At 44.5% G+C, this 140,030-nt stretch overlaps 9 protein-coding genes and 1 long non-coding RNA gene across 36 annotated transcripts in view; 7 read left to right on the top strand and 3 right to left on the bottom strand.

Annotated features, from left to right (window-relative positions):
* Positions 1 to 11,200, top strand: part of morc3a (MORC family CW-type zinc finger 3a) — a 16,398-nt gene extending 5,198 nt beyond the window's left edge. For 3 of the 7 annotated variants that reach the window (XM_077001615.1, XM_077001620.1, XM_077001621.1), the window contains 15 exons: positions 346 to 505; positions 4,897 to 5,044; positions 5,151 to 5,285; positions 5,433 to 5,549; positions 6,028 to 6,125; positions 6,218 to 6,322; positions 6,554 to 6,682; positions 6,755 to 6,826; positions 6,933 to 6,966; positions 7,215 to 7,313; positions 9,057 to 9,102; positions 9,218 to 9,281; positions 9,391 to 10,237; positions 10,501 to 10,736; positions 10,831 to 11,200. In XM_077001615.1, the coding sequence (XP_076857730.1) occupies positions 346 to 505; positions 4,897 to 5,044; positions 5,151 to 5,285; positions 5,433 to 5,549; positions 6,028 to 6,125; positions 6,218 to 6,322; positions 6,554 to 6,682; positions 6,755 to 6,826; positions 6,933 to 6,966; positions 7,215 to 7,313; positions 9,057 to 9,102; positions 9,218 to 9,281; positions 9,391 to 10,237; positions 10,501 to 10,736; positions 10,831 to 10,996 (2,456 nt within the window). In that variant the 3' untranslated portion in view covers positions 10,997 to 11,200. Of the gene's footprint in view, positions 1 to 345; positions 506 to 4,896; positions 5,057 to 5,150; positions 5,286 to 5,432; positions 5,550 to 6,027; positions 6,126 to 6,217; positions 6,323 to 6,553; positions 6,683 to 6,754; positions 6,827 to 6,932; positions 6,967 to 7,214; positions 7,314 to 9,056; positions 9,103 to 9,217; positions 9,282 to 9,390; positions 10,238 to 10,500; positions 10,737 to 10,830 lie in introns of all 7 variants that reach the window. The other 4 variants (XM_077001619.1, XM_077001618.1, XM_077001617.1 and 1 more) reach the window with 4 other exon arrangements.
* A 3,585-nt stretch (positions 11,201 to 14,785) lies between these two features.
* chaf1b (chromatin assembly factor 1, subunit B) lies at positions 14,786 to 21,404 on the top strand. The gene is made up of 14 exons (XM_077001614.1): positions 14,786 to 14,902; positions 15,460 to 15,592; positions 15,780 to 15,912; positions 16,146 to 16,266; positions 16,808 to 16,911; positions 17,114 to 17,210; positions 17,308 to 17,392; positions 17,469 to 17,562; positions 17,662 to 17,731; positions 17,940 to 18,031; positions 18,590 to 18,749; positions 18,837 to 19,373; positions 20,657 to 20,745; positions 20,928 to 21,404. The coding sequence occupies exons 2-14, from the start codon at positions 15,467 to 15,469 to the stop codon at positions 21,092 to 21,094; spliced, it is 1,875 nt and encodes a 624-aa protein (XP_076857729.1). The 5' UTR covers positions 14,786 to 14,902; positions 15,460 to 15,466; the 3' UTR covers positions 21,095 to 21,404.
* Positions 21,405 to 31,658: 10,254 nt separating this feature from the next.
* Positions 31,659 to 38,556, top strand: LOC143511894 (uncharacterized). Its single transcript, XM_077001613.1, has 7 exons — positions 31,659 to 33,138; positions 33,937 to 34,010; positions 34,109 to 34,343; positions 34,684 to 36,953; positions 37,184 to 37,390; positions 37,779 to 37,878; positions 38,003 to 38,556. Exons 1-6 carry the CDS (start codon positions 32,799 to 32,801, stop codon positions 37,875 to 37,877), a joined length of 3,225 nt encoding a protein of 1,074 aa, XP_076857728.1. The 5' UTR covers positions 31,659 to 32,798; the 3' UTR covers position 37,878; positions 38,003 to 38,556.
* Positions 38,557 to 40,889: 2,333 nt separating this feature from the next.
* acp6 (acid phosphatase 6, lysophosphatidic) lies at positions 40,890 to 49,851 on the bottom strand. Of its 5 annotated transcripts, none has more exons than XM_077001609.1 (11): positions 49,123 to 49,158; positions 48,663 to 48,894; positions 48,416 to 48,544; positions 47,156 to 47,286; positions 46,987 to 47,066; positions 46,789 to 46,876; positions 46,021 to 46,153; positions 45,264 to 45,364; positions 44,869 to 44,961; positions 41,919 to 42,084; positions 40,892 to 41,814 (listed from the first exon to the last, which is right to left on the bottom strand). In XM_077001609.1, the coding sequence occupies exons 1-11, from the start codon at positions 49,140 to 49,142 to the stop codon at positions 41,668 to 41,670; spliced, it is 1,320 nt and encodes a 439-aa protein (XP_076857724.1). In that variant the 5' UTR covers positions 49,143 to 49,158; the 3' UTR covers positions 40,892 to 41,667. The 5 variants fall into 5 exon arrangements, 4 of the variants coding, with proteins under 4 accessions (XP_076857722.1, XP_076857724.1, XP_076857723.1 ...); XR_013130300.1 differs by having other exon boundaries at positions 41,675 to 41,814; positions 41,919 to 42,088; positions 49,123 to 49,164; XM_077001607.1 differs by having other exon boundaries at positions 40,890 to 42,084; positions 49,123 to 49,166.
* Positions 49,852 to 50,487: 636 nt separating this feature from the next.
* gja5a (gap junction protein, alpha 5a) lies at positions 50,488 to 59,431 on the bottom strand. Its single transcript, XM_077001611.1, has 2 exons — positions 59,159 to 59,431; positions 50,488 to 53,962 (listed from the first exon to the last, which is right to left on the bottom strand). Exon 2 carries the CDS (start codon positions 53,922 to 53,924, stop codon positions 52,668 to 52,670), a length of 1,257 nt encoding a protein of 418 aa, XP_076857726.1. The 5' UTR covers positions 53,925 to 53,962; positions 59,159 to 59,431; the 3' UTR covers positions 50,488 to 52,667.
* Positions 59,432 to 64,028: 4,597 nt separating this feature from the next.
* Positions 64,029 to 69,066, top strand: LOC143511566 (uncharacterized). Its single transcript, XR_013130166.1, has 3 exons — positions 64,029 to 64,283; positions 64,626 to 64,714; positions 65,350 to 69,066. It is a non-coding gene; the product is annotated as an uncharacterized LOC143511566 (long non-coding RNA).
* Positions 69,067 to 75,887: 6,821 nt separating this feature from the next.
* gja8a (gap junction protein alpha 8 paralog a) lies at positions 75,888 to 84,238 on the top strand. 2 transcript variants are annotated; one of them, XM_077001605.1, is made up of 2 exons: positions 75,888 to 77,462; positions 81,314 to 84,238. In XM_077001605.1, exon 2 carries the CDS (start codon positions 81,329 to 81,331, stop codon positions 83,114 to 83,116), a length of 1,788 nt encoding a protein of 595 aa, XP_076857720.1. In that variant the 5' UTR covers positions 75,888 to 77,462; positions 81,314 to 81,328; the 3' UTR covers positions 83,117 to 84,238. The 2 variants fall into 2 exon arrangements, with proteins under 2 accessions (XP_076857720.1, XP_076857719.1); XM_077001604.1 differs by having other exon boundaries at positions 75,888 to 80,982.
* A 1,279-nt stretch (positions 84,239 to 85,517) lies between these two features.
* rpl8 (ribosomal protein L8) lies at positions 85,518 to 88,078 on the top strand. The gene is made up of 6 exons (XM_077001606.1): positions 85,518 to 85,536; positions 86,087 to 86,232; positions 86,324 to 86,465; positions 86,633 to 86,851; positions 87,474 to 87,589; positions 87,886 to 88,078. The coding sequence occupies exons 2-6, from the start codon at positions 86,095 to 86,097 to the stop codon at positions 88,042 to 88,044; spliced, it is 774 nt and encodes a 257-aa protein (XP_076857721.1). The 5' UTR covers positions 85,518 to 85,536; positions 86,087 to 86,094; the 3' UTR covers positions 88,045 to 88,078.
* Positions 88,079 to 88,918: 840 nt separating this feature from the next.
* Positions 88,919 to 117,608, bottom strand: usp9 (ubiquitin specific peptidase 9). Of its 15 annotated transcripts, none has more exons than XM_077001588.1 (48): positions 117,360 to 117,608; positions 113,919 to 114,178; positions 112,181 to 112,326; positions 111,999 to 112,078; positions 111,424 to 111,536; positions 110,763 to 110,981; positions 110,549 to 110,664; positions 110,187 to 110,438; positions 109,944 to 110,082; positions 109,573 to 109,725; positions 109,282 to 109,386; positions 108,483 to 108,689; positions 108,147 to 108,283; positions 107,863 to 107,895; positions 107,269 to 107,402; positions 107,072 to 107,162; positions 106,461 to 106,803; positions 105,422 to 105,517; positions 105,067 to 105,278; positions 104,734 to 104,974; positions 104,421 to 104,570; positions 104,036 to 104,150; positions 103,772 to 103,908; positions 103,358 to 103,636; positions 102,378 to 102,503; positions 101,999 to 102,136; positions 101,561 to 101,727; positions 101,336 to 101,444; positions 101,048 to 101,194; positions 100,820 to 100,966; positions 100,414 to 100,621; positions 100,057 to 100,277; positions 99,240 to 99,430; positions 98,942 to 99,115; positions 98,705 to 98,846; positions 98,408 to 98,611; positions 97,500 to 98,064; positions 96,697 to 96,820; positions 96,352 to 96,577; positions 94,789 to 94,918; positions 94,514 to 94,699; positions 94,056 to 94,276; positions 93,467 to 93,555; positions 93,218 to 93,374; positions 92,900 to 93,112; positions 91,974 to 92,081; positions 90,896 to 90,991; positions 88,919 to 90,783 (listed from the first exon to the last, which is right to left on the bottom strand). In XM_077001588.1, exons 2-48 carry the CDS (start codon positions 114,018 to 114,020, stop codon positions 90,646 to 90,648), a joined length of 7,827 nt encoding a protein of 2,608 aa, XP_076857703.1. In that variant the 5' UTR covers positions 114,021 to 114,178; positions 117,360 to 117,608; the 3' UTR covers positions 88,919 to 90,645. The 15 variants fall into 15 exon arrangements, with proteins under 15 accessions (XP_076857703.1, XP_076857705.1, XP_076857706.1 ...); XM_077001590.1 differs by having other exon boundaries at positions 88,919 to 90,780; XM_077001591.1 differs by having other exon boundaries at positions 97,500 to 98,061.
* Positions 117,609 to 119,348: 1,740 nt separating this feature from the next.
* On the top strand, positions 119,349 to 133,099 carry med14 (mediator complex subunit 14). 2 transcript variants are annotated; one of them, XM_077001586.1, is made up of 30 exons: positions 119,349 to 119,733; positions 120,167 to 120,193; positions 120,379 to 120,484; positions 120,695 to 120,868; positions 121,115 to 121,244; positions 121,358 to 121,486; positions 121,597 to 121,704; positions 122,128 to 122,260; positions 122,339 to 122,489; positions 122,607 to 122,718; positions 122,842 to 122,967; positions 123,348 to 123,426; positions 123,532 to 123,691; positions 123,840 to 124,031; positions 124,137 to 124,271; positions 124,371 to 124,447; positions 124,630 to 124,790; positions 124,886 to 125,032; positions 125,250 to 125,341; positions 125,483 to 125,635; positions 126,264 to 126,533; positions 126,724 to 126,958; positions 127,389 to 127,514; positions 128,226 to 128,402; positions 128,576 to 128,814; positions 130,905 to 131,084; positions 131,187 to 131,294; positions 131,369 to 131,494; positions 131,668 to 131,857; positions 131,983 to 133,099. In XM_077001586.1, exons 1-30 carry the CDS (start codon positions 119,564 to 119,566, stop codon positions 132,054 to 132,056), a joined length of 4,287 nt encoding a protein of 1,428 aa, XP_076857701.1. In that variant the 5' UTR covers positions 119,349 to 119,563; the 3' UTR covers positions 132,057 to 133,099. The 2 variants fall into 2 exon arrangements, with proteins under 2 accessions (XP_076857701.1, XP_076857702.1); XM_077001587.1 differs by lacking the exon at positions 127,389 to 127,514 and having other exon boundaries at positions 131,983 to 133,098.
* The last annotated feature ends 6,931 nt before the right edge of the window (positions 133,100 to 140,030 follow it).

Below are 140,030 nucleotides of genomic sequence, written 5' to 3'. Positions count from 1 at the left end.
AATATTATCTGTCTTATCAATAATTGGTCCATACTTGCCTTTTGGATATAAACAAATATCTGAAACAAATGGCCAAAATGCTTGCAGGTAATCTGTGCACTCTGCCGTCTGGGTGCTACTTTTTAATTCTGTTGTGCACTGTGCCACTTCCTCTGTTGATGACACATCCCTAGTTCCAACAAATATTGGTCCAAAAACAGCCATTTCTTTGATGGCATCAAGGTTCTCAGAACCAGAAACTGGAATGAAACCCAATCCTTGTTGGTTGAGAAGGGCTTTAAGATTTTAGTTCCCTTATTATGTTTATCACCTCTGAATGACTTTTTGGCCCTTGACCTGGCTCACTCTCCTGCCCTGTGTCGGAGCATGCTGCAAGTCTGGAAGATATCCTTCACTACTCGCTGTTTAACACGACGGAGGAGCTACTGTGTGAACTCGACGCCATCAAAGGTCCGTGCTCAACAAACTCCGCCGGAACCCGGATCATCATCTGGAACCTCCGCAAGTGAGTATTTTCCCAGAGAAGAGATGGAAAAGAAAGATAGATATGAGAAAGTGCATCTGTCAATAAGTGAAGGAAAGGGTTATTAAGATGGTTATTAAAGTTCTGTCCAGAAATACGAGAACTCTCGCAGGTTGTAAGAGAATGTTGACATTAGGGGTGGGAATCGTTTACTATCTCACGATTCGATTCCGATTTTGGGGGCCACGATTAGATTCAAAACGATTTGATTTATAAAAATTTCTGCTTCAATCTATAAATCTGCATGATCTACGACAGTCTGCTTTGCAAGAAAGAATGACAAATACAGAAAATAAAGTGTCTTTCACATTTAATTAACAAAAATAAAGTGCTTTGGTAAAATAAAATGCTTTTTGTTGTGTTACCAAAATTCTTGAGCTTAATTTTACAAGCTGTCAAGGCTGGCTCGGATGATGTTCCCCCAGCTGTTGCTAGGGGCACCAGAGTCAGTCCCAGACTAAACCAGCGTAACTGTACGTTCTCAGCCAGTCTCTGCTTTCTGTGGTTGCTCCTCGTTTGAAGGTGTCTCGCCACCTCTCTCTGTTATGCTTTCTCTTTACTTATTTGAGTATCTTTCTCCTGCGTCGATTCCTGACCCATCTCAAGTTTTCCCAATCCTGTATTTCTTCCTATCCGTTTTGCCTTTATTTTTGGGAAGGGTTTTATTTTGCTGCGGCGTTTTTTGCCTGCTGCCTGTTACTTCCCCTGGCATACTTGGTTTCGTTTTTGTGTTGCATTTATCCGCGCTGTTTTTAAGTTACTGTTGTTATTTTGTTTCTTTCTCCTGTCTCTATACGTTTAAGTGTTATTTTCCACGCGTTGTATTTTCCGCGTAGTTTTTTTGTTTATATTTACTACTTATCATAGTTTTGGTTTCTATTATTTTGCGCGTTGAGTCTTCCGCATTGTTTTGTTTGTTCTTGGTCGCTGTGCGCGTTTCCCTCTCGCTAATACATTTGACAAGTGTCAAACGTCTTGCTCTTGCGAGCCGGCACTTGGGTCCACCCTTCTCTATATTATTTCACGCGGTGTGTACGTTCCTGTGCTCACTGCATTACACAAGTCTGACGCTCGGTAGAGAGGCACGACGAACGTCGAACTGTGCAATGAAGAACGTTTATTGCTGAACACAAACACGAAGCTCCGTGCGGAGTGCGAACAGAAAAATACACCTTTCACACAGGCACGAAACTTTAGACAAAGACGAGCACAAGACACCGCGCTAACGCACATTAAATAGGTGAATAACACAGACCCACGTGACCTCGAGACAAGGCACAGGTGTAACAAACGAACACGCTCACAAACAACCCACGCCCACGGAAGTATAAACATGGACATAACGACACGCAGACAACGTAACGGCACGCCCACAGGGAAGGGTCCGGAGCTGTGACCGTGACAGAACCCTCCGCCAGGGGCTCGCTACTCCCGGAGCGTCCCGCGCAGCTGGAATGCCCCGATCCAACACCGACGGGCAGGTCCGGAGCCGCCGGGATCACGAGCCTCCGAGAGCAGTCGCCCCCGACGGCGGGAACCGCCGCGAACAGCTCTAGTACACCCTCCCTGGGAAGACAGGGGAGAAAACATTAAACAATGGCACGTTCACAAACACGCACACTGGAACATGAAACACAAGAGGCACAAACGGGAAAAGGAAGTTAGGGAGACACAAGGGGATAGACAAAAACATAGGAACACAGACATTCATTCCCGGAGCTAGGCTTCCCGCCTGAGGCAACGCCTGTAGCGGCGCGAAAGCTCCGGGGGCTGGAGACGCTGCAGCTGGCGGTGTTCCTCCCGCCTCTTCTGACCGCTTACCGCCAGATGCCGCATGGCCAGCGGACGCGCTGGGTGTAGCGCGACCAGTAGCCCGCTTGGGGGCAGTCCCTCTGGCGGGCGCGCGAGGTGCAGCGCGACCAGTAGCCCGCTTGGGAGCAGTCCCTCTGGCGGGCGCGCGAGGTGCAGCGCGATTGGTAGCCCGCTTGGAGGCAGCACTACCGGTGGGTCTCGCGGCAACCGTTCTCCCAGGTCCGCGGCTCCCTCCACCGGGTTTGCCGTAAGGGCTTGCCGCCCCATAAGCCTGCCGGCGCCCATTCCCCCACTCCGGGTGACCCCCGTAGGAGGCCCCGCCGGTGCCAGTCCGGCTCTCCCTGGCTCCGGTATCGGGGGTGGTGTCCATCGCCGACTCTCCCTCCTCGGCTACGCTCCAGTCCATCGACTGAGTGGGGTCCTCGCACCGTGAGTGTTCCATGGGCTCCTCCTCGTCGGAGTCCCCACTCTCCGATGCGGGCGGACTGTCCGGTCCGCTCCCACCCCCTTTGTACACCGTCAGGAGCGAACTCGCCGACCGGAGACTCTCCCCCTCTTCTGACGGGGCTGCGCACCACGACGGAGGGGGGCTGGTGACCTCCTTCTCCTCTTCATCGGAGTGCTCGGTGTACTCCGACCACTCCGACGGCGGAGGGCTGGTGTCTGCCTTCTCTTCGCCATAGTACATGGTCGGCGCGGAGTAGACCGACGGCGTGGGACTGGTCTCCCTCTCCTCGTCCGACCTCGGGGAAGCCGCAGACGTGAGGGAAGGGCAGCTGATCTCATCCTCACTCTCCCCCTCTCCGGAGTCCTCACTCCCGAACTCATCTTCGGGGGGAGTGAGGGCAAAGGCGCCTACCCCCACCATAAATGGTTCAGTCTCCTCCAGGTCTGCGGGGGGGAAGGTCCCTTCTGCAGGGTATGCCAGGGGCGGAGCTCCGTGCCTCTCGCTCCATACCCTGCTCGCGGCCAGTCGGAAGTACTCCGCTTCCTCCTCGTCCTCAGCCGCCTGAACTTGGCGCAGTAGGCACGCACAGACGGGGTCCTGCTGCATCTCCTGCTCCGGGTCTGGTACCTCGGAGCGACGTGCAGGGGAAGAAGCGTGACGTCGCTTAGCCTTCTTCTTACCCTTCTTGCGTGCCGACGTGTATCCTGGCATAGTGGTGGCTCGTCTTTCTCTGACGCTCGGTAGAGAGGCACGACGAACGTCGAACTGTGCAATGAAGAACGTTTATTGCTGAACACAAACACGAAGCTCCGTGCGGAGTGCGAACAGAAAAATACACCTTTCACACAGGCACGAAACTTTAGACAAAGACGAGCACAAGACACCGCGCTAACGCACATTAAATAGGTGAATAACACAGACCCACGTGACCTCGAGACAAGGCACAGGTGTAACAAACGAACACGCTCACAAACAACCCACGCCCACGGAAGTATAAACATGGACATAACGACACGCAGACAACGTAACGGCACGCCCACAGGGAAGGGTCCGGAGCTGTGACCGTGACAACAAGCCTTGCACACGAGCTAAGTTGTGTCAAGTTCGGTCTTCCCTGGCATTCGGTAAAAACCAAAATGATCCCATATTTTTGCCTTAATGTAACGTATTGACCAGACAGAGAGGGATCCAACTGCGGAAGTATACCGCTTTTATTCAAATGAGTCACGTTTACAGAAAACAGCACAAGTATCACTAGCGCTAGATGTAGTAACAATAGCATTTTCTTGGGATGGTCAGGACGGTCCAGGGTCATAGCGAGAGGGCAGAATCCGGGAGGTACAGGAGGGCTAGACAGGAGGCGAGGTCTGAGGAGAAAGCAAGGGTCAGGGCACAGGAGATCGCATAGGTAATGGAAACAATTGGTATGCTGCATGGAAACGACAATACTTTGCGACGAGGAAGTGGTGGGAAGGTGTATATATGTGACTAATAAGGGGCGTGGTGATTAGTGGCAGGTGAGACTGGGAGGAACGTATCGGACGGCATTCCTTACACCAGGGGTCACCAACCTTTTTGAAACTGGGAGCTACTTCTTGGATAGCAATTATTGCGGAGAGCTACCAGATTAATACACATCTATCGATCGAAAAGTTGTTGACCGGGGGGTGGGGGGGTTGTGCGTGTGCGAGTGTCAATTGCTAAGCGGGAAGACCGCTAGCAACCGCGGACAATCTCTAATAGTAGCAAAAACATAAACGATGCAGCGCTTTGGTGCATGGCGCTATATTGAGCTATTTTTAAAACAAGCCCGCGGGCACCACGTTGGTGACTCCTGCCTTACACTTAAACTAAGACGGGACAGGTTGAATATCTCTTTCCTCTATCTGTTTTGAAACTTTTCTGCGCATGGGTGTGTCCCAGAACCTGCTGCGTAAAGTCTCGTGTAATTTTGTAATTACGTAATGCGAGACTTCACCACGACTTAGAATCGATTTTGGAACATTTAAAATTGATTCTGAATCGTAGTAAATGAGAATCGATTTTTGATATGTGAAACGATTTTTTTGGCATACCTCTAGTTGACATTGTACGAAACTTTACACCACTACAGGAGTTTATCAGGACAGGAGGAATTTGACTACTCGACCAATCGCTATGACATCAGAATCCCACCCGATGTATACGAGAGTACCGGGAAGCAGTACAAAAAGCAAGAGCACGTAATGCAGTCGGGTCCAGAGAGCGACTACTCACTGCGGGTGAGCTTCCAGGTATTATGTTGACTGGTATAGATGTTAGTTGGAGAGGTTCACCTACCTAACCCAGTGCAATGTGTATGTGTGTTCATGAAAATTCTTGGATTAGGCGTACTGCAGTGTTCTCTACCTGAAACCCAAAATGCAGATTATCATTCGAGGGCAGAAAGTAAGAACTGAGCTCATCTCCAAAAGTCTAGCAAACACCGTCAAGGACAAATACAGACCAAAAATCCCAAACATTGTATCCTTCTACCAAGTAATGGAGAGAGTGAATGAATAGCATGTTGAGGACGTCCAGTGGATAACTGCTAATGAACGTGTGAGATCTAATTATCAAAATATTTTTATATGCTTTGACTGTTTTCGGTCCTTAAGTTGTTGTTGTCAGAAACCCATTACAATCACCTTTGGTTTCAACACCAAGAGCAAAGAGCAATATGGTATTATGATGTACCACAAAAACCGCCTCATCAAAGCCTACGAGAGAGTCACCTGCCAGCTGAAGGTAAGTTTCTCACCGACGTAGCACTATATGTGCACTCAACCAAAGCATATCAACCATATTTATTTAGTGTGCAGGATACAGCACATGTCTATTGAGGAGTCTTTTAAGACGAGTGTTACTCTGCTATAACATCTTTCACTGAAGAGGCATGTCGCAGAGGTACAGAAGGTACAGGTCTATACACTGGAGAAGATTCTACTCACTTGTAGTGAATCGGGCAGGTAGCAGAGGGATAATTGACAATAAATCAGCAACCGAGGTTATACCGCTTATTCTGTGAATATAATAAGAAGGTAACAGCCATGCAGTCCCACAGCAGAGATGTCCAAGCTAATTCAGGTAAGCAGGAGAATGATGCCACCTGTTTGGTTGATCTCGGTCTTCAGATCAGTAAGTCATCTCTCAAATGCAGAATAAGTAAATGTAAACAATATTAATAATGAAACCTGAAATTGTAGTTTTTGTGTTCTGTAACCAGGCAAACAAAATTGGAGTGGGAGTCATTGGTGTGTTGGAGTGCAACTTTCTCAAGCCAACTCACAACAAACAGGACTTCGACTACACAGACGAATACAGGTCTGTTTTACAGAGATTGATGGGCATGTGATCTTCACTCAAAGCTTACTAATGAACTGCACACTTAAGAATGTTATTTTCTGTCTGTGCAGGAAAACCATGTGCAGTCTAAATAACAAGCTTGAAGAATATTGGAAAGAGGTCCATCATAGATTCGGGAAAAATGCAGACATTGCTTTAACTATAGAGGATATTCCGTGAGTTAAACGCATTTTATTCACCTTATCTTGTATGCTTTTTCATTAGGGCTTTGATGCTGGCTCCAAAGTAAATAATTTAAAAAGTCAAGGCACACAAATTTTCTGATTGGAGTTAAACGTTCACTTTGTGCATTTAAAGCTACGAGTGTCTAACAAAACAACAAAAAGCAAAAAGTGTGTTGTTGTTGCTGGCTCCTTGAGATGTGTGTGCATGTCTGTGCATTGTAGGAAGAATCCGGACCAAAACTGGGTGCAGTGTGATGATTGTCAGAAGTGGCGGAAACTTCCAGATGGCATAGATACTAATGAACTCCCTTCCGCATGGTCCTGCCGCAGGAACCCTGATCCACAGTTCAGGTGTGTTTTTGTGTGTGTTTGGTGTGTGTTTGTGTATATTCCTGTGCTTACGTGATTACCTGCCCTGTTTAGGAGCTGTTTAGTTCCAGAGGAGCCTGAAGATTCTGACGATGAACAAGTATATCAGAAAACCCACAAACAGCAGTAAGTCAAGAAACATGCCATAGGAATCCATCAACAATATATTATATAACATGTGATGCGTGTGTGATAGCATGTGCTCATGTGTTTTTACTTTTTTTATCCCCAGTGAGCGAGAGGAGAAGATGAAACAGACACAGCGTGTAAGGTCCTCTGTGTGTGAAGTTTCATGTGGTTAATGAGGAAACCCACTTGGCAAACCCAGTGAAATGTCCATGGTGTTCTCTATAGATGGGAGTTTGATTCTCAGCTGAGCCATGTGACCTTTAGTCTCCAATCAGTGTATTTGTCCTCTCAGTGGAGTGAAGCATTAGTTTACTGTTTTTATTTTCTGTCAATATAGGGCCTGTTGTCACTGTTGATTTGAGAAATGAGTTTGTCTCTGTTTTAGGAGCAGGAGCAGAAAAACGCAGAGCAGCAGAGGATGAAGAAGTTGACCAGGCAGAACAAAGATCTGAAGAGGAAACTGGAACAGCAGGTCTGTCTGGGCGTGAGTCTCCTTTCTTTCCTTGCCCTAAACCTAACCTCTTACCTCTAACCTCTAACTCTAACTCAGGGGTGGGCAATTAATTTTTACAAGGGGCCACATGAGAAACCTGAATTGTGTCAGAGGGCCACACAAACGAAAATGACGTCATTACGGTGGCCACACCCACCTCGCACTAACTTGGTGGAGGCGTTTATACTTGCCGCGTCACATTCTGTGTAGTGTTGTCCGAAACGATGTGTGTTAGTATAAAGAAACACCCCTCAAAAACAATGGAAGGAACATTTACCTGACCAATTTTAATGTTGCTTTTTGTTTCAGATTTGAAAAGTGCTGGAATTTAGGCTAAATACTTGAAAATGTTTGAAATTGTAACTACTTCGTTTCACAACAAATAGCCATCTGAATGAACAGTTTTCTTGTATTACATTAACAAATACGAGCCTCTTGTAATTCCAGGACGAAACATGAGAGAACGTGAAGACTTTAAACAACCATTAAATAATGTGATAAAAAAGCGAATTATTTTGAATCATTTCGAGTATATGTATAAATATTTAACTTAATTAAGTTAAACGTGCTGGGAAATAATTTAATTCCACCTTGTAAAGGTGTATGAACCCTGCAAACATGACTTTGTCCATCGCGCTGAGGCGCGGCGTGCGCGCGAAGTTACAAAATTCGAGAGGTGCACGACCTCGCGAATCGACAGCGCGCGAGGCCCTCGCGCACGGGCAGAGCCACCGCGATTACGTCATTTTCGCCGCGCGGACCCCCGCGCTGCTCGCGCCGCGTCAGGTATAAACCAGGCTTAAACCTAGCTTTCTACGGCACTTTCAAGGTCCATTTCAATATTTCCCAGCTGACTCAGGTTCTCTCTAAGCTCGGTTTCTGGAACGGAAAATCCTGAGTTTTCGTTAACTCTGAGTTTTCTTACCCGGTTTCGTCACTAAATCCGCTTTCTGGAATACCCCCTGTTCAGTCAGCTATTTGTTGTGAATCGAAATACAGTTACAATTTCAAGCATTTTCAAGTACTTTAGCCAACATTCCAGCACTTTTCAAACCTGGAACACAATGCACAATTATAATTCGTCACGTAAATGTTCCGCCGTTCGCGGAGGTTCGTGCGAGGGGTGCGGAGTCGCGCGCTACGTTAACTCGCGAAAGTTTGTCGCTGATCACCTACAGTGTTTCTCGCACAGCTCACACATAAGCACGTACATCCACACGGAATTAACACAAACGTAGCGCTTTCAAAATAAAAGCGTCACAGTTGTATTGCACGCACGACATAGATATTTGTTAAATTTATGATTGGCCTCTCGCGGGCCGGACAGGGATGCACAACGGGCCGGATGTGGTCTGCTCTAACTGCCCAGGTTCTAATTGCCCAGGTCTGCTCTAACTGCTTCTCAAACTCTCCATTTTCCATAGTACTCAGTTAAGAAAATTATGCAGTCCTGTTTTATTTGTGGTTAATGTGAAAAATGCATCGTAGTAAACCATTAAAAAGGTGTACAACTGTAGGAGAAAGATGGGATATCTAACAAAATGACCTGTGTAATAGAGCATGACAGTACGTTTTTTGTTTAGGAATTCTTGTTTAATAAACACCTGGAATGCTTTACAGATTCATCCTGTGGTGCAGGCATCACGACTGTTTGGCAACGGCAGCCAGAATTCATAGCTTTTGAGTCCGTTTCTCATATACATCAATCTGTTTGTCTCTTTTTCTTCTCAACAGGTAAATTCACCCAGGTCTCCCGCCCAGTCCACACCCAGACCTGCAGGTCAGACCCCCTTTTGTCAGTGTGTGCCTGTGTTTCTGTACGTTACAAGCAGTACTGTTGTTGATCGACATCTAATGGGTTTTCTTCTTTCTTTTTTTTAAAATAATGACCACAGGTCCCAGATCTCCTGATATGCCAGTCATCTCCAATGTGATCTCTCTTTCCACTACTCCTTCAAGGTACATTTCTGTCTTTCTCCAACACCACATTTCTGAAATGCACCTGCTCTGTGACTGATCATCAGCGTCTTCCGGGTCTGAGCCGATGCTTTATTTCCCCTTTCATCAGGAGCAAGAGATCCCTGAACCATAGTGCAAAGAATGGTGTAGAGAAGAGACTCAGGTTTTTGAGTGATTTCTCCTCCAACACCAGGGGCAACCCTTCGACATCCACAGTCTCGCCAGATGCTTGTGTCTCGCTGTCTGTGATTGATCCTGACGATTGTGGTGGTAAAGAAGACTGGAGAGGGATACCTCACAATGAGGATGACATTGAGGGCAACAGCACACCAAGGTCCAGCCTGTCCCCCACTGTGAAGACAGAAAGGTACGATTACGACACTGACGGAGATTACTCAGGGGCCATGGACACAAATCCGTACCATGACCCAGGCTTTACGGATCTGTCCAGACAAATCTGTATGACAACCCAGACGGAGCAAATGCAGGCCATAAAACAGGAAGTGGATTCGGGAGAGAAGGAGGGGGAGGAGAGAAGCAAGGAAAGAGAGAGGGGTGCACGTCAACCAGAAACGCTTCAAGGTCTCCGCCTTCTGGAGAGGAGCTCGCATCAAGAACGCGAGATGAGCGTAACAAGTTTGGGGAATAAAAATGGAGAAGTGAAAGAGAGGCACAGTACCAGAGAGGCCGCCGTCCAGACCCTGGAAAGCTGCATAGTGATGCAGGGAGAGATGGAGCAGCTCCGACGTGAGCTGGACGAGCTGAAGAAGGAGAAGGCCCAGGCGTGGGTGGAGAAGAAGGCGGAGAGCCAGGACAGTAGCACAGGAGAAGGAGCACGGAGTGAGTTAGGTACAGCGTCATTTGTAGAAGTGGATGATGAACTGGCATGTCGGGTGGACGGTCTGCTGAGGGAATTGGACCAAAGAACCAAACAGGAGGAAGAGCTACAGAACAGGGTGAGGGTCTATGTTAATGTGATGAAAAGTGAATGAATAATTTTGAGTACGTGTGTGTGTGTATAAATATGTAAATATTTACTACAGCTGTAAGGTGTTGGAAAATAATAAAAATGAGGCTTGAAAGTGCTTGAATTTGACCTTGGAAGAGGTCTATGAACCTTGAAAAAAGAATGAGCTTAAATTAGACCTTATTGTCATGTCACTGTGGTCTTACATAGCCCTTCTTTCCTTTTGTTCCCATCTATGATACCATCACACAGCTGAAACATCTAGAGGAGCAGAACAGCGTTTTGTTGACTCGCTGTAAAAACCTTCAGAAAGATTTAGAAGTGAAAAGAGACCATGGAGATGTGAAATCAAGCGTAGATCCCAACCGAGATGAGGGTGCAATGGCTACAGGAGGACCATCTGTCCCAGTAAGTATCCCTCAGGATGGGACACGGAGAGGACCAGAGAGTGAGAGTGGACAAGGAGACAGCGCCACACAGGCCTGCCGGTAAATATTGAGCTTACCACCAATAGATATAGTCTGAGATGGCAAACGAAATTGTAATTGTGACCTTTTGTTTTTGCTTTTTTACTCTCTCTAGCCTCATGTTATGGGAACTCAGGCACAATGTTGGACGTCTCCTGGTGAACTATGTGCCTGCACTGGACCTTGAGCAAGTGAACTTTGATTGTGATGTCATTGACGAGATTCTCATGCAGGTTTTAGAAATGGCCTCTTCTCCTCTGGCAACAGAGCACAACTCCTGAATAATCTTTGGTGCTTTAGACCAGCGTTTCTCAACCCTGGGGTGCAGTCTGTCTTCATCGGGGGTGCCGTCAAAATATTCTGATGTGAAATAAAAAACTATAGTTTTAAAAATGGAAGTTATTTTATGCTTTAAAAATCATTAAAATTTATTTCATATGACCAGATTTCTCAAGTTTGGTGGGCGTAAGCTTTTTTTCAGGGGGGGGGGGGGGGGGGGAGGGGGTTGGAATCTGTCCCAATGGTTAGTTTAATTTGCGGCTGTGTGTGTGTGTGTGTGTGTGTGTGTGTGGTTGGGGAGCAGGCTGGCTAAAGTCTACCAAGCAACAGCACGATCTATATTCTGATTGGTTCAACCTGTTATAATATACAACCGATGGATTGGCTGAATATGCTGCGGTGTGCGGCGATTAGATTGTTTAAAAAATAAATAATAATAAATAATATTCAAGAGTGAGAAATTCCATGTGTGGCGTGAGAGCGTATGAAATCGCTAAAATGCGTGAGTCTCACACTCAAAGCGTGCATATGACCTGCATATGACCCTTACCAAGGTCAGCACGTGATTACGCAGGTTTCCCACTGACTGTAAGTCACATTGATGTGCTCTCTGTCTTAATCACTTTTTTTGTGTTATGTTGGCCAGGAGATGGTTGCTGAGAGTATGTTTTCAGGGTTGCCAAATCTCACGCATTGAGCGTGAGACACACGCATTTGACTGTCTTCACACGCTCTCACGCCACACTTCCGATATCTCACGCCAAAAAAAAATATCTAGTTTATTTACCTCTGATCCATATCTATGATTCAATGAGTTACTAGTTCGCTCTGGCGCCAACCACCGGCGATTGATAGATCGATAGTGTCCATTTTACGTTTGCCATGTTGGCACAGGTTCAAGCTCTTATGTTACACTTCAGTCTTTACACGGCCATAAAGATTGACCTTATGAATTTTTATTGTTTACTGTTTGCACATGAGTTAAGGTGCTTTAGGCATGATATGCCATTCATAGAAATAAGCATTTAAACCGAACAAAGTAAGGTTAAAGTAAGATAGGAAAAATATTCTTAAATGAAGAACCTTTGAAGACATTGTCTGGTATTGAGTTTACTCATATGCCATATTTAATTTTGATTTCCTTTTTTTACAGATTGTTTTTAAAAAATTACCATTGAATGTTTCATACATTATCCTAAAATACCAAGGCTTTTTAAGTATTTAAGTATTATTCTTTTTCAGTGGCATTCCTTGGGGAATCTTGACAGAAAATTATCTTCCATTGTTTACGAGTCAGCAATGTTTTTTTTCCCAGTTTCCAAATGTTATTTATCTTTTGTTCTTAATTGCCAATCAAGCCTTGTAATTGATCAAACCTAAATATAGAAAACGATTCATTATGTTCAAGATTACCTATTAAATTTCAAATTGAGTGAAACTTAATACACGCTAAAGAGGGATTGGGATGCTTGCATTATCTCAGGTATTGTACATATTGAAAGTGTATAATTATGTATGCAGGGTGCAGGGTTATACTAACATTTGTAGTGTTGTTCCATGTTGACGTGTTAACTGTAGCTCGTATCCTTGCCAAGTATGACGATTGTCTTTTGTAATGCACTTTAAGGTACGCTTCAAACTCTACCTAAAAACAGATTAATTAAGAGAGAAAAGAGTTTCCATTTGTATATATTTTAGTATTGTAGCAAATGTAGGGTTTAAAAGCATTAGTTGCATCAAAATGACTTAAATTTATGTCTAGATTTTGGCTTTACAGTGCAATATAAAAGTATTTACCAAATAATCTATGTTAAATATATTTTTCCAAGATTTTTTAAAACAACTGAATATACTTGTAATAAAGGTTATATATTCAATTGCTGTACATACTTGAGGTTCATTAAACAGTTTTTAGTGAAAAAAATTTCTTGTTTTGGTTTTATTGCTTTCTTATAGGTATATAGGTCTTTGCATCAATTGCTACTTTGTCTGATCTCATATCCATGTCAACTTTATGCAGTATAGTAGACTGGGTTATTATGATTTTCTTGTCTTGAAAATGTAATTTACTGCATGTTATTACTGTTATGTCTGTTGACAAATGACACATTGGCATATGATGCCCCTTTGTATATTTCATAATGAAGAACTGTGACACACACAAAACAGCACACAAAAAAGTTTAAATATGACTGTAAACGAAAAACTCATAATGGAAATCATATATTCAATCTAGATCAATTGTTCCAGTACCTGTACAACAGTTATATTAATAATATAACCGCAAGTGGCAATTCTGGGTTCATGCAGGCATAGGCCCTATAGGACTAAGCAGACCACGAGGCCCAATAGATTGTTTTGAGCGAATGCATTGATATGAATGCATGAACTGTTATGAACTGTTTTCAGATGAAAACTAAAGGCCCAAAAGATCAAAATGTATTAGGTGACAAAATATATTGGCAACATTATTCAGATCATAGATATAACTCATATCCTGAGATTAGCTGTGTGTGGAGTTTTCATGTAAGCAATACTTTTCAGTTATTTTCTGTATTTAGCCAGTAGATGGAGCCCAAGTACATTCATACTGATCTTACAATGATGAAATAATTCATTTTAGGGACTTAAAAGTTTCAGTTCTGGTTAGCCAGTGTACTTTTTGTTATAAGATGCAATTACAAGGTTATATATCTCATTGATCTGATACCACTTGACCCCATGATGCTTTATATAAAGTTTTGGCTTGATATGACCAATGGTTGATGAGAAACAGTTTTTCCATGTTATAGCGCCCCCTATTAGACAACTTTGGCCAGCTTCACAGCTGAGATGTGAACTATCAGCTTATCAAACTTCATGAAAATTGGTCAAAGCATTGTTGGGATATAGCTGTTGAAGTAAATTAGGCCACTCCTCAGAGCTATTGATTGACTTGACTGCCAGATTATATGCAAATATTACAATTTTGCTGATAATGAGATGGGATAATGATAATGAGAAGTTTCACAAAACGACTGTGGTGAAAAAGGTTTTGCATATTATGCAAATGAGCAAAAAATCTAAGTTAGCGTTGTTTAGGGGTCCAAGAGGCTTTTTTTGTTTGGCTTGAACCAAGGAATACACCAGAAGTGCAATTTGTTTCTAGGACCTGCGGTGTGGTAAATATGGACCAAAACACAAAATGCTGCGCTATAGCGCCACCATCAGGCCAATGTGGGTGTATGTACTTGAGTGTGGTCCTGCAAAAGTTTGGTGTTTCTGGGCTTTACAACCTTTCAGGAAACATTAGCGTTACATGTAAACAACATACTCGGCAACAATAGTGCTAAATAATGTTTCAAATGTTAACATTGTGTGTTAAATGCACTGTTAAATATATTATCATAACACCAAATAACACCATTTTGAATGGGGGAAACAAGAAAGCTTTTTAACACAAAATTACATTCTTACTAGTAAAAATAAAATTCTTAAACGTGAAGATTTTTTTACATGTAAAAAAATTTTCAATCCTTACATGTAAAAATGTTTCCCCCATGAAAAGTCATGAATTATCCCTAGTAAAATGAAAATTTTTATATTAAGAATTAAATTTGTACATGTAAGAATTCCATTTTTACTAGTAAGAATTCTGTTCTTGATATCACGAATGACATTTTACATGTTAGAATTTAATTTCTGATATCTAGAAAAATGGAAATAAAAGCCAAAAGGGCTTGCCACAGTTTTCTGCATGGTTGTTCTGCATGCTTGTAGATATTTGCACAATCTGGCAACCCCACGAAGCCGGAAGAGCTCGATCTAAAACGAGGGCGGGAAAAGTGTTGTGCTGGAAGTCAGCGGAAAGTACGCGGGATATCCACTTAGTTCATTTGAAGGAGCTTTTTGTTGAGGTTTCTTGGACTGTAAGTTGCATTTACTATTGCTCATAAGTTTGAGCTAATTATGGCGTACTTCTTAGAAATTATTGCACGTATAACAGTTAAAAGGGGCCTCGACTTTTGCATAAAGATGATGTTGGAGTAGCCCCTAGCTGTTCGGTAGCTAGCCTCCATTTACCTATTGCAGAATTTATGAGAAAGCATTTAAACAGCGCGATGAAACTAATACGTTTTGATGTTTGCTTGCATAGTATAAATGAACAGGCAGGCATTGACTAAACTGGGTAATAAAGAAATGCCAAAGGTATGCTGTGGTGTAACGTTACACTGTCTAGTTATGTTAACCTATAGGCATTAGATTATAACTAGTTATCTTAAATAGCTGTTATCTACATTTCCTGTGCCAGGTGTGTACATTTTAGGCTGTATGCAATTTTCCTAACAGGTCTCACAGGGGCCCCCAACCCCCGGTTCTGTTTGGCATCATCAGATCATCATACGCAATTTGGCATCGGCATCATCATCATTCTGTTTTGGCATCACCATCGCCAACTTTCATTACTCGTATTTTGTCCTGTCAGTATCAGGATGAAGGTGGTAACGTGTGAGATCGCCTGGCATAACAAGGAGCCGGTGTACAGTCTGGACTTCCAGCAGAACGCAGAGGGCCGGATCGACCGCTTGGCCACGGCTGGAGTGGACACCACTGTGAGGGTGAGTTGGCATCCGTCACACACGCACGGGACATGTTTTTGTCTGTAGGCGTCTTGCACGATAGTTTCTCATTTACTGGTAGGGAGTTGTAGTGGCCTGTAGTACGTACGCAATCTAAATACTCGCTACATTTCCTAGATGTTTTTTTTCATTCCTGTGATCTGTCATTACTTCTGCGTTTCCCTAGATGTGGCGTGCAGACCGGGGACCTGACGGAAAGGCAGTGGTGGAGTTCCTGTCAAACTTGGCAAGACACACAAAAGCAGTGAACGTTGTGCGATTCTCCCCAACCTCAGAACTCCTGGCCTCCGGAGGAGACGGTGAGTGTCGTATGGAAACGCTGTATCTCTCCTGTAATCTGGTAATATAATCTGAAGTGTAGGGCATTAACTCTAAATCAGGAGAACAGGTGAGCACCCTCAAATCGTGCTGTCAACTTGCATGCATTTAACTTTCACAGGTGTACCGACTAATTATTTACAGTATGTAATAGATACACATTTGAATATAAAGATATTAGTGTCAGTGTTATGTGTGGTTTGTATTTGTTTAGATGCGTTTATTTTACTGTGGAAGCTGAATGACAGCAAAGAGCCTGAACTGGGTCCAGCGTTCCAGGAGGAAGAGGATGCCCAGCTTAACAAGGAAAGCTGGAATGTAGTGAAGATTCTGAGGTCATCTCCCTTTCTCTCTCTCTCACACACACACATTCTCTTTCTATTCCTCTGTCTGTCTCTCTCTCGGGGCGGCATGGTGGTGTGGTGGTTAGCACTGTCGCCTCACAGCAAGGCAGTCTGGGTTCGATATTCAGTCTGGGCTGCTCTGTGTGGAGTTTGCATGTTCTCCCTGTGCCTGTGTGGGTTTTCTCCGGGTACTCCAGTTTCCTCCCACAGTCCAAAGTCCACACATGCGTCTTAAGTTGATTGATGACTCTAAATTGCCTGTAGGTGTGAGTGCGTGTGTGTGTGTTGGCCATGCGGTGGACTGGCGACCTGCCCATGGTGTACCCTGCCTTAGCCTAGAGATGTTGGGATTGGCTCCAGCCCCCCATGACCCCGACTAGCCGGATTAAGCGGTTTGGATGATGGATGGATGAATGGATGTCTCTCTCTCTATCGCTGTCCTAATACAGCTTACTGTTACTACCTGTGTAGACCCCTTTAGTTGACTGACTGTAAAACGTGTCGAGGAACACTTGCTGCTTGTGTGTTGCAGGGGGCACATTGAGGATGTGTATGACCTCTCTTGGAGCAGTGATGGGAATTTCTTGGTTTCGGGTTCTGTGGACAATACTGCCATCATGTGGGACATCCAGAAAAGTATGAAACATGATATATTGTTACAGTTTTGTGCTGTTCAGCTGTGCTCAAATATCTTACACCATAAGCTCAATCCATCTAACTATTCACTGGTTGGTTATGCATGACATATGGTGTTAGTATCTGGTACGGTTTGAGAGCACCAAGAGAGCTCTTCACTTGTGCGAAGCTTTCTCTCACTTCTGTGTGTTGTTTTGTGCAGGTCAGAAAATGTGTATCTTCAGTGACCCTAAGAGCTATGTGCAGGGTGTGACCTGGGACCCTCTAGGACAGTACATCTGCACACTTAGCTGTGATAGGTAATGTGCATGTGTGTTTCTGTTTGTCTTTCCTGAAAGTACTGAGCACTGAATCCCATTGTAAGTACTGAGCACTTAATCCTCGCCTCCCTTTCAGAGTTATGCGAGTGTATAGCACACGAACCAGGAAGAAGGCCTGCAGTGTGAGTAAGATGACATCAGGATCCGCTGTGGAGGGAGAGGTCAGTGTAACAAAACGGTTGTATGTCTGTACTTTACTGTCATAGGAATCTGCATGATCTCCAAACATGCGTGCAGGTAAAGAACTACAGGATGTTCCACGATGACGGTATGCGGTCTTTCTTCAGACGCCTCACCTTCACACCTGACGGATCTTTCCTCTTCGCTCCTGGTATGATTGCTCTGTTTTGCCAGTGTAAAGCAATTCACTTTACAATGCATGCATATGTGGATTTGGTGATGTGATGCATTTTTTTGTGTGTAATTCCAGCTGGATGTGTGGAGACAGGAGAAAATGTGACAAACACCACTTATGTCTTCTCCAGGAAGTGCTTAAAGAGGTGTCATTTTTGTGGTTATTATTTATGCCTTCAAGAGGTGATAGAGCTGTTATTGTGTAGGCCTGTTTTTACAGTAACGTTTTCAACTTAATATCTCCCATACTGACAGATACTGTTGCAAATGTTTGCTTTTTGTTTTAACATTAAGCCTGTTTTAATGGTGCAGTATCCCTGGACCTTTTAAATATGTCTGTGTTGTGTCTCACAGACCCACAGCCCATCTGCCCTGTCCCACTAAAGCCACTCTAGCTGTCCGCTGCTGTCCTGTCTACTTTGAGCTAAGGACCAAGAAGGAAGAGGGTGCGTCTCCCCGTCATCTCTCATTATTATTCATTACGCTGAATTAACTGGCTGGTATCTATACTTTTGAAACCATATAGGTTCTTTGAGTTAAGATTTGTCACTATTCTAAATTCAGCATCTATATGCTGGTCATAGGAAACGTCAGTGGACCATTAATAAAAGTTTTGTGTGGTTATATGCATACACTGGTTACAAAGGCACTGGGTTGATGGCTGATTTAGGCCTTATCTAAGCACATGATGTCGATTTGTGTCAAAAGAAAGTCCCCAAAATAAGTGCAGCAGAACATGGCAGGTATGGTAAGTGTGCCTATAGTAACCACTACTTAAATCTACTCCAAGCCCACTGTTATATAACTTGACCACAGTGACTGCGGCCCACAGAGGTTCTAATACCATGAGTTGGGAAAATTGAGGCGTAGGGTTAGCCATTATCTCTTACATAATGCAGGTGGTGAAACGGGTTAACTGTTGCATTTTGGTCAAATGTCGCCATGGTGTAAACTTGAACACTGTCTTTTCGTTCATCTCTGCGCTTCCGTTCTGTTTTTCGTAGACGGATCTCTGCAGCCCCTTCCCAATGTGTTCCAGCTGCCCTATCGGTTGGTGTTTGCTGTAGCATCTGAAGACTCCATCTATCTCTATGACACCCAGCAGACACTGCCGTTTGGATTCGTGTCCAACATCCACTACCACACTCTCAGCGACCTCAGCTGGTAACACACATGCACACACACACACACACACACTCTCACTTCAATAAAGATGTACTGATGGCTCCTGCTTCTTCCATGTGCCTCCAGGTCCCGCGATGGCTCTTTCTTGGCAGTGTCCTCAACGGACGGCTACTGCTCTTTTGTGTCCTTTGAGGAGCTGGAGCTCGGCACCCCGTTGAAAGAGCGCCCCCTGTTGGACGTCGTCACCCCTGTCAGTGGCACCGAAAAGAAGGGAAAGAGATCCCTAGGCGGCGGTCGGACCGCTTCCCCCGTGCCCCGTGCCAACACGCCCGTCACCCAGGACAAAGAGAAAGAGGTTTCCCCTGCCGCCGTCCCCGTCAAGACCCTCGGAGTTCCTGCTCCTGAAGACAAGCATACCCCACAAGTCCAAAAGGCCAAGCCCCAACCCAGACGTATCACGCTCAGTACCCTGCAGGGTTGGAGCAAATCCAGCACTTCCAAGTGCCCCACGACCCCAACTGCCCCTCCCAGCGGCGTAATCAAGTCTGCCCCCAACACTCCTCTCTGCGGCCAGGGACCTCACACACCCCAAACGGCTTCAAACACCCCCCTCGGTCCCATCAATGTCAAGCACGCCACGGTGCGTAAAGGACCGACTCCAAGGTAGGAGAGCACATTTTGTAAGTAGGGTACATTGCGCTTGCCCTGATTTAGTCTTTGGCTGCATCAAAATGAATTTTTTGATGAATATTTAATTGGCGTCGTTCATGAAATGGCCACATTAGAGAGAGTTGCCCGAGTTCAGTCAGAGTCCGTTTGATGAGAGCCATCTAAAGGTGTCTGTTGGTAGAAGGAAATGTTCAATAGATTCTACATGAAACTGAAAATGTGGAGGGCCATGACTGTAGAATGCCTTGACTAAATTTGTTTTTAGTGGTGCAGCCATTCCTGAACTGCTCTTGTAATGACGTTCATTATCCGAGAAGGGTAAAAAAATATAAAATAAAATCACCCAACATGTGTGCTGTTATGAGGTAGGTTATACAACGACCTTAAATCACTACACCTAATATTCTCTGCAGAAATGAGCAAGAAACTGACTAGGAGTAGGTTGTGTTGTAAATGTACACAGGATAAGATGTCAAATATCTTGAGCCAATTTCACACAGGACCCAGTTCACTCACGTCATGGTACTGAACCTTAGGTGTGCTATCACACACCCAGTATGGGGACTTCGTTAGACCCTGGTGCACAACCTGCAGTTACATTGACGCACCGCGTGTTCTTCCTCACTCCCCATTGGTGGACTGACATCCGTTTGCCCCTCTGTGTTACCTAGTGGTTGAATATCATGTTGCAGCTCCTGACACTTCACCTTCTCCTCAGAATACACACCATCAAAAAGCTCCTCTACGTCATTCCTTCCAACCTTTAGCCTCCCTGATCTCCCCTTTCTACATTGTGTCTTCACAAGGGTCTTCAGCTCTGTCTGGAGTGTATTAATATCATCTCTGTCCTCTCCTACGCTCCCTCAAATTCCATGAGGGATATTGCATCTCCTCGGCTTCTGCCACGTTGGGGTAGTGGCGTTGCACCCTGTTGCCCTGTCTGAAGTGGGTGGTATTGCATTCAAAGGGCAGTTCCTCTCATTTATCTGTAGACACCAGTCTGGAATGCAATCTTTAAAAAATCTACAGTTTGACACTAACAGACAGTTTGACATTTAACAGCAGTGGCTTTTTCTGCATTAGCTTCTCAAGATTTGTGAATTCTTGCTACGGTCATCGTGTTATCTAGTTGACAGTAAAACATTCTCATTGAAAGTAAGATTTGAGTGCATATTTCTGTAATCCCTAAATAGATTCAACAATGTTGGTTCTGTCTCATTCTTTTCTCTCTTGCTGTCTTTTTTTCCTTTTTCTTTTTTTTTGTGTTTCTCTTGTAGGCGAATTTCACTGACGCCTCTCACTCCCACATCTCCAGCTTCCTTGCAAACTGCTGTCCCCCCGTCCTCCACCGAGAAAGCCAAACATGGTTAGTTGTTATTAAAATACGTCTCAGATTGTTAGCTCTGGTCATTTAACAAATAAACAAATGGTTGTGCTGGAAAGCACTATGTAAACAATTACCATGCTGCATGAAGTACCTATAAATCACACCAAACTTATGCTAACTGCTGTACAAATGTGTATATATAAACTTCTCGTTTGGTTCAGAGAGACCGTCCCCTCCGACTGACCCATTGTGCAAGCCTCCTGAATTCAAGCGGCCGAAGACAGACGGCGCCGTAGGCCAGAGCGTGGGCACCAGCACCTTGGCCCAAAGCAGTGAGCCCTCGCAGGAGTCTAGCGTGGAGTCCAGTGGCGGGCCCGTGGACCCTTAGGTTGTCTGGAGCAGTAGTGAACCTGCCCCAGGTTCCTAATCCTTGCATGCTCATGAACCAAGGGTTTCTTTAACATGCATCAATGCAATGGTCAAGGTGCCCATGGACTCTCACAAATACACGGACTCGCCCCTGACTGAGTTGAGACTCGCCACCAAACCTTTAGATTTTCATGACTGTAAGAGTCAAACACATCCAGGATCTCTACTTTGCCAGCTTCGTGATGAATTTATTTATAATTTTAGTTGTTTTTGTGATGTATTTCTGTTAGTTTAAAAGCGTTTATAAAATATAAAATGGTAAGATCTTCGTTATTTTGTATCGCACTGTTCTGTATTGGTTTCAAAGTGGGAATTACTAAATTGGAATAGAATCCTTTAACGGGTTTTGGGAGTTCGTTTGAGAGTACAATTCACAGCCTAGTTCAACGATGAGTCATCAGTCTGCAGTAGTGACTCTTAAAGCGGGTCTCTCACTTGTTCTTGCTAAGTGTTGGCGGCTGAACCACTCTGAGAAAATGCTGATTAGAAAGTGAACAGAGATGATCGCTCACTGTGGTTGTGGTGCTAAAGCCACCACGAAAAGGAAAAAAATTTGAAAGCCTCCAGGTTTTGGAAGGTCGAATTAGCGTTTCTCTGGACAGGACTTTGACTGGTGTTTCACATCAAATTGGACCACAGACCTGGGCTGGGCTGTAAGGCTTTGGTTAAATGAACATAAAACGTTTATCTGTGTAATATTCATTAAAGAATTTGTCTCATTTAGATGTTGAAAGTCAGTTTTTCTGATATGGATGACCTTAACAAAAGGTGAGGGGTGTAACACCCCAACAACAATAATTCACAAAGTATGATTATGTGAACGTATTTGTTTTCTACCTTTAGATTTTAATAAGTGGTTTCTGATATGTTATAAGGACTGAAAAAAGATTTTGTAAAATGACCAGGATTCTTTTGTGGCTCTTTTACTTTCCCATCATCACGTTGCTTATAGTACCATTTCCTCATTGAGGAGCCGTGAGCAAACTAATGCAGAACCTGTGAATTTCTGTTTATTTTGGTTTTCGTTGAGTATGAATGTTTGAATGATGGCTGAACAGCATGTTGTGTTGCATAAGTCTGTAGCATAATAAAGAAAAAATAGGTGCATTGGACATCTAATGAGGGATATAAGTCACGCTTTAATCAGTGAGGGTGCAGACTCTTTCACTCTTCATTTTGAGTCATTACTGGAAGTCCTTTTTTCCCCCACAATCCTCTTCTCTCTTTGCGAGAGGTCCTGCTTTGAAGTGCATCCTGGTTCAGATCTGCTCAGATTTCCCACACTTCTTACCTCTCAACACCAGTATCTCAAACTTAATCCAGTGACCTTCAAATCTTAAGCCAACATGGTTACATTGAACTATTTTTGGAATTAACCAAATTCCATGACCAGGTTCAGATTGAGATAATATAACCCCATCCTTAGACAGTTTTAGTGTTTCATTCTTTGCTGTGGACCATGTCTGTCCTTTCGTTCACCTGTTCACACTGGAGCTGCGGTCAGTCGGGTCAGTGGGGCTTCAGAAGGCTGCTAGTGTGTTATATTCTCAATCCTCCCAGGGTCTATCACTGCATTATGGCCCAGGAACAGATTCCCCTCATTGCACGTGAGACAGAAATAATTGTTTATGATGAAAAACGAGCAGAGAATAGATAATGCATCTATTTATGCTATTATATAGCTCCTTTTATTTGAACCATAATCATACATAGTTAAATTACTTTAAAATAAAATGAAATTGACATGTCCACTATAAATGAGGAAAAATGCATATAGAGCTGTAAAAAATGACATCCTGTTGGAGATAGTGTTTATTTTGAATAACTGAAACAATTTGCATTGATATACAATATACTGATATTAGCTAAAGGTTGGCTAACCAACAGAAAAATGGTGTGTTTTGTGTGAGAAAGTATGAACCTCTACTTACAAAGGGAGAAGGAGTTACATGCACAAGGTTGTTGCTGATATGGTAAACTGTGTGTGTGTGGGGGGGGGTGTTTTCCTGCTGGATTGCTTAGTAATGAGCTGGTCAGAAAATGCATGTTCTGTCTTACTCTTATTTACAGTCATCCTTCCCTTAGCCGTCTTCTGTAAGCAGCAAACTTTGCAAATGGCTCATAAGGTTTTCAGCAGCTATTCGAATCATTTTGCAGTAATTTCACCTTGGGAATCAAGCCTTCCTTCCTTTTAAAGAGTACCTCCAGTGTATTTATGTGCTAATTCAGCTAGTTTATTTCGTTTTTTTTTTTTTTGTTTTTTTTTCTGGTCTATCCTGTAAATGTTAAAAGAGGAAGGATCACCTGCTCACACTAAAGATCAGTAGGTCGTATGTTACAATTAGAGTAATATTCAGGGGTGGCACTAGAAAAAAATGGGGAGGGGTTTGGGCCTAATCTGTTGAAGGTAAAATAAAGCAAACTCCAAAGTCTCATGTGCTCCATCTGTCTCTAAAGCCTTAGAGAAAGAGTAAGCTGTAGTATATTTGATGGGGTGGGCCATTTGAGTCCTAAATTGCATCCAGCATCAGGCCCGTAGATATACAAGAGACGTGTAGGAGAGCTGAGTGGATCCGATTATCAGTTTTGCCTGTTAAATATAGATCAGTCAGTTCATTTTGTGGACATGTTAATTGAAGACAAACAATAGCACTGGTGCTACTTCATAGTCTATAATTTCTTTGCCTTTCTGGTAAAAATTTATCCTAGGGCAACACGGCAACACGGTGGCTTGGTGGTTAGCACGTTTGCCACTCAGCACTGGGGTCTTGGGTTCAAGTCCCTATCTGAGTGGAGTTTCCATGTTCTCCCCGTGTCTGCGTGGGTTTCCTCCGGGGTCTCCGGTTTCCTCCCACAGTCTAAAAACATGGAGGTTAGGTAAATTGGCAGTCAACAAATTCTCCCTGAGTGTGTGTCTGTGTCTCTATGTTCAATAGAAACTAGTGTCTGAGTGTGTGTTTGTGTGCTTGTATGCCCAGTGGTGGATGGTGCTCTGCCACTAGGGTCTGTCCTCTCTCCCCTTCCTGCACCCCATTCAGTCCCCCAGGGGACTGTGGCTTCCGGTGGAGAGTACACTGTGCGCAATTGGCTGCCGCTTCTCGCCGGTGTGTGATTGGTTGTCTGTGACTTGTACCTGTGTTAAATTGTAAAGCGCCTTGGGAATTTGGAAAGGCGCTATATAAATCGAACATTCATTCATTCATTCATAGTGTATGGATAGATCACACCAAGCAGCTGACTAAAACAATTCCCACAAATTACTGTTCCAAAAAGGTACCTTTGGTATCTTTCATGAAGTTCCACGTAGGGTTCCTGAGCAGGGTAGACCTGTGAGTTGTATCCTGTGGTAGTGTGGCCACCTCTGATTTGATTCCAAACTTTTAAACTGTTTTTATTGCAGTGACCAATATAAGCAAAGAGGGGTGATTATGGCATAAAAAATACAGGTATGAGCAAGTCTACCTCTGTTACCCAAAACATTGTTTGAGCTGTATTGTTTGCAACTGAATGTTTGCACCCACAGACGTCAATGGTGGACAAAATGGAGAACTGAAAGAAAGTGGACATTATGGACCATTACACTTCCCATTGCCTTAATGGCGATGCATTCTGTTCAATGTGCAAACATAATGGGAACAAATACCAGTGAGTGAAGTGCTAATATCCTCTCCTCACTGAACATCCACTGCCTTACATTGATCCAAAGGTGTTTCACAAGGCCGGAAGAAACATGAAGAAGAATATGAAGATTGCCATCCAAATAGGGATAAACATACAGTATATTAAAATGTTCATATACTCACGTTAATAAGTCATCGGCTAAGATTCTTCCCCAGCATAGAAAACCTTTTTCTGCTTTTGTTGCACCAGTACTTGCACCACCAGTCACATATATACATATATACACATATTTACACATATTTACACATACATGCTAAAGCATAACCTCAAGACATAATCCAAGAAGTTAACATTGGTCAAAATAGTTTAGTTCAATGATCCAAAGTTCAAAGTTATTATCAGTCAACAAGTCAAACAGTAATCTACTGGTGATTCCTAAAAGCCGATTAAAGATTGGCGAGGGTGCTTTTAGCCACTATGGCCCAAAGCTCTGGAATTCTCTTCCTGAAGAGCTCAGAGGCATTTCATCCCTGCATAGTTTTAAGAGCAGTCTCAAAACATTCCTGTTTAGATCCGCTTTTAGTTAAGAAACTCTATCTTAATAGTTTTATCTTATTTACTTTACTTTTTATTATCTTACTTACTTCACTTTTTACTTTTTATGTTATTTTAATATTTTTATCTTTAATTTCTTTTAACATTTTCTTCTGTCTTTTTGTCTTTGTCTTATCTCCTTTTAATGTTTCTTTTATTTATACTGTAAAGCACTTTGAGTTACATGTATGTATGAAAGGTGCTATACAAATAAAGATTATTATTATTATTATTATTATTATTATTATTATTATTATTTAATGTGACCAAATGGCAAGAAACCAAATCGACCAAAGCATTGGAGTGGCTATCAGAAAGCCCTAACCTGAACCTCATAGAACGGTTGTATAGTGAACTGAATAAGCATAGTGAACTGGACATTGTATAGTGAACTGAATAGGGAGAATCACTGATCCTCAGTTTGATTGATTCAATCAAGGAGAATCACTGATTCTCAATGAGCATACTTATTCAACTCACTCCACTGAGTTACACCAGTGCTGTAAGGAGGATTGAGCAAAACCTCCAGCAAAGTACTGAATAAGCTTGTGGAAAGTATTGAGTAAGCTTGTGGAAAGCCTTCAAAAGCAAGTCACCAAACCAAAAGCTACTGTATACTACAGATGGTCAGATTCACAAAAAATGTGCAACTTGACTGTGTTGCATAATGTGCAACATGGTATTTTATTCATAAAGCATCAGCGCACTGGTGTCCACTTTCTGCTACACCTCATAAAGAATGGTGTATTTGTTAAAGACCCACTGCAAGAGCCAGGTGCTTCACTTTGGTCACTTTGGTTGCGTTGAGTTGATTTCAGTACTTGCTCTAAATTATGGCAGAGCAAAAAAAAAAACTGTATTTTAAATTTGCCACCCCTTAATTTGTATTTGTTATGGTAAACAATTCTGGCATTCTGTGACCCTGTTCTAGCAAATCTAACATCTCCAGCCATATCAAAGAATTCATAAGCTGATTCCAGCTTTAATACAACCCACCCCACTCCTGAGGTAAGTGAAACACATCCCACCCCATTACCGGGGGTCTGTCATTTGTGCATACTTCAGCACTTCAAAATCTAGTCATAGCACCTGAAAACATTCATATAGTTAGCTGGGTTTTTTTTTAAGTTTTAAGATAATTAATATCTAATTAATAGTTTTAATTAATTAGTAAACAGTGAATCTATTCTAGTACATACCAACACAACACACATGACAAAACTGAGACATGTAATAAAAGCTGATTCTCAATTAAGTCCAACATTTTAATCTGCATCTGTCAGATAGTCAGTAGGCCCGTTTTGCATACATCACTAAAAAATTTAAATCTACTGCCCCCGTACAGTAAGCAGTCCACACATACTCCTGCTACACACTGAATGCTAATTCTTAAACATTTTTACGTCACATCAAAAACACCCAACATGACCAAACAGACTACTGGGCCACCAGTAAAGAACCAGAATCCGAACACTAACCAGAACAGACATCAGAGTTTCAACTATCAGGGTTAAGAAAAATTTCAAAACATTTAGCTTCTCAAGCTAAAAATACCAGAAATCTCTCAGAAACATAAATAGAGTTTGAAATTTTCTTAAATTAACTGTTAACAACACTTTCACAGCACCCTAACAGATCAGAAAACTGTCTGTCAAAATCTCCTCTGGGTCCGAGACATTCTTGCAGTCTGAGCTTTGTGATTTCCTCAATCCCCCTAAGAGGATCAGCCAATCACCCTGTAAGGAACCTTGCTAGCTGATGGGCTGTTTGTTGTCAAGGGATTTACATCTGCTATATACAACAGGGCATGAAGGATATTTGATCAGAAGTTGACTGAACAATAGGACAGTCTTCACTTAATTCCTGGCACCTCCTTGTCTTCTCCCAGACTTCTTCTTGAAGGTGGGGGATGCTAAGATTTGACACCTTTTAGTCTGACTGGATTATGCAAAGGACAGTGAAACTTTCTGGAACATTCCATTGCTGAGTCCACAAAGAAGGAGGTGAAGAATTACAATAGGCACCTGTACTGAAGACCAAAGCCCGCATGTCTAATGAGCCTCTATGAGTCATTTAGAAATCACTCCTCAGAAGGACCTATGAACTTCAAATCAAATCAAATCAAATTTTATTTATATAGCGCTTTTTACAACAGTTGTTGTCACAAAGCAGCTTTACAAGTGCCGAGTCCTAGCCCCCAGTGAGCAAGCCAAAGGCGACAGTGGCAAGGAAAAACTCCCTAGTTTTTGCATGAGGAAGAAACCTTGAGAGGAACCAAGACTCAGGGGGGGAGCCCATCCTCCTCTGGCCGACACCGGTGACGCCTCTAAGCAGCTCGCAGACAGACGGTTTAGCCCGTTAGTCTGCGGCCTGGTCGTGACTCTGGTTAGTCAGCAGCTCCTAGTGCTACACTGCCCACTAACTAACAGACTACGGGCTATGCTGCAAGATAACAGGGCAGCGCCATCCCGGGTGGGGTTGACACCGTCCCTGCCTAAAAGACCAGGCTTGCCCTCGAACTCTTCCCAATTATTAATAAAGCCCACTTGATTTTCTGAACACCACTTGGACATCCAGCGGTTTAGCGACGTGAGCCTGCTGTACTGCTCATCACCGCGCCGCATTGGGATGGGGCCAGAGCAGATTACGGCATCGGACATCGTCTGGGCTAATTTAATCACCTCTTTAACATTAGCCCAACTTCTGCCTAAGTTCCTACTGGATTTTCCAGTATAGTATCAATTGGCTCTCGGGCTGGTTTTACATATCTAGCTGGAGGTTGTGAGTTACATTCAACATCATTTCCAAGCAACTTGACAGTTTCTGAGACATTTGATTTCTCAAATATTTAGCCAAATTCACATTGTCAATTTTTATACTTTGTACCACTTTCATGTATCCAATTTCACTTTCAAAGAAAGTAATACAGAAATTAAATGTAGAACATACATTTATCTAGTTTGTTCTTCTGTAATGGTTCAAGCATTCATTTGAGTTGAACTTCTTGTCACACTCATTCTAACCTAGAAGTTCAGTGAGGATCACATATTTTGTTCTTCACTTAAGCAATAATCTTCATCTTTTGGAATTTCTGTGCTGTAATAAAATTAGGGGATGTTAAGAGTGGGGAACTAGAATAATCCAGCTATGTAAATCACAATATCGGACTAACAATAAAGGCTGATGCAAACATCCGTTTAAACAGCTGCTTGCTGCTTGCATTAGCATTAATTAACCATAGCTATAATAGAAGCAATAGCTATGAGAAGCCCATGTTAGTTGTCATGGTAACTAATACAATGACAATCTATCAGTCTTACATGAAATCGGTCATTATGAATTAAGTTATATGGTGAACTCCTTTGTTGGAAATGATATTCAACATGATCATGTAATGTGATATCAGCATTTTGATTGGCTGCTTTATCAAACGTGTTTCATGATATTCGGATGGAAGCAACTGTTACTGAATTCTGTACTTTATATATATATATATATATATATATATATATATATATATATATATATATATATATAACTATATATATATAACTCTTCACCGATTCTCATTGTTCCTACATGGACAGGAAAGCTTGTTCTCAGCATTTCCAAGCCTGGGAGTGTTAATGTCTCTTAAGCAGAGAACATAGACCTCATGTCAAATATTAGAAGACACTCGTTTTATGAAGTCAGAATGGTCCAGGGTCTCCGGATCACACCTGAGGAGTTGACGTGGGTCCCCTTGCTTCTATATTGCCAGAGCTGTGTTTTTGAGGCTCATTTGCTGTTCATCAGGTTTACATCATGCTGCTGTTCATCTTTGACAATTACTTTAATTGGTGAGTAGCTTGACACATCAAGGAAATTTACATGTGAATAAAGTATTGAAAAGTATTGAAAGGTTCCTGTAAATTGCTCATCTGTATCCTCACTTGGGTCCTCACCTGGGTCCTCACCTGGGTGCTCACTTGGGTGCTCACCTGGGTCCTCACCTGGGTGCTCACCTGGGTCTTCACCTGGGTCCTCACCTGGGTGCTCTGTCAATGTTCACCTCACTCCTCACATCTGTCATGACTCAGAAAAAAAATAGATGCCAAGACAAGCATGAATTTCTGCCCTGGTTCGGGGTGCTTGGGCTCATTTTGAACATCTTAATTGCTGTTCTAATCTTTAAAATCCTGCATTCAACACAATCAGTGTTCCATCGCATCTTCTGTCTGGCTTTAATCATTTGCCATTGGTTATTCTGACCTCCCTGTTTCCTCTGCAAAAGGCTGCTGTGCAATCCTACTTTTGTGTTTTTCATATCAAAATCTCCAGAGGAGGACAGACTCTCCTTCTGAGTGTCCTCCAGGCCTTTCCCTCCTTCCTGTCTCAGGAAGTTCTTCTTTGTCTTTGTCACCTTTGGCTGGTTCATTAGGGGTCTAGCCCAGAAAATCTGTTAAACTGTGACAATGCCTGTTGTGAAAACCACTATACAAATAAAATAAAGCCCATTTTGTAAATTCAGAATAACAGAAGGAACCTTTAAATGACACCTACCATGATATCACATATAACACTTTTGCATTTGTTTACACTTTTCTGCCTAAAAGATGCTTTTCTATCCTTTTTACAGACTGATTTACTCGAGTTAAGAATGATACTAACCTATTTATTGTCACCTGAATGCTTGTTTAGTTTTTCATTATCACATCACAAAATGGGTCACTGAGGAGGAATTAAAGGCCTGAAAATGCTCTAGAAACAATATTAATCACTATGCACAACATTAATCACTATAACGCTCCACACATCTGGATTCATTCAATGCTAAAGGGTTTTAGTTGAATGTTATTCAGTAATTGGATTACTCCCATTCATGGCTCTCATCTCTATTGTACTAAAGTACCCAGTCCTGCAGAAGACCCAAATGTGACCTTCACCACATTAACAATACTGTAGCAACCTTGATCTAACCAACAAACATGCCTTGTCCTCAGCCATCGTATGTGGGGAAACAAAAGGGGTTTGAGTGCTTCTTTATCCTGGTGTCCACTCTTTCCAGAAGCTCACGGGACCCTATGTGTTGAAAAGGCCACAGTCAGAGAAGGCACTCAAAAGGTATGTGACAATATAATTTGTAGTGAGAGTGTAGATGAACTCTTTCATCAAATGTTTCTTTCTAGACTTGTTGAAAAAGATGTGTTACTGCAATAGCAGCTGGCTTGAGGAATGTACCACTTGAGTTATCCATCTGCAGTTCTATGTAACTTAACCTCTATCCTGAAAATTGGTTTATCAGTCACTGCTACATGGCCTGTGTTAAACCCTGGTTACGCACAGAAAGCTAGCATGTGATTTAAATCCCAAATTGTGTGAACTATAAATAATTTAAAATAAAATGGATTAAAAAAACTGAAATTAATTACGTTGAAAAGGCAACCGTCAGTGTAATCCCCAGAATGCCTATCTCCCCTACTTCTAGTTTATTGCTGCTATATTTTGAGCAACCATATACACCCAGATACAGCACACAATGTGTTTTATTGTTTCTTTTTGTAATCTATCTGTCAAATAAATGTACAAATAACACACAGATTCCACACTTCAATCTAGTGATACATTTCAAGCATATTCTTTGTACATGGTTCATGGCCAAATTATGAGAATTTGTGTTTTCCTCATTTCAGTATGTAGTCTTAAGAAATGGCAACCATTAAATTTACAGTGCATTGCTGAATAGATTTACCATCTGAATATGAACCTACTACTATTTGATGACTAAAACATGTGTGTAGCCTTTGACTACCTGTTAAATTTTTTTTACCTGTCTATTTTTGTCTACATTTGATCAACTAAAATAAATAACTTACAGTAAAACAGCCAATAAAGTCAAATGCATAATTCTTCGGGCCAAACTGAAATAGAGACATTTCATGTGATATGTGAGGACTGAAAGAGGAGAAGCCTAGATGAAAAGATGCTAAATTAATTAATAACATCAAAGAAGCTTTGTAATCTGTCCATCGTGTATTACAGAGAAGGACTGCAGGGCCACTATTGACTAAATGTAATCATGGCCTATTATGAAAATGAGACTAGAAAACCTCGAAACGAAGCGAACACAACATCTTTATCTAGTCCATAATGATAAACTTAACAGGGTTCACTTGGTAAGCCAGCGCTGACGTCAACAACCTATCTTGATCTAGAAAAGTGTGGGGGGGGGGGGGAGAAACAGACGCGATTGACTGACAGCCCCATCGACCAATGACATCGTCTGTAGTAGCGGCTCTTTAAAGAGCCCGCTAATAGACATTGACGGAGGGAGGGGAGAGACATTGGGCGTCGAAGAGAAGTTAGGTTGACAAATGGTTACCAACAGAAGGTTACGAGTTAAAAAATTGGATTATTTGATCGCCTGACTTGCTTTACATTGATTAGACCTATGCATAGCGTTTTATTCGGAGGAATCGCGGAGGATATTGTTGTTTCCGAAGTCAGCCCCTCCTGTTTTGATGTTTCGCGGCGTTCCGGGAAGACTCCTACCCCCGCGTATAGGTCGTTGGGCGACGGGGAGCTGCGGCGTGTGGCTGCCGAGTTAAAAGAAATCACAAGTTACAGCAGAAGGGAAGACGCCGTTTGCGAGATGGATACATGCACAGATGTCGGAACTGCGGATCTTAGAGGCTGATAGCCTGCCTGAGTCTGTTTTTAGCTTAGTTGATGTTTTAGTGTCAGTGCTAGCCTACATTGTTTCATTTAGTGGAGTTATTAAGAGAATAAGTAGGCTGGCTGCAAGCCACCTGGAAAACCGTAATTTAATATTAATAAGATATTGGCGCGACGTTTCTGTGGACCAAGGGATGCAATTGAACACAATTAAGGATCTGGGGTTTTTTATCCGTTTTTGATCAATTTGAAAGAGGCAGGAAATCTTTGGGGAACTTTATTAAGAGTTTATATTAAAATGTGTTTTTTCCTCTGACGGATGGCTTATGGATTTTGCACATTTTGGTTGAGGTTGGATTTGATGGCACTTGGACTACACTTTTGACTCATGGGCATCAGCTGCTCAAGAAGATGGAATTGACTCGGAACTGCGACAGCTTGCTCACAGCATTTGATCAGCTCAACCAGGCTTCAGATTAACCTCTGCTTTTACCTTACACTTACCTGTTATTTATATTAGTAGGCAGTTGTCCCGGGTGACTCAATGTTAGCCTATTGTAGTAACTTTTAGACTATTAACTGGCATTTTTGTCCCCCATGTCCGTATCCTACAGACTTCCATAAATGATGAAAAGTTTGTAAAGTGACATTTCGGAGTGTCCCTAATAACTAGGGTCCCGCGTAAAGTGATGATCCCAATGTTGTTTGTACTCTTTCAAGACTGTGAAACAAACATAAACTAGGTTAGATTGGGGGGGGGGGGTGTTGAGGCTTAAACAAGGAAGCCGGTGAAAATGGCTGGTGAACGCACCTCCAGTGCTCACTATGCTGGTGATGACACTTTTTGCACTACCAAACACCCGGCGGACAGACAACAGGAGCTCGCCGGGTATCTCAATGGCGTCGGCGCTGCACAGACCTGCCCCACCGTCGCCCCCTCGTCCTTGTTTGAAATGATCGGTGGCTCCTTGTTCCGTAAAAAGTTGGAGAAGGGCTGCGTACAGTATCGAGAGGTACTGGCTGAGGACAAGAGGCTCAAGTCAATCGAGGCTTTTCACACGAAGATACCGGGGAAGCTGCACCACACCCTGGAGGACACGTACAGACTGGTAGCTGAACACTACTGGTGGGAAGGTAAATTATATTATTGTATTATTACTACAATAAATGATTTACTCCTCGTTCCGCGGTGGTGATATTTTAGAAGACGACCTCCTGAACGCAATGTATGAGTAAATATTTCGCATGATACAAAATATCAGAGTCTTGGCCAGTATTGCAGCTAAGTTTAGTCATCTACTGTTTGGGTGTTTGTCGCCTCGCAACTTGATCAACTTTCCTCAGACTCGACTGTCACCGTTCATAAGTTATTATTGATCAAAAGAAACGCACTAGGATATGTGCCGCCTATACAGCTATGCATCCATGCCTTACGGTATCGGTGAGGAGTGAATGTCTGATATAAACGGATGCACGCGTTCAACTTGGATGAGGACGTCTTTTTCTCTGAATAAAAGAGGTAGCACATTCTCCAAAACCGGGAGCTATTTCAATAGCTGAAACAAGTATTTCCAGTGTGGGATAGAAACTTTTCCTTTCGTTTAGTTTCAGCTTCTGTTCCTCACAACAACCCAAAATCTAGAGTCTTCCTTAGAGTAATGGTGGCAACGTGGGGTATTACAGGTCATAGCATCGTCAGAACCAAACCATCAGAAAACAGAGTAACGTTTAAAATAACTTTGCCCTAAGAATCTTATTTCCAACCTTTTCGGGAACTTTGAGTTAAGACATTAGAAAGTTCACAACAATGAATGCTTAAGCTAGGCCTAAATACATTTGCATTGTTTGTTTTAAGCCTTTCTGTTCCTGTATTTCTTACTGTGACATTATTGCTTCTGTTCTGTTATTGATGCACTGCTTGCGTTGTTTCAGGAATGTACTTTCAGGTCAGAGACTTTGTTTTTGGCTGCGAGGAATGTCATTTAAAGTGGACTGAAAAAGCAGAGGTAAGATGCTTGTGTTTGAGAACACTACTGCCTGCGTCCAGCTGGGTCCTGTTTTTTTAACACTTTAATGACATTGTTCCATCTTCTTCCTCCATCAGCGCTCCGAAATGGGCAACATCTCGAGGCTGGTGAAATCACACAGCCATGGTGTCCTGAGCAAACTGAACAGCCAGCGGGAGGCGGGACTGTTCTGTGACATCACACTGAAAACCGGCAGCGGCCAATCGTTTCAGGCCCACAGAGCAGTCTTGGCGGCTGGAAGCGAGTACTTCCAGGAGTTATTCACTGAAATGGGTTCCACCACTGACCCTCAACCCCATGTTGACCTCACAGGCAAGCACCTTTTAAACATCTTCTGAAACATCTTGAAAGCCCTTGTTTTTTAGGTACACATTGTGGCGTGGTATCTCTCTGGAACAGTGCATTCTCACATTCAGGTGGCTGCCTAGCATAGAAGGAGATTAGTGATTCTGATAATCAGTTATGTTGTCAGGAATAAACACTAAACTTCAGTTCCCAAGGAAAGGAGTCTTATCGCCCATGTTCAGTATGAAAAGAGAGAGGTTATATTGGGAATACAATTCCCCTTTCACAAAATCAATAGCACTGTCCAGGCAATGGTGTCAGACATCATTTATTAATCAGACTTTGTTTTGCTTATTTTGTTTCATAGGTTTCAGAGAAGAGAGTTTGCTTGCTTTGCTTGAATTCTCCTACACTTCCACCCTGACTCTGAACATGAACTCTCTCACGGAGGTAGCTACAATGGCACGCCACCTCCGCATGTGGCCCGCTCTGGAGGCCTGTTCTGCTATCCGGAGGGAGAAAGAGGCTAGCCAGCAATGCTCTGACCCACCGAGTCCTGCAGGAGCACTCTCCGTAAACCCTGGTTCTTCCTCCGTGAAATGCTGGAGAAGCCAGCATTCCCCTTCAGGAAGGACCGTTGGGTTAAAGAGGATGATGGAGAGGGATGAAGGGGAAACCTCAGGATCTGCATGGACCAGCCCCATGCGGTGCAAAGAACACACTGTGGAGGGGCCGGATGAATCAGACGGGGATGCTTGTGATGGGACGTTACCGAGTCCGTGCCAAATGCAGGCTCTTCATCCCCAGCAAGAGGACAGTGGCTTTTCTTGCAGTCCGACTCGCAGAATGAAACTCATGGACTTCAAATCGCCATCCAGCAAGAGGAAACCGTGTCCACGCCCCTCTTCAGTGGTCATCTCCTCGTCTCCTTCCACCTCTACCCGATCCTCCTCCCCATCCCGCCGACTGCTACGCTCCACTCCAGGGGCTGCTCTTGCGTTGCGTAGGCTACTGCCCAAAATTGATCTCTCCTCTAAGAGCAAGAGGAAGTCCTCTTATCATCAGCAGGTTTACAGGGCAAAGTCTGACTTCCCTCCAGCGCAGTCTAGAGCTCAGCCGTACCCAGTGACACCTTTGAAGGTGAAGCAGGAGATGGCGGAGGAAGAAGTGTGCGGTGCGAGCCTGCAGGATGAAATTCACAGCCCTCGTGCTCAGGAGAAATATCGGCTGCTCACCTTCCTGGGGTTGCAGAGGAAGTCTTTGCTGCCCAGTCCAGAAGAGCTGTCAGGCTGGGGGCAAAAGAAACGACTTAGGAAGCTGAAGGTGAACGACTACTCTCTCACAGCTCGACGCAAACCCCGCGCACAGAGTCTAGGACGCTGCGGAACTGGTCTGGGAGACATGGTGGGGGTCAGCTCCTCCCTGTCCCTCTGTGATATGACCAGAATGGATCTTCTGAAGAAGGTGATGAAAACAGAGTCACAAGAACCCCAGGACACCATGGAAAAGAGCACAAAGAGGAAGAATGACCAAACTGGGCACATGGAGCATTTGAGTGTTAGGGCCACACGCAGCCGCTCATTGCTGCAGGCAGGCCCTAGGGGCCTTATGACTGAACGTCCCCTTAGAAGTAACACCAGGGGTCCAAACAAGACCGTACCTCAGCCTGCTGGCAGACCAAGGGTCGCAGCACAACAAACCCATGCTGCTCCAAACAGAGCAAGGACGTTGAGGACAAAACAGGAGCCCATTGAACACGCCGTTTCACAGCCTGCCCCCAGTGCCCACCACTGCCAGGGTCTAACAGTGGCACCTCAAAAAGCCAGAGCTCTGAAGGCTGCTGCGCCATTGGATCGGCCATTAAGGACGAATACCACTAAATCAAAGCACAAGTTGTGCTACAGTGTTGGGCGTACAACAACAGACAAGTGCAAAGGTTCCAGGAAAAACAACCTGGACAAAAACAAGCCCGGCTGTAACCAAGAAACGGTCAGACCACCAACCAAGCAATGCGGAGCGGGTAGAGGAGATCAGGCCCGACAGATCAGAAAGAGCACGGCACATAGAAATGGAACTGGGGGGAAAGCGGAAGCCTTTTCCAGAAGCTGGGATTCTTCCAGTACAAACTACCAGGACTACCACACCAGTCCGCTGTACAGAGCCATCAAAGAAGAGCCAGCAGACCCTATACCCCTGACCCCGACCTTTCCAACAAGTGATACCTCTGACCTAGGCAAACGTCAGAGTAAGCCCCCTGTCAAACTGCTAGACCAAGGTTTTCTCTTCGGCCTTTGCCGGCCACCGGGTGGAATTAAGAGGGAGGAAGAGAGTGTGGACATATGCTTGACCCGGTCTGTCTCCCATGGCAGTGCTTCCTGTAGCGACACGTCACCTGGCCTTGTCAGAAGAGATCGGATTAGTGCAAGAATCCTGCCAGACCGAACAGGTCTAGACGGGCCACACTGGGCCGGCCTCGGCAACAGGTCAACACACTTTTCCCAGAGGATGCTCCTCCGAGTAAAAAAAGAAGAGGACGAGATCGGTGCATCACACCAACCAAAAGCCATCAGAAGTTCTGCTCAGCACAACGACAGCAAGAGGAGCTGCAAGGTGAAAACAGAACCGCCAAAGACAAAGGTACCACGGACATTAATTTACATATAACAGGGTGTCTCAAAAGTATGAAAACACCCACACAAAATTAAAACAAATGTTAAAGCTATCCCTTTCTCCCATTTCTGATGAACTTTCAGCATAACATGTCTTAATACTAGCACGAGCAACACTAATTCTGCCTTTAAGAGGAACAACATTCTGTATCTCCAGAGTATATTCATTGTTTTCTTTGTTTTCTGTCTTTCAAAAAGGTGAAGAAATTGTATCCCGTGAGCAGCCGACATGTTGTCATGCTGGAGTCTGTCCGACGGGCTCGGTCTAAGCAGCTGAAGGGAACCTGTAGTCAGGGTTCAGGTGGAGCCCACACCTGCCTACAGTGTAGAGCGTCGTACAGGGACTGTGACGCCCTCATCATGCACCGCATCAGACATATTGAAGGCAAACACTGGCCGTGCCCTGTAAGTACCATCTCCATTCTGTAGTGGACTAGTTCAAAGTCGACATCTCTGGAGGAAAAATGCAATACAGAATGCAACAGTTTGAATTATGCTGTACAGTGCTGCAGGATAATTACAGCTGTACAGTGCTGCAGTCTGCATTTCATTATATTTTATATAAGAATACAGTAGATATTTCATCATAGCTAGATTTTTTTTTCAACACTTTATAACTGGCTGTGTTCCTTGTGAACGTTGATAAGTTGTTGTATTAACAGTTCTTGTGACAAGTGAGAAGTTATTGTGCATGATAACACCACAGTACCCATCTGATTTATTTTCCATTAAATTCCTTCTATATTTTTATTTACCCTCACCATCATCTTCCTCTTCTTTGTATTTCCTATAGTTGTGCAGCAAGACATTCTTCAGACAGAAAAATGTGAGAAATCACATAAGGACACACAATCCCAAACTCTACAAATGCCGACATTGCTTTGCTTCTTAAGGTGACATGCATATATGTTGATGCCTTCTTCCTGTTCATATAATTTTACTGTGATTTAAGTTATTTGCATATTTTCAGTTATAAATTGTACTGATGTTGGTCATGTGCTATTTGAAACTTCGTAGGTGAAGAACACGGATGAAAATAGTGAAGAGGAAGGCTAATGTCCTGAAATATGAGAATTGTAAATATCACAGATATGTTAAATTGAGAATGAAGTTCCAGTCTATAGATGTAATAATGATGGTCATTGATATTGTTGATTTGATTTTTTTTCACGTACTATAATTGTAATTGTTATTTAAATAACCAAACTAAAGATGTTTAGCAGTTGCTACAGGTGGAGAACTTGACCCAGTGATGTTTCTCTCAGGGGTGGGTGCCTGAGAACTGTAGTGATATTTGTAAATGAGGATTGTGTAGAATGTTTTAAAATTATTACTACTATTGTAATTACTGCAATTATAATATTGTTATTATTATTATTACAGTTATTTTTTATAAATAGTGTAATCTTGAGTGCACTTAAAAAGGTAGCTTTGTTTTTAAACCTAAGAATACTTGTCAGGTGATCAGGTAAGATGGACTGGGATGTACTTGAATGCCCACTGAGGTGGAGTTTGTTGTCTACCCTTTGCTTGTGGTGATTTGTTAACAATATATTAAAAACTAAACAAGAGGGTTTAGAGGCACTGAATCATTTTCCAATTGAAGAGGAATGGTTCAGGAAAATGAGGAAAGATTTACTGTTGAACACAATATTGTTGATGCTTGTGGATAAAAATGCCAATCTTTTCATATTTTGCAATCTTCGATTATTAAGACTTTTGTGGAGCATCTTGTCATCATTCAAAATTAAATGAAAGTAATAACTGTTTCTATTTAAAAAGGGATATTAACAGGTCTAAATGTGACTTTTTAAAATAATGCAAAGGTTTTCAGTAAATCATTGTTTTGAAGTTACTTTTAAAGGAGCTAATTAGAGATCTCCTCAGATTCAAAGCTTTTTTTTTTTTAGATTCAAAGCTTCCACAGGATATGATGCAGTGAAGTTATATGAAGTTTTAAATGTGATTTTTAATTTTTTCTTCTGAAACCACAAAATTTGAAACTGTAAAAAGACCAAAATCAATATAAATAAATTTTTAATTTTACTGTGTGATTGCCTAATATTTTGTCATACCACTGAATACTCTATTGCCAACAGAAAAGTTTCACTGCTTTTTATTTAAAATGTTGCACTTTGCTACAGTTCATTTCTGGCACTTTATGTACATATAAATATATGGGAACATTTGCATAAAAAAAGCTATAACATTCTGGATCTTTGATTTTTCAAATTCAGGTGTATCATTGTTCTTCAGGTAGAACAATATTTGACTGTTTATTTGGTATTACTTCTTACTTTGCTTTTAAATATTCCTACATCATTTACAAAAGGAAGATAATTGGCATAGTTTATGTCCATAGGTGTAACAGAGAAGTGTAAAGGCATGCTTGATCGGGGACTAGCATCAGAGAAACACTGATCACGGGTTCATGGGAGGTTTTCACAAAGGAAACCATGTCTGGACCAAAAATGCCTGATGCAGTGCATCTGAAGTTTTACCCACTAGCAGTTCTGAAACAGGGTTCTGTGGACAGATGTTATGCTCAACTGTTTGTGTAATGTGCAATTTATTATGTTTGGCGGAAACGCACTGATCTCAGCTTGGGTGGGGAATTGGGGTTTATAAAACCATGCTGCATCAGGGCACCTAGACAGCTTGGGTGGGGAATTGGGGTTTATAAAAGCAGGCTGCATCAGGGCACCTAGGACATTAAAAAGACATTAAAAGATGCATAAATTCTAAGTAGGAGTAGGAAATTCTTTAAATTCTGTCAGTTTTTGAAAGAGGCCATACAACATGACAACGGCACAGGTAAAGGTTCAATATAGTGGATCAAAATAGAAGACCAATGTCACAGTATAACTAGTATATAGATTTGCCTTATTTATGGGGCAGTCGTGGCCTGGCGGTTAGGCAACTGGTCTTGTGACCAAAGGGTCGTGGGTTTGATTCCCAGACCTGAGGCCATTACTGAGGTGCCCCTGAGCAAGGCCCTTAACCCTCAATTGCTCACTTGTATAAAAAATGAGATAAAAATGTAAGTTGCTCTGGATAAGGGCATCTGCCAAATGCTGTAAATGTAAATGTACAACTGAGTCTCAATTTCAGTTGCAACTTTGGTCAAATTGACAACAATTCCGTTGTACGTCCAACTGCAAAAAAACAAATGTGCCTGATTTATGGAAATGCACAATGAAAACACATAAGCACATTTCAAGTCTCGGACGCAATGTTGGCAGATGACCTTCTGAAACAGAGATGACACCCGATCTTCTGCTGGTCTGCAATGCAGGCATTTTCAGTGCCTGCTTATCATAAGTTAACTAGTAAACTTTAAGGTCAATGATGACTTAGGCAGTCAAGAACAAGCCACCATTTGTCCCTGAAAAACATGCTTTAACAATATGCTCTTGGGTTATTGTCGTACTGTAACATGAAACACCATTCACTGAGCTATATTTATATTTGTTATACTAGTGTCTGGCATTCGCTAAAACAGCTAAACAGTTGCTTTCCTGCTCTTCAGAATTTGCTCTGCTACTGATGTTGGCAGCCACACCCCTCCAGTAGCGTCACATGTCCACACCAGTGTGTTTCACACTAGGTGCTGGGCTTTGGGTCATGAACACGTTTCGTATCTATTGCTGTATCTATTGCTGGATCACTAGATTTCTTTTTGACCTACACCGAAATCTCTTAATAATTTGACAGTAATCTGGTGATTTTGGTAGATCTTTTGAAGCAGCAGTGCACAGCTTGCACGAAACAACTGCATAGGCAAGCTAATCTAATTACTTATAATCTCCTGAAGTGGACTCTAAGTGGTGAGAAATGCCGGGTTCTTGTATGGTTCACCTAATGTGGGTCTACATTTCACCTCAATTTTCTGCATTTAACCTCGTATTTATTTATGATGTAGACACATGGTGTTGTGAAGACAACAATCTTTTTTGTCTCAGTCATTTATTTATCATTCATGCTTATCGGTTCTTGTACAACGCAAAGATAGTGTTTCTGAGGGACAGACCCCCATGAGTCTCTTTTACACACACACACACACACACACACAAACACACTAAACAGATTCCCACCAAAAGGGAATTTCTATTTGCAAAAATAAGTGCACATTCAGTTTTGTCAGATGTATGAAATATTCTGTCCCTGAGTGACAGATTGTTAATAACCTGATAAAGGAAAATATTTAAAAGAACCTTTGAAGCCCATTTTCCCTCATGGCCTATTATTATATGTATGGAGTTTTACACAAATTTTATATTTAACAATGTGTTTTTTCATGAAAAACTCCTAAATAACATGTTTAAACATTGAGTTTGATTTTTTTTTTATCATAACAAAACAACTGCAAACATTTTAAAAATAGCTCAAGAAAAAAGAATGGGGTGTTGAATTAGTTATGATGTTAAGTGTATATTTACACGATAATATTCCAGATCACAACTGTGCCAAATTATAAATTTAACTCTATGACAGGAAGTGGCACAAGAAAACTAGGACCAATCTAAAATCAGGGTTAGTTCGGAGAAGGATCAAGGCGTTCTGTCCATGAATGTAAATTAACAGAAGGCCTTTATACTTGGACATAAAGCAGTATGCATGAGCAGATCTGGTACATGCTAAGACTGAGAGGCGGGCCCATCTGAGGGGTGAGGTAGATGGGATCATGTGCTCTCCCCACGGACTGGGGCGTCCTGTGTGCGGTTACACAGGTCATAGTAGCTCTCCTTGGACACGGCGTATGTGGCCAGTGCCTGCTTAAACTCTTCCAGAGGACAGTAGACGTCACTGCATCCTGGGATCTTCTGATCCTACAGAGAGACAGGAGGACAGATTCAGAAGGCCCGGGACGGATGAATGCAGGACCCGTCAAGCGCCGTGTGTACGGAGCCAGAATTTGAGTGAACACTCCTACCTGACCGATGTAGGAGACTTTGACATAGTGCTGTTCCAACCGCCGGTGCCAGTAGAGCTCCAGGGTGATGTCGGCGGCATACGGTGGCCATCTCATATCAAACACACCCAGCGCCATCAAGCACGGCATCAGTGTGGTGTCGTGCACCGAGTACAGGAACAGTTTCCTTGCTCCACAAGCGCAGACGTGTGTTAAAGACAAAACATGACCACTGCCTAGTTTATATTCTCTCAACCTACTTGGCGAAACTCTAGCCCGCTAACGCCGCGCTCGAGTACCTTGACGATGTGTACAAATGAGGCAAAAGGCAAGCGACAGGACAGTCTGGCAGACACTGAATGGAGTGTGTTTGCATGCAACTAACAACTTGGATGAATACACTGATGGTGTGACACCTTGCATCAGTTTCTGTGAGGACATTTCTATTCTTGCAAGAAATAAAAAGGCGCAACTACAGCAAGCTGGGGAGCAGGAGATCAGCCAACGACCCGCCAACGACATCTGAACGACATCAACAGCTACAAAAAGCCATCGCCCAAGAGCAGTGGGGGACTGTCAGCTGGCTGAAGAGCCAAATACACACTACTGAAAGGTTTAGAGACCCCCCCCCCAATCACACATCCTTCCACCTCAGCTTCACACCTCATTCAAAATCAGAGCAGAAGCATTAGCACCTCTTCCCCAAACTCTCCACTCAGCATGCACTGAAAATCTGTGGAAATGGTGTGCAGACTATTCCAAAGACAGCCAGGAAGGCACCAGAGCCAGATGGCGTTTCACCTTCCAGGTCTGTGGCGAGCAACTTGCATCTGTTTTCATGCAGATCTTCGACAGACCACTGCAGCATTGTGAAGCTGTGCGAAGTACCTGCTTGCTTCAAATGCCACACAATCCTATTCAGCCCCTCCCAAAAATGACTAAATTACTTCAGACCCATCGCCTTGACCTCTGTAGGCATGAAATCCTTTCAGAGACTCATCAGAACACCTGAAGGACATAAAACCCACGTGATGGACACACTGCAGTCTGTAAATTGGCCCAACAGGTCCATGAATAATGCAGTGTAGGAATACACTTCCATCTTTCAACACCTCCAACAGCCAAGGGCCTACGCAGGGAGTTCTGTTCTTGGACTTCCACTCTTGGACTTCTACGATAAACTCGCCCAGCTCAGCGTGCCTGTTCCCACCTGTCAGTGGATCACCAGCTCGCTCACAGGAGAGCAGCAAGTCAAACTTGGAAGATTCACTTCAGATTTTCAGACAGTGAGTACTGACACTGTGCAGTGAAGCTTTTTTTCCTCTTGCCTTCAGACTCATGACCGATTACCACATACGCGTACTGTTGCTGTACCTCAAAACACTATCTTACACTAAAATCCATCCATCCATCCATCCATTATCTACCGCTTATCCGGAGCCGGGTCGCAGAGGTAGCAGTCTGAGCAGGGAAACCCAAACCTCCCTCTCCCCAGACAGCTCCTCGGGTGGAACACAGAGACGTTCCCAGGCCAGTCGAGAGACATAGTCTCGCCAACGTGTCCTGGGTCTTCCTCGGGGCCTCCTCCCCGGGGGACATGCCTGGAACACCTCCCTAGGAAGGCGCCCAGGGGGCATCCGAAACAGGTGCCCAACTTACACTAAAATATTTTATTTTATTCTACTGTATTTATATTATATTCAGCAATGCTACCTCATATCTGATTGCTGTACCTTGCACATTAAATGAGCAATACATCATTTTTTACCACAAAAAGTATCATGTATCAAACAATATTTAATATATTTATTTTAAATGATTTATCATCATACAGTACACATAAGACTGAAATTGCTTTGTAATCCTCAAATGAACCAGATTATGGCCCATAGACCACATGGAGGGAGCCATGTTTAAAACTCTCATACTTCCAGGCCACTAGGTGTCAATATAATGGTTCTTCATTAGAACCTTCAATGGAAAACTGACTTATTGTTGCTTTAAATACTTCTGATTTAGTGACTGTATATGTGTGAATGTGCGGAGGAATGTGTGTGTGTGTGTGTGTGTGTGTGTGGTTAAACTCAGGATGTCGGTTACTGTGCAGTGCGAAAACTCCATTAATTATGGTCTACTGAATATTGTGTACTCTGCACTGTATGAACGAAGATAAATCCCATGTACGTGCAACCATACTTGACCAACGAAGCCTGACTCTGATTCTAAGTGCACCAGTTTGTGTGAGCGCTGTTTTGAGAACCCAACACTAGGGGGTGACAGTAATCAAATGTCAATGTGGCACATTTAATTCCAAGACCCAAATATTTATATATTGCAGAGTGGCTGTATAAATTATAAGAGTAATTAATACAGAATCAGTAGTGAATGTTTAAGTGCAAATGCAATATCTAAAAATTTATGTTAAAATTTGCAATAACAATTAAAAATATTGGAATTCAGATGGAATTCAATTATGGAATTCAATTATCTCAGTTAAGCAGCAATTCTACAGCAATAAAACTATGTATTAGAATATGGTTTAAAAATATGTAATAGTCATCACAGAGTCTGAATCGCAAACATTAACTAATTTCATTAAATTAATTGTTTCATGATTTTCCGTTATGCCAAAGGTTGTTTTAGCTGTAAATTTGACTGCCGGGATCACAAACTAACCTGCATCCTGTGCTTTTAAAAAATGGGGTGAGTTAAACAGCTAATTGGTTTAATGCCAGTTTATATGCCTTCAAAAAAATCAATATAAACCTGATACCCACTGTAAGTGAGGAAAAGAGAGACATAAGGATGTTCTGCGGCTATGTTAGGGCAGTACCTGGTGTCAAATTCAGGCACAGATGTGTGCACTGCCTTTAGTCAAAGCTTATGAAGGGTATAGCTACAAGTTTTTTTTTGTTTCTTAGACTGCAGTTCTGGTGCTAAGACAGAAAAGTTCACCTGTCTAAATCCTCACCTGTCTATATCCGTGGCAGTTCCATGAACCTTTGTCTCCATGTTGGTGAGGAGTGTATGGAAGACAGGACCCACACACAACTGGAGATTCCGCCTGAATACAGACACAGCTACATAATCAAGAGTCTTTAACACTCATAGGTAGTCCTTACAAACCTCACAAAGTCTGATGAGAAGAAAAAATAAAAATAAAATAAAATACATTTTTGTTCTTCTTTGCTTGTAATGAAACAATAAATCTAAAACAATAAGAATATATTTCCACTACACTAAATGCAAAAATATTTGTGAAGGCAATATTTATTGACTGATGTCTCTATATGAGGAAGACTTCACACACACGTGATCTTTAGTTCAAACCTAAACTTGTTGCAGATGCGATTTTGGGTGGCTCACCTGTTACTGGGCTCATAAATATGGCAGATCATATCCACAGCTCTTTGTTCCACTACTGGCTTCCAGTTCTTCAGTACTACAGGATACGGCAGGCCGTGAGTCTACAAGCGCAAAGAGAATCAACACACAGATACTGATACTGATGGAGCATTTCCCTCCTTGTGTCTACTGATTCCAGCACAGTTGGAATCGTGCTGTGGTCAGACAGCATCACTTTTAGATTAATTAGACTGAGACATATATGTCTGTGCTAAGCAGCGTGTACTTTCGGCTTTGTGTAGAATGATTCTGCTTATCAATCAATCAATCAAAGTTTATTTGTATAGCGCTTTTAACAACTCAAGTTGTCGCAAAGCAGCTTTACAGGGTTTACAAGGTTAACAATACTATGGGTCCAGAACCCTAATGAGCAAGCCAAAGGCGACAGTGGCGAGGAAAAACTCCCTATGATGGTGGGGAATAGGAAGAAACCTCGGGAGAACCAAGACTCAAAAGGGAACCCATCCTCCACTGGGCGGCCCGTTAACACACAAATACACAAGTCACACACAATTCACACAATCAGACTAGGTAAAAGGTAGAATTGAAAGTTCTGGGTTTTGATATTGTCACTGTAAATGTCAATAAATAAATATTAAATAAAATAAAACGTAGCTTCGCAAAATTAATCCCATCATTGAGTATTTAGATTCTGATTTGGTGATTTTAAGACATCTAATAAGACATCTTTAAGACTGCATGTGTGGTGTTCCCAAACCTCTCTGGCCACCATGTCGTCTCTGATGAGGATGAAGTCAAGATGCCGGTGAGGGCCGACGCCCAGTTCAGCCTGAATGCTCTGGAGATCCGAAACGATGTTTGGCAACGTGGCCGACTGTGCCCAACGATAACTGTAGGGCAAAAAGCACAGCCAATCACAGATAGCTGATCACAGGGTTAAGCCAATCACAGATAGCTGATCACAGGCTTAAGCCAATCACAGGGATTCATGTTCAAGTGGAGTTTTACAGAATTTTACTTGCATTTCTGCCTGCATGTCTTTGCAGTGATTCTTTGTCAGTGAAGCATGACATATCCCTTTGTGAACCGAGCACATACTGCACTTTTTTTTTTGACAACGTGTCGCATGACCCACTTCAACTGGATAATAGGCTCATCTCATCTAGAACAATGACCTGTTTTATTTTTTTAGACTTAATTTGATACACCTACTCAGAGCGTCACTATCCATCATGCATTGTAGGATGAGTCACAGAATAGATGTGGAATTGTTTAAGGAACCACTTTATTCACAGATTGGCGCCTGTGTAAGGCCACGTAAGCTTTGTGCAGTCACACTGTGCTGACGCAAGTCATATACTACAAATGCTGGCTACGTATTATATATATGCCATTAAAATCGCAATAAAATAAGAATACAATCAAAACGGGTAGTACACATGCCAATTATTTTATTATTCATTCATTATTTTTTTATATTTTTACAGCCATTGCTTTATTTTTAGTCTTTGCGTACAGAGCTTACCCACTAAGCAGTTTGAGTAGTTTGCATCCATGGAAGTTTGGGTAGAGGATCTCCCTCTCTGCCTTGTCTGTGTAGATAGGCACGGTATCTGGAAAGAATTAGGGGAATAAAGGACAGAAGTAGCACAAGCCGAGGTTAATGCCACGTTAATGCCCTGCCTACACCCCGGCCGACACACACACACCCAGGCTGCTTTACCCGTCTGTTGCTGCTGGAACAGCCCCGCCACCAGACACTTCGCAGACTCGATGGTGCGGACGATGTTGGTCGAGCGAATGCTGAGGAGGAACAGACTCGTAAGACCGGGTGATGTTAGCAAACGGTTTGTGTCAGAGGAAGGTGATCAAGTGTCCTGCAGGTGACTTACTACACCTCCTTGTGGCTAAAGGAAGGGTTGAGGAACTCAACGTCCTGGATGTACTGTCTCCTCAGTCTGAGCCCAAGGTCATAGAGCTGTTGCATGCCCAATGTGGTCAGCTGACCTGGAAACGTGCCACCCTAACAGGGGAGCAGAGGTCAACGCCATTGTTGAAGAAACTAGCTGCTAGGACTCTGCAGACAGCCACAGACACATCAGCTCTTACTGAATGTCACTTCCAGCCCAGAAAACTTACATTAAAGGTAATTAACAGTATATGCAAGAAGCTAAGCAAGAATAATCTTGAAAACACTTTATCTACTGATCAGTACGTTCATCGTCTTTGTGACAGTATTGTACTTTTGGTCAAACAATATGTATTAAAGTTGAAGATTGTATAGATAGTTCTGCTCTACTGGAACTACAGTGAGGATTGAAAGTTTGTAAACATTTTAGAAATCTATATATCTCTGCACAAATTTATCAGATTGTCACAGGTGTCCTAAAAGTAGATGAGAACCAAATCAAACAATTCAGACAAAAAAATATTAAACTCTCATTTGTTTATAGAATAAAATGATCCGGTATTAAATATCTATGAGTGGAAAAGTCTCTCAACATTTGGGATTAGCAGATCATTTGAAGATGAAATTTTACTCAGGTGTTGTCAACCAATGGGCTGACAATGAGGTGTGAGTGGGCACCATTTGATTTAAAGAACTTGGATCTAGCAGGACCCGATCATGTCTGTGAAAGTGTATCATGACATGAACTAAGGAGAGCTCTATGGACCTCAGAAAAAGAGCTCTTTGTGCTGGAATATATTACAAAACCATCTCTTAATAGTTTGGACTCCACCAACCCAAAGTCATTCAGGCTATACAAATGACGAAAATTCAAGATCATTGTTACCAACAAAGAACCAGGACAAGAGCAATTATGTAATTATTCCTGAATATGTAGAAAAATTTAGTTCTTTGTACAAATCACATTCTTTTGCCACCCACTGATATGCAATACTGGATAATAGTCTAATATTTGTAATATATAACTTTTATAATAGCCTCATGTGTTTGGTTCTTCATCTACTTTTAGATATTTGTGACACTCTCGAGGTTTATGTCAAATTCATGCAGAAAAGAGTTCACAAACTTCTAAAACTTTCATACCCCACTGCAAGTTTGTTGCCTAACAGGTCTGACTTATTCCAGTGAAATACTTCATATAAAATCAAATTGCACAAAAACACAAATGTATGACTGCACAGACTGTGAGTGCGTTGGCCCTGTAGCTCTCCTCCACAGGGGAAGATGGTCTAGGGCCTCCATTTAGGTCTGTAACCACATAATCAATTTTGGTGTGATCAGGAACCTCCAGCAGATCGGGAACCCACTTTGCCTTCAAAAGACAAGAAAACATTGGCCCGATTTTAAGGACATGTCCCAATAAAGCACTGTATACAGTTCTCTTTGCAATGAACCACAATCATTTACACTACGTTTTTAGCAAGCTGTACCTCCAAAATATCTGGTATACATTTCAGCGGTGTTCTCGCTCCATGTCTGAACAAGACTTGAACAAGTTTTAGCTCATATGGAGATGAGTACTGGTCAGAACTGGAAGAAATGTTGTCTGTCTCCACATCTTTCCGAACAACCTCAGCCTTCTTCTGAGACCAGAAGATTGACCCAAGAACCACAGTACCCACTGAGCCCACACGAGCCCACAACGTCCTCATGACAATGAATCTGTTAAGAGAGTGATGCCACACACAGGTAAACCACATTTTTACAGTACTGGAGCTGTCAAGGTAACTCTGTTTCATTTGCATCAATATGTAAAGAACATTTAAAATATACATTTAAAAATGCCTCTTCAAGAAATGCCCTATCCAGGCACACTGTATTGGGGGATAAAGTTAGGCCAATTGTAAAGGTATGAGATAGAGAGCATTGGGTTCATTGTTTTATTGGTACCTGATGTGGTATCTTTTCATGGGGCCCACACGCTTAACGTCGCTTAATGTACTGAACAGTGACACATGAACAACAAATTTAATTAATAGTAATTTAATAATAATGAACATGTATTCTAAGAAAAAAAACATTTACGCTATTTACGCTTTTTTAACCCCGTTACGTTTTTACGTAAATATTACTACTTCTTATAATAATACAGCTTCACCTGTGGGTAGTAGGAAGAACTGATGGCGAGTAATACGTTCAAGAATCAGACCATTTCTATGTTGCACCTTAAGCGTTGAACTATATAAATATATATAAAAAACGTTATAAAAAAAACGTTTTATAATGTCACCAAATCCAAAACATTATAGTAAAAATCGGTCATCACGGGCTATTTCACTTAAGCTACACATATAACTGTTACTTTAACGTCACTGTATGCGGGTCTTCATGGCAAAGACTTTGGCTGCCAAAGGAGGCTGAAGTTGCCAGCTATCTCCGTCTTCTCAAATATCCTCCCAGTGAGTTCGCACGTAGGTTTGCGATTAAAGCCCCTGGTCAAACCCAGAGGTAATGACACACAACCGTTGAACACTGTTACTCACATGTATGACTGGTTGTTGCAGAGGTGTCTCCTGAATTAGCTATCCTACATTCATTCCTGTTCGGCAAACTTTCGGTCTTTTGAAACGTATTAGCGTGCTAAATGAGAAATGATTGCTGGAATATGTAGTATTATCTGGCGCTGTCATATAATGTATCGCGATATGTTATGAGCAAGAAAAAAACTACAGATCCCAAAAATGTGTAATTACCGTATATCCTCTATTATATGATGGCCGTTTATTTTTAAAATGTATATTTAATTAGGGTGTTTTACGATAGACACCAGTTAAGCATGACAAAGCACACATTTATTCTCAAAGCAGTTTAGTCCAGCAGTCCTGCTAAAAAAATAATCAAATTTGCGCGCACAAAAACAACACCTCCACCACGAAGTCCTGCTCCCTCACATGCGCAGTGACGAAGATGGTGCAGCTTGGGGTCGATGCTGGTGTCCTGGTGCCAGTTGATAATTATTACGAAAATACATATTTACGAATATTCTATGAATTTTCTGGGTTTATGCGATCGGTGTGGCCCATTTTCTGAAAGGCCCCCTATGCCCTAAAACAGAATTAGATGCATGTGTTGTCTTACATTTACATAGGTCTTAAATGTAAGACCTATGTCTGCTTTTGTATCTGTGACAATGGTGTATTTAGAGTTCTGTAGGCCTATAGCTAAGGCTGAAGGCAACCACCCTACCCAGGACTAGAACCCACATCTATATGAGGTAAACAGGTGCTTGGACCACTGGATCAAGGAGAAAGTGGAAAGTGCCAAAATTGTTTTATTAGGGATTGAAATATTAGTATATTTTTGAAGGGAAACAAAAACTGTTGTAATGTGTAAATATTGGCTGAATATTGCAAAATATTGCAATGTCTGAGAAGCAAAACTAATTAACACATAATCCTACATACACATAATAGGATGATAAATTACATTGCCAGTAATCTCCCCCTCACACATTTTTAAAACAACAAATCAGGTTTCATATCCTTAATTTTCCTGCAATAGTGTGTTCATTATGACATTTTATCTGGCATAAAGCCCATTTTATATACACATTCATTCACACATTTAGTTACTAAAATGAAATACTTAAAAATATATCAAAACCCTGGTTTCCACAAAGTTTAATCTAGCAAAAAAAATTATACCATGTAGCAGCCACTGTAGTCTAATGTTATTTAATGGGGTTGTGCTGCTGAAAATCGGATGTGTTTATGACATTGGTCAAAGTGCTATCATGCTTTCTGGTTAATGCTCATTGTTTATATATGTGCATCAGTTGTCAGGTTTGTAGCTGTCTCTCCCAATGCTAGTAAGGATGCTTTGTTCTTCATGACTCCTGAAATGCTACAGGCAATGCAAAACCTGTGGTGGTAAAACTGAAGGAGGGGTTACACTTCCCAAAGGCACTTGTGCACAGGGAATTTAGCTGGGTTGGAATTAGCCTTCTAACAGCAAACATGGGACCATAAATATTGCACACTTCTGAGTAGATGTCATACGCTGACATCCATTTGATTATGGTGGGTTTGATTGGGAGGGCATGGAAGCAGGTGTATTTGAGTTCAGTATGTATTCCTGTGTGTTGTGCTCGTTGGAGCATAAGGACATATAGGACGGGGCATTCATGCCTGCTTGGCTTTCAGCACCTTGTCCTTTTTACCTTTGATTTCTAAAATGTCTGCCAGCTTGTCGAGTCTGTCCCACCATGCCGAGTGAACTCTCCCAGTAATGTTTGAGATTATTCGTCGTCCGCAGGAAAAACATTCACAGTAGCGCTGCAGTGGCTATGAAACTAAACCATTACTTGTCACTCACACACATGGGTTTGAGAACTTTAATTCACAGTGTCGACTCCATTAAAGTGTCACTAACATATTGGGATGGAGCTCTTTGGCTGATATGTTCATATGCAGTCTTGAAACATTTGTACAGTACAGTAGGCTGGTTTTGGCTTGACTGCTGTGTTTGCTGTATGGTTTTTGAGGATAATAAGAGGCTGTGTATAGTGAACAGAAGGTTAATGATACAGTTGTTCTCACTCTTGACCTTTCTCTGAGGATAAAGTCGCATTGTGCACCAGTGTCTTTTTCCTGCCCATACGTTTATTTGAACAGTGTAAAATCTAAAGCTATTGTTTCTCTAATTAGAATCAGTTATTTCATCCATGCCCTCCAAACTGTGAATGGGGGTCAGTTGTTTTAATAACTTGATCTCACAAATACAACCATTCATTCATCAAGCTGTCCATCCACGCATTGTCCATATATAATTAAGCTTATTTTACTTCTTATTTCTAATCCTTCATAATTCACCTCCCCACTCTACACAATAGTTTCAATGAAACCAGATTAGATGCTCTGATACAGATTCTTTTCCCGCTCCTTCCTCCTCAATTCACTTTATTCTTCTCTACATTATGTCCACTGGCATTTAAAGCAGATATAAGTCATTTTATAAAGTCCTTGAACCATCACTAAAAATATGCTCTAAAATGTCCTGGATTCTGTATCCAGCAACTAAACATTAATGCAATGTGTCTTTGAAATGAGGGACTTTAGATTATCATTTGGATAGAAACCATGGGATGAAAGAGCAAAAACTCTGAACGTTGCTTACAGCAACTTTAAGATGCTCAGTATGAGACTAGAATGAAGCTGGCCATATAACATTTTTGTCCCCTGCTAGTACCAACAACTCAATGTCTCTCTTTCTCTGTCTGTCTGTCTCTCTCTTTCTCTCTCTCTTTCTCTCTCTCTCTCTCTCTCTCTCTCTCTCTCTCTCTCTCTCTCTCTCTCTCTCTCTCTCTCTCTCTCTCACACACACACACACACACAAACACACACACACACACACACACACACACACACAGTATATGCCACCAGACACTAGCATTTTGCCTGTCTCCTCTAACCGCCGAGCTTACAGTCCTCTTTGTCTCACACAGCGAGGTCGTCAGGCCGGACTCTGCTACTGCTGGACCCGCTGGTTTTGCTGAAGCGGCGCTTGTCTCTGACGGAGGTGCCATCAGACCTGGGCGTGGAGGGAGAGCTGGGCGACATTTCTGATTGGCCGTAGCGGCAGGGTCCTGCCACGGCTGCCGGGTGCCCGTAGCTCATCCGCAGGAAATCCTCGCCCGCCCCGGGCTCGTCACGGCTGCAGCGGTGCCGCTCGGTGGCCAGGTTGACTGAATTCTGCTGCTGAGCCAAGTGGTTGGAGAAGGGCTGGTAATTCGAGTGCAGAGGATGAAGATGATGGTGATGAAGATGCGCGGGCGATGTGGGCCCTGCCAAAGCCAGACACTGATCGAAATCCGGAGGCGGCGTGTGCGATTGAGAAGGTTGCGACTGTGGGGTGCTCGGAAGCTCCATTCCGTTGGTTGCCATGACCGCAGTCGCTGTGGAGACAGTCTTTCCACTTTTGTCATGGGTGCGAATATTGCTGTCAGCGGTGCGACTCTCCCTGTACCTTCTAAAGTAACTTTTCCACTTCTTCCAGCCAAGGTGGTAGAGTTCCAGTACGCTGAGGAAGAGAGAGACGGCCGCCACCACCAGCATGAAGACAATGAAGACGTTCTTCTCTGTCGGCCGCGACATGTAGCAGTTGACCGGGTTGGGGCAGGGTGAGGTGTTGCAGTGGTACATGGCGTTCAGGAAGATGCCATACATCATGTACTGAATCACGATGAAGGTCACTTCCATGAACAGACGGATCATGATGCTGAGCACATACGTTTGTAGAAGCGCCCCCTTCAGGCGGATCTTGGCTGGTGCCTCAGACATCTTCTCCCTCTGCTCAAGGTACGCCTTCTCGCTTCCCCCGGCCCCCTCCTCTCCTCGCCCAGGCTCGGCCTGGCACCCCTCCTGCTCCCTCCGTCTCCTCTTCTCCTCCGCCCGGACCGTGTGCATGGCGTGGCCCATGTAGATGAGCGAGGGCGTGGACACGAACACGATCTGCAGCACCCAGTAGCGGATGTGGGCGATGGGGAAGGCGCGGTCGTAGCACACGTTGGTGCAGCCGGGCTGCTGCGTGTCGCACATGAAGTCCGACTGCTCGTCGCCCCACGAGGACTCGGCCGCCGTGCCCAGCACCAGGATGCGGAAGATGAAGAGCACGGTCAGCCACACCTTCCCCACCGAGGTGGAGTGCTCCTGCACCTCCTCCAAGAAGTTCCCCAGGAGGCTCCAGTCGCCCATGGCTCCTTACGGCCTGGACACCTGACCCCTCCGCTGGCCTGTGGGAGAAACACGGAGGGCATGAGTTGTCACCCATGCAAGCGCTATTCTTTGCCGCTTTTTGTCATGAATAGGTTGCATTTTGGAGACAGGGACGTGGTATTGGACATCTGTAAGGGGACGTGTGATCTGTACCTTGCTAGTTCTTCTATAAATGGTGTTATGTTTGTGCTGCAGGTGGCACTAATACTCTCCTGCTCTGCCTTGTTCTGGATTTTCACTCTCCTGTTTCAGAGGAGAACAATGCCAGATCAGTTACATTATCCTCCTCATCCACCCTGAGCACTGTGTTAGCTATATTTGGCTCTGCATGTCTGAGCACCTGAGGTCATGCTGAATGTTTAGTGCATGCTAGCTAAATTGTATTTATGAGCGGCGAGACTGCACAACATGCACACACGGGTGAGCGATTGTGATCCTGGTACGACGCTGCCTCGTTTCAGGGTGGGTGGTGGTTGTGGCTGCTGAGTGTGGGTGGAGCCTGCTGGGGAGCTGCCCCATGACCCTCCCACCCAGACAGAGAGCTGCTTTAGACCACCGTGCAGCTGCCCCGGTACCCAGCGACATTTGCCTGTCTGCGCATTTGTAAATATTTGTTTTGATTAAGTTGAAATAACAAGGACCATATCTCTATTCAGTGACTCGCCACATAAAAAACAAAAAGGAAAAAAAATTTTTTAAACTGGATTTTCATAATGTCTGAGAAACCTCTTGGTCTCCAGAAAATATGAGCTCACTATTTTGATACAGATTATGCACTACAGATGTTTTACAGTATTTTAGCATTCTTCATGCAGTGATGTTTATATGAATGTACACAAGACAGTAAGGGTGAATCTTGGGGTTTACGCACTGACGTGTGCCTGGTGGTTTGTTCACACGGATTGCCAATAAATACTAACATCATAGACCTTATATTTTTTACTAAATATAGTAATGCTCCTGTTGCCCAGATGTCGTCAGTGTTACTTTGATACTCATAGATTAACTGGAAGCTATGAGGTCAACTGGACCACTGACCAGTAGTGGTCTGTTTCCAGAAATAACATCAGTGTGTTCTGCCCATACATAATCCTTCCTTTGAGCCATAGAGCAAAACCCCAAATCAGTAATAATAATAATAATAATAATAATATACAATAATAATAATAATAATTAATATTATTATTATTAGATGTACAACTTTATTTAACCATTTATATAACACCTTTAACAGCATAGGTTAAAGTGCTTTTGCAACTATTTATTATACTGCCAGACAGGCTCCTTAATATAAGATTCTTACACTCACTACAGAACATTAAAGCCAGTATATTGTCTAGTCCTAAAAAAACACTTCCATGACATTGACATTACCAGACATGAGTTTTCTGTAGTTTAAAAAATACTGTGTGCTACACAGTATTATAGGAAAATTGAGATATATGATGATGAAGCAATTCATAGAAAAGCATAACAGAACACAGTGCTTCAAGTGTTACAAAAACATTAATCCCAGGTACTGAAGATTATACAAATCACATGGTTTCACTGTTTAAAAGTAACAATACACTCTACCTCTTAGGGGCCAGGCTCATGGTTTAATGTACATTCAAAAGAAAGCATATTACTGAATTCTGATATAGTTAACAGCTACACTGAAATGAGTTTATAACGTGTGTAGTCACCACTAGTATAGAAGTGTGGCTACACTGGTGAGTTAATCTGGGGTTTAAAGGTTTGGTATATAAATTAAACCCACATGCTACTCAGAAGCTAGAAATAATACTAAAGTAGTACATTAATCTTTTCTAATCAATAATATACAATTTCATGATTCCTCATTCCTGGCCCACACAAGCCCACCATCTTACTGAAGAGTCTGAACAGACCGTTTGATATTTATGGGTACAAAGTAGATTCCTCCCCATTGCTCGGTTGGAGTGTGTGTGTGTGCGTGTGTGTGTGTGTGTGTGTGTGTGTGTGTGGAGCAGCCTTGGTGGGAACGGAATATAAGACGCATCGAAAACAGCAGTGTGACGGAAGTCAGTCTCGCCCTTCGCTCTCTCTCTCCGTTCTGTCCTTCATTCATCTTCCTTTTTTCTTCTCTTAGGAAGTAATCTTAAACAATATGATTTCCTCCAGACTGGCTACTTTAAAGGAAGCAGCCTTCACAGGAATCACAGTGTGAGAGTTTTCTTTCCCAGAGAGAGAGAGAGAGAGAGGTTGTGAAGGGGGCATAGAGGGTCACTTGCCCTAGTCATATTTCAGCATGCTGAGACAATACACCAGACAGCTGAGCCTTATCATGAGACATTTATGAGACAGAGACAAAGGCAACAATCTCTCTCCTGTATGTGAGGATGTAGAAGAAAGGTGCAAAACACATGTGAGTGCGCGCACACGCACACACACACACACACACACACTCACGCACGCGAACACAGTGAGGCATTGAGACAACTGCACAGCAAACACATTTGTAAAATGATAGTGTGTATGTGTTAGTGTATGGGTGTATATATAAATGTAAATAACATATCTGTGTTGAGTGTGATGGTAAACGATGATGAGATGTATTCAGCCTTTTAAAGCTCTCAACACTGATGACAAGATGTGTAAAATATGCTATTTATATGCTTTTATATTTATAAGTGATGCCATTATACCATCTATTGTTAGTTATGTTTGCTATGTGTTGTGCTGTGGCAATTTTATTTTATGCTTCACACTATCTGCATTATATATTACCCAAAATATGAAACTTTGTAATACACCTGTTTAAATTTGCAGCTAACATCTTGATTACTTAAGCATATCAGAGTAGTGTCTGTTGACTAAAAAAATGCTTCAAGGTTCTTAGTTAACAGCAGGTGATCATGTCATGTTAATATAAGGCTATTGCTCCGCATCTCACAGGTGGACAGTGGCTCTTGTGAAAATGTAAATAGTTCAGTCTCCCCATAATATATCTGTGGACCTTTATTAATAACCTCCTGTTTTAACTGCCTCTTTTAATGAAGTGCAGTGCAATGCGTGTTATACTTTTATACAATTTATGTCACTCTGTTATACTCTGAAGCCAAACAAAAATAAACCCAGGAAGAAGGCCCAGCCCTGAATGCTCCCGGGGTCCAGTGAGAACGTGACCGCGGTAGGCTGAAGCATTCTGGTCGTGCTCTGTGAAAGTGCCAGGATGTGCTGGCAGACACAGCCGTGCTGGTTTTCTTCACAGTCGTGCTGCTGTAGTGGGTACAACGATGCCCACACCATAAGAGGCTTTGTAGGCTTCACACATGAGTCCCACCCCCTACCCTGGAGTAAATATTTACTTAAGTTCATTTTCCCCCGAACCAGATTGCGGGGACTACCATAACCAGCGTCACACCACAGACTGTGGTCACACTGCATAAGATTGTTGGAATTCGATTAAGGTTAACGTCAGTTGTTCATCCCCAAATAGCTCCTTGTTACTGGTTTGAGAAGAGCATCGATTCCAGTTAGAGCTTAAATCATACGTGAGGTAGGCGTTAAACTTGGACATGCGCTTACTGGGGGCAAGAGCAGTGTGTAACTTAAGAGAGAGCAGTTGTTAAAGTCTGCACATCTGGGATGAATTAAACTGGCCTGGCCACTTCAGGTAATGATTGGGTCTAGGGTGAAGAGCCGAGTTTAGCTGTTCAAGCCAGAGGGAGACTGGGATAAATCATCACCCGAACTCCCCCAAACAACAACAACAACAAACAGACACACGCCACCAGTCTCAATGCCTTTGGAACACTGTCCCTTTCTCTTTCTCTGAGAATGACGAATTTTTTTACAGGTGGCACACGTAAAGCATCTGTAATTAATTAATGTCTGTACTATTGTTTATCTTTTATGATGAAGCTATATTACAAAAAGATGATATTTCATATCTCTGCAATATATATTTTTTTATTGTCACTTGTATGTTTAATGGGAAGCTGACTTTAGTGTAATTATACAGGTGAATACACAGAGTTTGGCCATTTGTCTTTGTGTGCCTCTTAATGCCTGACTGTGTCAGAGTCATCACTGGTCCTGCCATTAGAGGCAGTGGAAAAAAAAAACACAAATGGATTAAAGTTGCATAAACTAATAAGACAGACTGTGAATATTACTGCTGAAGTGCGATGGGAAGTGGTTTATAGTTCTTGTACACAAAAAGCAAACTTCGGTAATCCACCGTGTACACTCCTCTGTGGGAGAATCGGCCCTGAATCCAAACAGAGAGACAGCAGGCGTGTGCGCCCTTTCTCCGTAACTAACCCTGGCCTATGGTTACTGCCCTGGTGTCATGCATATAAACATTCCTTCCGTTTTTTGTTGATGACAACAGATAGCAAACGACACAGAAAGGGTGAAGGTTAGCACTGATCTGGATATCAACCGAGAGGTTCGGCCGAATCTACACCGGCCGAATGGTATTTTAACATAACAAAAATATAGGCCAGAATTCAGGCTGTTCTATTTAAATTTAAATAAAGGAAAGTTTTAAGTGTATGAATGTTTAACTCGTTAACTGAATAGCTACGTTTTTTAAATGTATTGTTTTCATAGGTTTGTGTGCTAAATTCATACTGTTCATTATATGCACTATTTAATTCATCCTGTAATCTCCTGGAAGTAAACTGAAGATTTTTAAAAGTGATGCATAATATCCAACAGGCTCATATCAGTATAACTAAGAGATTAGCAGCCGGTATAACCAATCAGCTGGTTGGCATAACCAATTAAGCTGCATTTTATTTGTTGTAGTTTTGAACAAAAGAGTTGAAGCTAAATGCTCATCAAATCCTGTGCAGTACGTCTGAAAAGCCACAAACACTCTGTTACAGATGTTGCCCGAGTGACGACACCATAGACTTTTAGATTTTTAGGTATATGGTGAGACTTATTTAAGTTGTTGAATACAAGTACATTTCATACATAATTTTTAAAAGCTTAATGGTATTCCACTTTATGGAAACATGACATATAATATAATAATATTATATATATATATATATATATATATATATATATATATATATATATATATATATATGCACTGATCGACAGACACTTTTTTAAAAACCTTCAAGCTCTACGACTGTTACTTTATCCAATTGCTTGTTCTTGAGCTACAGCATCTGTCATGTCTTCAGACACAAGGATCTTTGACATATGCCTGCAGAAGAAGGAATGATAGTTACCTGCCACGCTGTTGTCCCCTCCGACACACGCGTGTGTGTGTGACAGAGTAAATCAGCCTCTATGGTCCCGTGTTGTGGAGTTAGGGAAGCAGCTCCTTGGTTTCAGTCCACTGGTGGTAGCGGTGTGGCGGCTGGGGAGTGCGGGGCCGGTCTTTACGTCCTGAGCTTTCGGGACATGTGTGTGTGTGTGTCCCAGGAGATGATGACCTGCTCCTGACCCCCCAGAATCTCTCACAGAGCAGGCCCTCCGTGGTCGTCCTGCTGTGGAAATGAGAGCACTATGGTGGGGCAAACATGGTCCATCTCTGGAGGTGTTTCTTATTACCCCACCCCCATCTCCCCCTCCCCCTCCCCCTTTCCTCTGCCCCCTGCCACCCCCTTCACTTGCTGCCTCTCCATTTTGGTGAGAAGAATACCATCGCGTAAGAAAAGGAAGTGAGATTGTATTAGAACACAATGGGTGTGCTGCTCAGGTCGAGTTTTAGTGCTTACAATCCACACTAATGTACAAGGTGCTTAGCGTCGTGTGTGTGTGTGTGTGTGTGTGTGTGTGTGTGTGTGTGTGTGTGTGTGTGTGTGTGTGTGTGTGTGTGTGTGTGTGTGTGCGCGTGTGTGTGTGTGTGTGTGAGAGTTTAAGTTTCTGGTTAGGATGTGTGTGTAAATGTACCACTGTCCTAAGCCTGGTCCTTGTGTTCAGTTACAGCTGAGCATACAGTATGTGTGTGATATACACGTAAGTGATTATGCCTGACTCTGAATTAGTCTGATGAACTAGTGTTGAGTGTCGGCACATAATCAGTATCAAGACAGGAGAAGGTGTTGTACCTGATCACATGACGTGTTGAGTGTTGAGTGTTGCTCTAGCTGCTCTTTCTCCAGGTCTCCCCTGCCTTGGTCTGTCATCTCCTTCCTTGGATGAAGGGCTAGAGAGTGATGGGATGTTTTGCAATCAGCTGTAGTGGGAGCAGCTGCTCTAGCTGCTATAGCTGCCCTGACTGCTCTAGCTGCTCTTGCTCTAGCTGCCCTGGCTGCTCTTGCTCTAGCCGCTTTAGCTGCTCTTGCTCTAGCTGCTAGAGCTGCTCTGACTGATCTAGCTGCTCTTGTTCTAGCTGCTCTTGCTCTAGCCGCTCTGGCTGCCCTGACTGTTCTGGCTGCTCTGATTTTTCTAGCTGCTTTAGCTGCCTTGACTGCTCTAGCTGCTCTTGCTCTAGCTGCTCTAGCTGCCCTGACTGTTCTAGCTGCTCTTGCTCTAGCTGCCCTGGCTGCTCTTGCTCTAGCCGCTTTAGCTGCTCTTGCTCTAGCTGCTATAGCTGCTCTGACTGATCTAGCTGCTCTTGTTCTAGCTGCTCTTGCTCTAGCCGCTCTGGCTGCCCTGACTGTTCTGGCTGCCCTGACTGTTCCAGCTGCTCTGACTGCTCTAGCCGCTCTAGCTGCATCCCACACACTTCTCTCCTCTGGTTGGTCCACTATTCTGCTTTGTCTTCATCTCACGGCTCCTCTACACACGCAGGCACTGGTGCAGCCCCCTGTTGGTCAGCAGCCTGCAGATATATGACGTATGTAATGGGAAGTGTTTAGGTTCTCCTGAGAGTGTGCCTGCGCTTAGACGTCTGCGAGAGGATACAGCACGTATGCACGTATTTACACCTTCATGTTTCTGTGTGTGAGTGTGTGTATGTGTGTGTGTGGGCATCTCTTTAGCTCATTGTGGGGACCAAATGTACCTGTGATAATAGGGAATTGCTATGGGCACATTGAGCCCAATAAGAAAAACATTTACAAAAATAGATAAAATTAATAAATAGTTAAAAACCTGAAGGATTTAAGGAAAATCAGAAATTAATTCATGTACAGTATATAACTAAGGAAATATCTATTCCTTTAAATATGGCTACCTAAACTGGATTTGGTGTACACACTCCATTACTTCGCACAGGTCACGGGCTTGAATCCTCCTTGCTGCAAGGCCTGTGTGTGTGTGATGGTTTGATGGACATCTCTTACATTTAATTCCTCCTTGCTGCAAGGCCTGAGTGTGCGTGCGTGTGTGTGTGTGTGTGTGTGTGTGTGTGTGTGTGTGTGTGTGTGTGTGTGTGTGAGTGTGTGTGCGTATGCATGCGTTTGTGTGTGTGTGTGTGTGTGTGTGTGTATGCGTGTGTGTGTGTGTGTGTGTGTGTGTGTGTGTGTGTGTGTGTGTGTGTGTGAGTGTGTGTGCGTGTGTGTGCGTATGCATGCGTGTGTGTGTGTGTGTGTGTGTGTATGCGTGTGTGTGTGTGTGTGTGTGTGTGTGTGTGTGTGTGTGTGTGTGTGTGTGTGTGTGTGTGTGTGTGTATGTGGGGTTCTTGCTATAGGGTGTGCCTGAGCACAAAGGCAGTCACCGTGTTGATTTAGTAGCTGATAGCAGAGGTGATAAGGCCAGTAGTAGTGACATTGACCACATTTACTCTCTCTCAGGAAACCCCACCCCCCTCCCAAATAAGGAGAGGAGAGCAGAGTTGAGGAGAGGTGAGGTGAGGAGAGCTGAGGAGAGCTGAGGAGAGGTGAGGTGAGGTGAGGTGAGGTGATGTGAGGAGAGGTGAGGTGAGGTGAGGTGAGGTGATGTGAGGAGAGGTGAGGTGAGGTGAGGTGAGGAGAGGAGAGGTGAGGTGAGGTGAGATGAGGTGATGTGAGGAGAGGTGAGGTGAGGTGAGGTGATGTGAGGAGAGGTGAGGTGAGGTGAGGAGAGGAGAGGTGAGGTGAGGAGAGGTGAGGAGAGGTGAGGTGAGGTGAGATGAGGTGATGTGAGGAGAGGTGAGGTGAGGTGAGGTGAGGAGAGGTGAGGTGAGGTGAGATGAGGTGATGTGAGGAGAGGTGAGGTGAGGTGAGGAGAGGTGAGGTGAGGAGAGGTGAGGTGATGTGAGGAGAGGTGAGGAGAGGTGAGGTGAGGTGAGGAGAGGTGAGGTGAGGAGAGGTGAGGTGAGATGAGGTGAGGAGAGGTGAGGTGAGGAGAGGTGAGGTGATGTGAGGAGAGGTGAGGTGAGGAGAGGTGAGGAGAGGTGAGGTGAGGAGAGGTGAGGTGAGGTGAGGAGAGGTGAGGTGATGTGAGGAGAGGTGAGGTGAGGAGAGGTGAGGTGAGATGAGGTGATGTGAGGAGAGGTGAGGTGAGGTGATGTGAGGAGAGGTGAGGTGAGGTGAGATGAGGTGAGTAGAGATGAGGAGAGGTGAGGTGAGATGAGGTGAGTAGAGATGAGGAGAGGTGAGGTGAGGTGAGTATAGATGAGGAGAGGAGAGGTGAGGTGATGTGAGGTGAGTAGAGATGAGGAGAGGTGAGGTGAGGTGAGATGAGGTGAGTAGAGATGAGGAGAGGTGAGGTGAGGTGAGTATAGATGAGGAGAGGAGAGGTGAGGTGATGTGAGGTGAGTAGAGGTGAGGAGAGGAGAGGTGAGGTGAGTAGAGATGAGGAGAGGTGAGGTGAGGTGAGGTGAGGTGAGGAGAGGTGAGGTGAGGAGAAGGTAGGAGAGGTCAGGTGAGGAGAGCAGAGATGAGGAGAGATGAGGAGAGGGGAGGTGAAGAGTCAGTGGTGAATTGGAAGGCCATATAATCATTAAGCAATTGGTCAGTGTGTCTGGTGCCTGCGGCCTTGGCCAGCAGCAGATTAGTTTTGTTTATGCTGTAAACCTAAATGAAGTGTTGAGGGAGGGAGGGCTGACATCTCTGCAGAGTAGAGCAGTAACCTGTTGGTTGGGGGGATCTGCATGTTTGATGTACATACATGGATCCATGTTTTATCAAGTCCTGTGAGGGTGCTGAGCTCAGAACACACTGCCCCACTGAACCAGGCTGGAGGAACATGATGCAGACAAGTAAACACCTCCACAAAACTTTGTAGGTTATGAGATGGATGTATTGGACAGAAACAGCTTCATGCAGCAGAGGAGTGAGTGAGTGAGTGAGTGAGTGAGTGAGTGAGTGAGTGAGTGAGTGAGTGAGTGAGTGAGTGAGTGTGTGTGTGTGTGAGTGAGTGTGTACATTTTTTATAAAACAGTCTTTTCTTTTTTCATAAGAAAATGCTAACAGGAAAACAACAAATTCTATTAAAATGCATAAGAAAGATAAAATGAAAACAGGAAATAGATCACAGAAAAAAGGCAGAGTAAAAGGTCAATATGTATGACATTAGAAGGGCTGAAACCATTTAGAGTTATAAAACAAATAAAAACTGTGTCCTGTATTGGACTTGCAGCCAGTGAAGAGGAGCAAGCACTAGTGCAGTAGAGTGGAAAGAGGACATGTTCACATCATGTGAAATGAACGAATCAACACCATAGTCCCCTTGCTTGTCCTTGTCTGTCCAAAACTGAAGACCAGAGGACCAGAGGACCAGAGGACCAGCGGTTGTGTCTTCCCATGATCCCACTCATACAATGTTGTCGCGTGGCTATCGTGGGTCTACCTGACAAGTAACTTATGTTTGAGTGGTGTGGTTTAGACAGATCCTCTGGGATATTACAGCATGGCTGCACATTACGAAAACTAAATGTTTAGCAAGATTTTTAGCAAGATGTGCAGAATTTATAAAAAATCACAACCATCTCAATATATACATAATATCTTTTTTCAATTACATATATTTCATAATATAACCCATTAATTAAATGTTTTAATATAGTATACAGTATATTTTATGTTATAGCATATTATATAGTATAAAATATAATATTTTCCTGTTATGCCTCTAATCCTATACACTTGTTTTTTAGAATTACTAAGAACTAAGAACAGTGTACTAAGAACAATTATGTATATTGCAGTACACTAATTATAGTATAAGTTTCCCTAGTGACAGTTTTCCACTCCCAGTCATGTACAGCACAGAGTATATAGAAGCAAACCCAGCAGGGTTTCCCCCAGACTCCTAAAGGACACATCCATCCTTGTGAAATGCAAAAGGAGGGCGGCTGCTGTCCCTGTCGATGAGGAGAGAGGAAACCGGAGGGTGAAACTCTGTGCTGCTCCACTGCAGAGCCACGACAGAGACGGAACCACGGAGCCGAAATGGCGTCCCTGAGAGCAGACGCAGCATCTCGGACAAACACAGGAAGAGGCATGTCAGACCTCAGTGGCCACGGCGGAGATCAACAAGACGGTGAGTGTCTGTTTAAGTGAGGTCTGGGCGTCATTGTAAGTGTTTCCCCAAGTGTGTGGTCTCTCTAGAGGAGAGAGCAAAAGGGCCTGACCTGAAAGAAATCGCCTTTGAAATATCTGTCATCGGTTACTGCAGGCCAAGGGCTAATCAGGGTCCCTCTTCAGTGTACTATGAACAATTATAGCTCACTGTATGAAAGAAATAACCATCTGAGTGGTTTTAGGTTTGGATCTGAGAGGTTTTAATTATGTGCATGTGTTCAGGTCTTGAACAAACGTGTGTGTGTGTGTGTGTGTGTGTGTGTGTGTGTGTGTGTGTGTGTGTGTGTGTGTGTGTTTTCAGTAATGCAACTTCAGTCCTGCACAAAAGATAGAAGATATTGGGAGAGACCCAGCATCAACTCTGTCAGGGTGCCACTTAAGGAAATGTGGGTATGTGAATATGAGAGTATGTAGTGCCTCACAACCAGCACCTGGAATTTGAATTTGAGCAGACATAGTGTGACCCTTCCTAGTCCGTCGGTCCGTTGGTCCGTCGGTCCTTCAGTCCGTCGGTCCAACTGCCCACAGAGCACTGGTACGAACATCTCAAAACTGATATAAACGTTGAAACATCTTGAAACATCACATGCTTGTTTTGTCTGGCTATATTAAACAGGTCCAGTGGTGCTCAGATGAATGATACGTTATCATTTCCACAGTTATGTTTATGGAAGTTTGGAGTTTTGGAGGCATTCCACTGATTAAAGTTTGAAGTGTAGCGTCAACATGAAGCAGAACACTTACCCTTTAATCAGCCCGGCAGCCACCTGCGCTCGCCAGGGCGCTCTCCCGATAACACGCTCGGAAATGGAATTAAAAAAAACAGGCATTGTGATGCATGGGTGGAACAAATACCTGGAGGCACTCTGGCCCTGGGCTGATCCGTAGCTACGGACTAAAGATTGATGTTCTTGTCACACTACACTTACAACCATCACCGTTCCAGAACAGGAAGCAGAAGACATGTGCATTTCCAGAAATTACTTTCTCATATCCTCCGATAACATTGTGTTCCCCATCCACAGAGTCGCAGGGTGAAATGATATTTTCAAGCTCAGCATCGAACGATCCAGTCCTCTTCCTCCTCCACTCGAGGCTTCACCTTTGACCCTTGACCTCTGTACAGTATTCAACCTCTTTTCATTCACATTCTTTATTTTGATGGTAAGGAAAAACACACCAAGCCATGCCATGACATACAAAATTTGCGACTAGTAGCAAGAGAACGAGTCGGGTAAACTAGTTAAGATTAGATGAAAAGCCTCACTCCATTTCTAGTTTTTTTAAGGTTAAATCATGCAGTGGATGTGTACACTGAATATACACTGTACAGTTAATGGTATTCTTTTCCTTCCTGGTTATATGGGGAAAATCTTGTTCCACAGTTAACTGGGAGTGATTTAACAGGCCCCACGTAGCTTAATTGTCATTGTGCTTCCATCAGATTCCATTTAATACCTAGCAAAATCAATGACTGTTCTGATATATTTCGTCACACTGTCAAAACAATGACTAATGTCTGTTTACTGTAGGCATTTGCACTTTTTGCCCTAATGATATTCAGTGTTGCCTCATAAGTGTTAATTCTGCACCTTTCTTTCCCACACATTTAGTTTGTTCATATAGCCTACTGTGTTTTCTCTATTTTTAGGGTGTTGGGACACATCCATTCCTCTTCTCTCTCTCTCTCTCTCTCTCTCTCTCCCTCTGTCTCTCTTTCACTCTCTCTCTGTCTCTTTCTATTTCTCTCTCTCTCTCTCTCTCTCTCTTTCTCATTCTCCCTCTCTCTCTTTCTTCATTGTTTCAGCATCACTTCAGCATTGCCTCACCACGGCACCCAGCGTTTTGCCAACAGGAAGGTCAACTTCCACTTCCTGTTAGGTTGCTGTCACGGTCCGCCCTGACTGCCTCGGACTTGTTGGTGTTTGTGTATACGTTTGCCTATATCTATGTGTGCTTACATCTGTGTGTGTTTCTTAGAGTGTGTGTTTGTGTTGTTCGTAGGACCTGTTTTTTGTCTCGTTATTGTTACGTGTTACATTCGTGTCTTGCTGTCATCTGTGTATTTAGGTGGGCGTCGTCGTCTACGTTCTCCGTCAGTCCAACTTCGGTCCCGTACGTTTGTCTTGTTTAACGTAGTGTCGTTAATAAACGTTCCGTGTTGAAAGACGCTCTGTGCTCGGCTTCCTGTTTTCTTGCAACTGTCACAGTTGCCACAGTCGATCAACCCCATTCTCTGCTCCTTTGTAATGTTTTAAAGAGAGTGTGTATGTCAGTGCTAGTAGTTACAACAACGGTTTGTTGTAATGATGCCAAAAGATGAGTTTAAAGAAGAATTTATGAAAGCAAAAATTGACTGGGTTGAGTGGTCCTGAATATCAAAACATAGTAAACTAGATAGAGCAAAGCACTTATAAACCCAAGGTAATGGGTTAAATTCCCTGTGAACATCCATCCTGTCATACTGATAAATATGTAATTCATTCTGGATAAGCATCTACCCAGTGATGTAATATATTCAGAAGGACTGTGTCATGCAGCATAAATCTAGCGTCATTTTAGGCCAGTTGATCTTCATCTCAAAGCTCTGGTATCTACTGTACAACAAACACTCTCTTTCACTCCATTTATAGTATGTGTAAGGTTATGTGGTTCAGTGGATGTGTACGCTGAATATAGTGTGGCTGTCGTAGATGAGAGGTCTTCCTTTTTCCCTTGTCACGTTGGTGTTTTTAGGGCCACCAACTGGCTGGATTGCCTGTATGGTCACCAGCCCGCTGTACAGAACCTCTGGGGAGTTAGGAAACCACTGAAGAACTGCCAGTCCTCTCGATTTTTCCATCCGCGTTTGTATGAAGTTTTAGTTTGCGTGACCCTTCATGCTAAGACAGCACAGGAGACGTCAGTTAATGAATCACTTTCTCCAGGGAACTTTCACGAGAGAACTTTCACGAGAGCAGTTCCCAAGGACATGCTTGTAGGCCTGACTCACTCACTCTCACTGACTAGCAGACGTTTACCGCTACTGGTCCCTACTGGTTAATGACGCACTGAACAAAAGCCCAGTTCCTTCAGTCCAGCCGTAAATCTTTCAATTATCTCACACCCTGCGTGGCCCGCAACAGGCCTTTGATGTCTTTGTGTCACTGTCTGCCGCAGGAAGTGACTGAATGATCATTAGAAGGTTCATGTTTCAATATGAGGAAAGGGAGGAAAAGGAAACTCGTGTCTGCCGGGTCTGCATGCTGGAAGCTGCTCAGGTTCCTGGCCTCCTGTTCTCCTGCTCTTGTAGAAGACCAAGAGTCAGTGGAATGAAGCATGTGCTTCCAGTTGGATGTGTCATTCGGCTTGGGCACTTTTATGAGATGCTGCCTAAAACAGAATGATGTGAAAACCTCTCGGTTCCCAGTCTGAGCAGGAAAAGGACATTAGTGCAAGTCAATAGCAGAACTCATTCAGCATGCGAGGAACCAGTAATGGTTGCTCACAGCATCATCGTCAGTCGTCTACTATGACCTTCATATTTCTCATGGAATATATATATTGTGGTTACAAAATGCAAAATGTATATTTGCGGTAATTTCCACTAACAAATTGAGATCGCGTAAAGATCATTAGCCTTGTAAAATAGAGGCATCAGTTGCGTCGAATGCAATCCTCACGTTTGCTATCTCCAATATGACTGTCTCCTGCAGGGCTGGCAGGACAGAACCTTCAGGACAACAGTGGTGAGGCAATGCAGGCCGACGCCAGAGGAAACACCACCTCTTTTGCCACCGTCCAAAATCAACATTTCTGCTCTGTGCCCACACAATGCCATCTGGGCGATGCCATGCCTCGGGCCCGATCAGACCTTCAGACATCCTCAGCCGTCGGGCTGGCACGGTGGGGCCGACGGCTCCCTGCCCTCGAAGGACTCGACCGTGCTTTGAACCGCACGACCCTCTGCGGTCACACAAACACGATCGGCTCACTTATCAGGAGTTTGGGTTGGCTGGGCTGTCACAGCGCATGAAAACGTGTGGGAGTGCTGTATTAACAGCCCGTGCCTGTTTGCTTTGAATTGTGCATGGCAGGAAGTAGAATGTTTTTCTGTTAAAATCATTAAATAATTATTAGAAAACTAAAATCATTTAAAAAAGCACTGGAAAGTGGAAAAAGTTACATTCACAGAGGAAGGTACAATAGGGAGTGATGGAATAACGTCACTCCTTATACTAGGTTTATGAACGGGTCTGTGGATACTGTGGACAGGGTTAAAATGCATAAAAATAAAAACACATGTATTTACACTGCAGGGATACTGCACATGAAAGCGGTCACAAGCTAAGGAAGTGGAATCTGCTGTCTTCTTAATATTGTCATGAACATGTCAGTAGTGTGTGTGCCTCATCATGCAGACCTGCCATCTTCAGAAGGTCTTTCAAGACTGCCAGACTGCCAACAGACCTCCACTGCACATCCCAGCTCCCTGCAGCCACTGTGATAGTTCTACAGTCTGTTGTTTCGTTTTCTATCATGCCTTTTTCATACACGTGTTCATTTATCCGGGGTGCTCTTGACCTTTGACCTATCTGTGCTCATGGCAGTGACTGCCGCTGGTGTCACTGTTGTCCTTCCATTCAGATGCTTTAATCACCCTGGAGTGAAGACGTCCTACCGCTGCAGGGTTTACATGAGCCATTTCGGGTGATGTCCATAACCTGTGCTCAACTACCATGACAAGGGATCCGCAAAGGGTTCAAACATTTTCAAAATTACATGCCAAGTGTATTATATATAATATAATATAATTATATTAATGTAATACACTATATATATATATATATATATATATATATATATATATATATATATATATATATATATATATATATATATATATATATATATATATATATATATACACACTGCTCAAAAAAATAAAGGGAACACTTAAACAACACAATGTAACTCCAAGCTCCAAGTCATCCACACTTCGTGTTCAGATAGGAAGCAACACTGATTGTGAATCAATTTCAACTGCTCTTGTGCAAATGGAACAGACAACAGGTAGAAATGAGAGATTTTCAACTGATTTCAAAGATTTTTATTGCTCTCTGTACCCTTTGCTGTCCTCTCTGTATAATATTAATATTAATAATAATAATAATAATAATAATTATTATTATTATTATTATTATTATTATTAATAATAATAAATTTATGAAAATCAGTGATCTCTCCTAGTATCTTTAATCCACTGTAGAATTCTAAATGGAATATTAAATGGTTTGCTGATACCTGCCGATACACATGCCAACCTGAGAGTAAGGGGAGTGCTGTGCTGGGAGCATTGTTTACTCTCTTCAGGTACTGGTTAAGGTGCACATTAATATGGGATAAGCGTGTTAAGGTTTCATCAGAGCTGAATCAGAGCCCTGTTGCCCTGGTATGAGCCACACACTCCCGGCTCAGTGCACACGCTCGGTAGGCCTGCCACACTCCACCATGACATCATGCGTTTGGGCAGCCAATCCTGCGGAAGTGCTTGATGTGTTAACATGCTAGCATCCTGTATGTCACGACCTACCAGGGTCCGTGCTGTGAATTCAGCAGCGGAGACAGCGATGGCATCGTCTTGTCCTGTAGATCTATGGCGTGGTTCAGGGTTGGCCTGCTCTTACCAGATTCACTTTGACTGTGCATTTCAGGAACTCTTCAGGTCTAGAGTTTGACACCTGTTGGATGGATGTATTACTATATTTAGTATATTTATTATTCACAAAGGTCAGTTTATTTTCATAAATTTATTTTTTTATTTTGCTGATAATTAGCATTAGCATTCCTATTAATCAGCTGAAAAACCCCAGTAAAAATATTTGATTAATGTGAGTGTCACGGTGAGGCGGCCCCCTACCGGCCGCCTCCGTCCACAGCGGCTGTTGTTGTTGTTGTCTGGTGACGTCATGTGCGTCCCTCAGGTGGGCGGAGCCCGTGATCCGTCTCACCTGAGGGTCGTTTGTTTGCCTATATATGTCTTGTCTTTGTACCAGTTGACCGCTGGTCATTATATCCTTAATTTGGATCTATTGCACGGGTTTTAGGTTTGCACACTTTATATTAAACCATCCTTTTTCCCTGAGACTTGGCGCGATCACTTCCTTTTTGTTGCTCACACCTGCCCGTCACAGAATGACCAGCCACCCTTCGGAAGCCGCCGAGTCTCTTTTTCTTTCTCCTTCGTTCGTGGTCATGTCTCGTGGTAAGTGTTTGTCTGCGTAGTGTTTTGTTTGAAGAGCTCCGCCGTGCTTTTGTGTTTTGTGTGTGTGTGTGTAGCACGGCGAGGACCAGGGCAGTCTGCCCTGAGAAAGCTCTTCGGGTCTGTTGTCAGTGTGTGTGAAGAGTTCCGCCGTGTTTTCGTGTTGTGTCCGTGGCACGGCGAAGACCAGGAATGTCTTCCTGGCGATAACTCTTCGTGTTGTTGTGAATGTGTGTATGCGTGAACGGACGTGTCGATCGGTATGCGCGCTCGTTGTGTTATGTTACATGTTCTGTGTGTGACGCTGGTGCCACTCCTCACAGTCACCTCGCTCCCCGTGTTGTCTTGTGTTTCATGTGGGGAGCGACTGCGAACGTGAGCGGCGCGTCACTGTCTGTTTATGTAGAGCGCACGTTTGTGGGTCCCATCTGTTTGTGTGTACGCCGTTTTTTGATTTGTTTGTCTAGTCTTTGCGTGTGTGTTGTGTCCTAGCGTGTTGTCTAATGTTTGCGTGTAATTCCACGCATGCTCCTCCCCCTGAATGTGTGTTTGGGGGGGGACCGGCTGTGGTCCCGTGCCATGGGGTGTGGCACGGAGGGCGTCTCTCCCAAGGGAGGCCCTGAATAGGGTAAGGCGCGTTTGTGTGTGTGTGTGTGTGAGGGTGTGTTCTTTGTGCAGGTGCTTCTCCTTGGCAGTGTTCCTGGACCTTGTGGGGGTCTCCACCTGGCAGGAGTCCCCTTGTGTTGTGGGGTGACCGGAGCCCGGTCGTGAAGAGCCCCTCCCTAGAGGGCTGGGGCCCCCGGATGTTTGGGGACCATGGGGCTCCGGTCTGAAAAGCTCCTGCTGGGGATGGAGATCCTCCCTCCTGCCCGGGGTGACCAGGAGGCCCTTGGGGCTGCTCCCTAGCCCGCGTCGGGGGTGCTCTGGGCCTCGGTCTCTGGCGCTCCTGGGTTGGGTGGAGGAGTCCACCTTGAGATGAGAGGCCCCGGGAGGGGTTGGCTCCCCAGGAGGCTGGGGTGACCCCTAGCAGAAGGCAGGGGTCAGCTCTGGGAGGAGGTAGGTCCAGGAGGTGAAGTAGCCACGCCTTGGAGAGGTAGCCTGCACACCCACACACACTTGAGGGACGAGAGAGGAGCCGTAGCCCCTCGCCCTCACACCCGTGGGGCTTACCGGCTGAATGCCGGTTAGGGCGTGAGGGCCTTGTGACCGACTGGGGCGTGGTTTTGTGTTGTTAACGGCCCGGTCGGTCCAGGGTCCCGCCCGGGGAGGTGAGCTGCCTAATGTTTTGTGTTTTATGTTTCAGCTCCCGGACGTTTTGTGTTCCTGCCTGTCTCTGCCTTCCTGCCCCTTCATGTTTTGTGTGCAGCCGCTGTGTGCCACACACCCAGTGGAGGGGAGTGCGGCTTGGTGGGGGGGTCTGTCACGGTGAGGCGGCCCCCTACCGGCCGCCTCCGTCCACAGCGGCTGTTGTTGTTGTTGTCTGGTGACGTCATGTGCGTCCCTCAGGTGGGCGGAGCCCGTGATCCGTCTCACCTGAGGGTCATTTGTTTGCCTATATATGTCTTGTCTTTGTACCAGTTGACCGCTGGTCATTATATCCTTAATTTGGATCTATTGCACAGGTTTTAGGTTTGCACACTTTATATTAAACCACCCTTTTTCCCTGAGACTTGGCGTGATCGCTTCCTTTTTGTTGCTCACACCTGCCCGTCACAGAATGACCAGCCACCCTTCGGAAGCCGCCGAGTCTCTTTTTCTTTCTCCTTCGTTCGTGGTCATGTCTCGTGGTAAGTGTTTGTCTGCGTGGTGTTTTGTTTGAAGAGCTCCGCCGTGCTTTTGTGTTTTGTGTGTGTGTGTGTGTGTAGCACGGCGAGGACCAGGGCAGTCTGCCCTGAGACAGCTCTTCGTGTCCGTTGTATGTTGCGGGAGTTTCGCCGTGCGCTTGTGTGTATGTGGCACGGCGAACACCAGGGTGTCTGCCTGGTGGACTCTCGTGTGTGTTTTGTATGTGTGTACGGGTGACGGACGTGTGGACCAGTGTGCGTGCTCGTTCTGTTCTATGTTGAATGTTTTATGTGTGACGCGGTTGCCGCTCGTCACTGTCGCCTCGCTCCCCGTGTGTCGTGTGTTTAATGTGGGGAGCGACTGCGGCTCTGAGCGGCGCGCGTCACTGTGTGTGTGTGTAAGCAGAGCGCGCATGTAATGGGTTCCGTCTGTCTGTTTGTACACCGTTTTTTGTTTGTCTAGTATTTGCGTGTGTGTTTTGTCCTAGCGTGATGTCAACTGTTAAATGTAATTCCACACATGCTCCTCCCCTTAAATGTGTGTTTGGGGGGGGACCGGCTGTGGTCCCGTGCCATGGGGTGTGGCACGGAGGGCGTCTCTCCCGAGGGAGGCCCTGAATAGGGTAGGGCGCGTTTGTGTTCTATGTTGGTGTTGGGGTGTGTGTGTGTGTGTGTGTGTGAGTGCTGTTTCTGTGCAGGTGCTTCCCCTTGGCGGTGTCGTGGTGTTCCTGGACCTTGTGGGGGTCTCCACCTGGCAGGAGCCCCCTTGTGTTGTGGGGTGACCGGAGCCCGGTCGTGAAGAGCCCCTCCCTAGAGGGCTGGGGCCCCCGGATGTTTGGGGACCATGGGGCTCCGGTCTGAAAAGCTCCTGCTGGGGATGGAGATCCTCCCTCCTGCCCGGGGTGACCAGGAGGCCCTTGGGGCTGCTCCCTAGCCCGCGTCGGGGGCGCTCTGGGCCTCGGTCTCTGGCGCTCCTGGGTTGGGTGGAGGAGTCCACCTTGTGATGAGGGACCCCGGGAGGGGTTGGCTCCCCCAGGAGGCTGGGGTGACCCCTAGCAGAAGGCAGGGGTCAGCTCTGGGAGGAGGTAGGTCCAGGAGGTGAAGTAGCCACGCCTCGGGGAGGTAACCTGCACACACGCACACACTAAGGACGACAAAGGAGTCGTAGCTCCTCGTCTGCACACCCTTGGGGCTCTCTGGCTAAACGCCGGTTAGGGCGTGAGGGCCCTGTGACCGACTGGGGCGTGGTTATGTGTTGTTAACGGCCCGGTCGGTCCAGGGTCCCGCCCGGGGAGGTGAGCTGAGTAATGTTTTATGTGTTTTGTGTTTCAGCTCGTGGACTGCAGGAGGTGTGTCCCTGCCTGTCCTTGCCTTCCTGCCCCTTCGTGTTGTTGTGCAGCCGCTGTGTGCCACACACCCTGTGGAGGGGAGTGCGGCTTGGTGGGGGGGTCTGTCACGGTGAGGCGGCCCCCTACCGGCCGCCTCCGTCCACAGCGGCTGTGTTGTTGTTGTTTTGTGACGTCGTGTACGCCCCTCAGGTGGGCGGAGCCCGTGATCCGTTCCCACCTGATGGTCGTTTGTCTGTCTATATATGTCTTGTCTTTGTACCAGTTGACCGCTGGTCATTATATCCTTAATTCGGATCTATTGCATGGGTTTTAGGTTTGCACACTTTATATTAAACCACCCTTTTTCCCTGAGACTTGGCGTGATCGCTTCCTTTTTGTTGCTCACACCTGCCCGTCACAGTTTAGTACAGTTATTTACTTGTTTAAATAAATGCCTATTACCATACATTTATTTGTCATTCAGTGGCTAATTTGATTTTAGCTACTGGGCCTTCAGTGTAAAGTGTGTAGTGCATGGGCAGGGCTCACTTGCTCCATAATGACCGAAAGCTCAACAGCACGTGGTCCTAATAGAAGATGGCAAAGATTGAGACTTGTTGTCCAAGCAGAGGCCTTTTGCCCTCAGGTCTGGTGACCCTGTACCCAGGAGCCCCACATCCTTGCCAGGGCACATTGTTCTGAGATGTTTGCAGCCTGTTGTGCTGTTGCTTGTACAGTGATGCTTGGTGCTGATGTACGGAGTGGTCTCTTGGTGTGTACAGGGTGGTGCTGTTCAGAGGGGAAATTAATTGTGTAGCTCAGTGTAAACGTTCTGTCTGTGTTAAATGTTGCCCATCGACTGCCAGACAAATTGAAGGGTTTTTTTTTCCTTTTTCCTTCTTGTCTAAATTCACAACAAGGTTTTCCCCAACAACATTGTTTCACAAGCAGTGTCGTTGGAGTTTAGATACTAGTTAAACAATGCCTTTCTTCAAATAAACCATGGCCGTGTCTGAAAGGCTTCTGCCAGTAGTTGTGTGTTTTATGTCTCAGCTGAAGGAGAGCTGGATGCCAAATGGAAAGTCTTCACAAATAATAGACAACCGCTAGGTCTCTTTCTCTCTTCCTCTCTCTCTCTTTCTCTCTTCCTCTCTTTCTGAGCATGTATGTGTTCAAAATGCCTCACCGTGTCCTTGTTCTAAAAATATACTATTTCATATTAAATAATGTTGAAAAATGTAGAAACGTTATTTTTATTGTTAAGTGCTGAAAGTGTGAAGGAGAAGAGATAATTTCACTGATCAATTATTTGTTTCTTCTTGAAATCTGATTGAAGATTCTGTATTCAAGAAGGTTCACCCACTCAGTGTGACTGGTAAAGGCTAGGGTTAGGGTTAATGTGACTGGTAAATGTTAGGGTTAATGTGACTGGTAAAGGCTAGGGTTAGGGTTAGTGTGATTGGTAAAGCCTAGGGTTAGTGTGACTGGTAAAGGTTAGGATTAAAAGTAAAGGTTTAAAATTTGGTGTAATAACCATACATGCACAGGCTCACTAATCTGTTAAAAATGCTTAAGGAAAGGAAGCCATTGAATTATGGGTTCCTGGGAGTGGAGCTCTATGACTGTGTTTAAGCACTGACTATGAGGGCCTATCAGTGACAAATAGGTTAGGGTAAGGTAGGGGTCTGTAGGCTATAGGGGTTGAGGTTAGGTTTTTGGACTATGTAAAAAGATGATAAGATAAAGAGAATCAATAGCTGGTGTTGGTCGTATACATTGGGGCCCAGGAGAAGGTGGGTTGGGAGAGATGGTTAGTATTAGGGTGGAGTAAAAATAAAAGCTCCAATAGAAAGGAAGAGGGGACCTTGGTTAGGTTTAGGGTTACGGTTAGGGTTAGGGGACAGGGATAAGGGCGGTTATGCTTAGGATTAGGGTTAAGGTTAGGGTTAGGGGACAGGGATAAAGGCGGTTAGGGTTTTGGGGCCTTGGGCCCCAACAGATGGAGTCGAAGGGCCCGGGCCACAGGGGTTAGGTTTAGGGTATGGTTAGGGTTAAGGTTAGTAATGCAGGGAAAGGGGACCATGGTTTGGGGGGTCCAAGATGCAAACGGTTATGTTTGGGGTAGGGGTGGAGATAGGGTTAAGGTTGGGGGGGGGGGTTGGTTTGTAGTGGTTCGGATTAGATATGGATCTCTATATGTGGATATGTAGAACACTTTCTGGGTTGAAGACTTGCTGGAGTCCGGTTCTAGACCGAAGGGAAGGGGAAAAAAGGCTAGACTACTAGACTACATCGGTCCCTAGATAGGCCACCAGATAGAGTGTTGGGACACCACTCAGATCCCTGGGCTGAAGGTCAACGGTTCAAGTCCCCCAGTGGAGGACCCCTTATTTCACCCCCAGTGAAGGTAAGTAACACACACACACACACACACACCTGTACACACAAACCCTCCCTCCCTTTTCTCCCTCAGGTCAGGACAAACCCCCTGGTGATCCCAGGGAACATGGGATAGACAGATAAGGAATCCCGGTGGACTCTTAAGTGCCAAAGTTGTAAGTGCTCAAACTCAAAGACAAATCACCAAATGATACAATCAGTAATAAAAATTGTAAACACAAAAAAAGGTAGGTAGATAGGTAGGTAGTGTCAGGGCTGGCTCGGATGCTACGCCTTCTACCTCCACAAGAGGCACCCGATTCACCCCTAGACTGAATCGACGCAATCAGCAGTGATCCGTTTCACCTGCTGTTTTGGTCATGCCGGTGCGACTTCAGCCCTTCTATGCTTTCTCTGCCGTTATGCTGTGTTGTGAGGTGTCTCGCCACCTTCCTCTCTCTCTCGTTTCTCTTGCTAATCCTGTCACTTATTCGAGTTACTATCTCCTGCGCCGCTACCTGGCCTATCTCAAGTTTTCCTCCATCTGTTTCTCTTCCTATCTGTTATTCATTTATTTTGGGAAGGTTTCGTTTTTACGCGACGAGTTTTTTCCGCGTCTTTTGAGTTGCCTTTGTTATTTTTTCTCTCCTCTCGCTACGGATGACTTTTGCTTTTCATGCGTGAGTTTTCCGCATCATTTTTGTTTCTATTTTCTCCCGAGTGTCTGCAGTTGAGTTTCAGTTTACGCGTTGAGTCTTCCGCGTTGTTTTTGTTTCTATTTTCTACCGAGCGTTCACGGTTTAGTTTCATTTTGCGCGTTGAGTTTTCCGCGTCATTTTGTGTTGGTGTTTTTGCCACTGTGCGCGTGCTTTTAATCTTGCCCTCACTACTTGCATCACGGCTTATTGCGCCAGTTCGAGCCGGCACTTGGGTTATTCACGCGGTGGTTACAGTGCTTCACCCATCAACCTATCTAATGGGATGGTGTCCTTAAATTGAATCCCCATGAGTGTATGTGTCCAACTTCTCTATCCAGTATCTCTCCCTAGCCCTCCTCTGCCCCTTGGACCAAATCAAATTGCTCCCTAACCCCATTATCTGTAGGTGAACCATGTCTACCAAAACTAAATGTTGTGTTTAATGGTGAGAGCTTTATGTTCTCCCTAATACTATAAAGGTGTTTGAGTCGTGTATGCAAAGTGTGTTGTGTTTCTCCCACATTTCTTATTACAATGTGTGCCTATAATAAGATGTACTATGTTCCTGGTGTTGATTGTGATGTCAGGTAGGAGATGATCCTGGGATCCGGTCCAGAGGACTCGTTCTTGACTGAAATGACCGTATACGGGGTCCGGAGCTCCTGGAGGATCTGTCTGTACCTTTGAGCGAACCAGCATATCTTTAAGGTTTTTATTCTTGCGGTAGGCCGAAACCAACTGTGTTGCTCTCAGCGGTGGATGGAGGTCCTGAGCCTTCTGGAAATCTCGTCTCGCAGCTCTATTCAAGGAAAGCGACATGTTATTGTAAGTTGTGATAAATGGCAGGATCACCTGGGGGTCTGTTCCCACAGTAGGTTGGGCGGCGTGGATTTATTGGAGAGTTTGGGATTTTATATAACGAAGGAACCGTTTTGAGTAGCCTCTGTGTTGGAGAGCTCTAAATAATGTAGTTGTTGCTTCCTCCCTGTGTTGAGGTAAAGAACAAAGTCTATGGAACCTGATAAGTTGTGATTTAATCAGTCCCCTAAAGGTGTGTTTGGGATGAAAGCTACGTTTGTGTAATAGGCAATGAGTGTCTGTTGGCTTATAGAATACTTTTGTATTCAAGATTCTATTGTAAAGTTGTGTGGCTGTAAAGAAAACTGTCGTATAAAAAAAAAAAAATCTATCTGTTCGGTGTGTAGCTGGGCCTTGAGATTTATTGTACTGTGGTGATTATTGGCTGTGCTGATGAAGTGGTTGAACATTTCCTGACCATGGGACCAGACCCCAAAAATGTCATTGAGATATCTGAAATAAACATCTTGTTTGAGTTTTTGGAGGGTTTGTTCCCAATTAGCCATATAAATATTAGCATAAGCTGGTGCAAATTTTTTGCCCATGGCTGTCCCTTTGTATTTGTAGATAAAAATTGTGAGTTAAATTCAAAGTCATTCCTTGTTAGACTGATCTCCAAAAGGCTCAAGATCCCTCCATGCGGTCGCGTCTGGGTGCGTCAGAAATAGTTATCTAACCGCCTCCAGACCCAATTGTGTATCAATGTTAGTATATGAAGATTCAATATCTGCTGTAAATAAAAATGCTTTGTGTGGAAAAGAGGTTTTGTATTTTTCCCCCCCACGGTCATATGTATCCCTAAGGTAGCTCGGGTGTACTTGAGGTACCGCGGCATACATAGACAATTTTCCAAACCCGCTGTCATGGGACTCACTCCCACAGTCTGAAACAATGGGGCGGCCCTGGGTTATCTCAAAAGGTATCATCCATGCTTTTGGGTCTTTATGAATTTTAGGCAGTAAATCGAAGCGGCGTGTTCTGGGTGGGTTAGGACCAATTAGAAATAGCTTTTGTGAATGATTAATGTAGCCTTGTTCCTGTAGGTCTTATTTAATTGCCGGTTAGCTTCAAACAGATACGGTTTGTCCATAATAACTATTGAGGAGCCTTTGTCTGCTGGTTTGATTATGATTTCTGAATTTTGTCTAAGCTGCTGTAAGGCCCCCCTCTGTGGTTGTGTAAGATGATCTGTAACTGTTGTGATGTGCAAGTCCAGCCTCCCCATCCAATAGTTCTTGCGGATGAATTTTGATTGGTGAGGAAATGGTGATCCTGTGGTGTCCATCTAGATTTATTAGTGAACTGAGTAAAGTTTGTGTTCTGTGTGTAATCGAAGTAGTCTAGTAATTTGAGTCGTCTGTTAAGCATAGATGTCCTCCCAGAGTTGCCCCAGTGCCACATCCTCTGTGGGGTTGGAATAAAGGTGAGGCCTTTGCCCAGGAGCTCCTGTTGATCTGTAAGATGTGGGGTTGTGCCGTGTGTGAAGCATGAGCAGGTGTGGGGTCTACCTCCTTAGAGTCCAGAGTCTCTAAAACAGCAAATCCTATTTTGCCAGGTGGCCATCTCAAGGGTGTAAGTACCCAAAAAGCCTCTCACTTACTGTTTACCAACTGGTGTCCTTTTGATCCCGTGTTCCTGGATGAGCTTTAAGGCAGTTTCCCACGCTGGATTTAAATCCTTTTTAAGTTTGGTAATCCTGTGGAATAGTAAAAGCTGAGGTTTTTGAGGTCCAACCCCCCAAAACTTAATTGATTTTCTTTTTAAAAAAGGTTAAAAACAGATCCTGTAAAAAGGTTCTTCTCTCAGAGAAGAGAGGTTTTTCTTGATCCAAGGAGCAAATGTTTTGCTGTATAGAGTTAATCTTGGAATAGTATTGAAGTCCTGACATTTCACAGTGCAACTGCTTCTTCAGAAGAGTGTTACTGCGTGGAGTGTTTCCCTCCCTGAAATAGGGCTGGGGGCTGATGGGAAGGAGGTAGACCCAATACTGATTGGATGTGTAGGCTGTTAATCAGGAAAGAGTCCTGATTGGATGATTATCTTGAGATGTGTCTCTGTCTGATTGGATCAGAAGAGAGTGTTGTAATCTAAAAATGTGCTTGAGTGAATGAAGCCTAAAAGCAAGTTGAGAGCACTATGCATAATTTAAGAGCCCATGTGGCACAGTGGTTAGTGTGATTGGTAAAGGCTAGGGTTAGTGTGATTGGTAAATGAATTCAGCATTAGGCTGTCAGCAGTTCCCACTGAATCTAAATTCACTCTGATTTTCTTCACTGTTGTGTGAAAGTGAATCCATGTGTTCTTTTGGCAGAACACCAGTGCCAGAATCAGTGTTCAGTTTATCTGTTTTACTGACAACTGGAGTACAAATGTCTGTGAAGGGAGAAATGAGACTAAAAAGACCAAATAAATGAGATAATTCAAACCTTAACCCTAACTCTACGGTTTCTAGTCTTCTCTGCAGGCTATGGTACCCCATGTACTGCACTGCTTGTAATTTCTGGTTTCAGACTGGGTGAGGATTTCACTGTGTACACTTTCCTTCTGAGTGTTAGTGTGTGCCTGCCTAAATTATTTTAAAAATACAAGATTCCCAGCACAGGATAATGCTAGAACTTGTGTGTGTGTGTGTGTCTTGTGTAGTTCTATGCCTGAACTTCCTTTCACATGTCATAAATATGCCACACTTCCTTCTTTATCAGCTCGCCATTAACTTCACCTCTAACACCCTGCTTTCCTGTGGGCGAGTGTCTAACTACATTATTACTTGCAAATTTTTGCTACCAGGCCTTTGGATTTGAAGGTAGCCTTTAGTAAGACTAAGTGATATTTTGGTCCGAATGAATGAATGAGTCAATTAATAAATCCATCAGACAATCAATTCATCAGTAAGTCAGTCAGTCAGACAATCACCATTCATTTTCTATACATATATCAGCATGGTGCACAATGCATTTGCATTTTGAAGTGAACACTTGATCTTCAAATTCACAATAATGAAGTAGCTCTTCCTGCTGGAACTAGTTAATCTGACCCATGGGCTCAGCCCTGTGGGCTAACAGGTCCGTGGTTCTGTCCAGCCTATTGTGACCTGCGTCACCTCACATGGTCTAGTGCATAAAGGATGTCTGGCTGGAAGCTTATGGTTAGGGATAGCTGAAAAGCAGCCATCAGAGCCAATCCACTCACGTCTGCTCAGTGGGGCGATAAGTACTCCGACTTTAGGCTGGGTGACCGGGACAGGCGCGGTTCCCTCTGTGCCCTTGGCAGCGTGGAGAAGCTGAAGGAGAGACGGTGCAGAACCTCACCACAGCCGCCACCACACCCAGGTGTCCACCAATCCCACCTCTGAGGTGTCACGGTCAGTTAGGTAGGCAATCGTGGCTTTTGTGCTCAAGTGTTTCACGGTCAGCTATGAGATGGATCAGAAAGTTTTGTGCCGTTGCTGGTGGGTCAAAGCCTCAGCACGTGTAGATCAGGACAGCCTGACAGTGTTACGTGCGGAAATGATGTTGTTACATGATGACAACTGACACATTGACAGAAAGTGTGGAGAAAGGACAAATCTGGGGATTGACAATTTTTATTTATAGTATTATTGCATGTGTTTATAACATATTACTATGATATGTAACCACACATCTGTTACAGTCTTCACTAGCTCTTGTCATAGCTTTGATTTTCTCGTTGTCCTGATGCAGGGCTTGGAGCCAGCCATGGGTGACTGGAGCCTCTTGGGTAACATTTTAGAGGAGGTGAATGAACACTCGACTGTGATTGGCCGTGTTTGGCTCACGGTGCTGTTCATCTTTCGCATCTTGATTCTGGGCACAGCTGCCGAGTTCGTGTGGGGCGATGAGCAGGCTGATTACGTGTGTAACACCAAACAGCCCGGCTGTGAGAACGTGTGCTATGACGAGGCCTTCCCCATCTCACACGTCCGTCTGTGGGTGCTGCAGATCATCTTTGTCTCCACGCCCTCGCTGGTTTACGTCGGCCACGCTGTCCACCGCATCCACATGGAGGAGAAGGGCAAAGAGCGCCAGGAGGCGGAGCTTAACCTCAGCCAGAAACCGAACGGGGACCAGCTCACTGGGGCAGTGGACCAGGTTTCTGTCCAGCATCGGAAGGAGATCAGCACCAAGAGGATCAAAAAGTTCCGCCTCGAGGGCGCTCTGCTACGCACCTACGTCTGCCACGTCCTCTTCAAGGTGGTGTTCGAGGTGGGCTTCATGGTGGGACACTATTATCTGTATGGCTTTCACCTCCTCCCGTTGTACAAGTGCAGCCGTTGGCCATGTCCCAACACGGTGGACTGCTTCGTATCACGGCCCACGGAGAAGACCGTCTTCATCGTCTTCATGCTGGCCGTGGCCTGTGTCTCGCTCTTCCTCAACTTCGTGGAGATCGCCCACCTCGGCTTGAGGAGGACGCGCTTCACGTTCTGCAAGCCTGTTCCAGCTTTGGCTGAGGCCCACTGTCCTGTCGCAAGGAGCCTGCCATTTCTCCTCACTCCTCCCCTCCAGAAGGCCAAAGGTTACAGGTCCCTGGAGGAGGACATGAAGATGGAAGAGGTGGCACACGTCTACCCACTGGCCGAGGCGGATTTGGAGGAAGCCCAGCTGCCCACACCTTCTCAGATGGAGGTGGGGCAGAAAAGAGTGCAGGAGACACTGGTGCGGGATGCAGCGTTGGCCACAGCGCCCCCTGCGGAGGAGGTGGTCATCTGTAAAGAGGTGTTGCCTTCTGTCATTGAGGTCTCGCAGATGTGTGATGTGCCACAGGACGAGAGGCATAGAGGGAGAGATGAAGTGGACAGTTTTAAGATCATGATGATAGAGTCAGTGATGTATGAAAATTCTGATACCGAGATTGGGTCAAGGCAGCGTAGATCATCTGAGGAGGATAAATCTGAAGAGTCTTCGGTGGAAAAGTCAGTAACCGAGGAGCTTTTTGAGGCCGAGGAGCTTACATTAGAGGCCGAAGGGACAGGAGAAGTATGGGCCTTGCCTCACATGGTGGAGAAGAAGACAAACGCTGCAGCTTTGGAAGAAGAGGAACTTGGAAGCGAGGTAGAACAATCAGGGAAGAAGGAACCTGTACTGGAGGTAGAACACAGAGAGGAGGAGGAGGGTGCAGATGAGGAGCTCCAGGGGTCAGAAATACTACAAGGTGAAGACACAGAAACTGTGGTGTGTACAGGAGAGCTGGACGTTTTAGCTGATAATGTGACTATGCAGGAGGAAAATGCATTCAGCAAGGTTAATCCAGAGTACGTCGACGGTTCTGATGGGTTAGATGGTTCAGAAAAGGCTGCAAGTGCAATACTGGAGGAAAGTGCAGAACTTGAGGCTAGTGTGGAGAAGCTAGAAGTTCAGGAGGTAACCGTAGTACCACTGTTACCATTGAAACAGGAGGCGAAAGAGATGCAGGAAGAAACAAGATGTCCGAGTTGCCTTAGTAAAGGAGGCAGCAGAGCCAGGTCAAACGATCTCACAGTATAAGTACAAATAGCCAATGACATCAAGCAAGGAAAATAGAAAAAAGAGTATTACATGCAGTTCTTTGTAGCGCTACAAATTTCTGAAACCGCAATTAAAATAGTCATTCTACTATCTTTATCTGTTGAAATGAAGAGAAAAGCAGTTCGTGTAAAGAGGAAAATCACACACTATGCGTACACACACAACTCTCATTAAATTGTGTTTACATTTTGTCTTTTGTTTTTATTTCCCTTATGAAAAGAACACACGGAGCTGGTTTTTATTGCTTGATGTTCTTGGCTTGGACATTCACTAAGTTATTATTTTATTCTTTCCCCCCGAAATTGTGCTGCCAGTATATCCAGACGAAACCGCCACTTTCTGCTAGTGTAAACAAAGCTGCCATGACGATAAAGATAATGTCCTGTCAGCACAGGGATTGTTCCTCTGCAGACAATAAACATTCCTCTCTCACCACTGAACAACCGCATACTATACATAGTTAAAATGTTATTTTGCAGAATTTACTTGGCAACCTTAAAATAAATTTTAAATACCTATTTCAGTTTCCAGTTTCTATTAAGCAAGTATTTTGTATTTGTAAAGAAAGTTTTCATTTATTCATATTCATAACTAGAAGCAACATCTGAACTCAACAATTGTAAATGCTGTTTGTTAATGCCACTTGTTAACCTTTGAGTCGTTAGGTAATTTTTTTAAGTACAGTCTCTACCCAGAGTCACTTGCAAATGAAATCATCAGGGCTTTGTGTCTATTGCCATGTAATCAAGTAACCAGACTCGGCGCTTTTGTTTACTATCAGTACATTCAGTACCTTCATCCATCCTTCATCCATCTCTTTTGCATAAGCCGTGACTACAAATGGGTTTTCATATCTTGGGTTTGTTTGTTTTAATATTCTTTGTGTCATTACCAAATATCCTTCACTAAATATTAATTTGTATAGTAAGAAAACCTACGTATCTGATTTTCTGGTAATTGTATCCTTCATTTCTGCACATACAATGAATCCTAACGTGTCATACGAGCGGCCTCTAGTGGCCAGAAAACATTCACATGCTAATAAGGTTCAAGTAGGACTAGTAAAAACAATCGAACTTTTTTATGTGTTTGTTTGTTTATTATTTATATACACAGTACCCTACATCAGATTAACCATGTCACTAATAAAAAGAAACGTGTTTACCTGATGTATTTTCTGATTTTGGATGATTTATCGATGACTAACAGAACGCCACAACATGGTATGAGCCTATAGCTGTAAATTGACTGTTGAACCAGAAGAGGATTTTATGGTAAATTATACATCAAGTCAAACAACATTACTATCCATTGAATTAATTGTCTGCATATGAATAAATTAAATTATGAGCAATACCCAAGTCTGGTCCTCATAATCTGCTATCTGGTGAGTTTAGTTTTAACCCTAATTTCAGACTTAATCCAGCCCCTACCAATCATATTATCATAGTCTGTACTGTACTACAAGTCACGTACTGTACTACAAACATGTCACATGCTTATATTTTGAGTCATTGCACAAAACAACGCAAGGGGCAAAAAAACTAAGTCCTGTAATGGTTTGCATTACACACGTTTTTATGTTTTAACCTATGAATAAAAATTCACATCATTGATTTACACATTGATGATAGAACCATTATTGTTAATAATATTATTATTGTTAATTTTTTCATTATTGTTGTCATATATCACATTTATATATCGCCTTTCTCAAACCCCAAAACGTACAGTAGTCAGCACAGATGTTCAGTACGTGTGGCTGAGCGCCATCTAGTGTCGAGTCTTTGGCATCTTCCTGAGTTCCTTCAGCTTCTTTATCGCCTGGTCGGCAGTGAACGCTGCTGAGGTGTTGTTAGACTGTTTAAAGTGCTGGGCTGGAGAGGGTTGTTCAGTTTAGGCGACGTTTGAATGGTCAAACTAGAGGAGGCACTGACTGTTTTACAGTTGTATTAACGTTGCCTTTTCAATACAGCACCCTTGTAATCGCAACATTGTTACTATAACTAATTACAATATAATTACACATTTTAATAACACGTGGAATAACACATCATTGTATGTACACCTTTCTTTAATTGTATATGTGTGGTTAGTCATCTCATGACATGACTATTATTGATGATACACAGGCTTTAACTCTAAACGTCTCTGCATATTTGGCAGTCTTATGCTATTATAGATTGTAATTTATAAATGCTGAAATTAAACATAATAGTATTTAAAAGGGAAGAATATTTTGCTCTGGAAATGTTTTGACACGCCCTGAAATCATACTGATCACGCGAAAATAATAAATGGACCGATAGGGGGCGCCGTTTCCTCCCATTCCGTCTATTTCTCCGGAAGAAAATCGTCCCGTCACCCTTACACTTCCTTTTTCCCTCAGCGGAGATTAGGTATGAGAGTTGAATTACGTTCTCTCTGTTACATCGACATTAAATCTCTATGTAATTGTAACCATCCACTTTTAAAATCAACTAACAAACACACATATGAAGTTTGTGTCAAATTTTACATGACTTTATGTTTACGGGATAGTACATTTATACGCGAAATTTGACATTAAAGTTGTTACGGCCTAGACGTGTCTGTCGCCGGCGTCGGTGTCTTCTAAACGCTCGTGTGTGTGTGGTACTACAGTGACTAATCCAGTTAACACTGAATTATCGTCTGGCCTTTGGAGTTTTGAGTCAACAGCTTTTAATTAACTTGCATTTCCCAGCACTTTATAGTTTAGCTACCTGTTTCTAGCTAAGCTAGTTAGCTTCTTGATGTTGTACTGGTGATGCTGCTCCAGCAGTCGTAACGTTTTTATCTGTTGTGGGTCGTTAAAGTTATTTATTTAGTGGTCACGCTGTTTGTATTTAGTGCCGTGAGAGTGTGAAACTCTGGCCATGCCGGTGGTGTGTGGACGTGTGTGTGACGGCTGTGTTTCTCCCCCTCCAGAAGGCACGATGGGCCGTGTGATCAGGGCGCAGAGGAAAGGTGCGGGCTCGGTGTTCAAGGCCCACGTCAAGCACAGGAAAGGTGCCGCCAAACTCCGACACATCGACTTCGCCGAGCGACACGGCTACATCAAGGGCATCGTGAAGGTAGAGTTTGGGCACAGGCCATAAGTTTGGCCCTAGAGGGTGTCTGTGGGGGGCAGACAGGAGAGTGAAGGTCTAATCCTTGTGTTTTTAGGACATTATTCACGACCCGGGCCGCGGCGCTCCTCTGGCCAAAGTGGTGTTCAGAGACCCGTACAGGTTCAAGAAAAGGACCGAGCTGTTTGTTGCTGCCGAGGGCATCCACACCGGGCAGTTCATCTTCTGTGGCAAGAAAGGTACCGCTGGCATCCTTAACAGCTTGGATTGTGTGTTTTGCATAATCGACTGCAACATATTTGTATGATTTTCTCAGTGTCGTGCTAGTGTTGTAGTGTAGGCACTCACTGATGTTGGTGGGAAGTGAATCGGATGTCGAATCGTTCTCTTTCTGAATGACCTGCAGCCCAGCTGAACATTGGCAATGTGTTGCCTGTTGGTGGCATGCCCGAGGGAGCCATCATCTGCTGTGTGGAGGAGAAGCCAGGCGACCGAGGCAAGCTCGCCCGTGCGTCCGGAAACTACGCCACAGTCATCTCCCACAACCCCGAGACTAAGAAGTCCAGAGTCAAGCTGCCCTCCGGAGCCAAGAAAGTCATCTCCTCATCGAACAGGGCTGTCGTCGGTGAGCACTCTCTGAAACGTCCGAATATTTATGGTTTGGGAACGCTGGTTGTTTCATAGGCATTCTCTTGTTTTCTTAATTGAATCAAAAAAAAAAAAGTGTAGTGTTTGCTTTGGATGTGTTGGGTAATGTGGTCAAGGTAGTATGACTCCTTATGGTTCTGTACCTACTACACAACAGGGTTACGTGGTATCTTTGTATTGATTGCCTTTTCTTGGCAGTTGTAGTCCAATAATGCACTGTTAAAACGCTAGCTGAGGCACTACTGTGCCAGGTGATTGGGGTGTTATTTGTGAGAGATACTACCTTTTGTTGTGTTATTCTCCTGATTTCTTCATAAGAATGGATTTGCATAATGTTGCTTTAAACACTGTTTTTTCACGGTTTAAATGAACAAAGTGAGTCCCTGAACTAATCACTTTGTTTAAATTATTTAAAGCCACTGAAGAGTAATCAGGTGTACCTAGATGAAACTGCTGAACAGCGTATAGACATGCAGGCCTCATGGAGGGAGATGACTGGCTCCTGAAATGGAAAAGCACGAGAGAAATTCATTTTTTTTCACGATTGCCCAAGTTGATGTACCCCAGTTAAACGTGTTTGCTGCTTGTTTGCTCCAAAGGAATTGTTGCTGGTGGTGGTCGTATTGACAAGCCCATTCTGAAGGCAGGACGTGCCTACCACAAGTACAAGGTCAAGAGGAACTGCTGGCCTCGTGTCCGTGGTGTGGCTATGAACGTAAGTAGAGGATTGACTGTGGTTCCGGTTGTCCTGCATGGCCCAGATTGTCATTACTATTATTCTGATACTAAAAAGTATACACAAGTAGTTCTGAGTATTGCAATGAGGGCATATTTTCGATCGTCAGTGCGACATTGGGCTGTACAGTGCGTGGTGTTGGGTGCAAAACTATTTACTGTTTATTTTCTATTAAGTGAATCATAGTTCGGTCATGTAGCGCAGATTAATACTTCAGTGGTTCTTAAAAGTGAGATTTGTTGCGTTGCTCTGAACGGCCTTGTTCTCATCTCCAGCCTGTTGAGCATCCATTCGGTGGTGGTAACCATCAGCACATTGGCAAGCCCTCCACGATCAGGAGGGACGCACCTGCTGGACGCAAGGTCGGTCTCATCGCTGCCCGTCGTACTGGCAGACTGCGTGGAACAAAGACCGTCCAGGAGAAGGAAAACTAAAGTGTCTCTTCATAATAAAATGTTTCCCAAGAAAGATGGCTTGGCTGAAGTACCTTTTTTTTTCTTTAGAAGATTGGCCAGTTAGATAAACACTTAATGTTAAAGGTAGAATTTCATATATTAAATGGCAGGGGGTTGACTTTAGCCTGGTTAATCTAGTATGGCAATTGCTTTTCAGATACTAATAAAATCTAAAACTGGACAAAAGTAATTCGAAAGTCTGGACCACTTTACAAGATTCAGATTAATTGAGCTGTTCTCAAAAAACGTCTTGTGCAAAATCACCAGAGGCCTTGCACTTTATTCCCATGTGGTCAGTAATCCATGTCCAGTAAACTAGTTGTTAAAAGGCCCTGCTGCCAGGCCAGAAATCTTCAAACAGGTTTGTCCTCTTTGGATTCACTGTGCTGCATCTAATGGAACAAGATGGCTACAACTACTGGCTCCATTATTCCCCTGATCGCAGGGGCACAGATGGCACGGGGGGGGGGGGGGGGGGGGCGACATGTCCCCTCCAGATTTATATTGGCCCCATGCGAAGTCTAGCATCTACAAGCATAAACGTATGTATTGTACAGCTTGGTCCCCCTCACTTCAGAATTTACATCTGCGCCCATGCCTGATCGTAAGCGTTGGCCATTTTCACACATATAAGGGATAAGAGGGGGTGTAAAGTACTTCCTTGACCTGAAGTCGAATGGTTCTAATCCAAACATCAAAATCCACCAGTGGGTCCCAACACCTCAACCAAGCTCCTAAAAACCTGAATGTCTCACATGTATATTGGGGGCCTATTTTGCTCTCGGGTGGTTCATGTCCAAGGCAACCTTAACTAGTGACCATGTTCAGGTGTAGACGCAAACCACTAGACATGTTCAAGATTCAGTTTGTCTTTATTCTTGAAGGGCGCAATGCTGTCTGTAATATTTCTGTGCACAAAAAAAACCTCACAAAGTGAAAGTTAACATTGCGACTGTGGCTCCAGAATTCAACGTCACACCATGGCCAAAACAAAAGTCGGCAAAAAAAAACAGGGCGAAGAACTCTGTACAGTCAATATCTTTAAAAATAACACAAGGACAAAAATGTTCCTCTTAAATCAAATTCTATTTTTTTCTTTTAGTGAAATACAACAAAATAAATTCTATAAAATAAAACAGCAAAATATTTAAATATATGGTGGGCAGAATAGTTTCATTTGCAGGAGTATTTGGTATTTTTAGACAAAAAAAAGGAACAAAAGCATTCAAGTTACCAATTAAATACAGTATTTACTGATGTTTACCTTTACTCCTAGAGAATATTACTTTACCTAGCTTAAGTTGCCACATGACTAACCAGCAGTTATTTTACGGTACAACCCTGCTTTAATTCCATTCTGCTCCAATGAAGAGTCCTCAGACAGCCTGTGTTCAAGTAGAATAAGCAAATGTGAACATACAGCATCTGAAGTCTGTCGACTTTAGTGGCCAATGTCAATCGTTTTTTTAGTTTGTCTAACGCAAGGCTCAACCAAGGAAAGACAAACGAGCACACTGATCACCGTCCACTAACGCTCCAGGCATCCCGCCATAGCACATTGTTGCATATACATTTTCTCTTTCTAAAATTCCTATAAATCAAAAAAACCACTTATTCCCACCAGGAACCCGAGTGCCAAATGTCAGGGCTGAGGATACACGTGTGCATTTGAGAAGCCACCTATTTCTTACACTGATTCAAGAAACGACTGGAGAAATGGTGGGGGAAGAAAAGGGAGAAGAAATGCCTTGTCAAAAAGAGCTATGGATTAAAAGCTACAGCTGTTATGATCACAGAGTTTTCCCTTTGGCTACACTAATCCAGTGTGAAGCCATGCTAAAATGTTACAGCACATCAACTAGAGCTTTCAAATGATTGAATTAATACCAGAACAGAAGAAAGGCAATGAAAGTTTCCAGAACAATGTTGCATAACCACTTTCACATCAACCTAGCATCATAACGATCATCCAACCATTCCATCATGCCTACGCTACAGCCATCTCTAGCTCCGGAGAGGGATTAGATTAAGTAAGTGTTGATGTAGATAAAATGATCGCGAGCCGTATGACCAAAATGGCATATGGTATGACCGAAAGGCAGACCAAACCTCACAACTGCGCACAGGTGATAAAACAGGGCTTTTTTTTTTTGTTTGTTTTAAGTTTTTTTCTTTTTTTTATTCCTCCCTTGCTCCCTCTCTCTCTCTCTCTCTCTGTCTCTCTCCCTTCATGTTTTTGTAGTTTTGAATTTAGTTTTTCATAAATCTGCAAGTGTCCCAAACAGCACGTTGTACTGCTGGTTGGAAACAGTCAAAACAATGTAATATGTACACCGCCGTCACATGAGACAAGTGCTTCAGGCCTGGCTTATTAGAACACCACACGCAGCCCCCTGCAGGCAGGTGTTAATACTGCAGGGCAGACAGTGAGTACTCCACCCCAGGATTAGAAGGACACGGGAGTGGAAGTTTCTGGAGACACGGGTTCTGGAGTGACGCTGCATGGTGGGGCCTGGCCTCGCTCTTCGATCGAACAGCTCGACCGAGCGCGAGCGTGGAGGACCGGGCGCGAGCGCTGTGCTAGTCTTTCGGCTGGGTGGGAGGAGCCTCTTCCGGGGGCTCCCAGTTCTCTTGTGCTCGCGGGCCGGCGTGCTGAGGATTGTTCATGTGCTGAGCCGCTGGGCCCGTGTACGGCTGACCGTGCGGGAGGTTGTTCTGCTGGGTAAAACAAAAAATAAATCAATAATAAATCTCAGGACCGGTTTTGCACATGTGGTCAATGCTACGGCGTCCAAGCACAGGGCTGGATATCAGGCAGCCTCCGTGTTACCTGCTGATACTGGGTCCCAGGAGAGTGGGGGTACAGAGAGGTGTCCTCAGGTGGAGAAGAGTCCTGATCTTCAGGGACCTCTTGATCATCTTGCTCCTGAAAGAACAATCACCTCAATTAAAAACTCAGAGGCTTTGAACATTTGAGAATTCAAATATGAAGACAAAGAGTCCTCCATCATAAATCCATATAACTCATTAATAGGAAATGTTTATATATGTGGAAAACAGGATCCTGGCAAAGGAGAACTGATTTAGTTATCTTAAACCTGCATAGCACTGACCTGGTTTACATTTGGTTTAGTAATTAGATGAGTGATCTTATTGGTGGAGTAGGCTTCAATATTTAAATACAATATATAAATATTGCCTAAAGACAACCTTAGGCTATTAAAAACACTTTACATATAATCAAGCTGACAACAAATAACAATGGAACCTAATGGCAGACAAAGACAAATATATAACAAACAGTAACTTCTGGATGAAAAATATTTTAAAAGCAATAAAAATATTTCAAGTACTACTTTCAAGATAAAAGTAAGATTGCAATACAACAAAAAAAGGTGTTAAAAACTCCATCTAGAACAAGCACGGCCTTCTACGGCATGCAAAAGAAGTCATGTAAGGCCCTCAGGACTGTAGCCTCGCCATACAAAACGTGTTGTAATATCTCGCCAACACTAATGTTTACATCACTCATATTAATGTCATGCAAGCTAATCTGAGTGAGATTTTTTATAGACGGAATACTACCTCCACACAAACTCCAACAAAAAGCACTCAAAAACACAGAATTTTGTTGTTTGTTTGTTTGTTTTTCCAGAGGTCGTCTGTACACTATAGCCAAGGCTTAGAGTTTTCGATCACTTTGTGTTATGACACAAACAGTTCCGAGTCCAAAAGCACAGTGACATGAGGACACGAGAGAACAGATACCCAGAGAGTTCTGGTCTGGTTGGCTGGTTTGAAAGGAGGGGGGAGGGAGAGGGGATAATGGACTTGGCTACATCATGCCCTGTGAAGACCAAGAAAGTTACGCAGATGGCACCAGTGTGCCAGGGGCATCCGAGTCTTACAGTGTGCTGCTGCTGGCCTGTCACTTCCCCAGGCAAAATCTGCTGTGGCGAGGACGGATTCCGGCTGGCGTCCTCTTCAGACACCACCTCGTGCTTCGTTAAGTGACACTGGTTTGAAATGGCAGGTAATAATAATAATGCATACTGTATATTACAGGCGTCAAAACGATGCAAGCGTGGACTTATCTACGGCTGGAAATATGCAACAATGTCAAATGGCCCTCGGTTTAGTTCAACTCAACAGGCACAAGCTTACTTGGCTTAGCAAATTAAGTAGACAAAGCTTTAATACAACAATGGAAAAGAGAATGAAATAAGGTGCAAATAGGAACAGTATTCATTTGTATAAACGCCAACTGCAAAACATTTACATTTTGACTTGCAAAATAAATATCTGGAAATTAAATTTGTCGAAAACTCAAAGCCCTATCTATAGTTATATACACCACTTGAAATTTGCCATCATTTCAATAAATGTTAAAAATGAAATAAAGGGCAAATGCGATAAAAAAAAAAAAAAAACAGACCCCATTAGGTTCACACTTAGCATCCAGGATGTGTCTGCCACTAAAGTTTTGTGCTTTTTCTCTACAGCATAGCATGCTACCTAACTACTTCAATTCAGATTTGAAGTGGATTGTAAATAGTAGGCACTAGGGGGTGAAGCGTTAAAATCTACAGAAGGGTGATAACTCCTCGACAGCAGTTTTAATAATATGCGTAAGTTCAATTACAGGAAAAAAACACAGCAACTGCAAATAAAACGCACAGAAAACCGTTTCTATTTTCCAAATGTTCGGAAGCCCCCCCCCCCCCCTTTTTATAAGCAGTCAACAATATATCTGGCAGGCTGTTTTCGCATTTGGTCTACTCCCCAACATGCTAATGGCCTCAGTGGTGGAGAGGGCGGTGCGTTTTTGCCCTACCTCCTCCGGGCACAGCTCACAGGCCTTGGCCAGAGTCATGCGTGCACTGTGGGAACGCTCAAGGAAGTATCCGTTGGAGGTCTCATTACTCTGGACGGGAGGTGACCAGTTGTTGTAGGTATACTGGGCATTGCCAGTGTAGGGCCGACGCTCCAACTCATCGCCGAGCCATTCGACGGCCCACGTCCACTTCCTCTTCAGGTCCCCGTTACTCTATGAGCGCAAGCAGCAGGTACTAAGTGTTAACGAGGGCACAATTATGGATGCGATCTTAAATAAAATCAACGGACCAACTCCTGCCATCGGAGTCGTGTGTACCTGTAGGATCTGATAGGCCACTGAGCAGTTACTGAAAAGAGCCACCATGCACTTGATGCACTGGTACGCCCTCTTCTGGTAGTGGTTCTTAGAGCGCTGGATGGTGTCAAATAATCCATCGCGGTCGTCCGGGATGCCCTTCAGCACATTGTGGATCCTGGTGGACCATAAAGGAGATGTCAGAGGAACTACACGAAAATCAGCAAGCGGTGGTCTGCAGTCTTCTAGAATTGCAAGCTCGGGGCTGACCTGTGTGTCTGCCAGGAGTCCTCAATGAGCAGGATCTGTAGCAGCAGGTCCAGGTAAGGTCTGAGCTCATACGTGTACGAGTACGCAACCTTTTAAGGGAAATCAAAAACGATGGCTGAAGTTCATATTACAAGAGCCATGTCTCTGGAGTACAGTTCCAATGGATGCAGAAAAGCCTTGGCCACCGTAGACCCACTGGACTATACGAGACTCCCACATCAAATCTGAACTTGCTACATGGACTAGAACATTAGAAAGCACGGCGTATTAGCTTGGCTGCCCTAGAAGGACAGGTCTCAAATCTTAGTCCACCAGTGTCTTGCTCTGGGGTTATGGATCTGGACCCAATTAGGGATTAGGACCCAAATCTAGATTTGTAAAGCTGCATTGTTATAAACACATAAAAAGCCCTTTATAAATAAATGTGATTTGATTACAGCTTATGTCTAGCCACTAACTATTCAAGTATTAAGTCCAAAGCGAAGCCGAGGTTTTGTACAGAATATCAAATCAAATAGAATCTCAAAAGTGAACAAAGTTAGAAAGAAATGTGTGGGTTTTATCCAAAGGTGAATGTGATGTTTCCTACCTGCCACAGGAGCTCGCTGAGCACGGTGGAGGAGAACTGGGGGTTCTCCCAGCAGCAGAAGCGCAGCAGCTTGATGGTCTCCTCAGAGCTGCTGCAGTCCTCGATGATCTTCTTCACGTAGCTGGTTCGCACAAACAGGATCTCGGCCACCAGCTGCTGCAGAGGCATGATGGGCTGCGTGAGGCTGGGGTCGCCGTACGGGTTCGGGAGCGGAGGGTTTCCTGCGCGGGACGGAGGACAAAAAAAAGACGTCGATTTATAACGAGAGACGGCGGCGCGTGCACGTTTACCGCTGTGGCACACGTGCCCTCAGCTCCAGGACGTGCCAACGAGGCAAAAGTGCCTGGAGATGGCGGATTTGTCAGTCACGCGCCACTGAGCAAGGATGGGAGTCATCATAGGGCGGGGGGGGGGGGCAAAGCTGGGGGTGGTGGAGGGAGGAAGCAGAAGCAACTCACCATTGATGGAGGACTGCATGCGGGATGCCACGTCACAGCAGCGCACCAACTGAGACACCACGGTGTAGAGCTTTCCCAGCTCGGCGTACTGGTACTTGATGGGTGGGCCCGGCCCCTCGTCCAGAGCCACCAGCATGAAGGTGGCTGGCACACCGAGCTTCAACAGCTGTGTCTTCTCAGCCAAGCCTGCGGTGAAGGACGGAGGGTAGAGGTTACCTCATGCCAGAATTTCGGTCATGTCCTTTAAGTGTCAGATAAAGAACGTGGCTCCTCACCCAGGTTGGCGTACATAACAAAGAGGTTGAAGTACTGCTGCAGGTGGCGGCCGTGTTCGGACACCTCCCTCCGCAGCAGGTTGAGCACCGCACGGAACAAGTGGTCACTGAGGCTCAGATTATCACAGCCCTGGCACAAACACAAAAGTGGTCTCTTTAGTCTTGGATTATCACAGCCCTGGATTACAAAATCCAGGAGAAACACATGAAATTTAAGAGACGGCGGGAGAAAAAAGAAAACGTACAATTAACTGCTATAACATTGAAGCTCGCACTAGTATTGCACCGTATACTAGTACTGTGGTACTAGAGTACTGAAAATTGTAGTGGGAGCACAACAATTCAATTGATCTGGCTAACAAGAATGTGTGATTCAGCACAATGTTGCCAGCACAGACATTGCTAGTGGGCGGAGTTTGTAAAGTTAGCCGCGTCGAGCGTGAAGTGAGTGGACAGCGTTACGGAGAGTGTCCCGCGTCTCCATTGGGAGGACACTGGACTTGAAGAGACAGCAGCACCTGCACTACTCTGGAGAGGGGAAGGAGGACTGAGCTCTCAGACACGGGGCAGAACCAAGTGTAATATGCAGATAATTTGTCTTAATAGAGGACCCGTGCAAGAGCTGCTTAAAGTGTCTCTCAAAGGGGGACGTCACGCCAAACCTGGCCAATCACGTCAAACGTAGCTAAACACCTGTCGGAAAAACAACCCGACCTTTTCATGAATTCAAAGATCAGTAGGCGGTAGTTCGCTAGTTCACTCTCCTGTTATGCCCAGGAGAGGCAGAAAAATCCTGAAGTGGGTTTAAAATCAAATTACAAAGTACACAGAGCAAACAAACACAGAACATCCTTAGCTCAAAGAGGATACATGTCAAAACCAGGATCCCAACAGCAGAAAAGACAGAACACTACTAAACAGAGGTGGCTCAAAATTGCAGAAATACCACACAACTGGTTTCACAGAGACTTCAGTGGGGCATGCCCACAAAGTCCTCACATCGACCCCTGTACACACAGCAGGACTATAGACAGCCCTACAGCTTAGCCTAGTCTATGATTATGATATTTATAATCAGTCTCAGCAACATTTTTTCTGTAGTACACTATCTCTTGAACCGACCCTCTGCTATAAAACTTATAATACATTTTGACTGTTGGCAAAGAAAAGTTTGAAATTAAAATGACACTCAACGACTGAGATGACGATAGTTTTGTCAATGGAGGATAAACATTTCAGGACAGACTGGAAGTAACAGGTTGAGAACATGATGCTACATTACATTAGGTCACAACATACAATAGGTTACAGTCATTTACCTAGAATGTCACTGCGTTACATTTTTGTTTACATTTTCTTGCTGTACTAAAACTTTGTGATTTGATTTTACATATATGAAAACAAATTCGATATGAAGCAAAAAAGTGTTTCAGCTTTTGGTTGGAAATACACAAACTCGTAACTTGATAAAGAAACAAAAATCTTTGTATCACGACATTCCAATGCAGTGACATCATGATCACAATTCATGACCTGGCATCAGTAAAGGATCTACCAGCTCACCTGACTGGACGGTCCTGGTGAGGCAACTGGTGATGGGTAGGGTCCATCTTGCAAGGAGAAATGTGCAATAAATACTATGAGCTTGGAGAAGGCTCCTCGCACCTCTGCACTGGGGCACTCGAGAAGGTACTCCGAGAAGCGGTTTGCGTAGGCAAACAGGGCATTTTGTGCAAACCAGCAGCGTACATTCTTGCTGTGTCGGAGCAGGACGCAAAGGGCATCATACCTAGGACAAGATTCGACGTGATCGTGTTTAAAGGAATCAAAGGTTAAATCGATATGTGAATGACGACGGTCTTTTCACTGGTGAAAAGTGCAGCAGTGTTTTTAAGAAGACGGAGGTACCAGTCACTGGCGGGACCACGGACGACTTTCTTGGTGTGGAATCCAGTGCTGAAGAGGAAGCGAGCAGCGAGCTGAATGCTAATCGTAGCCATTTCTTCTGCTTCTGGCAAAAGGTGGTCTTGGCCTAATGAATCCATAAATAATCAAGAGAAATCAAAGACTGCTTTCTGAAATTCAGATCACTCATGTACAAGCATGCCTCAGAGACACCGGCGTTTCAGTGATGGGTAATTAAATGTCACCCGAAACACACCCTCATTAAAATTCAAGTCATGAGACGAAAAAAAGTTTTTAAACATGTTTTTAAAAGAACGAATAAATTTGTATTCTACCTAATGATCTGGCAGCATAGAAGAGCTCTCACATCATCAGCTAGTAAAGTTATGAACTAAGGAAATACACCCAAAACATTCAACCACAGCATGATCCAAAATGGTCCCTAAACTGGTTACGTCACACTCATAAAATGGTCAATATTCCCAACAGGACGTTGTATGACTGCTAAATAATTCGGAGACACATAACTTGGGCTATGCAGCTGCTTACAGCTATGAATGATCTGAAAGTACTTCAGACTTCAGCGGCCATCATAAAACTGCAGTGCCTCAAGCAAGCAAGCAGTTCATTTCAACGAGGACACTTGTAAATGGTATCTCGACATCAAAATACACATTTCTGCTCAAAGACTACCGTAAAGAACCAATGTAATCCTGACATATATCCCAGAACATCCCGGCTTCGATGAAAGCATTTTTCACACCTGCCGCTGGACTTGGCACTTTATTTGCGCGAGGTGCGTTTACCTGGCGGTGGGCTCAGGTAGACGCTGTTGCAGGTGAGCAGCTTCTTGATGAACTGGAAGTACTCCAGGCTGTACTGCATGCGGCTGTGCATGAACTGGACGTTCTGCTTGCGCACGCTGCACTCGATGGCCGACGGCATCTTCACCTGCTGCGGCTTGCCGCTCACCGTCAGCTCGGAGATGCACTTCACCAGCTCGCCCTCCCTGTCCGGCGAGTCCATGCGCTCGTAGAACAGGATGTAGGCGTTCCACCAGCGCTTCTGTCTGCGGTACGACATGCGCTTCATCATGTGGTCGAACACCTCGCCCATGTACTCGCCGCCGAAGCACTGGTTCTTCATCTCCTCGTCGTCGTCCATCTTGCACTCGGTGACGTCGCCGTCGTCGAACTTGTACCAGCGGTTGCGTTCGCCCTCGCCGCGGCCGGCACCGCCGTTGCGCTGGATGATGTAGGAGTAGTAGTGACCCCCGCTGGCCTGGCCCGAGTGCACCAGCACCCCCACCAGTCTGTAGCGGGAACTGCAGGACACCTCCACCTCCGACACTTCGTTCTGCTGGATCACCTGCTGAAACACATACAGCAGCAGAGAGAAAATGAGGTGGAAATAGCGGAAAGGTTTCCGGTCATATTTTTTACTACATAAAAAAAAAAACCCAAAAACAAAAAACTAGAAAAAAATATAAATTTGCCAAACACATACAGGAAGTTTATTGCAGTTACTAAAATTTGAAATGGTAATGATCGCTGGGTTTTACATCTTAAAAACCAGTAAGTGTGCCATCCCTACACACACACTGAGCTGATTTCCATCCCTAAAACCAGACCGAAAAGGTCTTCATGGTGACTAGGTGGAAGTTCATAAGAATAGGCCATGTGGGCCATCACAGTTGAGGTGTTGGAGGCAGTACCTGATTCTCCGGGTGAACATCGGAGCCCTCCAGCTTGGCCACGCCTGCTACCGTGTACGGCTCCATGTCCAGCTCCCGGGGAAACTCGAAGTAGTCGTTGAACTTAATGGCGCACTCCCTTTCCCAGTCGTAATCGAAACGCTTCAGCTGGATGGCCAGTACCGGGGGCAGTTTCTTAATGAGTAAACGCTTTACCGTGTCCACCTGCAGTAAGACGAATGGTAGCGCAGGTTTAATCCAACCCTACACAAAACCAGCACGTTGCCACAGAACGAACCCTCCGTGTGCGCGGCGTACCTTCTTGTTGCATTTTTCACAGTGGTAGGCATTAGCACCCTCTAGCAAGTCCCCCTTCACATACTGCTCCATGGAGTCCAGGAGATTCTGGTGGTTCCTAATATCTACATTCAATGTTGTAAAAGATTCCTCACATTCATACCTAGAAACAGACACACATTAAATACATTTTTAAAAAGTACCACATCGTAACCAGACGCATTCATGAACACCCAAAGACACTTTCCAGAGGCGTACCTGTGAGGACAGCCTTGACAGATCTTCTGGTCAGCAAAGGAACCTCCCAGCACTTTACTGAGCATGGTGGGATGACCCAGAGCTTTCAAAGCTTCGTCTAAACTATCTACAAGCGAGTTGAAGAACTCCAGGGCATCGTGCTGTTCTCTCAGGTTCACTGGCTCACCCCATAATCTGCACAGAGAGAGTCCCAAATCAAAGCCTTCATCTATCGGGGTCGTAGAGAAACGTGTAGATATTTGAAGCGTCCAGGTACAACCGGCGCAATAACAATCAACAAAAAGAGAAGAACATTAACCTGAACTGTTTCCAGAAGCCCCTGGGAACATAGTACTGCAGTCTGGAAGACGCGAGATGGCCAAAGATCACCTGCAGGTGGCGCAGAACGCCGATGTTGTACTCCTTCCTGTCTTCGGACTTATTGAGCGAGGGCTTGTCATCAAACTGATGGTGATAGCTGAAGACCTCGTCCCGTGGATCAACATTGCTCTGCGAAAACAACAGTGCATGCATAATAAATCACGGGGGAAAAACAAGCAGTGGAACACAAACCCGTGTTTTTTAAACAGGTCCAGCACATGTGCCCTCAGCTCCAGACGGCGCCAACGTGGCACCACGTTCTAGAGATGGCTACTTTGTCAGTCACATGACACTGAGAAAGGATGATCATCATCATCATTGGGCAACAGTTTCATTTTAACCTGTAGTGAAGGAGGTTGTTTTTTAGAAAATAAAGGGAGTGAAGTTAAGTGAATATCAACAGTCTGTGCTACAGGAACGCGTTTGTTTTAAACAGATACCAAGAGTTCACAAGAGCCAATAGTCTCACCTACATTCAATCTGAAATAAATCAAAGATGGAGATCTAACAAAGCGGATCTTTGGAGTGCTTTATTTGTCCATTTGCCAGAGAGGACTTTCACATGCATGCAAACCAGCACAGGGTTTTCCATTAGCAATTAGACAGACCTGATACAAGCGGTCAAGAAACACGTTCAGCCGAGTGCATTTCTAACAGGTCGGAACGTATCAAAAGCTCCCAAAATAACCACCAGACACGACTACAAATTTAACCGACGGCGTCCGATACAAGACACGGAGAAGTTAAGCCAGTACCTCATTATCTTGTTTCTCATCTCCAGACATGTCGTCGTCCACGTCGTTGCCCGTACCCTCGATGGCTAGGATGCCGTTTCTGATGGGCGGGATCATGTACAGCTGCTGGATCACAGAGTTCATGTAGCAAGTGGCACCTGCATTCTTCAGACCCACGAAGCCCTTATTGGGTCTCGGGCCAACCGGTGGTAAATACTCCCATTCTGTAAGTGCCTCACAACCTGAAAAGAAAGGGAATTAAAGGGAGTTAAAGGGAGGGATTAATTCTACATTTTTGTAACAAAACATTGCATCTTCAATAATCTACAATTATGAGGAGAAAATTCTTAAGTAAATAAAAAAGATAAATATCTCTACCCGAGTAGTACATGTCAGTTAGCGTGTCAACAATCTGTTTGAGATTGCGCACACATCCGACAGCAAGTGCAACTAGGAGCTCGAAGCCGGCGGTGATGGTGGCGGGGCTGCTGCAGACGGGGATGGCCTGCTCGGGAGGAAAATCTCCACTCTTCACATACTGCAGGTACACGTTAGAGGCCGGGAAGAGGAAGTCGTCTATTAGCTCCTGCAAGGAGAGGAGAAAGAACGTGGTGGAGACCAAGCAGTGATGGGAAAGGGGTGAGCAGAAAGGGAGGTGGGGGGGGGCACGACGACAAACCCTCGTATCACACCCACCCTACAGAATTAAAAATGGCAGATTCAGGAGCACAGCCTGAGAATGTAGACCTATCAGAGCTACATGTAGATGAGCTTTACAGCTTACTTTGATGAGATTGGCTCCTCCCTTTTCACAGCCTATGTAGTACTTCTTTTCTGGGGTCTGGAAAGCCAGCAGCTCCTTTGTGACGCCAACGTGGCCTTCTAAAATGGTCTCTTCCACACCAGTCTCCCCAGTTCTCTTCACCTCGTCCTGCGGGGGACACACCGTGCATTATAAAACAAGCCCAGCGTGAGGCAAAAACTGCATGGAAACAGCTGAAGGTCACGGCACCTTAACTCTCTTCAACCAATCAATCTCATTGTTGAGAAGAACTTCTGCGTTGGGGAGGTTGATGTTGCTGTTATACGCGTAGTTCAGCAGGTGCCTCAGGAGGGTGAAGTAATGCCCTGCGTGCTTGGCACGCTCTTTAGCAGTGCTCTGGAACAAACACGGATAACATCTCATCAGCAACAACCACGCCTTCCAAGCATCGATAAGCCATTTCTCCGATTAAACAAAACAAGCATACACACACACACACACACACACACACACACACAAAAAAGATGCTTAACTTACACCTAAAACTGTGAAGAGGAGGGTGATGAAGAACAGAAGAGGCCTGTGTCCCATACAACACCTAGTGGCCATGAGAAAGAACTGCTCTTGGGCCATCTGACGAACGGACCTGGGAGTAAAAAGAGCGACTTAAAGAAACGTTCCCGTGGCAGCAGTTGCCACGCCGAGCATCCTTCAAGGGCCCGGTGGCGGGTGGGCGGGGCTGACCGATCACATGACACTCACTTGCTCTGGCAGTGCAGGAGCAGGTCGATGATGAAGGTCTGCCAGGCCTTCTCCTTGCTAAGTGCGTCTAGTGCAGTGGGGGTGAGGGCAAAACACAGGGTCATGACCTCCAGGGCCTCGCAGCACACCTGCTCGTCCTCCGCATCCGCCTCGTTCCCTGCGTTAGTCTGAGGAAAACCCCACAGTGAAGAGTGAACACACACACACACACAGTTATAATATTCATTCACAGCACACGTTGAAATATACTGTATATTTAATCCATATAATTTCATAAAATAGTGTAAATGTTTAACAAGAACATGACAGATTATCACATTCTGTATGCGTTTTCTAGAAAATCCCTCTAGAAAACACTAGAAATTTCTTCACAAAGCCCATGTGACCATAAAACTGTACACCATCCGTCATTCTGCTCCAAGTGCACAGCTGTGCTACCTTCTCATAGATCTTGCTGATCTCGTCGTTGGAGCTAAAGACGAGCTGGATGGTGCCACAGCCAGAGGCCCAGACGATCTTCTGCACGGCTCTGATGACACAGATGTCTGGGATGTACTTGGACGCCTGGAAAAAGTTCTGAGAGAGAAACAGGATATTTATAATTATAAACACACAAATGTAATATAGCAAATGCCTGCATCTGAACAGCAGATGCTAATGACACTGTTCCACTGCATAAATGACAAACAAAACCCATCCCTTTTTATAATGTATTTTTTTGTCTGCTGACTCCAAATGTTTTCAGAATTTTTGTTTCAGTATACTCATACGGCCTTACGTGTACCACAGTACCAAGGAGAGCAGCGTGGAGACGTACCTCGTCAGAGATCTGCTGGGCCAGGCGGATGGCCACATTGCGAAGCATGCACTCAGCAGTGGGGTTGGGGATGTTCTGCAGAGCACTCTGGAGCACCAGCGCCTGGTCATGAGTAGCCTGGTTTATCTGTGTGTGTGTGTGTGTGTGTGTGTGTGTGTGTGTGTGTGTGTGTGTGTGTGTGAGAGAGAGGGGGAAAGAAAATGTGCATGAATGTGCAGTCAGAGTCTCCACGCCATTAGGTTAATGGGTTTTGAAGTGACTGGAAAGATGGAGCTTTCATCTCTTTCATGAGAGGCCAATCTGACGGAGATTTAAAGACTTTATAAAAAAAAAAAAAAAAAAAAATAAAAAAAATAAAAAAAAAATAAAAGGTTGGCAGTTCCAAATATGGCTCAAAAACTCTGAGAAGTGACTACATTTTTGCTGAAACTAACACAATGTACTTTTCTTGGCTATGTACATGATACAGAGGTTAAATCACAAATAGTTAACTCTGAACACGCACCACACATTTAAAAATGCACATTTGCACCATCGTACAGAATGGCTTCCCCATGAGAACACGCGACTCAGAAACGAATTTGTGTTTGGTCTTTTCTCCAATCACGTGCTGCTTAGAACCGAAGAGTGAATTTTTAAGAAGTAAGAGTGTCTGTCTGTAGTCTAAGCACATTTCCTGTCGAGACACCGTATACCAATGACATTTGCTGGGTAAAGACCGTCAGGATGTTGCCAATGTCCTGGGGCGAAGCCCGAGGAAAGGTCACGTTGGCCGACAGCTCCCCAGCACTACACCCGATACGGCCTGCTGCCGGCCTTCACTACACACCACCCTCATGTGCTTCCTTCGGGGTACATGATCATGAGAAGAAGAACTTTTTTTAATTAAGCCAGGTGTTTAATATATAACGCTAAAGGGAAAATACAGAACACTCTACCGTGTCCACTCAGCTGGGTTGGGTGGGAGGGAAGGCACTTACAGGTGACACGGGGATGGTGCCCTCTGCCGCCGGCTGGCAGGCTTCTGCGACGGCCTTCACGTGTCCGAAGCCCACAGCGGTGAGGAGGAGCTTGGCTATTTTTAGCGCGTTCAGATAGGCCCCCCGCCGCGTCTCCATGTCGGCGTTCGGGAGGAAGTTATTTCGGGTGAGCATGCTCAGCACCAGCGGCAGACCGCCGCTCTTCAGGAAGTTGTACTGGAAGTCACTGGCGTCCTCTCCTAGCGTACCGCTAGCTGGCATCAGCAAGGCATAGACCACCTGCCACCAGCACACAGACAGAACCGCATTTATTTATAAAACGGTATTTCCCATGACCCCCTTGACCCAGTTACGCAGAACATTCTAGTCGTCCTTCACGTCTGAGGACCTTCGGCGAAGCCACACCAGACACACCTCTATTAAGTACAGGACTTGAGAAGGCGACGGGCCGAAGAACCGGGAGTCCAGGGTGGGGCTGAGGCTGGTTTCTCCCAGTTTGGCGTGATCCAGGCAGATGGCTCGCAGGTTTTCCACCGTAGTGTTATCTGGAGGTCAACGACAGGATGACGGGGTGAACGGAGAAGGCAAAGGGGGTGCGGCGAGCGGTTGGAACGTGCGTGCGGTTGGAGCGTGCGTGCGGTTGGAGCGTGCGTGCAGGAGGGAATGGTGCACCTGGAGGCATGAGCTTCATAAGCACCCGGGCGCCGTCTCGCAGGAGGGGCATGTTGAGGTTGCAGCCCAGATCTGCTACTTGCCACAAGAAGGAGCTGTAGCGCAAATGCAGCGACATGATCTGCAAAACACGGACGAGAACGACGACGAGGAACAACAACACAAACGTGAACCTCCGACCTTACGTCTCGCTTCTAGGCCAAAACGGCTGTTCCGAGACCGTTTCCAAAACCATCGTGGATTTAAAAAGCGAACGAGATGCAACTGTGTTGATGCCATTGGTGCCAAAAGCATATTGCCTGACAGAGAGAGAGAGAGAGAGAGAGAGAGAGAGAGAGAGAGAGAGAGAGAGAGAGAGAGAGAGAGAGAGAGAGAGAGCCATGTTGCTCACCACTCCAGGAAGACAGCTTTCCACTTCAGGGTTTGGCCCGTCGCTATAGTGGTTACCATGGTTGCCTGGCGAGCCCGTGGAGGAGTCTGAGGAGCTGTCTGGGCTTGAAGGCATGTTGGCGCTGACCTGGGTGAGCTTGGCTGTAATGAGCTGAAGAAGAAACGAAAGATGTCGTGTAAAGAAGGAAAGGAACAAGAGGACGATTGTGCTGCTCGTTAACTTTTGGACATTTCAGAGTTGTGTTCATATACAGCGCCAACTCCAATAACTAGAAAACCAGGACGGCGTCGAGCGTGTTGGGGGCGCTCCTTACCGTTTTGTCTTTGAGATTAAGCTGCCCAATCAGCTTCCTGTCGTCGGCGGGGTCTATGATGTCGCCGCCGATGAAGAGCTCAATCTTCGTGTGCGCGCTGTTGGCTTTTATCCGATTGAGAATGCAGCGCCGCACGGAGCCGATCGTGTCGTTGGTGTGCGACCAGATGTCCAGGTCGTCCACCTGCCGTCCTTGGTTGGGGAAACGCACGATCAGCGTGATGTGTTTGCCCCGAAACGCTCTGCAGGAAAGAGAACAGCGGTGAAGACGCTGGCACGGGCCGGGCACCACTTCCCAAGACGTCTGTGCTGACGGAGGCGTGAGGGGCCAGACCTGGACATGGGCAGGATGGTCCTCTCCTCGTGGTATTCGCTGTCACACTCGGTGATGTACTCCCTGAGCACGGTCAGCACCCGCACCATGCGGATGGCCTCCTGCCTGGCACAATTAATGCTGTCTTTGTCCCCGTCCAGCACACACAGCGTGTCGTAGGAGGCCTTCAGTCGGTCAAAGCATGACTGAATAAAATCCTCATGGATCTCCACCTGCAATCCAATATTAGCCATGTTTAGTATGCTGGGGGCTTCAGTATGCTGGGAACTAGATTCTTGCTCTCATTTATTTGCATTATCAGACTTCTACACAATTTCATGTAATGAAACCCCTTATTGGTGGAGAAAGACTTTACCTGATTGGCTTGTAATTTTGGTCCAAGGTTTGTGTAAATCTCCTTAAGCAGATCGATAGCTCGGCTAGCAATGTCATCACTTCCTTGGATCACAACCTAAGAAAAACAATGCTGACGGTTATTATGGGCTCTCTCAGCCAGCTCTGAGCATCCCCATTAACCCAGCCTTAGGGGCGTGAAGACACAGCCCGGAGCGTGCTACCAGCTCCATAAACAACAGTAAACCTCAGACACACCACCTATGACAGACAGACATGTACAGACAGCTGAATACTCTTCAGAAGTAGCAGACTGTTCCAAGAACTGAGCTCAGCCAGACTGAAGCAGTCTAACACACACACACACACACACACACACACACACACACACACACACACACACACACACACACACACAGCCTTATTCCAACGTAATGTTATAACGAGAACGGAAATTTAAGACAACTTGAAGGCAAAAGGTGCTAAGACACAAAAACGGCTAATTAGTTATGATGTACAGGTTCTTGCTGTTCTCAACTTAAATCCAGGAACAATTGCTATAAACCTTTAAATTTTTCTCTAACAAAGAGACCATTAGCTAACTGGGTCGTGGACCTTCTTTGGACACTATATACGGGTTGCGCTTATATGGACGTAGATTGCCATTCGGTTGCTAAGGTAACAAAAGTGATGACTCCTTGTTACAGGACCGACAGGACCAATGCACAGCCTCACACGTGTACTGGAATTCAGAGCTTCTCGTGACAATGATTTAACGCAATCTGGTCACCACTATAGTCACTGGAGCTGCAGCGCTCCACTGGTCTGAAGCAGTGCTACATCGAAATTAATCTCATCAAATGTCGAATCTCCAACAACATGCACGACTCCGCTCAGACCCTGAGAACAAGCAACTCCTACAATGGGCCTGAAAGCTCCTCAAAAACTGTTCCAAAACTCTTCCCTAAACGTGAACATTCGATTGGTTGTAAAAGCTGGCCCGTAGAGCACACGCTACTCTGTGAGTGGCCAGACGCCTCCGCTCTGTGCTCAGGACCCACCCTCCACAGGTAGTCCAGACCAATCAGCTCCAGGTCGTCCATCATGTAGACCCGACGCTTGGCCACCAGCTTCCCCTCCCTGCAGTTGACCGCCTTGAAGAAGCGCTCGAAACACTTCATCCCGTTCTCAGTCAGCAGCGACGGGTCCAGCTGCAGGACGTTGTTCTCGAAGAAGTCCTTGTTGATGTCGGGGTCGAGGTCCGGCTCGTCCCCCATGAGCTTGGAGTACCATTTGAAGCAGGCCTCGCGGTCGCACAGGAACACGGCGTTCTCTGCCAGACACTTCCAGATCTGCTTGGCCTGAGGAGCACAGAGCCACAGCTGCCCGTCCTTCAGCAGGAACCTGGCGGCAGAACCCAAAGCAGAAACCAGTGAACAACCGTTCTTAAGCCTAGCAGACACTGGAATGGTTCTGGACACTCTGGTTTTAAAAGCACTGGACCAAGAGTTCCTAGAGGTTCATATATACAGCAACATGCATTAGCTATGTCAAAAAAAAATACACATGAATGAAACGAAAATAATGACCCAACAAACATGCGCCTTGAAATCTATGCATGCATGTTTAGGAATTAAAAATGATAGAAAGAAAATTCTTTTCAGCTTCATACCTCAAAAAGTTGAGACGTTCCTGGACTTCCTGCACGTGACTGTATCGACTTCCGGGCCTGACCGTCTGAGGGTCGAAGTCCGTGTGCTCTGCTAAAACCCAGAGAAGCACAGACACCGTGAAATAACACGAATACCACAAACGTGCGAACCGTCACTTCGTAACCTATGAAGCTTTTAATCGACGGAGTCAACCAACCTTTCGAGAACTGCCTCATGTTCTCCATGTACGCCGACAGGTTCTCGGCCACCAGCGTGACCAGTGCATGATTGTGCTGTAGCTGGTTTATAAGGTCATGCCGATAAAAAACATGTGGACTCCTCTGGGTTTGACTGTAATCAAAGGAGGAGAAAACGGTGAGCGCTGCAAGACTATTGGTCGCTCTTTGGTCATGCCCCTCCCACTCCAAGGCAAGTTTGAATCAGGAATCTGTATTTCCCCACATGAAGCTGGAGGAAGAGACCAACCCTTGAGGCGTGAGCAAGCGCAGTACATGAGTGTCTCACACTGAACCCACACACTACCTATCATGACCAGCAGGTGATAATTTGATTAGGAGCCCAAACAGAGCTATGCTGAAGCTGATTCTGAAGCTGTTGTCATTTATTGGACCAGTTTTTCAGACCCAGATTAGGTTTAGTTTAAGACTGGGGCGAAGTTCAGCCGATTTAGGTTTAGTTTATGATTAGTTACAATCTGAAAAACTGGATCACAGATTTACAGCGAATCTCAGTAAATAGTTCAGCAAAGTTTATAATCAAATATTATATCCCAAATTAGCTTTACACTTACCCTAAGCCCTTTAAGTTAATAGGTATTTTCTTTCTGAAAAACAACAGCATGTGCACGATGTATTTGCTACTTTTACATTTCTTTACATTTATTGACATTTAAATACCTTTGAAAGTGTCATAGGACCACTGTATGGTTTATCAAACTGTTCAAGAATAGGGGCATTACTCCAACTGAACTACAGCTGAACGCCCCATAGCAAGTAAAACACATATGCCTGAATGAACCTTTGGATTTAACTACCATTAAGGATGGATGCCGTGTTAATACCACGGCATGTTTACCTGAGATTTTGAGGAGCCTCTCCAAACAGACTACAGATCTCTCGAATTTGCTTTAGTGCAGGAATTACCCACTTATCATTAGATCGCAACTCTTCAATGAAACGATCTATCCACTGGATCTTCTGAGTGTCCCTATCCTAAAAAATAAAAACAAAAAGAATAAGAACATTTAACAAAACAATATATACATGTCAATTATTATTTTTTGTAATATTTTCTGCCAATTCTTCTTGTAAAAAAATAAAATAAAAAAAGATATCCGTGCAGTTACAGATGTTCCAATGCAGAAGATGGCAGAAGATGGCAGAAGATGCTCCAAGACGGCGTGGACGCTACCTGGGAGCAGCTGTAGTCCAGGATCTTGATATGGGCGCTGAGGGCCTGGTCCATGATGTCCACAGGAACATCATCACTGTGGGCCAGGTTCCACAGCAGATTGAGCACCTTGTGGGCCATCACCCCGTCCTTGTCGTCCTCGGCCAGCCTGCGGATCAACTCCAGCAGCTTCTCACGCTGCTTCTTACTCGCATTGGTCCAGCTTTCCTGCAGACCATTCAGAAACCACTGGGGTCAGAATCAAAACTACAGTTGAACTCACCGGATTTACTGTCACTGTTGTCGTTTTCACCGTTTTTTATAGATCCCCCTAAACCAGGGGTACTTAAATAGAAATGATGACGGGCCACATTTTATTTTTTCAATCACTGAAGGAGCCGGTTACGGGGGGGGGGGGGAGGGGGTGGCAATCCCCGGCATCGTCTTGAGATTGCGGTGCGCGATTGAAAAGAAAGATTCCTAAAAAAAAACCTTTTCAAAACAGCTCGAGGGCCAGAAAGAGATAGCCCTATAGGCCGCTATTTGAGTATGGGGGCCCTAAACCGTTTATAGATCCCCCAAGCCAAGTGACCCTTTTATCGATTATGCAAAGATCAAACATTTCTCCAAGGTTGTGAATATTTTCAGGTCCTTTTTGTCTTTTGTCATCTTTCAGTCAGCATTCCAGAGTACAAAATTGTTGCTGTGTCTTTGACCAAGATCACATGCCTAATAACTACATTTAAATACACAGGCTCTGCTATCTACTGGTTCATATTATCTCCATACACTGCAGGAAAATAAACAAACACACACTAACTTTGAAACAGTCGAAGAGATGGTCTAACTGTTCAGGTGAGAAGTCCCATGCCAACTTCGCTAGGAGATCATGAACGTTCTTAACAATAGCTTCATGTTTTCCAGCCTGGAGATGACAGAGGGAAAAAACAAAATAAACTCAACTTAAGAGAAGTTACTAAGCATCACCTCACCATTTTTTTTGCCATTTCAACATGGTACGATCACTGTTTGATAATACAGCATTTCCAGCTGTAAATGGGTTTACGTAACCCCATTTCATTGCAGTGAGACAGCGGAGGCTCGGGTGTACCTGGGCGGCCCAGATGTTGTCCAGGTCCTGAAGTGTGAGGGCTTTCTCCTTGATGACGAACCGCAGGATCTTCTCCAGCTTCTCCACATACTGTGGCTGATGGAGGCTGTCCCGCAGGACGATGGAGAGAATATTGTTCTGCTGAATCCATTCCTGCGGGACAAAACGCTCGTGTTCAACTTATGTGCCCACACAAAGACTATAATCAAAAACGAACGCGTCTGTTAAGATGGGCTATTCGTTTTCCAACATCTGACCCGGACAAAAAACAAGCGCACCACAAAGGCGGTGTTGAAACCATTCAGTTTTATAACTAAAGTACTCAAAGGTCGTGACCTCCGAGCATGACCGACGCTAGAAGCACAACTTACCGCCATGCGCTCAGCTGTAAGCCACTCTGGCTCCTCGGGGTTGCCATGACGATGTGTATAGTATGAGACACTTGATATCACCTTATTTACTTCATTTAGTGCATTCATTTTGCCATTAAAAGAAGAAATTTGCAATAACCTGTGATAGGGGGAAGGAACAAAAAAAAGTTAGCACATTTTCAATCCCTACTGCGCAAGCTTGAAAAGTCTGAATGAGCTGAAGGACATTTGTTAATCTCTCACCTAAGAATCATTTTTAACCTAAAAATCTCCATGTTCTTCACGGTTTCCTCTTGGCCGGGGACTCGTGAGGCCAGGTTCTTCAATGATTTGATTATCATAGACAGAGCGTCATTTTTGGCTTCATTCTTCGCTTCTTTTTTTAATTCCTCATCTGTGAGATTTTCTAGAAACTGGGGAACCATTTCAATAACAGGAAGGAAGTACTTCTTCACCGTGTGCAAAGTGAGAAACTCGTAGCACTGCCCGAAAGGCCTGCTCGAAAAAAAACACACAAACAAAAGACAGAAAAAAAAGGAATCAGCACACAGAAAAAGTGGCAAGTACTCCGGCACAACCAGGTAAAGTGCCTCGGGTTCCCTTACTTTATGAGTGCAGCGATGATCTGCACGTTCAGAGCTTCACCACTCATGAATCGATCGTGCAGAATTTGAAACCCGTTTAATGTGCCAAACTTGTTTATTAAATCCACCAACCAGCCCTGCGGAAAACAACACAGGCAGCCAATGGTGAAAAACGCAAATCCACTCAGGTGGGGAGGTGTGAGGCTTTGTGTAAAACATAACAACAACATTTTACCTTTGGAGAGCGGGGGTCAGGTGGACGTGCGAACAGCTCGTCGTCGGCCAGCTGCACCCCGGCAGGCACTGTCTCTGAGGGCCGGGTACCATTGTAAATGTGAAACTTACAGTGGGGGTTGGTGGCCATGGCCAAGAGCTCGAGAAGAGGGAACCAGTCCTGAGAGAGCTTGGTGACACACAACTCTACCAGACGATGGGTGTTATTGATTATGCACCTCTGCGGGAAACAGAAACGCACGAGAACCAAGTCAGCGGAGAGACGGCACTCAAGAAACGTTGCGGTAGATATAACGACTTCCTAATGACGGAGACTAGCACTGCCGTGTGCAACGCTGGGATTAATTTGGTCAATTGTGCGCAGCTAAAAGAAGCGGCGGCCTCTTAAGAGAGGGTGAGTCAGAGCCATGTCCCACTGTTGGCACATCTTCCCCGGTTTTACTGAAAGGGGCCTTTGATCAGTGCCATGGTGTTTTAATGAAACAGACAAACATGACTAGAGCACTGAAAATAACACTGATTTCACAGTTCAGCTGGATAATGAAGAACTTGATTATACATCATCTGCATTGCTTCAAAACAAGGAATGAAAAACTATTAGTTAGAGGATGTGGTAGTGAAGAGCTGATAATAGAATCTGGGCTGCAGGTTGCATAACTCACATGGATCTCGAATTTCCAGCCACTCACAGCCTCGTCCGTCAGTATTTTCGTGAAGGATATTGTCAAGCCATCACGGAAAAACCTCTGGCAGGCTTCACACTTGACATCAAGTCCTTGGGACAAAAATCAACAGGGAAGAAAAAAAAATCCATGAAAGGCTGACATTTGCAGAGGCTGTAAGGCTGTAAAAGCTGAAATGAAAGGCAACTGTTGAGACTGCCAAAATCCATATAACACAAACACCTAACCAAAGAAAAATATTCCAAACGCATTAAGTAAACACACACAAACAAGCCAGACGATAAAATTACAGGTTAACGATGGGACTCAATTTTGCATTCCAGGTACAATTCATGTCATTTATAAAAAACAAAAACAACAAAATATAATAGTTATACAAATTAGCTGAGCCCTTTTACTGCATGGGTTCACTAATATACATCATGAAAATTGACCAAATTATTCAGCCACACTAAAAGATGGCTGCACCAAATAAGCAGATGTTGTGGGTAAAATGTATAGTACACTGAAAAACATACAAAGAATTTAAAATTCATTATACAACTCTGTTTTACCTTTTTTACAAAGATCTATAGCAGCTTCAAGAAGAACTTCTAATTCACCCTTTGGCAAAACTGGAACAACCCAGCGGGGTCTGCAGACACAAAGACACCACCGTATGCAATGGCACCACTTCAGATCAACACCTCTGCCCACAGAGGGAGACGGAGCAGGAGCAGGTATTCAACAGCTGTACCTGTTGATCATGTCATCCAGCTTGGCCAGGTCGGTGTGGGGGAAGGCAGGCTCCTCCTCCTCCAGCTGAGGTGGGCAGTCTACCCCTCCCTGCTCATCTGGGGGGCTCACCGGAGAGTTCTCATTGGACGAGGTGGGAGAGGAGGTCTGTGACGAGCGTTTCAGAGATGAGGACAATGAGGATAATAGAAATAGACAACACCACGTTATTAAATCAAAGAAGCCGTCAAATTAAGAGAGGCTGAAAAATTATATGAAACAATAAGTTTCGCACAAATATTCAGTCATTATTGGAGGGTATTACAATAAAGAATGAAGATGTGCCCTGCAAAAAAGTGAATGTAATGTTCTTATAGTACTTTACATGGGTGAGTGATTGATGGATCTTCCAAAAATTAAAAAATTAACCCTGCTATATAAAGTTTCCCAGGAAAAGCTGCTTTCCATGGTGTATGACGAGCCCTATTAAAAACAGAGATAAACGCTCACACCATGCCTGCACAAGAGCTGCATGTTCAGAAAAGATAACTGTTCACGCTACAAAACTAGGACTATTTCTTGAGGCTACTCAAATATTTCTTCATACAAGACATTCTGGTGACCACACAAAGAGTACTGGTAAAAATCTGGGGCTAGCAAGTAAAGTGCAAAAGTGACAAAATGTTTTTTAAAACTGCTGTTATAGCTGCTGTGGTCTGTGGATAACAGATTTTATTCTAAATTAAAAGAAAGTCAGATTTGTTACATTTGAATTTTGAAAGGTTGGTTGATGGCATCAATGTGGGATTCTTTTCCTTATCAAATAGGTTTGTAAAAGGCACGCGTTGCAGAGCCAGTGAGGGAGAGAGAGAGAAAGTGAGAGAGAGAGAGGGACGCTGCCCCGTTTCTTCCTGCGGCAGAACGTGTGGATGCGAGGTGAATGGAAGCGGCAGAACTCGGGGAACGTGGGGGCGGCGTGCTGGAAAAGGCTCCTTCTGCTTGGCTGACCTACATATGCAGTTTGCTTCTCACGTCTGGGCGCCACGCATCTCAAACCAACTGGTGCTCCTTTCTCCACAAGCGCTTTATGTTCATTGATTGGTCCCTTTCAGCATGCACTAGGTGTGAGTGTGGCCAGCTGCACCCCTCACTCCCTCTCCTGAGTGCATACCAATACCCCTCAGCACAGCCCACGGGGGTCTTCTCTTTCCTCGTCGCTGTCATTTGCTGATTATTGAAGGCCGGCAGCCATCATGAAAGTAGAGGAGCTCGCTCGCCGAGGCTGCAGCCTCACTCGTGGCTCATACTCACTCAGACCCGACTCCGTACTTGTCTGTCAATTAATTCCACTGGAAATCCCCATGTCTGCTAAATCCATGAACTGCACTGCTGTATCACTCTTGACTTAATATCAACACATTTCCAATTATTTTATGCATCATTATACTTCCGGAGAAAAATAGGCTATTTATTCCTTGCATACAACATCAGTTTGGAGCACAGCATGCTGATTATAGTGCTGTTCTTAAATTGCTTAAAGAATAATTTAATACTTCTAAAAGGCCACCTTAATACCAGCATAATAACAAATTCCACATTGTAAGTACAACCAAAAGCAAGCCCACCCATGTCATAATTTTTCATATACTGGATAAAACATGAGTTAGGACTTACAGCCTCAGATGGAAACAGGCTGCAGACACTATGTGAAACGTAGTGTGGAGGGGCACATGGACGCAGTGACAAAGTGGAGCACTGACCTGGTTTTGGGGCAGTGGTGGCTGGGACTGGCCGTCCGGAGCTTGGCCCTGGTCCTGACTGTCATTCCCTCCCACGGGGGAGCCACGGGTCGTGGCAGTCATAGTAGACAGAGGGCAGATCTTTGCAATCTTGTCTGCTTATGTCGTTGCCGCACGGGAAGAAATCACTGCCTCCTGTGGACTGATGGATAACCGGCACACATCTGAAAGTGAAAGCACCACCTGGAGGACTGGGGGTGTTGCAGAGAACATTGCATAACCTGGAACATAAAAGAATGGAATCACACAGTGGAAATAATGATCTGTACAACAGGCCATAATGCTGAATTTCAGTTGTACTCCTTCATATTTAATCTGGAGCCTTACTTCAATACTCTGCCAATGAAAATATAAGCAGGCCATTACAAATACAGACACATTTTTGAAATAAGGGCAAAGCTCTCCATCAACATTTAGACTCATCATTGATTAACCAGTTAACAAACTGCAGCAGCAAGACGGAACATATAAAACATAATCCTCACCAGCAAAAAAACATCTGGACCTACAGTTTGATTTTAAATCAATTCAATTTTACAAAAAAGCAAACCACTTTGACAAGTTTACACTTTATACACACTTTGAAAAAAGTAAGAAAACAAACACAGTCGTGACTGCTCATGAAGATTCAGACATGCTGAGGGCAGCACAACGTCAGTGTACTGAATGGAGCAGACCACAAAAAGGGACAAAAACAAACAAAAAAGACCAGTGGTCCTTCATGTCTTGTCAGAGTATTGCATCTGTAGAATACCTCTTAACCTGGTCAAACAAGATAGCTGTGACTTGAGGCATGAATATTGTGTTAAGTTTAACACACATCTACAGAGACAGGCATAAAATAACTGAAGACACATTCTGTGTAATGTGTAAATAACTAATTGTATTCACATATCTCAAGCAAATGTTGTCATTAAGAGAATGCAATGTTGCAGGTTTGTTTAACTTTCACAATGCCATCTCAACTACTGCAAAGTAAAATTCAAAACCCTCGTTAAGCTAAAGGAGTTGTTTTAGCTGACCTCCTGTATTATGTAACCCCCCCCCAACAAATACAGGAAGAATATTACATATAGAACACATAAAAGGGTCAAGTTGCCTGTATGCTCTACCCTAAATGCAGAGAAACTGAAGTGTATTGTTGATCATATCTGAATCAAATGCTTCTTAGTGATAGAAAGGGACTTACACTCATGTTTATACTTTAAGTATTTTTTAAATATATATTTACAAATGCTTCCACATTATTTCAATCAAGTATCGCTTACTTAAAAATGTAACTGACATCAGGTTTAAAACCAGTATGAGTACTAAAAGGTATGTTAATGTTAAACTGAAAGCACTGTGGCATGAAACAAGAGAGAGACAACATTTTCTTCACAATGACTCAACTGCTAGACATAACAGGGGAAAAGAAACAGGAGCTATAGCATTATTTTAATTGTGATTTTAAAGATTCTTGACTGTCTGCATTTACCTCTGCTAGCATTTAAATGCATTGCACAGCCCTTCAAACATCCAGTTTGGCCCGGATGTTTACATTCTAAGCTAAAGCTGCAAAATATCTATATCAATCTATGTATACACATACACACACACACACACACACACATATATATATATATATATATCTCAAAAAATACACGCACACGCGCCCATTTGTTTAGGTTTCCTGTTTATCACTTGGAATGCGATAAAAATTTAACCGTACACCTCCCATGTAAAAAATAGTACATTTATGCATTGCCAATATGCGTTGCTCCTCAAACTAGCTACTCCATGACCCACCGAGCTCTTTCACATTAACTGTAATAATAAATAAATACACGGTTATTTACGCAGTAGTACCTGCCACTGTGGAATAATAACAACGTCCCACCGACACGCTTCATTTCAGTGTATTTATATCATACCAAATCTACCCAAGCCTACTTTTCGCACTATTGTAAAAAACTAACTTTATAATGTGTACACTGGAGGCAAAATAAAACAATAATACCTACAGATCGCAGCGAAATTGTTCAGCACATTTAGCTAACTGGGCTAGTTAGTGAGCTCGCCTGTTGTCAGCCCGAGTAAAGTTAGCCAGTTAGCCAGGTACACACAAACGACACCAGCTAGAGCTCCAGACATTATGTGGCACCAAAAACACGATAAAATATTGTAACATTGGCATTAAATTCCCCGCTGTGTGATATTATGAGCTAGCAGCATTGCGGGCTCGCTGTTAAGATGAATTATGTAGTGAAGGTAACCAAGACGAGCTCGCGCAGCCACCTCAGGCTAGGCTAACCGACCAGGCTAACCACAGAAACTTCTGGACACAAATAAACATTTACACTCAAATACGAACCAAGTGGCACTTTTGTTTTCCCCAGTGAGACGTCCAGCTGTATATAAAGCCAGCTGTAATCATATTTTAATGGAGAGTTGACGATACCGAGGAAGAAGTGTTGAGGCCTAAAAAAAGGACGAGGCCTGGCCTCCTCGTCGTCATGTAGCCGCAGCTGGTGAGTTATTTACACCGACAAAAGTGCCTGTTACTCGGACAGCATTGGCTCGCTAGCCAGCTCACCAGCCAGTCTGCAGTCTTGGATATTTAACCTACATTTGATCGGATTGCATAGTTTTTATTTTAGCGTTGCTGGTTTAAAAAAAGGACCATCCATGTAAACGACAGATTAAAACACCAAGCGACACTCCGAAGAGAGTTAAGTCAACATCGCACAGACATCCATAATGAAACGCAGCCGCGGTGAACTTACAGCCGACCAGCTATCGGCGTTTATATTTAAACGACCAGTTAGTTAGCTAACCGGCTAGGTTATCGGTCGGCTAACCCTGCTGATTTAGTGGAGAACAGCTGGATCGGGGCCTGGCAGAGAACTTTAAACGTCTAGCGTGTCTCAGCTCTCGCCAGGCTCGCTGCCAGCCCACCCCGAGTGAACATGAAGCGCACAGGAGCCGAGGACACCCCGCCGCCCGACAGCTCACCCACGACAGGCCTCGGCTGGCCGGCCACCTCAACGCCACTCGTCTGTGTTCACATGCAGAACCGCCACAGGCTCGCTGGACGAGCCATGTTCGTCGGGCTAGCCATCCACCTCCGGCTACCCCCCTCTTTGTACTGCGATACTCCCTAAAGTTGCAGGCTGACACTCACAGCTCCAACTGCGGTGTTTATAATCACTCGTCGCGGTGGTGTGACCGGATGGGATTAATAATAATAGCTCAGTAACGTACTGGATGACAAATAAATGCCTCTCAACTCCACAATGACAGGAATTCGGCCAGCTAGGCTGTCCGCCACTGACGTTGACTGATAACGACGGCTAGCTCGCTAAGGTTTAGCCGATGCTAGCTAGCTTAGCTACATAGCAAGAAACCCCTTTTGCCACTTACCAAAAAAATCAAATTGGACCTTCTTCCCCCTTTCGACCGCACACTTTTGGTCAATTACGCGCTGCTAGAAAGTTCGGCTGTGTCATACGTTTATCTCCTGCTCGACATATATTAAACTGTCTCCGATTAGGTCCCTGTGTGTGTTTTTTTTTGTCTACTGTTGGGTGTTTTTCCTGCGTCACCAGCAACGGCTGCCCCCCCTCCTCCAGAGTCTCTCGTCAGTTCGGGTTGAGCCAGTCGCCGTGCCGCAAGTGCCGCGCTCTACTTCCCATAACTTGGAAGTATGATCCATCGCGCACGCGCAGTTATGGCTCACTAGGCCCCTTTTTAGAAATCACCGTACTTTTCTTACTACAACGAGCACTTCCTAACCAAAACCAAAAGCAAAGAGATCAAGAACTTTACACTAGTATATGTATGTTAATCAACTGATTGCGTAAGCCTTTTTTATTCTTAAACGGATGTATTTGAAAAATAATATCCGAAATTTTCTGGAACTCTACAAATACCAAATATATATCAAATATAACTTTAAAATGTTTCATTTTGTTTTGTTTTAACACGTAGCATCTTTTATTACTTTTTGGCCACTATAATAATTATTATTCATGATGACATATTTTGCTGACAATTGTTATTAAAATAATTATTTACAAGTTAGTTGTTTGTACTATGCATCAGCAAATAAATGCATGAAATCCAGCAGCGCACTACATTGCCCTTGTTAAAACACTCAGCGACTGTTAAATGGCAGTTAAATGGCATTTAACTCTACAAGCGCAGCTTTATGTTTAGCAGATATTCGTTTTTTACTAGTATATCTATAATTATACATTATTAGGTTTCTTATTTTTAAACTTGACAAAATGGATACATTCTTCATTCTGTTTTATAGTAGCTTATAAATCGTTACAGTAGCTTACAAATTGTTCATCTGACATCCATTCATCAAATGAGATTATTTTGGAACAATCATGAATCATGGATAAGAGCTTCAAATATGCCCTAAAGAAGGAATTGATTACAATTTTAGCAAGTAAATATCATTTAATATGGTTGCTGTATAAGCTTAGTGTATCAGAAGCGAAGCTCCACAGCAGAAGTGAAAATGACCTTAGAAATTAGATGTAAAGTATGTTTAACCATTTATTTACAAGTGTTATAAAAGAGAAGTATGACTGTATTTACTGTGTGGCAATATATATTAACCAAACAACAATAAACAGTAAACAAGTAAACAAAATGTCTTGGCAAACAAGTATCAATTATTAAAGCAAACAATCAATCAAAAGCATGAACAAATAGAGCTTTGAGGAAAATTCTGTTACAAATAAACGTTTACAGTTTTGGCTCAAAGCTTATAAAATAATTAAGAAACAGAAACAACAAACATATTATTGTTGTTGTTAATACTACAAGTATTATTATTATTATTATTATTATTATTATTATCTGCAAGCAAATGTAGTTAAAATGTATTACATTTGTTTCCACCGTTTTATTTGGTTAGGGTTAGGGTTACTGTTGGGGGGGGGGGGGTCAAAAGTGGTGCTTCTAGAGGTTCCTTGTTCTAATGTTTCTGAAACACCGCTAAACTAATTCGAATATGAGGTTTTTGAAACCCGACGCTTTAACATGATCCTTGGTGGTAATCAAGCACGAAGAAAACCAAGTCGAGTAGAACAATCTTCATTTTTTATCCACACACGTTATCTCGCACAGGAGATATCGTCAAATACCGCGACGAGTTATTGCTCTGCAAAATAAAAGTTCTACGTTCACTTTTCAACTAGATATTATTTTAAAGTTTTAAAATGTTACATTTCACGCGTACGTTTTCTGATTTCAGTATTTACATACAGGCATCTGATAATCAGGCTGCATCGAAAACACACATTTATTTAAAGGACGTCTCAACATGAGACTTTTATTTTAAAATAAATTCTCGAAAAAGAGGCTTGGAAAAAAATGTTACAGAATTTGCCTTCACGTATTTCTCAGCGATGATGGCGGTGAGGAGCGACGGGTGATTCTCGGGGCTAGCTGTTTCAGTAGCGGGTTTAAAGGAACTTTCCATGGGGTGAAGGCATTTTGCCCACGCAGTAGCGTTAGAAAAAAACAATAATATAGTACTCCTTGGTCACAAGTACGCGTTTGGAGGACGTCCTGTGTTGATTTATAACGCTCTACACAACTTGTTTAAAATGGCTCCGGTGCAAATCGGCTCAGATGGCCAACTGGTCCCCGTCGGGGGTCCAACCTCAGCGCCGCAACCCGCCCCCGGTGCGCCGGCCACCCAGGGGGTCCGTCTGAGTGTGTTGATCGAGTTCCTTCTTCAGAGGACCTACCATGAAATAACGCTGCTGGCCGAACTGTGAGTGGGTTTTATGATAACACGCCAGCTAACTTTCTGGGCTGCTTCAATGAATAGACGTAGCTTAGCCGGTTAGCTTATCTTGAGCAGTAGCCGTCTGTGCTAACCGGCTAGCCAGTCTAATTCGCACCTTCATAACTAGCTGGTTACCTCTATTCACCAGTGGTATAAACTAATGTCACATACGTGTTGGTGTTAAGTTAAGCATACATGTGACATATTTAACTAATATTTGAAATGCTAACTAGAACTGTTAGGTTTGCTAGTTGTTCTAATATTACTATTTTCCTGTACTTTGTATTCCAATAAAAATACATACATTTCACCCCCTGAACTACAGCGGATTTTGATATAAAATGCTAATATTGTATGGTTAAATATTTGTGTCATGTTTATCTTTTTTAAATCCCCACGTTTATCCTTATTCTTACAGACTTCCACGAAAAACAGACATGGAGAGGTGGGTAACGTCCATCTGGTGTATTTAAAGAAATAATAAGTAGCATTTCACCATTTTCTTGCTTGTGGTGTAGGGTACACATATCTGTTCGTGGTCTCCATCATTTGAACATAACGGACATTTCTCATGATGAAAAGATCGTGTCAGTCATGTTGATTTCCTGTCCTTGCTGCTGTTTCTGACAGGAAAATTGAAATAGTCCAGTTTGCCAGTCGGACGCGACAGCTTTTCGTTCGGCTCCTTGCTCTTGTGAAATGGGCAAGCAATGCTGGAAAAGTGGAAAAGTGTGCGGTGTGTTGTCCTCAGATTTTACTTTCCTGTTACCCAATTACATTTTCTAGCTGCTCTGTCTATTCCAACAAAGTTCACCAAATGTCAACCAGTACACATTAATGTTTGGGCTGCCATCTTGGTGCAGATGGCTGTCCACTACTGTCATTTATGCCCCTCTGAGATGAACTGCAGGCTGTTCTGGGTCCTTATTGTTCTTTCTGTCTACAGATGATTTCTGCATTTCTGGACCAGCAAGCTTTCTTGTTCGTTGACACGGCGGACCGACTGGCATCGCTGGCCCGGGACGCCTTGGTTCATGCCCGCCTGCCGAGTTTTGCCATTCCTTTTGCCATTGATGTTCTGACCACTGGGTCATACCCACGTCTTCCCACATGCATCCGGGTGAGTACTGGATCAACCCCTCTGCTCTAATGAGTCAGACTTAATAAATCAATAATAAACGAGATGCTGATGCTTCTGAGCATCTGAGCATGCTGATGCTTCTGCTTCTGAGATGCTTGTGAACTGCTGAAAACTGCTGGCTACTCATAAGCACAAGTGTGAGTGTGTTATTTTCCCTTTTGTGTTATTTTCCCTTTTTCATGCATCAATGGCCAAGTTGAGCTGTAAAATTGTGTTTCATTTCAGGACAAAATAATTCCTCCAGACCCCATCACCAAAGCAGAGAAGCAGACCACTCTGAACCAGCTGAATCAAATTCTCCGACATCGACTAGTCACCACTGATCTTCCACCCCAGCTTGCTAACCTCACCGTGGGTAGGTACTCATCGCAACCTTCTCTTCACGACAGAGTTAGCTTCTTGTTGCATTATAACAAACCACTACGCCGCATGATACCAACCTCTTTCGCTGTTGTTCGCTCTCTGTAGCCAACGGGCGGGTGAAGTTCCGTGTGGAGGGTGAGTTTGAAGCCACGTTAACGGTGATGGGGGATGATCCAGACATTCCCTGGAGGTTGCTGAAACTGGAGATTCTGGTCGAGGACAAGGAGACAGGGGGTGTGTATAATAAATCTATGTCACGGTACACATAAGCTGAGCATATGATCTTTTTCCTGTTTTCGAAGGTGTTCAGTTGGATGCTAATATATTCTGATGTGTTTGCACAGATGGCCGGGCCCTGGTCCACAGCATGCAGGTGAACTACATCCATGAGCTGGTGCAGTCCCGCTTGTTTGCAGATGAAAAGCCCCTCCAGGACATGTACGGCGTCTTGCGTATCCTTGCAGCCACTTCCTCCACAATGTGCTGTCTGTCACCTCTTCCCTCCCCTACGGTCCCTTAGTATTCAACACAATTATTCGTAATAAGCCATGACACATTGTGTGTCACCGTGTACTGCTTGATGCTTAGGCATATCTGTTTTAAAAATTGATTAAACAGGCCCCTAGTATACCACAAATTGTACCTTTCTGGGGTTCTTGCATTCAAATTTGAAATTGATTTTAATGGAGAAATTTGAGCCAACACTTTTGGTGAATGTGTAAATGTAGCTTAACCACATGGGTGCTGTTTTTGAGAGTGCAACTTGTCAGTAGTTGGCAGACTCCTGCTGCAGACACTGTCTTGATTAGCTTAGTTTGCAACGCTATAACGGGCCCATGGCCGTGGCTCTTGCGCTCCTTGACTGGCCTCGCCAGACTCCTTCTGCCTGTCGCTGCAGCTGGAGGTGTTGCACTCACAGACGCTGATGCTGATCCGGGAGCGTTGGGGCGACCTGGTGCAGGTAGAGCGCTACCTCCCCGCCAGGTGCCTCACCCTGGCTGTCTGGAAGTAAGAGCCCGCCCACCTCACCCTTTCCCCTGCCTCGATCTTTCCACGGTGGTGCCTCACGCCGCTCGTGTGCTCCAGTCAACAGGTGCTGGGCCGGAAGACGGGCACGGCGGCCGTGCACAAGGTCAGCATCAAGATCGATGAGACGGATGGATCTAAGCCATTGCAGATATTCCATGAGCCTCCATTGCCAGCGTGCGACTCTAAGCTAATGGAAAGAGCCATGAAGGTGAGCGTTGCAGAACAGTGTTAACGTGACCAGACGGTTTAGTACAAGGGGAAACCTGGTACTCATGTTACTCCTAAACAAAGTCAGCTTTGGTCTTTTTTTTTATTATTATTGCAGATTGACCATCTCTCAGTGGAAAAACTTTTGATTGACAGCGTTCACGCCCGCTCCCATCAGAAGCTACAGGAACTCAAAGCCATACTGAAGAGCAGCAACCCCAGTGACAACTGTAAGAGTGATTTGCTCTCATGGATCAGGAATCTTCTCCTTTGAGCATGGTTGGGAACACCTGTGTAATGGGACGTGGGGATACGTAAAAACGCATGACTTCAGATGGTTCGTTTCTGTCCAGCATTCATAGAGACCGCCCTGCCCACGCTGGTCATCCCCATCCTGGAGCCCTGTGGACGATCGGAGTGTCTTCACATATTTGTCGATTTGCACTCGGGAATGTTTCAGCCTATGTTGTATGGAATTGGTAAGGTCACGTAAAAGGTTATTCAAACATTATCCCAAATGCTTTTTTCTGCAGAAGTATGTGTTTGTTTATTTAAACAAATTGCTCCATCTGTTTTGGATTATAATTGCAAATATTGCTTTTGACATGAATAACAGCTACCAGCTTCATTTGCAGATATGGTGACAAATGTTCTGCGTTTAGAAATTTGTTTGGGAAACGGTGATGACTATTGTCTGAAGTAAAAAATTATAAGGCAAAAAATCTAACAAAAATAACGCCGGAGTATTACTAACTGATTCTATCTGTTCTTGTGCTATAATAATGATGTTAGCTGTTTTGCTGAACTCTCTAGATAGCCTTTCACCACTGATACTATGACTCCCCCACCCCCACCCCAGATCAGTCAATGCTGGATGACATTGAGAAAACCATCAATGATGACATGAAGCGTATCATCACATGGCTGCAGCAGCTGAAGTAAGCTTTGTCTCCTCTTTGAAGTGAGCTCGGGTGCTTCCCCTCGTGAGCAGAACCGCGCCGGAGCCGATGTTTAACGAGAGCGTCTCCGTTCTGTTTGAATAGGTTCTGGTTGGGCGAGCAGAGGTGTAGGCAGTCCGTGAAGCATCTACCTACGCTATGCACGAATACTCTCCATTTGTCTAATTCCTCCTCTCACCCGGTGGGCAACCTATCAAAACAACGCCTCTTCATCAAGCTCACCCGTTTGCCGCAGTACTACATCGTAAGTGTGCGCGACATCCTCTTCACTCTTCTGCCTTTCTCCATTACACTTCGGTTGTCCTTCAGGGTAAACATTTTTTTTAAAGCCCTTCTTTAAAAAGGGCTGTCGCTGAAGGCGGTTTGTGACCTAACCGCCTTTCTCTCCTCAGGTGGTTGAGATGTTTGATGTGGCCAACACTCCCACGGAGATGCAGTATAAATACTACTTCCTGTCGGTGAGTCAGCCGGAGGGGGAGGGGCTGCCGTGTGCCCTGCTGCTGCAGCAGTTCAAGCCCAAACTGGAGGAGCTGGTGCAGGACCTCTCCTCCGGACGCCTGGCCCGGCCCGGCGCCAAACGCAAGGTGCGACGATGTCTGCTCGCCGCAGTGAATTAAAGCTTCCCTCTGTTTAAGAGTCTAAATGTGCAGGAGATTTGCTGCTCGAGAATCCTCCGATTGTCTGTGCAGCTGTCGGGAGAGCAAGGTTCTGTCGAGCCCAAAAAGCCCAAACGCTCAGGGGAGATGTGTGCGTTCAATAAGGAGCTGGCCCACCTGGTGGCTATGTGCGACACCAACATGCCTCTCATTGGCCTGCGCTGTGAGGTACGGGGGCCGCCTTTAACACTTCTGAACGCTTTCATTAGGACACATTGATATAATGTGAGGAAGATGTGATTCACTCCTAATTTGTCCTCCCTTTAGTTGTCCACGATGGACATCCCTCATCAGGGGGTCCAGGTTGAAGGGGACGGCTGCACCCACGCTATACGAGTCCTGAGGTAAGACCCAGCATGTATTACAACCAGAGCTTGCGTCCCGTCGCGTCCGAAGGAACCGGACTCGCGGGCTTGCTCGGGTCCTGTGTAACCTGATCAGAAATCTCGGGTTTCGCGCAACCTGAGATTTTGGAGAATTGCATGTTTGGTGTTGCCTGCCCCAGCCTGCTGCCCTCTCCTCCCAGGGTGCCGCCCTCCAAAGGCGTGAGCGAGGAGACGAGGAAGGCTCTGGAGCGCTCCCTGCTGGACTGCACCTTCAGACTACAGGGCCGCAACAACCGCACCTGGGTGGCAGAGCTGGTCTTTGCCAACTGCCCCCTCAACAGCACCTCAAGTAAAGAGCAGGGTGAGATTTGCCCTCCTCCTTCGACACCAGCTAGTGCGTTAGAAAGACGTGTGATTGGACGGCTGAGAGCTCTGCCCTTCTGCGTTTTTGTGCAGCTTCCACACGGCACGTCTACCTGACGTACGAGAACCCGTTATCGGAGCCCGTGGGAGGAAGGAAGGTGGTGGAGATGTTCCTCAACGACTGGAGTAGCATTAGCCAGCTGTATGAGTGCGTGCTGGAGTTCTCCCGTGCCTTGCCTGGTGAGAACTCTGCCATATTTACTCTGCGCACAGCATGTCTCTGTTATATATCAGGTTACAGTGACACATGTAGATTAGGTTTGTGCTTGAGAGCATTTGTGATGAATTGCACTTCTGTAGAATGGACAGAAAGGCTGCTCTGGTAACCGTGGACTTCACGTGACATCTGAACCTAGTTAACTTAATAAATTAACTATCTCAAATTCACGTTTTGCAGAAATGCCCTCCTATCTGGGACTATTCTCTGAAATACGGTTGTATAATTATCGGAAGCTGGTTCTGTGTTACGGTAACACCAAAGGCAGCTCGGTGAGTACAAATCTGTATAGTGAATACTTTCCTTACACAGTATTACTGGTGAATGGTTGGGGAGTTTGTATGGTAATTGGTTGTTCAGCGTGCTTACAGGCTGAGCTGCCTGTAACACTCTGTATGCTGATCTTCGTGTAGGTGACGATCCAGTGGAACTCTGTGAACCAGCGTTTCCACCTAGCCTTGGGCACGGTTGGGCCTAACTCGGGTTGTAGCAACTGCCACAATATCATCCTTCACCAGCTGCAGGAGATGTTCAACAAAACCCCCAACGTGGTGCAGCTTCTACAGGTCCGGACTGGTCCTCCTTCTCGGGTTTGCTGTGAAGTAGTTTTGTGTGGTCTGCACTCGTAGAAACGGCCGATCAGTTTGGAGCAGGAATGGCCAACCTGCGGCTCTTTGCCTGGTTTCATGCGGCTCCCCAGCCGGTCCGCTCTCACCTGCACTGTGTCGTGGCCCGGTTACCTCATCAACTCTGAGGGCGACACACTGGTACATCTTCGTGGTGCGCAGTTTGTTTACAAGCCTAGCGAGCCGCTAATACTTTAAAAACCGGCGTAGTGGAAAACACACATTTGACTGTCTTCACACGCTCACACGAGTTTCTAATTCGCCACCCCAATTGGCGATCGTTTGATCGCAATATAATACTTATTTTTTTGTCCATTACAACCCCCCTCCCCGGTCAACAATCTACACTCGCCATACCCCCCCGTCAACAATTTACATGTCCCTGTATGATGTGGCTCTTTGCCGTAACACAGTAAAAAAAAGTGGCTCTTGGTCTCTGACGGGTTGGCCACCCATGGTTTGGAGTGTTAACTCCGTAATTCCACTGGAATACTCTGCTTCATCAATCATTTCCACTATGAAAAAAATAGATTCTTGAGCGTGTATTAACTCCAGATGTTGCTTTCAGGTGCTGTCGGACACGCAGGCCCCTTTGAATGCCATCAACAAGTTGCCCACTGTCCCCATGCTGGGCTTGACCCAGAGGACCAACACGGGTTACCAGTGTTTCTCCATCCTGCCTCAGTCGCCCACGCACATCCGCCTGGCCTTCCGCAACATGTACTGCATCGACATCTACTGCCGGAGCAGAGGTGTGGTGGCCATCCGCGACGGGGCCTACAGCCTCTTCGATAACACCAAGATCGTGGAGGGCTTCTATCCTGCTCCTGGGCTGAAGGTACAAAAAAAAAAAGGCTTTGTGCCCTTGGTCACATGACCGTGATTTCTGAGTGTTGGCAGTTGTATTTGGTATTAGTTGTTGCCGTGTGTCTTGTTTTGCTGCTTTGAGAAATGGGGACTGTGTGTGCGATCTGAAGCTGTTCGCTTGGTTTGCCTCATTAACTGGCGATTGCCTGCGTCTGCCGCAGACCTTCTTGAACATGTTTGTGGACAGCAACCAGGACGCACGCCGCCGCTCCGTGAACGAGGATGACAACCCTCCTTCGCCGGTGGGCGTGGATGTCATGGATACGCTCATGCCCCACATGCAGCCCCAGCAGCCAATCCGAGGCCACGGGGTTTACGCGCCCCTCACGTCTCCGCCCACTCCATATCACAGCAACGTGGCCCCGTCGCCCTCCATGATGCCGACGCAATCGCCAGGTAGGGCGTGCGCCTGGCACCTCACGTGGGTTTGCACGTGAACCGCCGGCCTCCCCCCCTCTCCACTTGCTCCTTGCTTGGCATCCCGCCGTGACGGTAGGGTGCAGAGACGAAGGTGGCCGCGAGTCTCTCCCACCCCCCTCCTCCTCCTTGCGGGCGCGGCGTGCCAGCTAGCCTGTCTCTGTGCACGCATGCATGCAGTCATTGGTCTCCGTGTGTTCACGTCATCACTCCGGCACTGTGCCTGTCCACCCATCTCCACCTAGGGGCCTGCAGTTGCTGTCCTGCCTTGGCTTTAGAGGGGTGTGTGTGTGTGTGTGTGTGTGTGTGTGTGTGTGTGTGTGTGTGTGTGTGTGTGTGTGTGTGTGAGAGAGAGAGAGAGATAGGAGCAGCTGTCCAATGAGGCCACTGATCAGTTGATTGTGTGCAGGGAACATCCACGCAGCCAATTCCCCTAGCGGAGCTCTGCGGGCCCCCTCGCCTTTCGGGCCCACCCCGTCTCCCTCCTCTCTGGGCATTTCTATGGGCCAGACCTCCAACTTTGCCAGCCCACATGGTAAGTGCCTGAGGGGCCGGGTGGTGGCCTCCATCAGCCTGAATGAGTGAGGAGCAGCTCCGCGCAGAGACTCCGTAAGAAGGCTCTGTTGCTCTTACATGGACAGCTCTGTGGGGAAGGGTGGTGCGCACACTCATTAACTACTAACATCACTGCTGGGCCCTTACTGGGTGTGATCTCCAGGTTGAATGGGCACTTGGTGTTGGGTTGGCTTGCACTACTAATTATGTGTGTGTGTTTCTTGTTCCATGAATGAGACCTTACTGACCACTGACCGTTTATGCATGCGTACTACGAGGAGGCCAGAGGCACATTATGAACAAAGTTACAGAATTTGGTTCCATTTCATATTAATCAAGTTTGCATTGGGTCGTTTTTTTTGGTTCCTTGGAATGACTACTGTTTAAATCTATGATTCATTCAGTGATCAAGAATTTGTTTTGCTTCATGGTGAGGATGAATTTCACCTCAGATTGTATGCGTGTGCGCGCGCGTGTGTGTGTGTGTGTGTGTGAAGGAGAGAAACGCTAAGTATAATCTGGGAAATCATTAATTTCACAGAATATGATTGTAATCCAAGTGGTGGTTTGAATGAAACCCAAATCGGAGTAAATTCTTTGCACTAATAGCTCACTGTATATGGTGACTGTATATGAGAGGCCTGAGTGGTTGGGTGGGTGTGGTGATGTTCTCTCTGTGTCTGTACCACAGGCACACTGGACCCCAGTTCCCCCTACCCCATGGTGTCCCCCAGCCAGAGGGCAGGCACATGGCCTGGCTCCCCACAGGTCTCTGGCCCCTCCCCTCGTATCCATGGCATGTCTCCCGGCAACCCTTCTCTCCACTCCCCCGTTCCGGACGCCTCCCACTCTCCTCGCGCTGGGCCCAGTAAGTAGTCCCACGATTCCATCACGCCAAGGATCAGCGCGCTCATCCGCCGACTACGTTGACGCCATGTCGATAATCGCTCCGCGTCAGTGCCGCGTACGGATCTTGCCGATTTGGTTATCGAGCAGTGTCTCCACGACAACACGCATAACGAGCCGTCCTGTGCGTTCCAGGTTCCCAGGTGATGCCGACCAGCATGCCCCCCCCACGGAAGCTACCTCAGCGCTCTTGGGCCGCCTCCATTCCTACCATCCTTACTCACAATGCCTTGCACGTCCTGCTGCTGCCCTCTCCCACCATGTGTCTGGTGCCGGGCCTGGCAGGCAGCTACCTGTGCTCCCCGCTGGAACGCTTCCTGGGCTCGGTCATCATGAGGAGACACCTGCAGAGGATCATCCAGCTGGAATCCAACGTGAGTGTCTCGTTACGTTCACGTCCGCCGCTACACACGTGTTAACGGGCTTTATACTCGAACAGGACTTTAAAATATGAGTCAAGGTAGTTCAGTGCGTGGAGCTTTAGAAAATGATCCAGTACATTTCCTGTCAAACAGGAAGTAGATGTAGCTTCATGTAGATGAAGCTATTTTTATTGCCAAATGTATCCTGATGATTTTTCACCAGGCTGAATTTTAATTGCATATATTGGCTTGAGTCATGTCTGCATAGCATGGTACACCATAACCTGCAGAGCTTGTTTGACTGCATGACGAACTGTAGCTGCAAGCATCCTGATAATTATGGAGATATCCCTTTGATCACTTAAAGGTAAATTAAACTGTTCTTAAGGCTATATGTTGCCATCAATTAGGATGAACGTTATCAGGTATGGCTTAACTATGAAACTGCTACCATAGCACTTCATGTTTGAATAAATGAAATGTGCGTTGATGATGAAGATAACATCAACCGGTTAGGCCAGTTATTATTAGCTGCTACCCACTGTCATTCAGGAACTGTTGACATTGTGGGTGCTTTTGTTTTAAACGTTCACACGCCATTGGTGCGGTGCTATAAAACCTGAACGCTGTTTGATGTTTTGTGTGTTGCCCTGTGCTGGTGCTTTTTTGGGGGTTCTGTCTTGTCTAGGGCTGAACGATTTTGGAAAATAATCTATTTGCAATTTTTTATCTATAAATTGCGATTGCGATTTAAAATCGCGATTTTTTTCCATTGTTCCACTTCAGGAAACTCTGTTTCGGCATTTCTTATACAGCTCAGATACAGGGTTGCGGGGGGGTGTAAAATGGACTAAATTTAAGTATTATTATTATATCGTGATCGATCGATCGCCTGTGGTTGGCGCCAGAGCGAACTACTAACTTTTTAGTCTAAGACGCTCAATGCGTGAGAGTTGGCAACCCTGCAGGTATAGCAACTTGGCTAAAATATGTGCGTGAGGGCATTTGGTAGCGCATATCCAGTGTGTTTTAACAAAGCCATGAAGCCGGGCTTGTTCACTAATATTAACGGACATCATGTCTTTTACTATGAACTCCGTTACTGCCCGAGTTATTTCAGCGTGCCGCTTCCAATTATATCGATAAGGAGTTACACTTTCAAACGGTTCGGTCAGTGAACCCTGTCTGCTGGATCGCGGTCAAGCTATCCGTGCTTTAAATCTTATTGCGCCTATATGCGTGATTTTACGGTATTTCGCTGCTCACCGCATACTGTATAAGCGCAGAGAAACACTTTTGCGTATTTGAAGATGCAGCACTGGTCGTTGGCATTTTAGCCTTACAAATATCATACGAGGCTTTGTGGTGTTTTTTTTATGCTGAAGAAGGTTTGTAGTGTTAACTCGCGTCGTAGCAACAGTAGAAAGGCACGTTTTGCAGGGTACCTGACGTTGAGCAGCATCTTTTTAAAAGCCAACGTAATTTCACACAACTGATGTGCTGCCCCTCTTTGGTATTAGACTTTCAGTTGTGTCAGTTTCTGTCGAGCCTGAAGCCATTGTGCAACAAGTTAAAGTGCGCTGTGTTAACTTCACTTCTCCACCTCCCTGCCTCCTGCTCGAGTTTGCTCCGTTCGTCCTCGGCTCGGCTCGCTCCCAAGTCACGTGACCAGTTTAAATCGCAGCCTGTGCGATTAGACAATCGCGTTTAAAAAAATCGCGAAATTATCGCAAATGCAATTAATCGTTCAGCCCTAGTCTTGTCTGGGCTTGATTGCAGTTTATGTTTTGAATGTGTGTTCTTGTATTGTACCAAGGAACCACAGAGGAGACTTTGACCACTGCATCTCCTGTAGTTTAATACATGTGCAAGTCAGAGTTATAACTAGTTCTTTGTTGTTATTTTTAAGTAAGCAACATGGATGATGGGGCTCATGTCGGTGATTTATTTATTTTTTTATTTTTGTTACTCAGTTTGGTTCATAATTGTTGTAGCCCCACTATACTCCACTGTGAGTGACATTTCCTGTAGCTCTTTTCATGTTTGTGACCACTTCATGACTAAATGACTGCTGGTTCACCGGGCCTCCTTTCTTCTCTCAGCTCACCATCGTAAACTCCAACGAGCCGGGCGTCATCATGTTCAAGACCGATGTGTTGAAGTGTCGAGTGGCTCTGAACCCCAAGACCTACCAGACACTGCAGCTGAAGGTCACCCCAGAGAACACCGGCCCGTGGTCACAAGACGAGCTGCAAGTTCTGGAGAAGTTCTTTGAGACCAGGGTAAAAGATGAGCTTCATGAGCAGAGAATTCCTGCTGTAGACTCTTTTTAAAATAGAAAAAAACATGAGACAAACATTTAAAAAATGTTTTTATGTTGTCAGGTGGCAGGTCCACCGTTCAAGTACAACACACTCAACGCTTTTACTAAGCTGCTGGGAGCGCCCACCAATATTCTCAGAGACTGCGTCCGCATTATGAAGCTGGAGTTGGTGAGTAAAGGTGTGATTGTGTTTGTGTGTGAGATTGTGTGTGTGTGTAACCTGTGTCACCTGTTCTCCTGCAGTTCCCTGACCAGGCTGCCCAGCTGAAGTGGAACGTCCAGTTCTGCCTAACCATCCCCCCCAGTGCTCCTCCCATAGCTCCTCCAGGAACCATTGCTGTAGTGCTCAAGACCAAGATGCTTTTCTTTGTGAGTACACTTCTTCTGTAAAAACAACCCTCAAAGCTTCACACAACACAAGTGTATTGTTGCTTCATGTGTATAATCTGGAAGGAAGGAATTATTAGTCTCATTCTGAATCGAGACACACGAGTGAATAACCCAATCGAACACGAGTGAATAACCGAGTCCGTGGTCCACAGCTCCAGCTGACCCAGAGGCTGCCAGGACCTCAGGAACCCATCAGCATCATCGTGCCCATCGTGTACGACATGGCCACGGGGCTGACTCAGCAGGCCGACATCCCCCGCCAGCACAGCTCCTCCGGGGCCGCGGCCCTCTTGGTCAGCTCCATCCTCCGGAGGTTCAACGAGCACCACCCGGCACGGCCAGGTGAGCTCTCCTGAAACCCCCGCCTTTCTCTCGGAGCGTCTGCTTCTGTGCCGCCTTTTAGTATTAGTGAAAATTGGTCCATTTTGAGTGTGCTCTTCGTTTGTAACACAGATCTTCTCTTTTAGGAGAATGCACCATATTTGCCTCAGTTCACGAACTCATGGCTAATCTCACCTTGAACCCTGGTGGACGGCCATGATGGAAATCACTGCGGCTTCTACAGACTGAGCTACAAACACATTCAGGCTTGCCTTGCTTTGAAGAGGTCCCTGATTTTCAGCTACAAACACATTCAGGCTTGCCTTGCTTTGAAGAGGTCCCTGATTTTCAGCTACAACACGTGAACGTTTCTTCAGGTGTACAAACGTCTTTTAAAAAGAGGAAGAGTAGATATGATGGACTACTCTCTGGTTCTGTTTCGTATAAAGAGCATATGTAAATGAAGGACAGCACATTTGAAAACGTCTTTGTTGAAAATACCATGCATACTACTAAAAATTCAGGACAAGATTAAGAAGAGGATGATTTATTTTTGTTTCAGTGCACTTCCTAAATAAAGGTTTCAAAATAGATAAATAGGTTTGTTTACCTTCAACTGTAAATGTTTTTAATTTTTATTTTAATGTCTGCCTTTAAAAAAAATAATAAGCATTTTGGAAAAAACTTTATTCATTTTTATAATGCAAGATATCATCAATACTGTGTGGATATTGGGGATGTATTCTTTATTATGACACTATTTAATGTTTTTTTTTTAAATTATGTAATAACTTTGACCTCTTTCATTAAATCTGTCTCATGGAATACTGTTGCGACTGTGACAGATTTTCTAAATCTGGTGTTTCCATATGTGATGAGTATTAAGTCCTGATTTTATGTTGGTTTCCAGGAATTAATGTTTAGTTTTCAAAGTAAATTTGAGTATTTGTACAAATCTCAACATGGAGAGTAGAGGTACAAAAACCTATAAAAAAAACAGAAATCTATGGAAGTTTTCATTAAATTAAGAAGACTTTATGCTTGATGAAGGCTCATGTTGAAATGCGTTTAGACACTATTTGTAGCTGTGTCAAGGGTTTCTAATTTAATTAAGACTGCCATGGAGATTTTTTTGTTTTTAAATTTGAGTACTGATTAATGTACCGCTGTTTCTTATATGGCTTTAAAAATACATTTAAATATTTTATGATGTCAGAAGGTCTGAGCTAGAAAGACAAAGTTGGTGAACAATCATTGACAGCGTGACAATAAAATCAAAAGGGTGTTGGGCTACCAGATAAATACTGTTAAACAATGTTCAATACTGTTTAAATTAAATCTTTAAATGCTGTCAAAATCCTGAAATGCTGACATTGTAAGGCACTTCTGGTTGAGGGGTGTTTCACTGTTGGAATAGTTTTGATGAAGAGCTCTTTGTAAGGAGCTAATTATGGTTGAGAACTAATTACCTGATGTATTGTTGAAACTGAGGAGTATTTAGGTGTTGGAGTAGTTGAGATCGGAGGCAATTAGACTGATGGGGTAGTTGTTGAAGGGCTGTGGAGAGTAATTTTGGTTTGGGTAATTGGCTGTGGGATATTTATGACTAATGGTATTTAGCTGTTGAGGTACTTGGTAGTTGTTGGGGCTATGTGGGTAATTTTAAGAGGTAAATGGTTGTAGGGTATAATTGGTTGTTTACCAGTAGAAGTAGTTATTGTTGAAGGGTTATTTTGATCAGGAGGTGCTTTTTGACACCTACTCCTGATGGAGTAGGTGTTGCGGTCCTGTGGATATTTTGAGTTGAGGGGTAATTTACTGTGGGGTAGTTGTGGTTCAAGGTGGTAGTTTTTGAGTGCTATTGGGCTGTGGCAGTGTTGCCAACTCCTCAGTAAGTAAAGTAACTATTGGTTGTCCTAAAAGTCGCTAAATTACGTCATCATCTAATTTGCATAATACATGTTTTTTGAAGCTGTAAAAGGAATGCTCCGAGTGTGAGACTGCACTGAGTGTTGTGGGGCGGGGCTCACGGCAGCACCCGCCCCAGAGGACAGCAACTGAAGAGCGTGTGTGTTCAGAGTCTCCAAAAGTCTCTAATAACACCACAAAAAGTTGCTAGATTTGTCGCTAGTCGCTTTTTACTACAAAAGGTCTCAATATAGTGACAAAGTTAGCAACACTGGGCTGTGGTTTCATTCCTATGGGGGAAAAAAATCCACGTTTCCCAAATGTTACATCATAATTATAATTCGGGTCTGTCTGAAAACTACAAACACAAAGGCTGTGGACCATGAAGATGTCCACAACAGCTAAATAGATAAATAAGACACATACCCCATGTTTAAATAAGAAAAATAACACAGTATACCCCAGATATACTGTGTGTACAGAAGACCAAGTGGAAGGGGAGCAAGGACAGGAGCATTGGTGGTGGTTCTGGAGGTGAAGAAGAGGAAGAGAGTGAGAGCAGAACCTAAGATCAGGTGGTGGAAGTTAAAGGATGAAGACTGGTGTAAAATTCAGGGATGAGGTGAGGCAGGTACTGGGTAATAATGGTGGTGGTGTTCTGGATACCTGGAATGAGACTTCAAATGCAGTGAGGGATGTGGCTAGGAAGGTACTTGGTGTGACCTCAGGACAGGGGAAGATAGACAAGGAGTCGTGGTGGTGGAAGGAGGAAGTTCAGGAAAGTTTGAGAGGAAAGCGGTTGGCTAAAAAGAATTGGGATTTTCAGTGAGATGAAGAAAGTAGACAGAGGTACAAGGAGATGGGTTGTAAGGCAAAGAGAGCAGTGGCAAAAGCTAAAGAGATGGCATGTAGCAAGCTCTATGAGAAGTTGGACACTAAGGAAGGGGAAAAGGATCTGTACAGATTGGCCAGACAGAAACCGTGATGGGCAGGATATGCAGCAGGTTAGGATGATAAAGGATAAAGATAGAAATGTGTTGTCTGGTGAAGAGAGTGTCTTGGAAAGGTGGAAGGAGTATTTTGAGGAACTGATGAATCAAGAGAATGAAAGGGAAAGAAGGTTAGAAGAGGTAGAGGTTGTGAATCAGGTAGTGCCTCAGGTGAGCAAAGAGGACGTAAGGGCTGCAATTCGGAGAATGAAGTGTGGTAAGGCAGTTGGACCGGATGATATTTCAGTGGAGGCATGGAAATGTTTGGGAGAGACAGCAGTGGCATTTTTGACTGGGTTATTTAACAGGATTTTCAGAGCTGTAGTAATTACAGGGGAATAAATTTGATCAGTCACAGTCTGAAAATCTGGGAAAGAGTAGTGGAAGCTAGGCTTAGAGGAGAGGTAGAGATCTGTGAGCAGCAGTATGGTTTCATGCCAGCTAAGCGCACCACAGATGCTGTGGTATTGTATGAGGAAGTCAGGAGTAGCAGAAAAGTATGAGAGTGTGGTGCAGAATATGTATGAGGACAGTGTGACAGCAGTGAGATGTGCGGTAAGAATGACAGACGGGTTTAAAGTGGGGGTAGGATTACATCAGGGATTAGCCCTGAGTCCCTTCCTGTTCGCAATTGTCATGGACAGACTGACAGACGAGGTTAGGCAGGAGTCCCCTTGGACTATGATGTTTGCTGATGACATTGTGACCTGCTTTTGGGTTGAGGGGTGGGATCTGGGGTAGTCATGGCCTGGGGGTAGGGAACTGGTCTTGTGATCAGAGGGTCGTGGGTTCGATTCCCAGACCTGAGACCATGACTGAGATGCCCTTGAGCAAGGCACCTAACCCCAACTGCTCCCCGGGCTAGGCTGCCCACCGCTCTGGGCACGTGTGATCCACAGCCCCCTAGTAATCACTAGTGTGTGTGTGTTCTAACTACACAGATGGGTAAAAAGCGGAGGACAAATTTCGATTGTAGTGAAAAATCACAATTATGGCACATTTACATTTACTTCTGTAGTGAGAGTAGGGAGCAGGTGGAGGTGAGCTTGGAAAGATGGAGATATGCTTTGGAGAGCAGGGGAATGAAAGTAAGCAGGAGTAAAACAGAGTACATGTGTGTGAATGAGAGGGCAGATGGTGGACAGGTCCAGTTACAAGGAGTTGATTTGGTGAAGGTTGATGAATTTACCTACTTAGGGTCGAGGGTACAGAGTAATGGAGGAAGTGAAAGAGAGGTAAAGAAGAGAGTGCAGGCAGGGTGGTGTGGATGGCATAAAGTGTCTGGGGTGATCTGTGATAGAAGGGTGTCGGCTAGAATGAAAGGAAAGATCTATAGGACAGTAGTGAGACCTGCTATGTTGTATGGACTGGAGACAGTGGCATTGACAAAGAGACAGGTGAGGGAGATGGAGGTGTCTGAGATGAAGCTGTTGATATTCTCATTTGGAGTGACGAGAAAAGATAGGATCAGAAATTAGTTTATTATAGGATCAGCACATGTAGCAGGTTTTGGAGATAAAGTTAGAGAAGCAAGACTGAGATGGACATGTACAGAGGAGGGAGGAGAGGTATATTTGTAGGAGATTAGTAGGAGGGTCTTGAAGATGGAACATCGAGGCAAGAGGAGGAGAGGTAGACCTATGAGGTTTATGGATGCAGTGGTAGAGGATATGAGAGTGGCTGGTGTGTCAGTGGAGGACACTCAGGACAGGGCCAGATGGAGGAGTTTGATCCGCTGTGGTGACCCCTAAACGGGAATTGCCGAAAGAAGAAGGAGACCCCACATACCTGACGCTCTTTCTTTTTTATTTTTATTTTTTTCCCACCACCACCCCCCCCTCTTCGGAGGACTATTGATACTTTATTGTTTATTGTTTATTCAATCATAAAAACATATATAAATTTAGCACATTTTAAATGGGGGGGGGGGTATAAAGGGAGAAGAAAAGGGGGGGTGTAAAGGGGGACAGAAACAAAAGGAAGAGGGGGTTATACAGATATATAATATGTATATGGTATAATATAGTGCAATATAGTATATTATAATATAACATAATATAATACAATAATATATAATATACCATATTGCTTATAAAAAGAGAAATGTACTTTAATCATGAACTTGTGATTTGTTTGCTACAGTTGAATTTGCTTATGTTGTGATGTAATATTTGAGTTAATTGTGTCTAGATTAAGTCTGTACCTGACGCTCTTTCTAAAGTCCTCGGTTGTCTCTATGGAAGAAATCCTAGTACAATTAGATGAAGTTACAAGTTTTTGTCCCATAAAAAAAATCAGAAATTCATAATCTGATTTGTGAATAAGAAAAAATGCCAATATGTCCATTAGATTCTTCATGTCAACAAATGCACAATAGCAGCTGTACTTCTACACACTGTATTTGCATTAAAATATTATTAGAATTGAGAGTGGAGTGTATTAGGTTTAGGTAGGTGCATTTAAGTTTTAGGTATTTATATACACTACCGTTTAAAAGGTTTGGGGTCATATTTTTGAAAGAAAAGCAGTTTTTTTTTCAATGTAGCTAACATTAAATGCATCAAAAATACACTCTATACATTATTAATGTGGTAAATGACTATTCTAGCTGTAAACATCTGGTTTTTAATGCAATATCTACATAGATGTATGGAGACCCATTTCTAACAACCATAACTCCAGTGTTCTAATGGTACATTGTGTTTGCTAACTCTGTAAGGAGGCTATTGGATATTTAGAAAACCCTTGAAAACCCTTGTGCAAGTAGGTTAGCACAGCTGAAAACAGTTTTGCTGATTAGAGAAGCTATAAAACTGACCTTCCTTTGAGCTAGTTGAGAATCTGGAGCATTACAATTGTTGGTTTGACTAAACTCACAAAATGGCCAGAAAAAAACAACTTTCAATTGAAAATCGACAGTCTATTCTTGTTCTGAGAAATGAAGTCCATGCGAGACATTGCCAAGAAACTGAAGATTTCCTACAATGGTGTGTACTACTCCCTTCAGAGGAGAGCACAGACAGGCTCTAACTAGAGTAGAAGGAGAAGTGGAAGGCCCTGCTGCACAATTGAGCAAGAAGACAAGTACATTAGAGTCTCCAGTTTGAGAAATCGACGCCTCACAGGTCCTCAACTGGCAGCTTCATTAAATAGTACCCGCAAAACGCCAGTGTCAACGTCTACAGTGAAGAGGCGACTCCGGGATGCTGGCCTTCAGGGCAGAGTGGCAAAGAAAAAGCCATATCTGGCTAATAAAAGAAAAAGATTAATATGGGCGGCATACTCCGCCAAGGACGGTCTAACTCCGCCAAGGACGGAAACTCCGCCAAGGACGGTCCCAAGCCCGGCTGAAAAAGGAGGAGGGTTGTAGCTGCGAACTACGTAAAAATTAGCAACGAAACCGATGGAAAACGAAGGAAACTTATCAACGATTTCTACTACTGCATCCGGGGCAGCCGATGCGCCAGCTTTATGGTCCCAGGGCGCTGGTGAAAAGTTAACTATGGGCCAAAGTATGACCAAATTCACCACGCCAAAAATCGGCGTCAAAATTGCCGCTTGGAATGTTCGAACAGGCCACAAAGTCGGTCAAAAAGAAATTATTGCCAAAGAAATTTACAACTCTGGGATATCAATTGCAGCCTTATCTGAACTACGACTCACTGGCTCTGGACAAATGACCATTCATCCTCCAGCGACCGATGAGGGAATGACTTTACATTATTCCGGTGATACCAAACACCAGGCTGGCGTCGGATTTATGCTAGATTCTCGAGCCAACCGAAGCGTCATCGCATTCCAGCCTATCTCCAGCCGGCTGGCTATCATTACATTAAATGGGACAGTCAAAACACACATTTTTTCTGTCTATGCACCAACAGAAGTCAGCCCCGATTCAGTTAAAGAGGACTATTATTGCCAACTTCAAGAAGCATTAGATCAGATTCCCAAAACAGACATGACCATACTAGCTGGTGACTTCAACGCCCATGTTGGCAAGGAAAGAGCCGGCTGGGAATCAACGATAGGGGCCTTTGGGCACGGGACCACAAATGACAATGGCCTCCGCCTCCTCTCGTTCGCCTCAGCCAATAACCTGGTCATTGGTAACACCTTGTTCCAGCACCCACTCAGGCACCAACTGACCTGGCGGAACCCATCAGGCAAGGACTCTGCAGTCTTAGACTACATCCTCATTAGCTCCAGATTTCGATCATCACTAAGGGATGTCAGAGCGATGAGAGGACCAGACTGTGGATCCGATCACCACCTTGTCCGTGCCAAGATCCACCTAAAATTGCAACGTGCTAAACCACGGCCCAGACCAACATCAAAACTGAACTGGAAGAAGCTAATGGACCCAGTGGTCAAGGAGAAATTCCAAATCAGCCTCGCAAACCGCTTTGAGACTCTGATGATGTCAGACGACGTGAATGACGAGGAGCAATGCATCTCCACCACCATTATGGAGTGTGCCAAGCCTCTCTGCCCACCAATTCCTCGCCGCACTCAGCCTTGGATATCAGATGACTGCTTAGACCTGGTGGCAAAACGGAAACGAGCAAAGCAGCTTGACCACAACCAGTATCAACGACTCAACCGCGAGGTCCGACAAAAGATGAAAGAAGAACGGGACGTTTATTGGAACCAGGTGGCAGAAGAGCTGGAAGAAGCAGCAGCAAAACACAAATACATAACCATCTATCAAACCCTGAAACGACTCAGTGGAAGAACTACATCCACCAACGACAACATCAAGAAGGCAGATGGAGGATTTGTGAAGTCACCTGGTGAACGGCTAGAACGTTGGAGACAATTCTTTGAAGGACTGTATAATCACAATCCGCCAACCGGACCATCCATGGAACCACCAGATATAGGCCTGCCTATGACACTTATGGCTGACACAGAACCAACAGAGCTAGAAGTCAAGACGGCCATCCATGCATTGAAGAATGGAAAGGCACCAGGTGTTGACCAAGTTACTGCAGAAGCCATCAAGGCTGGCGGAGAAGTCCTATCACGTCGTCTTCACCTCCTCATCATAAAGATCTGGCGCTCAGAGGACATACCATCTCAATGGAAGAAGGCAATCATCATCCCAATCCATAAGAAGGATGACAGCCAGGAATGTAAGAACTACCGCGGCATCAGTCTATTATCAATCTTAGGCAAAGTCTTCACAAAAATCATCCAGACACGGCTCCAGAAACACCGGGAACAAACAAGTCGAGAAGAACAAGCCGGATTCAGGCCTGGACGAGGATGCACTGACCAAATCTTCTCCCTTCGCCAAC

This window comes from Brachyhypopomus gauderio, chromosome 4, assembly GCF_052324685.1.
Source record: "Brachyhypopomus gauderio isolate BG-103 chromosome 4, BGAUD_0.2, whole genome shotgun sequence".
In the NCBI taxonomy this organism is placed as follows: Eukaryota; Metazoa; Chordata; class Actinopteri; order Gymnotiformes; family Hypopomidae; genus Brachyhypopomus; species Brachyhypopomus gauderio.
Note: the sequence above shows the minus strand (reverse complement) of the source record. Positions and strands in the feature narration are given on the sequence as shown.

Coding starts and splice junctions, on each gene's coding strand:
- chaf1b (XM_077001614.1), top strand. CDS start 15,467: ATGAAGGTGGTAACGTGTGAGATCGCCTGGCATAACAAGGAGCCGGTG. Junction 16,267..16,807: donor AATGTAGTGAAGATTCTGAG/GTCATCTCCCTT, acceptor TGTGTGTTGCAG/GGGGCACATTGAGGATGTGT. Junction 17,732..17,939: donor TCCAGGAAGTGCTTAAAGAG/GTGTCATTTTTG, acceptor TGTGTCTCACAG/ACCCACAGCCCATCTGCCCT.
- med14 (XM_077001586.1), top strand. CDS start 119,564: ATGGCTCCGGTGCAAATCGGCTCAGATGGCCAACTGGTCCCCGTCGGG. Junction 121,705..122,127: donor GGACATGTACGGCGTCTTGC/GTATCCTTGCAG, acceptor TGGCCTCGCCAG/ACTCCTTCTGCCTGTCGCTG. Junction 123,427..123,531: donor ACATGGCTGCAGCAGCTGAA/GTAAGCTTTGTC, acceptor CTGTTTGAATAG/GTTCTGGTTGGGCGAGCAGA.
- gja5a (XM_077001611.1), bottom strand. CDS start 53,924: ATGGGCGACTGGAGCCTCCTGGGGAACTTCTTGGAGGAGGTGCAGGAG.
- acp6 (XM_077001607.1), bottom strand. CDS start 49,142: ATGAAAAGATACCACATCAG. Junction 48,545..48,662: donor GTATACCAGATATTTTGGAG/GTACAGCTTGCT, acceptor TGTCTTTTGAAG/GCAAAGTGGGTTCCCGATCT. Junction 42,085..44,868: donor ACTGCCACGGATATAGACAG/GTGAGGATTTAG, acceptor TTGTGGAGCAAG/GAAACTGTTCCTGTACTCGG.
- LOC143511894 (XM_077001613.1), top strand. CDS start 32,799: ATGGCTGGTGAACGCACCTCCAGTGCTCACTATGCTGGTGATGACACT. Junction 33,139..33,936: donor TGAACACTACTGGTGGGAAG/GTAAATTATATT, acceptor GCGTTGTTTCAG/GAATGTACTTTCAGGTCAGA. Junction 34,344..34,683: donor ACCCCATGTTGACCTCACAG/GCAAGCACCTTT, acceptor TTTGTTTCATAG/GTTTCAGAGAAGAGAGTTTG.
- gja8a (XM_077001605.1), top strand. CDS start 81,329: ATGGGTGACTGGAGCCTCTTGGGTAACATTTTAGAGGAGGTGAATGAA.
- rpl8 (XM_077001606.1), top strand. CDS start 86,095: ATGGGCCGTGTGATCAGGGCGCAGAGGAAAGGTGCGGGCTCGGTGTTC. Junction 86,233..86,323: donor ACATCAAGGGCATCGTGAAG/GTAGAGTTTGGG, acceptor TTGTGTTTTTAG/GACATTATTCACGACCCGGG. Junction 86,852..87,473: donor ATCGAACAGGGCTGTCGTCG/GTGAGCACTCTC, acceptor TTTGCTCCAAAG/GAATTGTTGCTGGTGGTGGT.
- usp9 (XM_077001588.1), bottom strand. CDS start 114,020: ATGACTGCCACGACCCGTGGCTCCCCCGTGGGAGGGAATGACAGTCAG. Junction 110,083..110,186: donor AGGTTAAAAATGATTCTTAG/GTGAGAGATTAA, acceptor CCCCTATCACAG/GTTATTGCAAATTTCTTCTT. Junction 90,784..90,895: donor CTGGGACCCAGTATCAGCAG/GTAACACGGAGG, acceptor TGTTTTACCCAG/CAGAACAACCTCCCGCACGG.